The sequence below is a fragment of the Anolis carolinensis genome, chromosome 1 (genome assembly GCF_035594765.1).
Source record: "Anolis carolinensis isolate JA03-04 chromosome 1, rAnoCar3.1.pri, whole genome shotgun sequence".
Lineage (NCBI taxonomy): Eukaryota > Metazoa > Chordata > Lepidosauria > Squamata > Dactyloidae > Anolis > Anolis carolinensis.
In genome coordinates this window covers 83,860,014-83,992,023 of record NC_085841.1, presented here as the reverse complement: position 1 = coordinate 83,992,023, position 132,010 = coordinate 83,860,014, and the positions used below count along the sequence as shown (strand labels likewise).

The following is a 132,010-nucleotide window of genomic DNA, read 5'->3' as shown; positions in this document are numbered from 1 at the left end:
AGGGTACATGGGAGATGCAATCTTGCCCTTTATATCACAGCCAAATATAATAGGTTGGTTTGGGTAATAAAATCAGTGCTTCTTTTCTTCCTTTCTTAAGTTTTGTTTCATGTGATATTTACCTTCACAAATTTTCTCTTTGTGCCATGATAGGAGTTTTAATAGTTCGATCCTCCTTAACTATGGCTCACGCCTTTAATTCCCTGCAGTAATTTGCTTTTGGTCTTACATGTCAAGCCTGGTCACACAACCCCCCACCACATCCATTAGGATTTCTAGAAATTGTTCAATGCCCCTGAGACTTTAAAAAAATAGCCCTGTCCTCTGTGGTCTTTTAGCAGTATCTTTTCTTGCTTGCATGTGTCCAGTACATTGACTTGCTTTAGTGCACCATGTCTTTGTTTACATTATCCAAATGAGAATAACTTATAACTACTACACCTTATATTAAAAGTTGTTGCTCTCACATCCTGCTCATGGACATGCAACTAGCCATTATGAAAAACAGAGTGCTGAACTAGATATCCCTTTGGTCTGATCCAAGAGGGCTATTCTTGTTCCTAATAGTACCTTTTTCCTGCAAGAGATATGTTCATATACTATAATGGCACCAAGTTGTCAGCCAGCACACTCTCCAGCATGACGGCAGTGCCATTTGTTCAGAGACTGGGTCTTCTTTCCAAGGGTCCAATTCTGCATCCCTCCAAGTTTGTTGTAGCAAAAGACATGATGGATAGGCATTTAATGAACCTCCATCTAACCTGTGTGGAATAATCTTCCTGTTAATCTCCAAACTTGTGTCTTATCTGTCTAAGCAGCAGCAGGGCTTAAATCTCTTGTTTACACTTTACTAGCTGCAGATTGTAAATGTTTTATGAGACGCTGAGCTTGCAGCATTATTATTTTATTAGAATGTTGAATATCTTGGGTTCACTGCTGTCTTGCTTATAGATTCTATATGAAAAAAGCTTACTTCACATGAATGACAATTCAGTAACCTGAAAGGTGCACTTGTTGCCCTGATGATTTCATTACCCCTTTTGGCAGGTGTGTTGCTGGTGGTGGGGAGGGGTTACAGGTTTGGAGATATTATTTTCTGATTTGTTGTGACAGTATGACACTTTTGAATTAAGGCTATACTAATTTGCAGAAATTGTATGATCATTCTTTTATAAGTTTCTAAGAAGGTATGTTGTACTGCTAATTGCAGTAACGTGGCTTCTAAAACAGTGTTTCTCAACCTGTGGATCTGCAGATGTTTTGCCCCACAATTCCCAGAAATCCCAGTCAGTTTACCAGCTGTTAGGATTTCTGGGAGGTAAAGGCCAAAACATCTGGGGACCCACAGGTTGAGAACCACTGTTCTAAAGTAATGTTCACCCTGGAATACCTCTTTTCCCCATTTTCTCTGATTTGGAGATAACACAAATACATTTCAATTGACCATTTTGCCTTTCTTAATTTTATGCATACCAAAACACTGGCAAACATATCTGCAACTTTATTCTTACCGTTTTAGTCTCAGAGATTATGATATTTTGAGATTGCAATGCACAGATTCCCAGTGGACAGTATGGCAATCTTCCTCCTCCTCTTTTTCTTCCTACACTTAGCAACTTCCATGAAGAATCTGGTCCAAGAATATGAGGCTATTAAATGCCTATCTCCTCCCTTGTATGTGTGTGTATTTGTCTTCAAGTTGCTTGTTGACCATACCACGAATTTCATATAGTTTTCTTAGGTTACTAGTGATTTTGCCAGTTCCTTCCTCTGAAAAACTGTGTAAAATACAAAATACCTGGCTTTCATTGGTGGTGACCCTGCTTAGCTTCCAAGATAAGAGGAGGATCAGATGCCTTTAGGCAATATTTCCTCCTTTAGGTAATAGCAGTCTTGTGTTGATAGTTTAAGTAACTGAATGCAGAAAAGATCTGATTTGCCAGAGGGAAAACTGGAGAGATCCCCTTGCCTTTTAATGCTTCTCAAGCACCTATGTAAGAAGAAGCATCTGCGGAAACTCCTCTTCTATACAGACCTTAAAGGTATAGGAAATATCTACAGTTTTAAATGTGACCACTCTAGGAAAGATGGGAGGAACTTTAGTAAAGCAGAATAAAGAGACGATCAGATGAAATGGTAAGCATTAGACCATCTAAACCAAAACTTGGAAAAGTGAATCCCTTGAATTCCAAAACTACCACAAGCTTTTCACAATCTCTGTCTAAAACGAGCTATGAGGAACTGTGTGGGAGATTTTTGCTTACAGACCTGTGGGCTACACCCACACTTTCTACTACATGCAGTGTGTCACTGGCTTATCTCCAGCTACTATTTGGACTAAATTTCAAAGATGGAAGTTTTGTGGTGGTGGGGAATTTTTGGTGTAGGAGGGCAAACCACCACTTTTACATGTGGTTTGAGGCATTTGGATAGAAATCACTTAAGGATCACAGTCCACCATAGTAACAAATGTGGCAATTGCTGTAAGGCAGGCTAAGTGCTTTAGCGGGTTAGAAAATTAGGTTTTGGGGACACGTATGGCACCCAGGCTACACCTTTCCTATACATGGTCTAAAATTAAAATAATTTTGTGCACTTACTTTTAAATTAGATAATGTAGCTAGGTAACTAAATAAATAAAAAATATTATTACTTACCTCTCTCCAAGGTACAATGTATAGCTAAATATAGCTAAAACACAAAAAACTATTGAAAATGCATAGATAAAAATGGCATAAACATAATAATAAAACGCAAACCATTACACATAAAAATCAGCCATAGCTATAATTGAGGTATGCATTAGATTGGACTAAAGACGAGGCCAGGAAAGATGGCAGAACAAAGACTGAATAGGAGAGAAAATGTGAAAATATGATGTGACAAGCACACGGACTGGGTCAGTTGTCATCCTGTTTAGGAATAAACAAAAGATTTGGTCCAGAGCCTTCTGAAATGATTGCTCTGTACTATTATCCCAAAACCCTTTCCCATTTATCGGAATTAACAAATGACAGGAATCATAAATGTCATAATTTGACTGTTGGACATGAGCCTTCAATCAGTACCTTACTGTAGCCAGGCAGACTTTGCTTCCTCCCCACACCTTCTTTTTTGATACCCAAACATTTCCATTGCTAAAGCAGTTGCTTTCTGTTGCATGGCTGGTTAACCTCAATGTAAACTAGGTTTTATTGAAGCCCCTTGAGACCAGGGGCTCTTGAGCAATGCAAACAGCATTGAGGGGTGGGCAATAGCATGAATTTCTTGCCCTGGTTTATTCTGTTCTCTTAAGTCCTTCATTCAGTCTTAAGACTATCACTGAAGAACTTGAAAACTTCCACATCTGATGACATATCAATTGGTTCTAAGTAATATTAGTCTACTGAGACTTTCAGATCAGGATTAGAAAAATTAGCATTGCTTCTTCTACCTTGTCCAGTGTTTTTAGTCTGTATAACCTCAGGATATGAAGAGGAAAGGTGAGAGCAACCACGTGTGTATTGGACCTTTGTCCTTGCTGGTTTATTACACCCCCCCCCCCCAAAAAAAACCCAGAGCTAGACAGGTTGAGTGGGTGGAAGGAGTGGTCAGTACTTCACTAAAACATGAGTGTCTCATACTCATGCTGACCATATGAGCATCCTTTTCTGACACCATCGAAGCTGAGCTCAGATGGAACTGCCTATTTCTCTAAGCAGACATGTAATATTGATAAGCGCAGGGAAAGGGTGATGGCACCAGTGTACAGTTTGGACATGGGTTAGCCAAATCTAGCTCAATTTTTCTGTCCAGATGATCCCAAATATTCCAAAATCTATAGCAAACCATGGGCTTTGGGGAGGTTAAGTGGGACTGGGGGAAATATGAGTTTTAAAGGCCATTTTGATGTGTTTATTGTATTTTAATTCTATTTTTACTACTTAATTGTTTTTTATATTTGTGTTGCACTTTTTAAACTTGTCTAGTGTGGAGTGTTAGCTGCCTTGAGTCCCCTTAGAGAGAAAGGCAAGATATAAAAATAACAACAACAATACTGTACCCAAAACAGAGAAAAATCAGTGAAACCAAAAGAGACTTTGGAAGCTATTGTGCATTGTGGGCAGTACTTTCACGGTGAGTCCAGATTTTTGAGCACATGTAGACAAGCCCTTCATGGTGAAGAAAAGATACTTTGCACAGGTGTAATTGTAGCTGTTCATGCTGCAGAGTGTTCTCTGGCTTCTTCATAAATAGACTCAAGTTCTGATTCACTACTGATGAGAAAACGCTCCTTCCCATTCCACCCAAAAGCAAAACATCATTTTTATTCATTTTTATTTTTAAAAGATCATAAAAACTTTACAAAGGTCCACACTTTAAAAATCTACCAAAGCTACAGTGACTAATTATCTCTTATATCCAGGAATGATGTTGTACTGTAGCATCCTCTGGTGCCTAGAAATAATAAAATATAGGCATTCTCTGAGTTACAAACATCTGATTTACAAACTACCCGTGGTTAAGAATGGGGTGAGACATCAAGCAGTGAGGGAAATCTACCTCTAAGGAAGGAAAATTCACTCCTGAAAGCGTTATAATATGGAAAAGGTGTCTCAACTGAAGCTTTCCCACCAATCCTTTTTTCCATGAGATAATTTTTTCAAAATCCAATAATCACAGGGACAGAAAGCAAAGTGACATCTTCTGAACTGGGTGCAGACAGCAAAACAAACCTCACAGGGGTGTTAACCCTTCCCTATGCTATCCAGTAAGAACAAACCTACAGAACCTATCTTTGTTCCTAACTTGGGGACTGCCTGTACACTTCTTGCCAGGTTTAGCTGTCCTACACTGCCCTCTAGTGGTTCCTATCTAATTGAACACCATGTCCTGATTTCTCAATTAATTCATTTACAAACTTCTGTATTTTATGCACAGTTTAAAACCCAATTAACAACTGGTGGGAAAAGGGACAGAACTTTGAAATGTTATTTGATTATACTCCAACTCCTAGAACTCTTCAATTTCCCAAAGGACTCTAGGAGTACTACCCCTCAAAAGTAAATTTACCAAGTTCTGAGAAGCAGTAAACATTGACTTCAAGTCTGTTGAGGTGATGTCATCTGAAAGATCATGTCACAGCCTAAATGGGCCAGGCTATAGTAGTAATCATGCAGGTTTCAGGTCAAAACTAGGATTATCTACATTTATAATGTATTCTTTTAACCTTTCTTTTAATTCACACATATCAAATGCAAGTCCTGTGGGCTGGATCTGATCTGCCACATCATTTTATGTGGCCCGAGAGGCTTTCTATACCAGGGCAACATAGTACATTTATACAGTCTTGCAATAACAATTGGCCCTTTGAAGGCAACCATCAGGGTGGTGTGGCCCTTGGTGAATATGAGCTTGACACCCCTGCTCTAATTCTTTTGTTATATTTAAAAGTCCTTTCATTTGTAATCATCTCGATATACCATTTTATGAACAGAAAATGATGTTTGAACAGGGAAACACTTGGTACAGAGGCAGTCCAATGTAAAACCTTAGCTCCTCCAAATCAAGGAAGGGGTGCAGCTGGCGTATCAGCTGAAGCTAGTAGTAAGCACTCCTGATAGTTGCATCTACCTGGGCTGACATTTGGAGAGACGGATCCAGGAGCACTCCCAAGCTGTGAACAGAGTCTTTTGGGGGAGTGTAACTCCATTCAGAACTGGTTGAGACATCTCCATCCTTAGGTTAAGACATTTAATAGCAAGCACTTCTGTTTTGTCTGGATTTAGTTTCAATTTGTTTTTCCTGACCCAGCCCATTATCTCCTCCAGTCATTCATTCAGAGGAGTGTATGGCAAACAGATGAACAATCAGTTAAGTTCAGCAACTTCAGACGACTAGTTCATAATCACAGAATATAGGCCTTGACTAGGCCTCCATCTACAAAATCTGTAGAAATACCTACGAAATCCAGGTCCACATGAATATACACTATGCATGGCAAAGCTCCTTAAAATGTGGGTTGCAACCTCATTCAGCTCCCCTAACTGAATGTGTGATGAAAAATTGTGTGCTTGCCTCCTAGTGACTGTTTTAGATATTTACATGAACCTGTAAGGCAACAACATGCAGCAAACGTTTTCCCTTTAAATCAAAGAAAAACCAGCCTGTCTTGTTTAGCAAGCCTTCCAAATGCTGATTTTGCTTGATGGCTATCTTTTCCATTACATAAATACTTCCTTTTATATTCCGACTCTAAAAAACTGAATTGTGTCCATAAATCGTACCCAATTGAAATAAAAAACATCAGCCATCTACCATTAAAGGTTCAAGAATTTGTCTGCTACCTGTGTAAGGAGGGAAGGCTTAATTCCACCTATTTGTTTGTTTGCAGGTGGGAGGAGGATATGGATTGCATGTATGTGAACAGACTAAGAAGGAGGTTGATATAATAATAATAATAATAATAATAATAATAATAATCTTTATTTTTATACCCCGCCCCATCTCCCCGGGGCGGGGAGGCTCACATGGGGCCTTGCCCAATACAACAATCAAATATCAATCACAAAGCCATAACACAATTAACCCAATAAAAACATCAACATCAGTAAAAACAATCATTAAAATGAACATGAATCATGCAATATTAAAATCAGGGGACTAAATTCTTAGATCCCGGGCAAAGTGCAGAAAATACCAAAATGGAGAGAGGTAATTTCACAGTTAAAATGGACAATAAAGTGCAGTGTAATAATGGTAAGGCATCAGGGATGGGGCAATTATAGAGTGGGCAGACAGGTCAATCCAACAACAATTAAATGTCAAAGGCCTTTTGAAAGAGCCAGGTTTTTAAGCTCTTCCGGAAGGAGAGGAGGGTAGGGGCCTGCCTGATCTCCCTGGGAAGCGAATTCCAAAGCCGGGTGGCCACGACAGCGAGAGAAGGGCCTCCCCCAACGAGCGAAGAGAACGTGCGGGTTCATAGGAGGAGATGCGGTCTCTAAGGTAGGTGATATGGATCCATTTCAGGCAAATGACCCACGCTGGAAGCAGGGACCTTTTATTTCATTAGTATGCAAATTTGCTTTCATCTTTAATAAGTGGTACAATTATATGTATACCAAAGAACTGATTTAAATTAAAATTCTTTATGATTTATTATCAGTAAATGTTTGTTTTGTTTATTTATTTACATCATTTTTACCCTGCCTTTCTCCCTGGGGGGGACTATAAAATATACCTATTTTATATACCTGGGGTTGTATAAACATTTCTCGGGAAAAAGGGGGTTGTGGAAAAAGTTTTTAAAGCCCTGCTATATGGGATGGTGGCAAAATTTCCTAAGGATGTTAGTTCAAAGGAAACAATGTTAGCACTAAAGATGCATTTTTTATATTCTGGGAATTTTGTGAGAGTCTCTGTTTACAATACACAAGTAGCACAAATGACCCTGTAAGGCACAATACCAAAGTTAAAGGAAAGAAGTAGAGAAGAACAAGAGAGCCTTAGGCATATTCTACAGAAACTTAAAGGACACTCACAGGGCTCAGCAAGCGGACTGATGAAGCTGGCCTTTTCTTCCCACCTGAACTGCCTGACCGACTGCATTGGGGGAAAACCCTCTTTCCTCACCAGAATATTTTGTTAGCTATCTTCAACCTTGTTTCAGGTCATTGTCAGCTAGTGCTTAAGAGCTGGCAGAAAACAGGAACTTCACTGGCCAGTCATGTTGCAGGGAACATACTTCCTTTTTGGGTGGATCTGGCTTTCCCCTGGGGACTTTGGGGTCAGGCCAGGTTTAAGTGTGCCCGGAGGTGCAGTTTTCTCCCTAATAAAATGTAGGCACACACTGAACATACTTACCCTCAATTTGATTCATATGTGAATGAAACCCTTACATCTGGTGTGCTGTTATCACATTTTTCTCACTCTTAGTTTGTAGTTTTTCGGTCATATAGCATAGACTGCTTGTTACAGTGAATATCTCCAAGTGATTCAAATTAAAAGTTACATAAAATATATTATAGATGGGGAATGTGTCCCCAATCCTTAATGCTCAGTATTGACTATTCTAGAAAAGGCTGATAAGAGCTGTAGTCCATGAATAGGTGGAGCCTGGAGAGCCACAAGTTTCCAAAGCTCTGCTATTGACTGATGTAACCCAAACATGGTATTGAGAAACTGTTCCCTGTAATCTGGGGCTGGAAGAATATTGTTTTCACCTTGCTATTTAATATATTTATACATCTTCATAGAGAATATATCTATATAGATTTACATAGACATAGATGTGGGGAGTACCTCCCTGCTTGTTCCATAATATAGCCTTCAGACTTGTCTGAGGTTTCAGATGCTAGGTGGAAATAGAGGTCACAGCTATCACTCAACTAGGACTGCCCAAGATCCCCTTTGATAATGTTTACTTCAAACAATGAAAAGGTCCTTTCCATTGTTATTGAAAAGTCTCCTCTTCACAGGCCCTGCCTGTTTATTGCTTCTGGGGAACTAAAGATAACACTTCTCCTTGTTTCTCAAACAGCCTATAGTTATTTCCCCAAGAGCAGTTCCCGATTCCAAAGGATAATTATATTTTAAATAATGGTAAGCTGGGGAGCTGCTAGTTTATAGCCTTTCCATGCATGTTACTGATATTTGAATATTAATAAAATGTAAATAATAATATCAAATATTAAATAAAGCAAAACCTTATGCTTAGTCAGAAAAGGTCTTTGAATGTGGTCATTCCAAAAAATGTTGGAATCACACAAGGAAAGGACCAGGGCCAACCTACTTTCTCCTTTCATGTCCTACTTGGTTTCAGAACACAGGCTCCTGAGTGCAACCATGATGTGTGCCTAAATCAGTGGTTCTCAACCTGTGGGTCCCCAGGTGTTTTGGCCTACAACACCCAGAAATCGCAGCCAGTTTACCAGCTGTTACGATATCTGGGAGTTGAAGGCCAAAACATCTGGGGACCCACAGGTTGAGAACCATTGTTCTAAATAAAGGTCCAGGTTCAACCCATAGTATCTCTGATTAAAAGGAACTTACAGTGGAAAATTAGAAAGGCATTCTGTATTAGGGTTAAACCATGCACAGTAGTTTGCAGGGAGCCAGGAGCTATAGGATAAGATAGAGATTAGGACAAAAGAGCACATCAAGAAGACAACTAGGCGGCATGGTTGGTGAACAGTGCAGAAACCAAAGATGCAAAAACATACTAGAAGCCAGGAAGATGTTCTTGCTCAAGCAAGGCTGAATGGAAGTAGAATCATAGAATCATAGAATCGTAGAGTTGGAAGAGACCTCACGGGCCATCCAGTCCAACCCCCTGCAAGAAGCAGGAAAATCTCATTCAAAGCACCTCATTCAAAAATATGCCTTTCTGTCAAGAATAAACCAGTGACCAGTCCAACTAAGTAAAGTTGGTCTAGGAACTATTTATGTATTTGTTTGTTTATTTGTTTGTTTGTTTATTTATTATATTTATACCCTGCTGTTCTCACCCCAAAGGAGACTCAGAGCAGCTTACAATTATGGCAAAATCCTGTGTAGCATTACACATATCAATAAACAAATACAACATCTCAAGCAATCAAACAGTTAAAATATATAATACAATAAAACAAATTAAAAGCATAGTGCCTAGTCCTGGTTGTCCTGATCCAAGGGGACAAAGAGATCTTCCATTTCTTTATTGAAATGTTCCTGCTGCTCTAAGAAGTGGTCCTTCTCTTCCTCTATTTGCTTTGACTTAATTTGTGTATTCTGAAATGTCTCTTTTTGCTTGTTAGTCATTTGGATAAACAGTTCAAAATCAGTATTGAGTTTCTTAGATGTCCATTATCTCCTTCTGTGTCTCCTTATGTTTATCTTCTTTTTCCAAAATGTTTTCTTCTGCAACGGAGTCACAATTCCTTATTTCCAATGCAGCTTTCCTGAAATCTCTTCAATGCTTGGTTTTCTTTTTGAATCCTCACTGTGAAATAAAAGAACCAGACACAATATATGGAGAAACAAATGGGCCATTTATTGATCTATTTAGAAAACTGGTAATTGATTATGTAACTAGTTGTAACTAGTTGTGGGGGAGGGGGGAAGCACTGCAACATGGGTAATGGTGTGAGGCCAAGTATCGTTCTCAGACTACCTGCCAAGCCAACCATTGGACGAAACACCTGACCCCAGGGGCTCTCCACATTAATGGTTTGCTATCCCTGCTAATCATTACTGGAAGGGCGACCCTAGGAACCTCCCCCCCCCCCCCCCGAGCCATAAAGCCTCATAGGAGAGAGGCAGATCCCCCAAGGTAAGCCCTGAAGTAGATATTTAGGTGAACCCCCTAAGCCATAGAACCTACAGAGGTAGACCCAAAGTCCCCCTTCACCTCAAAATGAGGGAGTGCCAAGGTGTATGCCAATCCAAGCTCTCTCTCCCCCCCCCCCCCCACTTCTTGCCACAAAAAGGCTCAGGCATCTGCCTAGTGTCTTTTTCCCATCCTAACCACCAATGAAACTTCCAGACCTTCCAGAATATGTCATTCCCTTCCACTGATAGATGCACCTCGTCTGATCTGTAAAGCTCTGGCTTATGGAAAACAACATCTGGATCAGGGAGGTACTGTGCTGCCAAATTTCTCCACATCTTTTTCAGTTGCCTATTTACTTTCTGTCTTGCCCTCTCTATTGCCCTGGGATCTCTATCAACCCTCCAAACCAGACGTGGCAACAGAGCCGACCAGATGATGCAGACCCCTGGCCATCTTTTGTGAATGTAATTGAGATCATACTGAGTGTGCAGGCTCAAAGCTATTCCCTTAAGTAGCCCCAGGTCATTGCCACCCAAATGCAGAATGAGGATAACCGGGGGTGGCCCCCACATTCCTCAAATAGCAGTGGCAGCAGCACATTCCACAGCAGGCCACCTTTTCCCAACCATTCCAATGCGCAGAGCTCAGCCAAGCCCAAATGAGAGTCCACAGGGCTCTGCCATCCTGCCCAGTAAATCATGCTGTGGCCACAGATTGGGACCTTCTGGCGTGATGGACTGGCTCTGCAAACTGATAACAAAGAAGTTAATTATCACCCTCCTTCCTCGGAAATGGCATGATATATCTCTTGAACACCTGTGAACGCCATCTGCCAATTCGCTGTATATCCTGCGACTCCATGCCCATGGCAAAGACGGTAGATACAGCCCCAATTCTAAATGAGTGAGTGCTGAATTTAACCCTCGAAATCCCCAGCATGTTTTCTTCTGCAACTGAGTCATAATACCTTGTTTCCAATGCATCTTTCCTGAAACTTCTTCATGCTTGGTTTTCTTTTTCTAGACTATTATATTGTTCTTTCATCTCTGTCATCTCCTTCTGGACTGCTGACAATGTTGTATTCAGTTCATATTTAACAAACTTCAGCAGCTTGTTCTTGTTCCTGAGATCTGCCTTTGTATCAGTTTGTGAGGCTGTGCACAGTTGTGGTCACAGCTTTCCTAGGTGGTTGTGGTACTACATTTGTAGCTGAATTTGGGACCTTTGGTTTGTGTCTAGGTCTTTTAAAGCTGCCAGAATGGAAGAAAAATGTTTATATTTGAGAAGGTGATGAACAGTCAGTGTAGTTCTGTTACACAACTTTTTCTCCTCTTTGCTTTCTTTGTTAATAATCACCAAGCGATCTTGCAGAGCTCAAGTTTCTGTAGTGTCCGTTGCCTTCCTTCACAAGTACCCTCTCCACAGTGCCTGAAATTTAGTTATTCCATTGTCCAGTGTTGTTTGCGTCATGTCTTTGTTAATTGCACATGTAGATTTATTTTGTAGCTCACCTATCTCCTCACCATTCTCTGGATTTTAATAATTTTTCCACAATACTTTAGATGCTTCCTTATCTGCAGTTTGGCCTGATATCACCGCTGAATATACAAAACAGAAAAAAGTTGCATTAGTGCTAGTTTTAACTGAAGATGAATTCTGTAAACCCTCTGAATTCTAACAGCAGCAAGATGACAATATGCACTAGTTATAAAATTGTGAAGTCTGCAATGTCTCCATTACAAAAATGAAAGGAAAGGAAAGGAAACTAGTATTCGAACCAAGGACAAAGCTTCAGACTGAAAAAACAATTAAAAATAAAGAACTAAGGATACCTCCTGAGAAGCTGTCCTTGCAGTTCAATGACTAACTTACACAAGAGAGTTGTTCATCAATCACAAGCATTCCCCAATATTCTAGAGAGCCATTGCCACTCAGGGTCAAAAGAGGTGGGCAACCTCCAAGGGACTGGAGTTGCATGGATAAACAACATCCACAGCTCAGTAAGGGCCACACCTCCATGGTTCTTGCCAACATTAGATATAAACAGCATCCAGTGAGGTTTCCAGAGCTGCAGTACTCTATGTACACGCGTTGCTGTGGCCCAATCTGGTTCAATGGGAAAGAAAGGATAGAGAATTGTGTTGTTTTCCTGCTGGGAGAGGCCATAGGCCCCTCTCAGAGACTGGCCTCAGTGCCGCCTCCTCCCTATTATTGAAAATCTGGCTATTGGTATTAAAAAAACTCTGAAATCAGGACAGTAAATGAAGAACACTACTCAGAAAACAGAGGAATTCCAGACATGAAACAATCAGGGCCAGCTAACACCTCCCAACAAAGGATTCCCAACTTTATAAAATCGATTTCTCTATAAGCACAGAAAGTATAGCCTTGAGCCTTCTAAAACAGTAGTTTTAGCTCCAAAGAAATTGACTGCAGAAATGTCTTTTTAGCCAGTTAATCCCAAAGGAGCTATTGGAATCCTTTATATCTCTTTTAGAGATGTGTACAGAATTTTTTCCTTCGTTTCCTTCATGCTATCGTTTTGTTTTGACTGTTCGTCTACAAAAAACGAATGATGACATTTTCATTGGAAAGGAGAGGCAAGACAAAAATGAAAGCCACACAGTCATCATGCTTGCTTTCGTTTTCCTTTCATTTCGGCCCTGTAACAATAAGCAAATACTGACAGAGGGCTGCTTTCCCATTACAGCTGATGTGTACCAATGGGTGATAATAATAATATAAATATATATAACGTTAACTACTCTGGGACCCTAAGTTGAGTCTGGGAAAGGAGTGACTCCCCATGACAGCTGATGTGTGCCAATGGATGTTGATAATAATATTATTATTAATAACAGTAGTACTCTGGGAAGACGCAAACGTTTTAAAAGTTGGTGGGCTAAAAGGGGTCAAAATGCCCTCTGTGTATGGTGATTTTCACCCTTCTAGCCCAAAAACCGAGGGCGGGGGGTGACCCTCAGAAGCCCTCCCATTGCTGCCAATGGTATGAAAATTTTCGTGTTTTTCATTAGCAAGATGAAAATTCGTGTCGTATAGGCAGGCCATTTTCGTTAGCGGGAACCAAATACGAAAATGAGATGACACTAATGAAACTACACAAAACGAACATCAATTCCCTACAAAAGTACAACACTAATCTCTTTATGCTGTTAATATACACTGACACGGCTACTTCTTTATACTACTGCATTGCTACTATACAATTGGGAGAGTGATACATGTTGATAATTAAAGTGCTTGACAGTTTTTTAACTGCTGTCAAGTTAACAGGTCAGCAGTAAGTAAATATTCTTAGAAATGCACTTAAATGCAACTTCTTAACTTTTGCTTTCAGTGTCATGTATCTTGGCAACACCGCCTCCTAAAAACATTGCTGCTGAGCATATTTGTTGTTGTGTGCTTTCATTTCCTACTTATGGCTATCTTAAAGTGAATCTATCACAGGGTTTTCTTGGCAATATTTGTTCAACAGATGGTCGTTTTTGCCTTCTTGCAATGCTAAGAGAGTGAGCCTTGCTCATGGTCACCCAGTGGGTTTCTATGGCTGAGCAGGGATTCAAACCCTGGTCTGCAGTGTTCAGATCACTACACCGCACTGGCTTACCGCCTGAAAAAGTCCTCTTTGGACAACAACACTGACTGCACTGATGGGAATGGGGCCCCATCAGGCCAGCTATGAGACAGGATAAAGCACAGATTTTGCATGTCAAAAAAAGACAACAAGTTCTTGTTCTTGTTGTATTTTTACTGTCAGATAAAGCACTTATGGCATGTCCTGCCTCAGGTGCCAAAACAACTCATCTGGCTTTTGACACTATGCACTTTGACTGAAGGTGAGCATTTGCTGTCCTGCCTCAGGCCACCAAATGTCTTTTGCTGAGCAGGTGGTGCCACACCAGGCTAGCAAAAACCTCCATTGTCAACCTACTGCTTTGGTCACATTACTTAAAGTCAATACTTTAAGATGAATTCCTGAAAAGTATCCCTCAGCCTTGGATTTCTTTTCCTCAGATGTTTTCATAGTAAAACCTCTTTGAAGTTTACAGAGTTTTTAAATCTATGAAATGTTCTGTGATACTGTGTTTCTCTCTGCTGCTGCTTTTATACCATATATAAGTGCCATAGGCAGGCAAATTAGCACATGCATCTCAGGTGTAGCTGTGAGAGGAAATGAGAGCATTACCTTCAAATAAAAATTCTGCCACCCCTTCTGAGAATCTCCTTCCATCCACAAATTTCTTGTATTGCAGTTAATTAAAGCTGCAGTTGAACATTTAAAAATTCAGTTTAAGCATCTGAAGAAAAGAGGAAGGAAAAGTGACCATGGAAACACAGCAAATATAAGACCTTCTAGGTGGGAATAAGGTTCAATGTTTCACTTTCATTTTATACATATATATTTATTATTGTTTAAATTTGACATATTCATAAAAACAATGAGAAAAACTATACACATGTAAATATATATGGACCAGTACAATACTACCTAACATTTATACAATAGTTATATTTGACCATGCCCTTTCCTCTTCCTGGTGTGATGACTTTCTACCTTTTGGGTTGGAGACATTCATAAACAGTTCCGTTCTTCCCCCCTCTGCCATTATTTTTCTATTCTTCATTTGGGCCTAATAATTATTACACCATGTAACACTAATTTGTTCCTGGGTTATGAATGTAATTTTCTAATTGGTTGTATCATAAAAACATGGGAAGAGTTTATTAAGCTGCAACAAAGTTTTTGCAGGACATCTTGCACCACATTTTGCTATAGTTTTTTTAGTGACATAGAGTCTCAACCAAGTCAATATAGTTTGTGACTACAAAAACGAAATTTCTGGAATATAACAACTACTTTCAAATTAATCACCACACAATTAAATCAACGGGGCCCCTGGTGGTGGCACAGTGTGTTAAAGCACTGAGCTGCTGAACTTGCAGACCGAAAGGTCCCAGGTTCAAATCCCAGGGCAGAATGAGTGCCTGCTGTTAGCCCCCAGCTCCTGCCAACCTAGCAGTTCGAAAACATGCAAATGTGAGTAGATCAATAGGTACCACTCCGGCGGGAAGGTGACTGCGCTCCATGCAGTCATGCCGACCACATGACCTTGGACAACGCTGGCTCTTCGGCTTAGAAATGGAGATGAGCACCAACCCCCAGAGTCAGTCATGACTGGACTTAACATCAGGGGAAAACCTTTAGCTTTACCTAACACTTTCAAACCAGGAACAGTTTTTTTTTCCAAATTTTGTTAGAGTTATTTAGAAATTTCCTACAATGATTCTAACCAATTAAGTTATGAAGCTGACTATGAAAACCAACCTTTCTTTCTTTCTTTCTTTCTTTCTTTCTTTCTTTCTTTCTTTCTTTCTTTCTTTCTTTCTTTCTTTCTTTCTAATTTAGGAGTGGCTCCCAGTTTTTTGTGGGGTTTTTTGTTCATCATTGCTAATTTGTTCATTTCTGCAATTTTAAAAAGAATGTTTCACTTTCTGCAATGTTAGACATTTGGGGACTGAGGGAAAATTTCATGGGGGAAGAATGCCCTCAACTTGCCCTTGCCTCACAGCTAGCTGGGACTCACTTTCCACCAGGAAATCTATAATAGTCAGGCTTCCAGTTTCTGGTTGCTTAGAAGCTCCTAGGTGCATATAGCAGTAGTGCAGAAGCATCTTTTTTCCATAAGGACACTTTTCCACATGAGCACATCATAAAATGAAGCCAAATGGGCACGTTGATGCCAATAGAGTAGGCAGTCAGGACATCTTCCCACTTTACTCACATGTTCAATGACAAAATAAGGACTTTTGCCTAAAGAAGGTATGTATCCTATTGACGTCTATATGCATATATGTAGGATTATAACCCAAACTATTGCTGTTCCCTATTTCCTTAAATGCTGGGGTTTTCTCAGGATGACCTGTCATATCTGGAACTATATTGATAGTTGAACAGTCAGTTATGCAGTAGTGCAGGAGTTCCCAAACTTTTGCCTTCAAAGTATTGGATTTCAGCTGCAGTTATACCTGGTCATCTGACATGCTGGGGCTTCTGGGAACTGAGGTCCAAACCATCTTGAGGGCCAAAGTTTGAGAACCACTGGTGTGATGGTCAGAGTCAGGCCTGTAGCGAGGGGGGGGGTTAGGGGTTCAACCCCCCCCCCCCGAAATTTTTCAAGTTATAAAAAAAATCTCGTTTACTCATGAATTTTAACTGGTTAACCAAATCCCCATGCTAAGTCTATGAGATGCAAAACATTAAGAGTCCCTCCAGGCACTATCTCAAGCAGATATTGACAGGTTTGTAGCGGGGAGGGGTATGTGCTAGGGGTTCACCCCCCCCCCCCCCGAAATTTTCAAAACCCCTCCCGAATTTTTTTTCTGGCTACGGCCCTGGTCAGAGTGCTGAATGGGGACCTTGGGAGATCAAGGCTCTAGTCCCCACTGAGCCATAAAACTTAATGGGTGATCTTAAGCCTGTCTCTCTCTCTAAGCTTCACCTATATCATATGAACAAGGAGAACCATGCATGCTTCTTTGAATGTGGTTATCATCATTATCAAAGGAGGCCTGGCCAAAGACACTGTGGTGCTTGAGCCAGAAAACCAAAGAACAGCATCTCTACATAGCCAAAACCAAGGCATTTATCACTTAAAGATAGCTGAATGCATTTACAAACTATTTTGCCATAGGAAAAAGGTTCTTTTTAAATCCGAAGGCAATAGGCATACAGGTGGTTATAATTCCAGAGAGAAATTTACTAAGAAGCAGGTGTGATAACAAAAGCATAAGGAAGAATTACAAATCAATTAAGTTCTCCTCAATCTGTTACTAGGAAACCCTGGAACAGCAAAAAGGATGACCCCAGTTTCCACCAGCATGCAGCATCATCTGGATTCAGCCTGCATCAAGGTTCAAAGTTAGGCTGAGATATAAAGATATTTATCTTTATATAAATATCTTCATATCTCTTTATATCTGAACTTGAATGTATACTGTAGTTGTTTTTCTTAATCTGTTTATACTATTATGCTTATATTATTGATGTACTCTGATAGTTGTTTATGTGATTTTAATATGTTGTAAGCTGCTTTGGATCCCGTGGGGGAGAAAAGTGGGATAAAAATTTATTATTATTATTATTATTATTATTATTATTATTATTATTATTATTATTATTATTATTATTACTATTATTATTATTTATCCCTTGCCAAAGCCAAAAGACTACCTGCCATTCAGAACAATGTCCTAATTAATTATACCTGTTTTCCATTAGCCAGCTGGACTAAGGTATCCTCCCTCATTCCAAGGCTCTACCATCCCAATTAGTTCTTAAGAATGAATGTAGGCATAAGATAAAACAACTCTTTCCTTAAAGGAGACTTCATTCCTTTAGGGTTTTGTAGGGGACATACAGAAGGGGCTATGAGTATAGAAAAATGGGATAACTGTGCACACCACCTGGCTTACCTCCTCAAGATAAAAATAGTCTTCTGCAAGTTTCCCCTAAACAGACAAGGCAAAGAAATAATTCAGACATCTAACCTTATGAATACAAATACTGAACAACTCGATGCCCTTTCAGATACTTGACTTTGCCTGTCTACGGGGCAAGAACCTTGACCCTTCCTTGTCACTAAGTGCATTCCAACAAATTGCATGGGGACAGTTTATCACAGCAGCAGCAACATAGTGGGAGATGCACACCTTATGAATGTATGTTGCTGATATGCACCTTGATGCAAACCTATTGACACCTAAAACCTTTCTGACTTCCTCTAGACTGACTAAACCTGATCTTGCACTAAAGATTTTTTTTTTTACTTTCACAAGACCAGTTAAACAAGTTTCAAAACCAATTTGGAATTTCCCAGGTTTAGACATGCCCATTCATCTGGTGCAGTCAAGCAAAAAAAAAAAAAAAACCTAAGTGAATGGAGACAAATTCTGCATTTGATGTGGTGTGGTTTTATGTTGGACTAGGACTTAGCAGGCCAGGTTCAAATCCCTGCTTTGCCACAGAAACCCACTGGGTGACCTTGGGCAATTCACACCCACTCAACCTCAGAGGAAAGCAATGGCAACTCCCCTCTGAACAAATCTTGCAAAGAAAACCCCATGATACACTCACCTTAGTGTTACCATGAGTTGGAAATGACTCAATGGCACACAACAACAAACTCACCTATCAGTTATGAAGTCCTATTTGAAGTATGTAGTATTACTGTTTAATTATTACTCTCTTCATGCAATCAATTCAAGCACACTACACAAAATATGCAAAATGATTTTTTCCCATTTAATATCATGCCCTTGGAGGGAAAATTAAACTGTAGACAGTATATATTCATGTTTAGGGAATAATAATAATAAAATATTCCTGTATAGTCATTAAAGTAATAAATCTAAGCTTTTGTCCCAGAGGCTGCAGTTGTCTGGCAAGTACAGATAAAACCAGATATGCTAGAAATGGTTGGCCAGAACCTACATGACTATTTTTTAGACTGAACATAAATTTATCAGTCAGCTTAAGTTGCCTGACCATTTGATCTGAAAGCAGGCAGCAGGCAGCAACCTGTTATTTTAGTGGATGATGATGATGATGATGATGATGATGATGATGATGATAATCTTTATTTATATCATGTCCCATCTCCCTGAAAGGACTTAGGGCAGCTTACAGCATAAATAAATACAATGAGTTATATATACAAAATAAATAATAAAACAGTATAAAAGGGAAAACAAAATAAAACAAATATTAGATTAAAACATTAGATTAAAACACAGTGGCTCCAATAAGTTGAGGAGATAGGGTGGTATATAAATAAAGTTATTATTATTATTATTATTATTATTATTATTATTAATTTATTTATAAGTTAAATCAAAGCCAAAATATCTGAATCGGCGTATATCCATAGAATACTAAAACAAAGACCTTGTCCACATTAAAAGATATTAACTTAATAATTTTCAAAGGCTTATTTATTCCCCGCTCACTCTACTGCAGTCTCTCTCTTTATCTGCAGAGCTGCACAGAAAGCTGGATTTCCCCAGCCACCTCAGCTAGAAAGTTCCTGAATCCTAAACTGACACAGAACAATTTTCCTGGGGCAGCTATAGAAAAATCAGATTCATACAGCAATCTAAGCTAACTTGCTTTGCCCCCTTCCCTTTTCTTTCCTTCTCCTTTCGCTTGGGTGCTCACAGGAGATACAGGCTGGCTCTGCACAGTAGTATTAATGCAGTTGGGCCCCACTTCAACTGCCATAGTTTAATGCTATGGAATCCTGAGATCTGTAGTTTCGTGAAGCACTGGCACTCTTTGAGAGCAAAAGTTCCATATCTTGCAATACTATAACTCCCAGGATTCCATAGCACTAAGCCCTGGTAGTGAAAGTAGTGCAAACTTCATTAATGCTACAGTGTAGATGCACCCACAGTCTTCTCTTGTGATAAGGGTTCCCTCCACCCCCATCATCTAGGGACATCTTCACACAGTCCTTTCAGGCTGTGCTGTTGCACCGGCAATTGCAGGTGAAAGGGAAAAGGTGTGGGGCTGCTTGTGATGCCCCGCATGTACGTAAGTAAGTAAGAAACTTTATTTTTCTATTCCGCTACCATCTCCCACCTGGGACTCGGGGCAGCTAACACGGGACAAAGGCCTGAAAACAGTAACCAAAGTACAACAAACAATTAAAACATCACAAAGAGTAAAAACACAATAAAATGACATTGTGCAGAACAATACATCAATCCATAAAAGCTCATTTAAAACATAAAATGAGTAACAATATAATAAAATAAGGTGGACCACCAATTTGGTGGAGGGGGATAGCATGGAGGAGCCATTTAGACTAAAGTGCAATAGTATGGTTATAAAGTGCTTCGGGGCAAGAGCACAAAGTGCAAACATATCTTGACCGTTGGGAAGGGGGACAAATGTCCAAATTAATTGTAGGAGAAGAAAACAGTGTGAAGAAAAATGTATTAATTTAAATTTTGATCATGGGGACTAAGTTATTCAAATGCGCAACGAAAAAAGCAAGTTTTTAACTCCTTTTTAAAGGATGCAAGGGTGGGTGCCTGCCTGATCTCACATGGAGGGGAGGGAGAGGGTACTTTGGCACCTTTTCCCTCCATTCATCAGATGGCAGAAAGGGTGGCAATGTGTGGCATTGCACATTGCCCTGCCGCCCTCTCTGCCATCACACTGCAAAAAGGGGAGTTACCCAAACTACACTTTCCTCCCCATAGTGGAGGAGAAGGTGCCTTTTGACGTTTCTCTTCCACTTTGGGAGGAATGTGGGTGAGGCTTACCATGCATCGTGTGATGGCACACAGCAGGCCCCATCCTTGCTGCATTTAAAAGCGGTAAAACAGGGCAAAAATGCCTTGTGTGAAGAGGTCCTAAAAGCACCTCTACACTGAAGAGTTAATGCAGTGTGATCCTACTTTAAGTAGCAGTGATATGGGATCTTGGAATTTGTAGTTTGGTATGGTTCCAGCAATCTTTGGCAGAGATGGCTAAAGACCTTGGAAAAAACTACAACTCCCATGATTCCACACCATTGAACCATGGCATTTAAAGTGAGGTTAAACAGGTCACTGATAAAAATGTTGCAGAGTGTCAGCCCTAGGACAGAGCCTTAAGGCCCTCTACTTGAGATCTCCTTCCAGTGTGAATACTGCCATTGATTATAACTCTTTCAGCACAGTTTTCTAACCAAATATAGGTCAATTTAATGTTCCTGTTCATTCCATACTTTGGTAATTGAAATGGATGTCATTTATCTGAATTTGCTGAATCCAGATAAATAGTTGATGTCTTCCCATCAAATATTAAACTAGTGACTTGAGAATTAATTCATTAATATATATATATGATTACTTTGGTAGGATTTGTCCTAGACAAACCCATGCTGGCTTCTTCCTACTGATCACAGCATTGTCAACAAAATACTTGCTGACAGATTCCTGTATAAACCATTGTAATACTTTTCCTGGTATTGAAATCAGGCTGTACTTTCCTGAATGTTCTGGTTTGTCTTTTTTGAAGAAAGGGACAGTGTTTCCTTGTCGGCAATCCTCTGACATTTCGGTCATTCTCCAAGATTTCTCAAAAACGAGGGCAAGTAATTCTGTGAGTATGTCAGGGCTTGTGTACATTGACTGAAAAAAATCTGTTTGACACTGGATTTTCCCAGTCCACATTGGCCCTGCAGTGTCCCCGTTAATATCGCACATGTCATGGTGAGATTGCTATAAATGGCCATACACCTTCCCTTGGAGACTCATCTTGCTGTGTTTCACATTTCCAATATTTTTGTGCACACAGCTGTGGCTCTTCCACTTTTATTCCCACTATGCATGCAAATATACATAAATAGAGGTGCACCTATACTGATACGGAAATATCTGCACACATACATCTCCTTTTTAACCCCACCCCCCCCCTTAAAAAAAAACTCATGCTGGGAAAAAACTATTTAATGGCAAGAATGATCAACTCCCAACCACCATTAACTCCTTCCCATTCATTCCACAGCAAAGCAGTGCCACCTGGAATAATGACAATATGCCCCCGCCCAATTTTGATTTTTATGTAAAACTGCAGGGTAAAAGACTAGCCTTTCGAACTAGATAGAAACTAAAAGAACTACATAGCAAGACAAAATTCATTGTATGTTCAGATCGCAGTAGCTAGCTATGAAATGAGTATGATATTTTAGTCAGTGTAGCCCTAGGATTCAATTCATCTAACCCTGCAAAATTGAATTTATTTAAGTTAACTAGGGGTGCATCTGAACTGTAGAATTAATGCAGTTTGACACCACTTTAACTGCCATAGCTCAGTTCTTTGGAATCATGTAGTTGTAATCTTATAAGGTCTTTAGTCTTCTCCACCAAAGAGTGCTGATGCTTTGCTAAACTACAAATCCAACGGTTTCACAGCATTGAACCATGGCAGATAAAGTAGTCTCAAACTGCATTAATTCAACACCCTAGATGATTACTGGCTAACTCCTTATTAAACTTGATTTGCAGCTTGGATTTCTTGCCAAGACCTCTGCTAATGCATGGAAGCACACAGTTCTCTTTTTCTGGGGAAAATGAATGAAAATGGTTAGTGAGCAGTTTTTATTTAGCATTTAGCATCCTTCTTGAGCAGCAGTTCCATCGTTTCCTTGGTTATTCTAGTGCTTTGAACACATTGGAAAACCCCATTTGGGTTGCTTCCTGCTTCCCTAACTAATTACAGCTAATTTTAATTTTAGTTTTCCTATTCCTCCAAGCTCAGGCAACACATCTGTATTCTTACCTAGTGATTAATACCCCTTTAGTATGAGCACAAAGAGAAAGAGAGGTTTTGCTATATAAGGTTAGATAACTCTAGTAACATTTGAAAATTGTTTTTTCCCTCTCTTGCTTTTGCTTTTTTTCATGCAAGCAAAAGTAACTAATGTGACGTAGTTGTCAGAGTGTATCACGGGGAGTTGGAAGATCCATGACCAAGCACCCACTGAAACTTACTGAACTAGTTGCTTTTTCAACCCAATTGACAGAGCTGGTGTGAGGATAAAGTGGGGAGCAGGAAAACCATATTTGCTATATTACTTTCATTGAAGGAAAGTGGAATATAAACATAATTGGTGAAGAAAAAATAAACATGCATTTCACTACAATGTGTTGTCGAAGGCTTTCATGGCCGGAATCACAGGGTTGTTGTAATTTTTCCAGGCTGTATGGCCATGTTCCAGAAGCATTTTCTCCTGATGTTTTGCCCACATATGTGGCAGGCATCCTCAGAGGTTGTGAATACTTCATAACCTCTGAGGATGCCTGCAACAGATGTGGGCAAAACATCAGGAGAGAATGCTTCTGAAACATGGTCATACAGCCTGGAAAACTCACAACAACCCCATTTCACTACACATTTATTAGCACACATAGTTTAGTAAGACTGCCAACATGGCAAGTGGATCTAATCCATGAAAATGTATTTTTTACTGGGGAATTGGGAAGACCTCCCAGAACTGTTCAATGAACAATAAAACCCCTTTGGACACTACCAAAACACAGTGATCTAGGAAGAAACCCCATCTCCAGATGCAAGTGGCTAGGACACCATTTACAATGACCATTTAATGAAGTTAAAAGCTAACTTCAAACTGCTGAGGCCAGGCAACAACCCCCCCCCCCCCCCCCAAAAAAAAGTGCATAAAAGAAACCTCTTAATATGCACCAGAGCTCTGTGGATTGCATACCATCAAACTGTTCCTGGGATTTCCTATGTAATTGTCTGCACAGTAAACCCACTTTAACCACCAGCTGCAATAAATCTTGCCAAATTGAAAGGTTGGCAGTCCAAAGCCTAGGTCGGGAGTGAGGGCCCAACCTTCAGCCCAGCTCACTGCCCACCTAGCAGATTGAAAACAGCTGTGAGTAGATAAATAGGTACCACTTAAGCAGAGTGGTATTTTAATGGCACTATAAGGAAATACCAGAAAAATGCTGGCAATCAAAAAAGGAGGGTCTGTCAAAAGGGCTCTTCAACATGGAGGAAGGAGCGATAGCACCCCCTATGGCCAGAATTGAGTACAACCAGGACACCGAAGATGGGAAATGCCTATATACCTCTATTTGTACTGTTGTCTGTTCTGTCGGTGTATAACGGCATTGAATGTTTGCCGTATATGTGTTCTGTGATCTGCCCTGAGTCCCCTTCGGGGTGAGAAGGGCAGAATATAAATACTTCAAATAAATAAATAAATAAATTCAATACCACTTTGAAATCACATTAAATTGTCAGTGGAGATGGGGCCTTAAATGCTACAAATAATAATAGATTAATGAAATGTCATCCTAACACTGAACAAAGGGTAGCTGCCACATTCCAAAGCCAGACTAGATTGGCCACTAAAATCCATTGTTTTTTAATAGGCTGCTGTTTATTAACAATTAACAGTAGATTTAGGAACAGGGTTGATTTTAATTGATAGATCCCGGGGAGCAGAGATAAGCAAACCTTTCCACTTGCTGAGATTCAGATGAAAATGCCTGCTATTATTCCAAACAAAAATTGGACACATGCTCCTATTGCTATGAATTGTTTCAATTAGCACATGGCACCGTAGCATAGTAGTGTCAAGTCTGTTTGGGTTTCCAGTCTTTCTTTCACTACTGTTTGGGCTCGGGCTGTGGCGCAGGCTGGAGAGCAGCTGCAATGAATCACTGTAATGAATCACTCTGACCGGGAGGTCATGAGTTCGAGGCCCGCTCGGAGCCTATGTTTGTCTGTCTTTGTTCTATGTTAAAAGGCATTGAATGTTTGCCTATATGTGTAATGTGATCCGCCCTGAGTCCCCTTCGGGGTGAGAAGGGCGGAATATAAATGCTGTAAATAATAAAATAAATACATAGATTCATGATCCAATATGACAAAGTGAAAAAAACACAGCCAGAAGACTTACTACTGTTAGTCTTCTGAATTATTACCTTTATATTAACTAAACATAAACCTTCAAAGAGTAATTAAATATTAAATTAAATATTTAATATACATAGTCAGTGTGAACTCTGTATTCACAAATTCAATCATCCAGTTTGAAAATATTGCCATTTTATGTAAGGGATGCCATTTTATTATCCCTATCTACAATCCACAGATTTGAGTATCCACATGGGGTGCTGAAATCTAATTTGAGTATTGTATTTAAATATGTAACTAAATAACATTTTAAATCAATATTAATGTTTTTGTTGTTGTAATTTAAACATTGTTACAAAGTAAAGTATGGTGCTAGATGCCTTTTCTTTGAGTCTTGGAACTGAAGGAAAAATAAGGTTAAAATGAAATAGATATTCAGTCCTAAGATATTAAGAGTGTAACCCTATGTATAACTACTGAGACACAGGCATGATTTAGTTTAATGGGGGTTGCTCCCACATATACATAGGGACCATGTTATCAAAAAAACCCAACTCCACCCTGAATAAAAAGAAGACATAGTTCAGTCCCTATGGGAATTGTACTTTCCCAAGGGTGGAAGGCCAAATGAACGGAAACAACCTCCATCCTCACCATATCCCTTGAGCCTTTTAAGACCAGCAGCAACACCAACCCCATCACCATCACCCCCCCCCCCCCACACACACACACACATATACACATACACCTGGTTCACCTGTTCAGCCTGAGCTGGTCTGCAGCAGCGGATCTCCACAGCTTTGCTGGAGAGCGCTTCAAAATTGTTCTCTCTTCCTCTTCCCCCCAGCCAAGCCACAATTCAGGCAGTCACAGTGTATCTAAAACACATTCATTTCCAACCCCCTGCTACAATGTATTTCTCTATATTTATTTTTATTTTTCATTTTTCCATATGCAAAATGCACATGTGCAGAGAGGATAAAATATAAGCAGATAAGGCAAATAACCTTTTCCACCTAATGCTCAGCAATGGTGAGACCCCATCTCTTCACCTCCTCTTCCCTCTATAAGCCTATACCTAGGACACCACATGGATTCTATTTTATATTTTTATATGTTATTATTATTGAACTCTATAAAAAGGAGAAAAATGTACATGAGCCTATGAACTTCAGTAACCTTTCTCGAGCAATTCCAGAAACCCATTCAACGCCCTGTGTGGGAACCAGAGATGGGACATAATCTAGGGAACAAAGGATCCTCCTGGATCTCCGTGAAAGTCTATTTGTCCACTGCCCAGAACTTCCCTCAAGGCGTGCACTGGCTAGGACCCGCCTCCTGACCAATCAGAGGCCTGGTAAATACCGGCCGGCTTCTCGGCACTGGCCAATCAGGGGAAAGGGAGGGAGTTTCAAAACATAGCAATGTTAGTGCATGAGAACTCTTATGTATAAAAATTCCTGCTTATAATTATGCTTTTACATTTGTAGCCTTTGAACGTCTGCTGATGTATGAGTGTTCTGTTTGTGCAAATTGAATAAAGTATCTGTAGTTTGCCTTCAGTTTAGAGAGATTCTTGGTTCCTGATTCCTGGGGTTAGCAAAGCTTGCCAGGCATCCCTCCTTAACCACAGGACCTAGAAAAACTCAAAATTTCTGACATCAACTGTAGCCTCTAAACGTCATTTCCTTGTAAAGTCAATGACTTAATTTTCATAAATGAGAATAGAATTGTTTGGAGCTTCCAAAGTATACAGAAGATTCTCAAGAGGAAATGGTGTAAAGATGGAAAGGATAACACTCCTTCAGATATGCATGTTTACCACTTTTCTAAAGTTCAAGTTATTTCATTCAGAGTAATGCTCACTAAATAGCCCAAGGGCAGAGCTTGCAAAAAATATTTTTTGGATGACAAATCTTGGAATCTTCCAGCCAAAAGGATGTCCTGATGGGGATATTCTGGGAATGCAGCCCAAAATATAACTCTTCCAGACTTTGTCTATACGACATAGTCAAACATCAAAAACAATGGAAGCTTAAATCAAATCATTACTCCCAACTAGATCAGCCTCATTCAATGAACAGAATTTATCAAAGGGTTGATTTATCAAGCATTTACTGATTCTGTGGGTCTGCTATGATTGAAGAACTATATTTAGTCCAGATTTATAGTCTGTTATGTTTATTATATTATATTTATTATAAATTTATAATAGGCAAAGGTGAAAATAAACTAAGAAAGTCAGACTGCAAAAGCGAACAGAAACCTAATCAATAGAAAGTTATTTGGGGGGGGGGGGGCTTAACGTTTTTAAATTTCCTCTTGTTTTAAACACCCTTCTCTCCAATGACGATGTAAAGGAGCAGCTGCCAAATATAGTGTGAAGGATATAAAGACCATTAGTTTTATGCTGCATAAGGAATTCACCCTAATCACTGCAGTGGCAGACCCAATTGCAATAAAATTGTGGAAAAGAGAAAGGTGATGGACTTCAGTAAATTAGAGCCAAAATTCCAGCCAATGTTTTTTATGGACACTTCTGCTGGCTGTCTGCCCTGGTCTGCATGAAGAACTTGGCAATACAATGCGCTCAACGCCAAGGCCCCATCTATACTGCCATATAATATGATTTCATAATGCACTTTGGCTGCATTGAACTGACTTATATGAGGCTATTCTACACTGTCATATAATGCAGTTAAACTGTATTGTGAAACCATATTATATGACAGTGTAGATAGAGCCTGAAACTTATGCCCACTTTAGTGGGTTCTCTCTTGCTGAACTTGCTCCAGGGCTGCAGTGCACAATAAAAAGCAATTGCCAGAAAAATATTGTCAAAGGCTTTCAAAGAACTGATTTAGCAATAGGAAGGACAGAGTCTGTGGGCCATGAAATCTAAATGTCTGAGATTCTTGGGTTTATAGCTTAAAGGGATTCTTGTACCATTGCTAAAAACATTTTCCCCCTGAGAGACATACCTTCATTCTTCATCATCAGGTATATTACACATATACTTTAGCAATAAATACCATCAAGTGATATGAATTTGCTCACTGACCAAGGTTAATCCACCAATATGAGTGGAAACAACAATTCTTTAAAATTATTGAAGTTTTGGCCTTTTTTCACTTCTTGTGCAACTTTACTATACTGTAATTTTCTTTTTAAAAATTTATTTACGTAATGATGTATGTTTTTAATGTATTTTACCTATCTTTTTCACTTTTGTATGGCTTAATTGATTTTAAAATTTCTTATGATAGAATTTTAATTGTTTTTAAATTGCGTGGCAAATGTTTTGGATTTTGAAAGCTGTCTTGGATTTCATTCTGGAAGATGGGTGACATATCAATCACATAAATAAATAACAGTAAGTCATCCTCTGAAAGTCAGCCTCTGCTATTCCAAATATTTATTAGTGTTTTTATCTCAGGTGACTTCATGAAACTCGAAAACCCGGCTTATAGCATTAGTGCGAGGATGTGCCAAGCCTTTGAACAATAACTCAGTGTAATGAGCAGATACAGTATAAGTGCAATTGCTACTGGAATGGCTCCTGAATTATGTTTTTGGATCGCATGGTTTTAATTATTGGTTTTAATGTTTAGATGTTTTTAACTTTTGGGTTTTGATGTATATGTTTTAAGCGTATATCTGTTTTACTTAGGCGATCTCTTGTTGTCCATGTATGATGACCTTCCAAGTGTTGTGTCTTGGGGGTGGATACGTAAGTGACGGTAGAGCCCTATTCTTGACCCACATGTTCTTCCACAGTGAGGACATCGGTTTCCAGGTGGAAGGCAGTCCCGGTAAGGGTTGGCTTGACATGCCTTCCTCTTGGCACTTTTCTCCCTTTTGTCCTCCATTCGTGCCTCTTCAAATTCCACTGCATTGCTGGTCACAGCTGACCTCCAGTTAGAGCGTTCAAGGGCCAGGGCTTCCCAGTTCTCGGTGTCTATGCCAGTTTTTAAGGTTAGCTTTAAGCCCATCTTTAAATCTCTTTTCCTGCCCACCAACATTCCGTTTTCCATTCTTGAGTTGGGAGTATAGGAACTGCTTTGGGAGACGGTAATTGGGGATTCGGATAACCTAGCTAGTCCAGCGGAGTTGATGGCATAGTGTCAGGACCCTGGCGGCTGGGCACCAATAACCATACACAGAGGCCAGTCTCTATCTAATATCTTTATTAAAGAAATATATAAAATCAATAAAAACAAGTGAAGAATATAGTTCAGAAGCAGACCTTTCAAATGAGGTCAAATATAGTCCAAAAATGTATTGTCCAATAAATGATATTAGAGTTCAAAGTTTTAATCCACTTGACCGAAACACACACTTTGCCAAGCAATAGTGTGGGGAAATAACAGAGTCTTAGAGTCCAATGAGGCTTGACAACAAGGCTGGAAATAAACTTGATTCTTTGCTAGATCCGTGACTGGAGACAAGGCAAAACATGAAGCATGAAGCAGAGTCTGTGGTAAAACCGTGAGACAGGGCAAGGCTTGAAGCTTGATCCGGGAAGCAAGGAACTGGGATTACGAAGTCCACACACGATCTCTCTCCTCAAGCTGATCAATTGACTCCGCAAATAATCCCTCACGCCAAACACCTATATTGGGTCTCGTTTTCCCGCCAACAGAACTCTTTCCCAAGAGAACGAGAAGCGAACCCCAACTCTGTCCAGATGCATGACTCCTTAGAATTTCCCAAGGGAAGCAGACCTAATCAGCCATTTGTTTGGCAGCGATTCTCAGACTTCTCCGATTAGCTTCCCTGACTCCCCTGTCTTTAGAATAAAATTCCTTCCTGGGAAACGGAGGGGAGTACTGCCCAAGGGCTGGTTTACTGAATTCTTGAGGGCAAACATCAACATCCTGCAGGTGAAGAGACTCCAGTTCTTGTTGAACCGGCGAAAACCCCATGTTTTCGTCTTCATCTGGCACAATAGTACTAGGAACAGGACTACAAGGCCCATGAGTCATCACACATAGGGACATCGCTTCAATGCTGGTGGTCTTTGCTTCTTCCAGCACGCTGACATTTGTCCACCCATCTTCCCCAAAAAATTGCAGGATTTTTTGGAGGTAACACTGATGGAATCGTTACAGAAGTTGAGTGTGACATCTGTACAGTCCATGTTTCGCAGGCATATACAAGGGTTGGGAGAACAATATCTTTATAAACATTCACCTTGTCTCTTTATGCACCATTGAATTGTTACCTACTTGTAAGCCGCTCTGAGTCCCCTTTGAGGTGAGAAGGATGGGGTATAAATACAATAAATAAATAAATAAATAAATAAATAAATAAATAATATAGCAAATCCTACTTAATTAAAGATGCAATCATGTGGCACTCAGTTTTGATACTGGCCTATTGCCTTCAGTAAAATGTATATCCTACAAGAAAACATGTATAAAATTACATTGCACATCTTGATATTTGTGACTTTCATTTTATAACTGAACATTCTACTCCCAAGAATAACTGGTTGAATATTAAGGCCTGTTTTCTTTCCTTGAATGTTCAAAAGCTCAAGAGTTCTCACACAGTATTGGACAAATGTTGACCTCTCCTTTTAGTGGCAATTCAGTTTTTTGCATATTTGATCCTTCAGACAGTTGTGGATTTCAGTTCCCAGAAGCCCCAGTTAACATGAAAGATTTGCATCTTGCAGTTTGAAATCTCTGGATAACCAATTTTGAGAATTACTGCTACATACCAGGGCAGCAGAATGTCCTCCATATGGGGAAATATGTTCTTATAACATATTACTCATGGAGATTAGCATTAATTGCTCAACAGTATGTGCTAATATTCCAGAGCAAGGCAGACGTGGTTCACCACCACAGTTTCCCAACTCCCTCCTACACAGAGAGCTAGGAAACCAGTCTTGAAGATATTGTATCTAATTCAACATGAAAGATCAGATTACATGGAAGTCTCTTGCATCAATTTATTTTAGCTGAGAATAAATGTTTTGATATAAAAGTGCAGGGAACTGGGTTCCACTGGCTCCCAATTGTTAATCGTTTGTGTCACTGACTTCTACCAAAATTGTGTAGCCCCCAAACATCACAAAGCTTCCAGTGTTGTAACTCCCTGTCAGTGACCTTAAAGTCTCCCTTCCTTTGTATCTTTCTTCCTTTTAGAGTTCTTATTCAGTTTTTGGTCTCTTGCCTCACTAGCGTCTCCCAACCAGATCATTTCATTACTTCCATATTCTGCCAACATAGCTGTTAACCTATAAAATATAAAAACCTATATTCCAACTAATAAAAGCTGTTTATATTGGAATTTCACTCTATCAGTATTCTATCCTCTTGGTCTTCAAAGATTTTTTCTGGTTCCAGGATTTTATTTATATAGAACAATACCCCATTAGTTTTCTTGCAGTTACAAGCCATAAATAGTTGACCTAATTTTCCTTGCTTCAAGAGATATTCATCTTTAGCCAGCAGGTGTGATTCCTGCAAACACACTATATCCAACTTCATTTTGTACAAATAATGATAAACCTTTTTTTCACTTAAACCCATTATTTATCCCATTAACATTAAGAGACATAATTTTTAAACTATGTGACATGCTTTAATTAATTAAACACATTTTTCTTATGACCTGAAAACTTGGTTATTCCAATGTGCCTTTGATTAATCGGTTACCACTGATTTTATCCTTTTACCTCTACCTTAATACCTAGTCTCTGCACTTTATTACTAGCCCCTTTACCAGTGGCCTTGCAATATATTGTACATGCCCTATTATTGCCCTGCCTCCAGCTGTGAACATGCCCATTGCGCTCGGCTATTGGTTATTGGTTGTTGTTGAGTTATGTTTTTATATCTTATATGTTTTATGTGTCAATTCATTGTAATTGAAATGTATTTTATGTTGATATATTTTATTGCTGTATTACTGAGCTTTGTCCCCATGTAAGCCGCCTCCATATTGTTATTATGGAGTTTAACCTGGAGAGTCCGATTCCGATGTCAGTTTTGGTGGGTTACATCATCTTCGTGTTGAAAATGTTGATTAAACATCTATGATGTCAAAATTTGGCCACTTTCACTATGTCAGCTATTGCTGCTATTGCAATGTAAATTAGTTGAAAGGTAGGCAATGACAATGTGAATAAATTTTAAAAATTTGGCTGAGATTGTCCTTGCAGTTCTGGAGGAACTCTGTTTTTCTTCTCATAGACTTAGCATGGAGAATTGGTTAACCAGTTAAAATTCATGAGTAAACCAGTTTTTTAACCTGAAAAATGGGAGGGGGGGGGTTGAACCCGTTACACCCCCACCCCCCCAGCCATGGGCTTGGATCACTGCACCACATAAGTTAAAACACCATGGCATAATCAGGGGTTATTGATAGGCTTTACCATAATAAAACTGGGTTTTACCCATCAATAACAGGGGACAGGTTTATCGTGGGAACTACCAATTGGTTGTGCAAGGTGTCATTCAATAGATGACTGTCTTGTTTCTATGCTGTCAGAGACCTGCTGGCTCATCTCTGTAAAGCAGCAGAGCACACAAACATAGTCCAGGACCAGTCCGAGGTCAACATAGTAATCAATCTTTACTGTAAGGATGAGACAGGAGGGTAAGGCATAAGTCCAATTTTACCTTCTAGTAAAATACCATCTAGATTTGCAGTCTTCTCAGGGTAACTCTAGGCTGTTGTTTGTGATCCATTCCAACAGATGGCAGAACTTCATTCCACGAACTTCAGTTTAAGGGAGTAAAATATTGTTTTATAAAATGTAGTTAAGTATTCAGACTGAAAACAAGCAACATTTTATCTGCAAGTTTTCTTGAGTTAACTAAGATACTCAAAGAATAAAACAATACAATCATTTTAAAGTGGTTACCTGACTTTAAAAAAAATGACAGATGATTACAAAATTCAAAAAATCACCAAAGTGAATCACTTAAATTTTTCCCATGTGTGAAAAGCAGAATACACTTAACCATAATGTGGTGCAAAAACTGCCTGAGTCTATGAATCTAAATTTTGATCTGAACATGAGGGAAATTTAAGAATTTAAACCTAGGGAAGATTTGAAAACTGCAGTGTTATGTAGCTCTCTAAAAATTCTTCTGCTGCTCAATCATAGTCGCTTCTGACTCTTTGTGACCTCATGGACCAGTCCACCCCAGAGCTCCCTATCGGCCGTCGCCGCCCCCAGTTCCTTCAAGGTCAAGCCATGCACTTCAAGGATACCGTCCATCCATCTCGCCCTTGGTCAGCCTCTTTTCCTTTTTCCTTCCATTTCCCCCCAGCATCATGATCTTTTCCAAGCTTTCCTGTCTTCTCATGATGTGGCGAAAATATTTCATATTTACCTCCAGTGTCCACTAGAAATTCTAGTGTTCAAATTACATTTAATTCAAAAGATTCCAGACCTTTCTCCTCCTCCTTTCTCTGTTGCTAATGTTTAGACATGACTGATTAATGCAGGTGAAACAAGACTATTTATGTGCAAGAAGGAACTATGCACAGTCTTGGCAGAGCTGTAGCATTTTAAAAAGTATACAAAACCTGGCAGAGAAAATACAAAAATAGCGTAATCAGGGGTGAAGGGTAAAACAACCTAATGAGAATGGTCAGGGGGTCAGCAGCCATCAAAGCTTAAAACTTGATGGGAATGAAAGGAAGCACCTTTGTTGTATATCCTGCATGGCAGGGGGTTGGACTAGATCAGTGGCTCTCAACCTGTGGGTCCCCAGGTGTTTTGGCATACAACTCCCAGAAATCTCAGCCTGTTTATCAGCTGTTAGGATTTCTGGGAGTTGAAGGCCAAAACATCTGGGAACCCAAAGGTTGAGAACCACTGGACTAGATGGACCTTGTGGTCCCCTCCAACTCTGTTTTTCTATGATCCAGGAAAATACCTCCACAGCGGGTGAAGAAGAACAGTGATATGAAACACTTCAGTTTTTAAAAACATTCTAATACTGTTGTGCTTTCAGCCCACTTTTCTGAATTTTCTGTCCAGTCCTAGAATTATGGACAAACCATGGAAGCAAAATTTAGGATCTCAGATTATGAACTTCTAAATATCCTTTAAAAAGATAAATTGCAGTTTTACGCACTTGCTAGAAAAATACATATGGAAGGTAATGCTACGTTTTTTTTAATTAGGTCATTTCAAAGCATACCTTAACATAGCCCGGTTTTTCTCTACATTGTCACTATTTCCAACCCCAACATGTGCTTTCTTTCTCTCCTTCACACACACAGACACACACAGAGACTTCTTTGCCTCCTGCCACCCCCATGTACATCCCCACTTGCTCTGCCCTCACTCTTTCCAATTCCTTTTGGTATTTCCTCTCTTTCTATGTTATTTTTTTCAACACCCCCACCATTTGCTTGTTCTTCTTCTTTCTCATTGTACACATATCCCTTTAGTACAATGGTTCCCAACCTTTTATTGACCAGGGCCCACTAGACCAGGGCCCACTTTGACTGGGGACCACTTTGACCAGGGACCATTCTCCAACATTAGTACCAAAATCAGTTTTTGGTCAAATTTAGATTCAGTTTGGTTATTTAGGGTGCTGATTCAGAAAACTGCATTGAATAGACCACATGAGCTCTAGTTTCTAATATAGAACATATACCATCCAGTAGTCACCATCTGCTTGCCCACAGAAAACCATATTTAGTAATCTAGAGCTGATGTGGTCTATCCAATGCAATGGTCAGCTCTGCGGAAAGGAGCAAAAATAAAATAAATAAATAAAGAGGAAGGAGATTCACAGACCAGATTTTCATGGTCGCAGCCCACTGCTAGGCTGCAACCCACAGGTTGAGAACCACAGCTTTAGTATACGTGTATCTAGATTCTACATTTCACAGTATAGCACTTTGAAACCATTTTAATTGTCATGGCTCTAACATATGGAATCCTGGAATTTGTAGTTTGCTAGAGATAAGCGTTTTCTGCTAGAGAGCGCTGATTCACTGACCCAAACTTTAAAATACCAAATTGATACCAAATTCTAATTCCTAAGACAAGTATTATTTTGCTTCATTTTCTACAATAGCTACATACAGTCGGCCCTTGCCACCGGCTGCTGTATGTATCTAGGATCCCCCATGGATATCAAACTATGTGAATGCTCAAATCACATTATACTGTATACAATTGTACAATAAAATAATGGCCCTTATGTAATATGGCAAAATCAGGTTTGCTTTTGGGAGCTTTTATATATATATGTTTTCAAACAGTGGATGGTTGTATCTGTGGATATAGATAATGAGACACATTATGGATCATAAGGTGTGTATATGTATGTGTATGTGTGTTTTGGAATAATGAATGACACAAGAGATACCATGGGGAAAGGTTGAGATAGAGGTCCCTTCCACACAGCTGTGTAAAATCCACATTGAACTGGATTATATGGCAGTGTGGACTCAAATAATCCAGTAATAAGCAGATATTGTAGATTATCTGCCTTGATAGTCTGAGTTATATGGCTGTGTGGAAGGGCCCACAGAGGTACATCCATCCATATAGGTTTTAGCAGCTTTCCTCTCTTTATTTATTTATTTATTTTTCAAACTTATATGCTGCCACTCCCCTAGGGCTCGGAGCGGCTTACAAGAACCGGCTAAAATCAACAATTTAAAAAACATCTTTAAAACATCTTTAAAAAACATCTTTAAAAAAACATCCTAAAAGCACCTTTTAAAACATCAACAACAGAACTCAAAAGCCTGTTGAAACAGATGTGTCTTACATGCCCTGCAGAAGGCCGACAAGTCCTGCAAGGCACGAACTTCAGGTGGCAAGGTGTTCCAGAGAGATGGCGCCACTACTGAAAAGGCTCTGCGTCTAGTTGTTGTTAGATGTAAGGTCTTAAAACTGGGAACTTCCAATAGGTCTTGGTCCTCAGAACGAAGGGATCTCTGGGGTTTATAGGGAGTGAGGCGGTCCCTCAGGTACATCGGCCCTAGACCATGTAAGGCCTTGAAGGTAAGCACCATCACTTTGAAAGTGATCCGGTGCTCAATTGGTAACCAGTGCAGCTGCCGTAAGATTGGTGTTATGTGGCATCTCATCAGGACTCCCGCAAGGAGCCGGGCAGCTGCATTTTGCACCAATTTGAGCTTCTGGATCACCGACACAGGAAGGCCAATGTAAAGGGCGTTACAGTAATCCAGTCTCGAGATGACTGTAGCCTGGATCACCGTAGCCAGGTTGTCCCTAGACAGATAGGGGGCTAGCCGTCTAGCCTGCTGAAGATGAAAAAAGGCAGTTTTGGTAACAGCTGAGACCTGGGCCTCCATCGTCAATGAAGGGTCCAAGAGGACTCCCAGACTCTTTACCAGTAAAGACGGGCGTAGCACTTCGCCATCCAGGGTTGGCAACTGGATATCCCCACTGCCCGGTCGGCCCAGCCATAAGATCTCCGTCTTTGCTGGATTCACCCTCAACCTACTGGAACGCAACCATCCAATAATGGCCTTGAGGCACTGATGAAAACTGTCGGGTACAGACTCCGGTCGGCCTTCCATCTTTAACACAAGCTGAGTGTCGTCAGCATATTAATAACACTCGAGCCCGAAATCTCGGACCAGCTGAGCAAGTGGTCGCATATAGATGTTAAACAACAGAGGGGAGAGAATGGCCCCCTGAGGAACCCCGCAATGTAGAGGGGACCTCTCAGAGACCAGGCCTCCCCTCTCCACTCGCTGTCCACGGTTGTGAAGAAAGGAGGCCAGTCAATTTAAAGCTGTCCCCCTAACTCCAGCAACGGCAAGGCGATGGGTCAGAAGATTGTGATCGACTGTGTCAAATGCTGCTGTGAGATCCAATAACACAAGCAGCACCGACCCGCCCTGGTCAAGCTGGCATCGGAGATGATCCGTGATGGAAACCAATACAGTCTCTGTCCCATGCCCCACATGGAAGCCGAACTGGAAAGGATCCAGTCCGGCTGTGTCATCTAGGAACTGCTGCAGCTGCACCGCTACTGCCCTTTCAATCACCTTGCCCAGAAATGAAAGATTCGAAACTGGGCGGTAGCTGGAGGGAACCGAACGATCTAAATCTGGTTTTTTCAGCAGAGGAGAGACCACCGCCTCTTTTAATCCCTTTGGAAAGACTCCTTGCTCAAGGGAGCTGTTTATTATCTTCAGCAGCGGGTCACGTAATCCCTCCAGGCAGGATTTCACCAACCATGAGGGACACGGATCGAGGGAGCAAGTGGTCGGTCTAGCTGCAGCTATGAGCCTATCGAGAGCCTCTGCGTCCAGCAGGATGAACCGGTCGAGGGTGAGCCCAGCGAGTGGCCATGGCGTCCCAAGTTCTCTCACTGTGTCGATTGTGGCAGGGAGGTCCCGGTGTAGTAGCGAGATCTTGTCGGTAAAATAGCTCTGAAAAGCCTCGGCTGAAAGGGCCTGATCATCACTTTTTGGGACGATAGGGACCGTTGTTAAAGATCGAATAATTTTAAACAATTTTGCTGGGTGTGAGCTGGCAGATGCTATCAGAGAGGCGTAATATGCTCGCTTTGCTTCAATGATAGCATGTTCATAGGACTCCATGAAAGCCCTATAGGTTTATCTCGATACTCCATCACAAAGTTCTCACCACACACTCTCTAGCCGTCTCTTTTCTCGCTTCATCGGTCGAAGTTCCTCGGTGAACCAAGGAGACCGGTTTCGGTGGGGTTGGAGAGGGCGTTTAGGGGCGATCTCATCAAGTGCATTGGATAGCCTGGTGTTCCATGAGTCCGCCTGTGCATCGATCAAGTCGGTGACTGGCTCCAGATCTCTCAGAGCGTTCCGGAACCTACTGGGTTCCATATGATTCCTTGGGCGAGCCCAGATCAGCTCGGCGCCCTTTTTGGATGGGAAGGCATGCTCCAACTTGACTCTTAGGGCACAGTGATCCGACCATGGAACCTCTATAGTAGAGACTTGGGTCACTTGAATTCCTGCGCTGAAGATCAGATCTAGTGTGTGTCCCGCCTGATGCGTAAGCCCAGTACTACAAAGCGAGAGTCCTAGTGTCTCCATGGTGGACACTAGGTCTGTAGCCGCTAATGAACAAGAGTCCGCATCAGCGTGGACGTTGAAAACTCCCAAGACAATGAGTCTGGGAAACCTTAGGGACCACTCCGACACCGTCTCAAGCAGCTGGGGTAGGCTGTCTGCTGGTGCACTGGGCGCACGGTACACTAGCAGGAAGGCTATACTCTCAGGAGAATCCCACACCAGACCAACACTTTCGATGCCAGAGATGTTCGGTACAGGAGCTGCCCTAAGAGTGAAGCTTTCTCGGGAGAGCATAGCCACCCCCCCCCCCCCGCTTCCCAGTTCGCATCTGGTTGGTGATTACATAACCTGGAGATGTTATTTCCTGGAGTAGGATCTCGTCCCCCTCTTGGATCCAAGTTTCTGTGATACACACTAGGTCAGCTCCCTGGTCAGTAAGAAAATCCCTGATGGCAGCCGTTTTATTCCTTATGGACCTAGCGTTCACCAACACCAGAGTAGGAGGGGAGGAAACTGGTAGCCTGTCACAGGTGCACTTGGGGATAGGCCGCAGGTCAGAGGGGGCCCGAGTCTCCCGTCAACTCAGCCTCCCTCTAGACTTCGGCCTGAGCCTACTATCATACCTCCCCCTCCCCGAGATCGTAGGAATTCTCATACACAGACCTACTTCTCTTGGGGGTTCTACAGCAAAAGCTAGGTGCCCAGTGTTTGACTGGCCCCCTGAAAAGGGGATGGAGCATGGTCAGTTAATAAGTGGTCATAAGGGGAGCCCTCAGGATGATGAGGAGCAGGTGTAAAGATCAGAACACCTGGCCGGCATTGTGGGTAGGGGGATGGTCCAAGGGACATCAGGTCCAGGGTCCCTTGAGTGTGTTGGGGTGAGTTCTTAACTCCAGCAGACTGGGAGGGCACTCTCTCTTTTACAGTCGCTGCCGAACCAGCATTCTGCAAGGCGCTAGTAGCTCCCTCTGCTAGTAAAATAGTTTGTTCTCCTTTCTCACCAGAAGTCCGGCGTCTATGAAGGCAGCATTTCCGTCTCTGGTTAGGATGGCCTGCATGCCTGCGCCGAGGCTTCTTGGGGTTTGGGGAAGAGGACAGAAGCTCACCGACTGTTTCGCCAAGGTCAGCCGCCAACTTTGGTGCTTGCCTCTTTGATAAGGAGAGGCAGCGACGTCGATGGGGGTTTTCATGGAAGGGGGGCACTGAAGGAGAGACAGACACCCATCCAAGGATCTCTGTCACATCTAATGCCTCCACTTCAGGCAGAGAGCGCCAATCCCTTTCCTGTCCGGTGGTCCCAGGAGCTCCCCATCCAGACCACAGGCATGGGCAGGTTGGCCCAAGATCGAGAGGGCAGAGACCACCAAACAAGCAGCCATGTGGAGCTGACTCCAACATCTCCCTCTTCGGCATCGAGGGTGTACTCTGGCCTGTCTCGGGACTCTCAGATGGCTCTCCATTCACCAGGGAGGCTCCACACAGAGTTGAAGGAGGCTCCTTAGGGTAGTCCCGACTTTGATCCCACAGGTTGGCACAGCCTGTTTCCAGGCTTACCTCAGCTAGGGGAGTAGTTGTTTTGCAGATTGCCATACCACTAGAGGCGTAAGGTTTGTGTGGGGCTTCTATTAAAGCTGTTGTGAAGGTGTTATGAGGGGCAGAACTGATGCTGGAGTTGGATAACACAGCACAATTCCCTGGGATCTCCTAGTCCAGGGTAATTAGATCTGCAGGCTCAGGTTCATGGAGTGATTTAGTACCCCTAGGGTGCTCCTTGGGGTTTTTTCCCAGATGCAGGTCTTGCATCCCATAAGTGTATCCCTTTAAGCTTCCCAAGCTCTGCTGGGTGTGTTTGGCTCTGGAGACTAAGGGGAGAATGCTGTTGTAAAATACTGGACTCGGAGAGAGGCCTTTTGCTGCAAGCTTAGATCTTAGGCGCAGCAGCAGTAAAGGTATGTGGTCCGAGGAGAAGCTTAATATCACCCTTGTATTATGTGTATCAGAGGGGAGCATCTCTACAGAGTGGAGATCAATTTGATTCATTTCTCTATTAAGTAGGTGGTATAGATGTCTTTTGGAGTGATAGGTAGAGTTCTAGGGAGGAAGCCTTCTTCTGTAGCAAAAAACTGTTAAGCAGACCTTCTTAGGAGAAAGCACCAGCTCCACGGAGTTTGCTACCTCATGCAAATGCAGAGTAGGCTCTCTACAGTTGAGTTTTTTCGGGGCTAGATCACAGATGGTCTGTCTCCGTTGTTTTATTTCTGTCTGGGTTGCAATAATGGAGTCGACTTTAAGGTTGATATCTCTGAGTTTGTTGTGTAAGTGCTCAACCATGGTAGCAACCAGTTGGAGCATGTGCAAGTAACTTGTCTCAATCACTTGTTCGGAGGTTTGTATGCCCTTATCTTCCTTGCTTCTGTGGTTGTTGCTATTACTGTTATTCAGAGCCACGTTATTTGCAGCACTTCGCTTATGCTTTTTCAAACTCTCACTACCCCCATTTTCCCCTATTTCTCTATCTGCAAGAACAGAAAAACGGTTTGAACAGAAGTCAGCAATCCTCTTTAGTTTTGTTGTAGGAGCTGAGGGGGAAGCAGTGTTTTCTGCTTCTCTCGGGCATTTTTTTCTCCTCATGTTAACAGCAAAGCTTATCAACTTGCTAATTTATGGCGAGAGGGTATGTTCGGTCAAGGCCGACAGTCAAACTATCCTGTTAGAAAGAAAATAAACAGAGAGGCATCCAAGTCTGCTTAGAGATCCCACTACTGCGGAGCTCCCTTGGACGTGTCTGCTCCCAGATATTGTAGATTATCTGCCTTGATAGTCTGAGTTATATGGCTGTGTGGAAGGGTCCACAGAGGTACATCCATCCATATAGGTTTTAGCAGCTTTCCTCTCTTTAAGCATGCTCACCACATTTTGGGCACAATTATAATCCTCTCCCTTGAAGAGAATTCATCTGTTTATAGCAGAATTCAAAGCTGTACAGCACTAACTGGTTGAATTTTGTATCACTTCATGTTGTTACCTGTGTCATCAGGTTAGAACATATGGCAACCCATTGAATAAAAGACCTTCAAGACCCTTGGTCATCAACACAATCATGATGGTCTGCCTAGAATGGGTGAGAAGCTGACGGCAACTACTGGGGAATTATGGCAGCGGTGTGTGGTTCTTCTTGGAGGAAAGAAGTCAAGGAAAACACCATCCTCTCTAGGGACAGAGTCATCCTAAGGAAACTAGTTGGGAAATGCCCACTTCATATTTCATTTCCACTAAAAAGCAGAGTTTAGAGAAGTCAACCTGGATGTAAGGGGGGGGGGGAGGGAGAGAAGACTAGAATTCCCAGAATCACATCCTCAAACACTTGTCCAGGCTTGCTATGAAATCACTTTGACTACAGTAACTGCTAATTTTGACCAAACCTGTATGTTACGTATGGGCAACTGCAGTTGAGGATGAATTTAGTCTCCCACATTCCTGGCATAACCCAGTTTTCATTTCCCGGTGATTTGTGGAATAATTGTAGCATTGATTACCCTAAACACCCTAGATCCTGTCTGATCTTGGTCAATGAATACCAGCCACCACAGGCTATACAGGCAGTCCCCGAGTACCAAACATTCGACTTACAAACGACTCATAGTTAAGAATGGGAGTGAGACACAGAAATCTATTCCTCAGAAGAGAAATTCACTCCTGAAAGAGTTATCATGGGGAAAAGGTATCTCCATTGAAGCTTTATCTCCAATCCTTGTTTCTACAAGAAGCCAAATTTTTCAAAATCCAATTATCACAGGGACAGACGGTGAGGTGAAATCTTCTGAACAGGGGCACAGACAGTGAAATAACACCACAGGAGCATTAATCCTTCCCTATGTTATCCAAAGCTAAATAATATATATTTTTGACTGGAGTTACACTTAAAAATGTACCTGTTTTGACTTACATACAAATTCAACTTAAGAACAAACCTACAGAATTTATCTTGTTCATAATTTGGGGACTGCCTGTATTTCAGAGGAAAAAATTGGGAAAACAATTTCTGAATATTCGTTGTCTAAGAAAACAATAAAAATAAATAATTCACTTCCACACAGCCATATAATCCAGAATATCAAGGCAGATAATCCACAATATCTGTTATTGTGGATTATCTGAGTCCACACTGCCATATAATCTAGTTCAGTGTGGGTTTTATACAGCATTTGAAACACGGTAGTCAAGCTTCATCTGCTGAAATAATGAAAATGGAACTTTGTATTAGCTAAACATGAAATAGTCCTATAGAAAAGAAAGAAAACTCCTTAAGCAACTCTTTAGGAAAAATCAGATCTATTTGATCTGAAAGTGAAAGTCACATTGCTTCTCTAAGCATTATTCTTTTTAAGCAGGAAAAGCAACATATTTCTCTTGCAGGAGATGACTGACAGAAAGCCAGCTTGGTAGTGTAGCTTAAGCACTGGATTACAACTCTGGAGACAAGAGTTCAATTCCCCCACTCAGGCATGAAAACTCACTGGTTGATCTAAGCAAGTTCTATGCTTTCATCAGCAGGAATCACTGTGATGGGTTCACCTTATGGTCACCATAGGTCATAAATGACTTGAAGGCATGGTATAAATACTCAAGCATCTTCTGATGAGTGCCAATAAAGTTATGAATGGTGGTTCACTTGGATAAAATGTTTCACTCAGCTCCTAACTGATGAGTTGACATCTATGATCAATGTATCCAATACTCACAGGCCAATCCCCTTCATCTCTTTTACTTATTTTTAACCTTGATTTTTGTCACTGCATCAGATTGATTGGTGAAGACCCTTTGTATCTAAGGGCCCTTCCACACAGTCATATAACCCAGAATATCTAGGCAGATAATCCACAATCTCCACTTTGAACTGAATTATCTGAGTCCACACTGCCATCCAATCCAGTTCAATGTGGATTTTATACAGCTGTGTGGAAGGGGCCTAAATTGATAGAGACCTGAGTGGATCAAGCTTTACAGTTGAATAAAGTTTCATGTTACATCCTCACTAAGGCCACTTCCACACAGCTGTATAAAATCCGCATTGAACTGGATTATATGTCAGTATGGACTCGGATAACCCTGTTCAAAGCAGATATTGTGGATTATTTGCCTTGATATTCTGTGTTATGTGGTTGAGTAGAAGGGCCCTAAGAGATGTGTCTTGGGTTACAGCCTTAATTGGTAAATTAATAAACCGTTGCTTTAATTTATCATTAGGATGTAAAGTCTAATCTAATTAATGTATTGTAATAACAAAGAATTTTAAAAGACTATTTCCCCCATTTCTTCAAAAATAGGATGGAAAGAACTTAGGGTTTCTCTCTTTCTCCTTCTCATAAACACAAAAAATGGGATGGAAACCTAACAGATTCCTCTATCCCCAAGGACCACTCCATTATTAGTTTGTTTTTCGTATGTCTGCACACAGAGTCTATGTTTTTGTGCACTGGTGATGGAACTGACATGCCTCCAGTTTAGCCAGAGCCAGTCCAACAATGAGGCGAATTAAGCGGTCGCTTCGGGCACCAAACATACAGGGGCGCAGTCGAGACTGCTTTTTCTGTTGATTTGTTGTAAAACATGATGTTTTGGTGCTTAATTTGTAAAATCATAACCTAATTTGATGTTTAATAGGCTTTTCTTTAATGCCTCCTTATTATCCAACATTTTCGCTTATCCAACGCTTTTATTTTTCAGTTATTGTTTTTTTTTGGGGGGGGGAGGGGGCGGCGCCAAAATTCTGTTCGCCTACACTTGAAAAATACCTAGGGCCAGCTCTGAGTTTAGCCAGCATGGATTGGTTCTCTCTGTATATGCATGGTAGGTAAGCATTATCATTAGTTTCAGTCCTGCCTGCTCTGCCATGTTTCCAGGTCCATAGAAAGTGGAATGTCTCCCCTTTTCTGTCATTTTACAATTTCCTAGGCAGTGTTTACTATATCTTCTCAGATGTTATGCACACAGAACATAATGGCTGAACCACCAGTATGCCAGTTATGTATCTCCACTTTCACATAATCCAAGGATAATGAGAACATTGTATTACTCTGTTAGTTATAGTAATCAGAGGGAATAACTCACCCAATCTTTTAAAAAATTTACTTTGTAAAATATATTTTTTACTGTACATAAAAAGCCAGGGTACATTCAGCCTAAGACAGGAAAACCCACACATACCCCAATCTCTAGATTAAAATATTAGTTCCTCTTTTACATCTCTTCTATCAATATATAGCTGATAGAAGAGATGTAAGAGATGCTTAGAAAAGTATTCTTTGTAAAGAAAATTGGGCTGTGCTGTTATAATAATAATAATAACTTTATTTTTATATCCCGCTCCCATCTCCCCAGAGGGGACTCGGGGCGGCTCACATGGGGAGAAGCCCAGTTTCAACATACAAAAGATGTAAAACAGGTAAAATAGTATAAACATACAAATCAGCATAAAACATCAACATCAAAACATTAGAACATTAGAGTCTGAACATTATATACAAACTGTAAGATAAAATTCAGCAGACTCTACAAGAGGGAATTAAGGATCTCATTACAGAGTTCAATCAATAAGAGTGGAGTGTGATAAAGTGCAGTAGTTGTGGCCACTAATAACTAACCGGAACTATTTATTCGAATGCACATCGAAATAACCATGTTTTAAGGTCCTTTCGAAAGATGGATAGTGAGGGTGCCAGCCTGATCTCCCTGGGGAGGGAATTCCAGAACCAAGGGGCCACCACCGAGAAGGCCCTCTCTCTCGTCCCCACCAACTGTGCCTGAGACGGGGGTGGGAGCAAGAGGAGGGCCTCCCTCCTGTTGTACTGTACTACTTCCCTTCCATTATTCATTTGAGTTAGTTGCTATGTGTTCCTTACTTTTTTACAACAAAATCTGATGTCACACGTGTAACAGCTTCCAAACTCAGAGTATTAATCTCCTCTTTGTGCTTCCTCAGGAATGGGCCAGATATTATCTGATTACAAATTGAACCGAAACAGCAGTTGAGTGATTCCTAAAACATAAAAACATAAAATAGATGCAATGCTGGCATTCTTTTGCAATTTTCCTGATCCTATGTTATTGGTTGCATCTATATCAGCTGAAATTCTCCAGAGCACTCTGTTCCAGACTTGCCCCATATCTGATCTGCTGTTCAGATGGCCAGACAAGCAGTCTAGTACTGGTGCACTGTCCTCCTGGGGCTGCCACTGCTGACTCACCAGCCAAAGATAACTCCCTGGACGAGCCTTGCTAGTGATGTTGCTTCTGATGAGGCCACAGAAGGGCATCCAGCCATAGTGACCACTAGAAGAAATATCACCAGCAAGGCCCTTTTAACATGTGGACACTGGATTGCTCCAGATCCAGTCCAATTCAGCTGTTCACAGATCAAAAACACAGGAGTCACTCTGGAGTTTCCTAGAAGCTCTGGAATAACTTGCTGTTCTTCTTGTGCCGGGTTAATGGCTGGAAGCAGTACTTTTGCTGCAGACCGGCATGTTGGCAGGTTCCAAATGAATTGGTCTTTTTTGGCCCATGTAACCACACCTATGACCATAGCAAATTTTTAAAATGCAGGATTGTGCTGATAACAACCATGCATCAGTTCAAATAGGAATTACAGTAGAGTCTCACTTATCCAAGCTAAACGGGCCGGCAGAAGCTTGGATAAGCGAATATCTTGGATAATAAGGAGGGATTAAGGAAAAGCCTATTAAACATCAAATTAGGTTATGATTTTACAAATTAAACACCAAAACATCATGTTAGACAACAAATTTGACAGAAAAAGTAGTTCAATACGCAATAATGTTATGTTGTAATTACTGTATTTATGAATTTAGCACCAAAATATCATGATATATTGAAAACATTGACTACAAAAATGGCTTGGATAATCCAGAGGCTTGGATAAGCGGGGCTTGGGTTAGTGAGACTACTGTAACAAGTTAAAATCAACTGCTATAAATTAACTTCGATCAGAAAGGGGCAAGTTAATGAAATTTATTTTTAACTTGATTTGTTAAGTTAGAGTTTCAGAATTAAATTAATTCCACAATTAAGTTATTAATTACCGTATATACTCGAAGATAAGCCAACTTTTTCAGTCCTTTGTATGAGCTTATAATCGGGTCAAGGTCAAGGCTGGCAACAGAGCCTGCAGGCTATTGCTTGCAATATGTGATCTATTTCTCTCTTCTCCCTTATCAGTGTGTTTTCTTTTGCAAAGCCGACCTCGCTCTTAATCAAGGGAATGTTTTGAAAAGAGAAAGATGCCCTTGCAAGTCAGGAAGAAGAAAAATATATATTCATTAATCTTATGAAAGCATTTTCCCCTGAAATATTTGTTAAACTCTCCTACAGATATATAGGCATTAACCCCTTTCAAGCTTTTGCAATCTCTATGTACCTTTATATTTGTATCTATCTATATACATTAATTTTATATATGAATTTTCCCTTCATATGTTTGCAGGTCTTTGCAAATCCTTTATACATATAGATCCATGTACCTGTGTTGATACGCAGAAGGAATGTGCAATACTAAAAAAGAAGCTAAACCAGATTTATCAGTCCTATAGAGCAGAAAACTCCTAGAATCTCCCCAAAATGTACTATACAATCAAAAAACAATACAAAGCCATGTTAGTGAGAAACAAGAGGGAGAAAATGAACAGAAGATGGGATGCCCTGGTAGATGCTTCCTTAAACAACAACTCCAAGCAATTCTGGACCCTGGTCACAGGAATGCTGGGAACTGGGAAAACCTCTCCCAAATGCCATATACCAGTTCAGGTGTGGGAAAAGTATTTTACTATACTATATGGGTCAAATGAAGAGATACCCAGAAGGGAGTGGGAAGAAAATCCAGTGATCTCCTTCGGTAGCACAGATGCACCACAATGGTCCCCGGTGACCGGTAGGGAGATTAAAAGTTTGATTTCATCACTGAAAAACGGTAAAGCCCCAGGCCCAGATCAAATAGCCCCCGAACATCTAAAAAACAACATCTCTTGGTGGACAGCCTTTCTGGCCCCCCTCTTCACACACATTAACCGCACAGCCCTAATTCCTGCCCCGTGGTCAAAATCTATTATAATCCCAATTTATAAAAAAGGGGACAAAAACGACCCAGCAAACTACCGTCCCATCAGCCTGCTCTCGGTGGTGGGAAAACTTTATTCTCGCCACTTATATAACAGGCTCCTAGACTGGTTAGACTCCGAAAAAATAATAGGCGAGGAACAGGCAGGCTTTAGAAAAGGGAGGTCTACCATAGACCACTGTATTGTGCTAAACCACCTAGCTGAAAAATACCAAAAATGTCCCTACAAGGGATAATATACTGCTTTCATCGATCTAAAAGCCGCGTTTGACTCTGTCCCAAGAAATTTCCTGTGGCAAAAACTGCAGGAGACCACAATTGACAAAAGATTGCTCTGGCTGATCAAGAGCTTATACTCAGACACTACAACACAAGTAAGATGTGGTGTACAAGGCAACCTCTCAAAACCAATAGCTGTCAACAGGGGGGTGCGCCAGGGCTGTATCCTGGCCCCTATTTTGTTTAATTTATACCTGAATGACTTGGCCGCCCATGTTTCACTACCAAATGGACATCCCCCTAAAATTTCATCCACCAATATACCCCTATTGCTGTATGCAGATGATGCTGCCCTCATATCCTACACCATGGTAGGACTCAAGCGAGTGCTGAGGGCATTCTACGAATATTGTGAGAAAAATCAGCTAAAGATAAACTACAGTAAAACCAAAATCATGATTTTCTCAAAAAAGCGAGCCAGACACAACTGGTATATAGGAGAAAACTTAATACAAGTTTCTTCCTTTAAATACCTGGGGGTGACCTTTCAGGCCTCAGGCTCCTGGGGTTGTCATCAAAAAATGGCAATACAAAATGCTTTATCCAGTAGTAAAGCTATACTATGCTTTTTCTACACAAAAGGTGGTCAATATATCCCCGCTGCAATAAAGGTTTTCCAAGCAAAGGTAACAGCCCAGCTACTTTACGCAATTCCTGTTTGGATCACAGGCTTCTCATCTAAAGCTGAATAAGTTCAATCAGGGTTCCTTAGAAAACTGTTCGCTGTCCCCAATTGTGTTCCATCTGCTGTTTTAAGACTTGAATCAGGAACAGCCTCATTGGAATCAACAGCTTGGAGAAGGGCCCTAGGATATTGGATTGAGAGGATATATAAAGGACCTGAAGCAGGATATATATATTTGATTCAAAAAGACCTCTTCAAATCCCACCAAATCAAAGCATTAAATGAGAAGTTTAGGCAATTGGGGCTTTCAGAGAATATACTGAGGGGTTTTGAGTATAAAAAGACTGTGAAGATCTTAGCAGAGCGAATTAGTGACATAGACAAACAAACCTCAATGACTCAGGCGCGCTCCACATGCTCCCCATTGACTCTAGGCCTAACATTTAATTCTATGGGAGGTGCTAAATATCTAGAAAACTTAAATATACCAAAGTTTCGCCTTGCTTTTAGCTGGGCCAGATTCAATGCACTCAAATCAGCCATACTAGAGGGCAGATACAAAGGCATTAAATACGAACACAGAGCATGCCCTTGCGGGGAGGGAAATGTCGAAACTGTTATACATGTACTTTTTATTTGTACAATTTACAAAGATGATAGATTAAGGTTAATATCACCTCTACTCACTAAATGGCCAGGAAGAACCCTAAATTGGTACCGCAGTTATTTACTGTCTGACTTTGACAAAAGGATAACGGAGCAGGTGGCTAAATTTCTCTTTTCAGCGGCAAAAAGCCGTAAGTGCTTCATGAAAAATCTGTAAGTGTTGAGAGTATAACAAAGAATATCTAGGGGACAGTTTACTAATCTGCAAACAGTTTTTGTTTTAGATTATAAAGTTAGTCAAATAGCCAATAGAGATTGTACATACCTGTTATTAACCATAAGTCAAATGCAATTGTCATAAATTACTCAAATGCTGTATTCCATCTGTACTTGATCTGTACTACATCTGTACTATAACTTGATCCTAGCCAATGGTTTGTTGACCGAAATAAAGGCTACTGACTGACTGACTGACTGATGTACCTGTGTATCTGTAGCCATACATATACATTATTTTTATATATGAATTTACCCTCATATGTTTGCAAGTCTCTGTAAATTCTATATAGATATAATTATCTATATAAAGAGAGATGTCTGGATAGATATGAATATATTCTATCATATCTATTCATTCTATTGGGGCCCGGGCTGTGGCGTAGGCTGGAGAGCAAGCCAGCTGAATCCAGCTGCAATGAATCACTCTGACCAGGAGGTCATGAGTTTGAGGGCCGCTCGGAGCCTATGTTTGTCTTGTCTTTGTTCTATGTTAAAAGGCATTGAATGTTTGCCTATATATGTAATGTGATCCGCCCTGAGTCCCCTTTGGGGTGAGAAGGGCGGAATATAAATGCTGTAAATAAATAAATAAATAAATATTCTTACCTACCTATATGTAGGGCTTGCAAATGTTACAGGGGGGAAATGAACACACAAATATATATAGACATGTCTAGATAGATATGAATATATATATATATATATATATATATATATATATATATATATAGCTTTCAAATACTGTAGGGGGAATACACACACATATACATAGAGAGAGGGGGGGTTTGCAAACGTTTCAGGGGAAAATGCATATGTGAAATTAGTATCTATAATTATAGATTCTATATCTAGCTCTGCATTGTTTATATAAGCATTGAATGTTTGCCTGTTACTATGTTGGAAGCCGGCCTGAGTCTCCATGGGGAGATAGGGTGGGATCCAAATGAAGTTGTTGTTGTTGTTATTATTATTATTATTATTATTATTATTATTATTATTATTATTATTACTATTATTATTATTATTATTAGGATATTATTGATACCATATTGTTTTTGTTGCCCCTACTTTTCCACTTATAGAGCTAATTTATTGCTTTTCTTTAAAATACGGTAAATATTCAAAAACATTTAACCTACTGATGCCTGGATTAATGAAATGTTATTGGTATCTATTTTTATTTTGAAATGTACCCATAGCTGCTGCATGTCCCACTCTCAGCTTATACTCGACTCAATACGTTAGCCCAGTTTTTTGTGGTAAAAATAGGTGCCTCAGCTTATATTCGGGTTGGCTTATACTCGAGTATATACGGTAAGTCATTTACTAATTTAATAAGAAGCAGTGCTAAAGACCTAACACATGTCAGGTTGTTCATCTTCTTTGCCCAAAACCTAGGTGATTTTTTCCAGAACTACATGTTTTACCTTTTGGTAGAATTTTAGTCTGGGAATTGCAATGTTTTTGTTTAATTATCTAACACACTGATTTTAATTCATGATTACAGTCTGATAGTTACGTTAGTTTCAAGGTTAAAAGATTTTGAACCAATAGGTAGTAAGACCAACCAGCAAGAGGGCGGTCTTCTTTGCATCTTGGGTAATGCATTGGACTCTGTATAAGAGTGCTTCATCTCTCCTTGGAAACTGGATTTTGAAAAGAAATTTTATACTTGGGTATTTTGCTTCAATTTGTGTCAGAATCAGTGAGCTTTAAAAAATCAGAAATAAAGAAATATGGTTATAATGCAAGGATACAGGGAAATCAAGAAAAGAGGCTTGATAGTATGGGTAAAAAATAGGGGTTTCAAGAATTCATGCAGCTGTTTCCTAAACTTAAAACAGGAACAAGTTCAGGAAGGGAGATTAAAATAATGGGTGGTATTTTTTATCTTGGTTCTGATAAATCTTTTAACACAGGCATGTAATATGAACTTAAATATCAATTAAATATCAATTTAATAGTAACATATTTTTCTCTGTTGATGTAAAAACGGTTGAATTGGAATGTTAGTTTATTAGCAATCAACTAAAGACAGTTCTGACCTAGACATCCTCCTTATATCCACATTGTAATCCTTCAATGCATTGATTTCTGAAACCGAATGAAGCCACTAAATTACCCTGTTTCAATATCCCTCTCATTGTTTTTGTGCAATTCAAATCTAAATACTTTCTAATACATTTGAGGGCCATGCGACATTGATGCAGGTGTCCCATGTTATTTTCTTCAAAAACCCAGCCTTTTCCCATTAAGATTAAGACCCATAGTACTGGAAAAGAGTTGTTTTTAATCTCCTTCCCATGAAATTGGCATCGAGGGAAAGAAGGGAAATCTGTTGCACCAGAGCCGCATCTACACAGCTGCTTTGAATTGGAATATATGGCAGTGTGGACTCAAATAACCCATTTCAAAGCAGATATTGTGGGATATTCTGTCTTGATATTCTGGGTTTTATGGTTGTGTGGAAGGGCCCAAGTGCAATGAGTGTGAGTTTTCCTGTATGCTCCTACTAGCCAGTTAGCAAGGCTATGCAACAGAAAGTTAGATAGTCTTAGAAATCTCAATTTGATTTTCGTAATTTAGGTATTTACTACTGTTCTTTAGCAGAAAAAAATCTGCCAAATAGCTGTATGTGTGGGGTTTTTTTAACAAGTATTCTTTGTAATTACAAAAATAAAATGTCTAAAGACCATACTCTTAATTACATTTGGAAATACTTAAAATAACTCTTAAAGCCACCAGATCAAACCAAGGTTAACAGAATAATGGCTGATCCATGGCAACTCAATGGCTGAACTGAGGCTCAAACCAAAATGTTTCCAGCATACACTCCTAAATAATGTAATAACACCAGTTTAGATCAGATTTGCAAAGTGTTAACAATTCTGAAGTTTACGTGGACCCATTCAGCTCATGTACAGAGCATAGTACTTTCCATAGTACTTTTCCATAGTACTTTTGGTTCAAATCCCTGCTGAACAGCCTGGCCTATAATAGAGATGCAAGTACTCTACCTCTGGTAGGACCCCACCTGCTACATTCACATCTTTCTAAGTGAGGATTATTCTATTCAGAGAGGAAGTCTGCCGTTAACCCAAGGGGTTTTCCTCTGAAGCATGCTTCTGCATATTTTCTGTCCTTGAGTGCCGCGATTTTCTTCAGAATGCTATAAGAACCTCATGCCATTGAAAACCACAGGAAATCATTGGGTGAATAAAAATTCCAAGCCACATCCTGCACCGGGGCTTAGGTGCTGTGTTAGGTGTTAAGTTAAACCCAGCCTGCTTAGTATATAGAAGCTGAAGGGCATTCCAAAGGGTATGTCAAAAGGTGCAACCTGTTACACATAAGTAGGTGTTGAATAGGGGAGAGCATCACTTCCAGTGCAAGCATAGAAGAGCTATAAAGCAAAGCAACAAAGGCCTGGATTTTTTTCAGGCAGTTTTATCAGATAAAAGGAATCATAAAGCTACCAATGGTTGTTAGGTATGATGGCTGTATCTGGACTCTTGTATCAGATGCAATATTTCTCTGAATACCAGTCACTGCCATACATGAGTAGGAAGATGGTAGTTTCCTACTACTACAAAGGTAGTAGGAAAAGAAGGCCACATTAAAGATAGATGACTTCGATAAAAAGAAGGCATGGCCCTGAATTTGCAAGACCTGCATAGGGCTATAGAATGCTAGAGATCATGATGAACTCTCATTTGTTGACATAAGTTAACTCTAGAGCTAGCATGGTATAGTAGTTTGAGTATTGGACTACAACTTTGGAGATTCAGGAATCTATTTCCCCACTCAGCCATGGAAAATCACTGGGTGACCTGGGATGAGTCACATACTCTCAGCCCCTTAGATTCTCCTTAAGTTTGAAAGACTTGAAGGAACACAACAAAATGATAATCCAAAACCGCTTTGATGGAAAACAAAATTCAACATGTATGTTCTTACATGACTATATATTCCACCATGACAAAGTTCTACCTCTTCTTAGACAGTTGTTGATATTCGTTCCAAAGTAATTCCAGCTGAGTTTCAGGAGTGAAATTGTGTTGTGATTGTCCTCATGGAGGATCTGCTGTGGCTGATAGAGAAGAGGCCTAAAACTGTATTGATCCTCTTGCATGTTCTGGACACTTTTAATATAATTGACCATGGTAACCTTCCAGTTTGCCTTGTGTGGACATGGTTAGTGGCATGTTGCTAAAATTCTCTCTGAAAAGAAAAATAACCAGTTTTTGCTAATATGGTGCTCATGATTTCATCTTTTTTTCTCTGCTCTTTTCAAGATCTACATGAAACATGTTGGCAAAAAAATCAGGAAGTTTGGATTGGAACATGATTAATAAAGTACACTCAGCAATATTTCTTATCTCCACTGGCTAATTTTGGGGGAAGAAATAGAAACTGAACAGTTGGAAGGAGTTTTGATAAAGGAGAGTGTGTTGAACCCAGTGAAAACAATCAGAACTTCTGCCAATTTTAGTAATTTTCGCTGCTTTGAGTCTCTTTTAAAAGAGAAAAAACAGGATGATAATGATGATGATGATGTGATGATGATTGAAAATGTGTCACCTTTTTATGAGTTTATCAGATAAAGTAGGCAAATCACACAGCAGGCTAACAGTAGGATCACATAGAGTTGTCCTCTTCTGTTGTTTTGGGTGGAGACCCTTGGGAAGCATTTCTTTTACAAAAGGAAATAATCAATGGATTATTTCTGCTTATAAAAGAAACATTTTCCAGGTTGTTTCCTACTAGGAGAGCAGCAGGAGAAAAGCAATGTCATATGATAAATTCCAAAGGATGCCAGCATGGTCCCAGCATTACCTTCCAAAAATGTTCAGGTAGTATTGGCACCTGGAAGCTGACAACCTTACTCTGATTTTGCCTCCATTGATCATGTACTCGTTACATCCTATTGAAATAATTAAGGCTCTTTTTAGACATTGTAGAAACTTCAGTTTATTTGCAATGCAACTATAATGCTAGAATGATAGTAGAATGAGCAGAATATTATATCAATCCTATGTAAATGATTAGAATTAATTTCTTACTTCATTTTAACATTATATTCTGTTCAGGAACCACTTGTACCCAAAGGTTTCAGGTGGCAGGTACAAGGGGCAGAGCCTTTCCTGTGGAAGATCTGAAAGCTCTTCTCTTCCTGTTTCGTATTAGGCAGGTTTTGAAAATGTTTTTGTTCTAGAAAACGTTTTAGGGCTGATGGTTGTATATTTATGCTGAATTTTGGAAACTGCTGGGTGTTTTATAATTTAGATATGTATTTTTAAATTGTTGTGTCATTATATATACTGATTTGTGGATCATTTATTTATTAAGATACTGAACTAAATTGATTAAAATAAACACATTCTTAACTTAGTGAAATTCTAGGTTCAAGTACACAAGGCCATTCTTTACGAAAATTTAAAAGCACATATAATCTTTACAAAGTTGACATTTTTCTATCTCAGCTTCAAATTTCAAAAACAAGGAAATTCTGACAGCTTAGCTTTTGGGAATCCAAGTCATCCAATGTCACATATCAGGAAAAATGAAATGGTTCCTCCCTTCAATGTAAGGGATATTGTTCTGATTCTAAAACGAGAAACTCACTGATTCATTCTTCAGAATCATATCATAAAACATTTAGTGATTATCGGAAAGATTGGTTCTCAGGGAGTTGTGTAAGAAAGACCGAATGCCCCTGGATTTTCTAATCTTGTGACACGATTACAAAGATTGCCAGTTTACAGTGTTAGGTGTGTGTATGTGTGTTCTTTTCCTTTCTCAAATGCACTCTTCTGTTTTATTCACTCTGTACTTTCCAGCTTTGTCATGGCTGCACACTTCCTGTTAGACATTCAGTCAGCTGAGGCTGTCGAATTGACTGGCTCTACTGAAGTAGACTCTCCGCGGGATTTTTTTCACATCCTCTAATAAAAATAAAAGGCCAGTGGCTGTCTGCCAGAACTTTTCTTGGGGGAGGGCTTTGATTTTCCCTTCCTTCCTGCCTTGCCCATTCATAAATTTTCCTGAAAATACTTCAGCAAAAAGCTGAAATACAATTCCCTGTAATAAGAACAAAATGCAAAGTGCTTGGACACATTTCAAGAATACCAAGAACTCTGAGTACAAACCACTTTAATGAATCAATGTTTTGCCTTGTTGCAGTCATTATTTTTCTAGAAAACTAGTCCCTGTCAAGTGTATGTTGTATTATTCAAGTTGTCTGTCAAAGGTGGTTTTGCCAGTTTATTCTGAAATATACCCTATAGACATGGCATATATTGGCTGTCTCTCATCCAGAGCTGACACTGCTTAGCTTCCAAGATCCATTGGGATCTGATTCCTTTAAGACAGGGGTCTTCAAACTTTTTAAACAGAGGGTCAGTTCAAGGTCACTCAGATGGTCGGGTGGTGGATTATAATTTGAAAAAACATGGACAAATCCCTATGCACTTTGCACATAACTTATTCGTAGTGCAAAAAACATGAAATAACAATATATTTAAAATGAAGAACAATCTTAAGCGACATAAACTTACCAGTATTTCAGTGGGAAGTGTTGGCCTGCTTTTGGCTGATAAGATATTCAAGTCAATTAGCATTGTGGTGTTGTGTGCCTTTAAGTTGTTTCAGAGTTAGGGTGACCCTCTGTCTAAGGTTTAGGATGGGGGATGGATAAATGACCTTGGAGGGCCACATCCGGCCCATGGAGCTTAATTTGGGGACCCCTGCTTTAGAGCACTTTGGATCGTTTTCCTTGCCATGTAATAGAGGGTGAAAAATGGAGGCTAACACACACTTTTCTTTAGCCCACATTATATTCTCTGTGCACTTGCTTTCCCCCCTGAATTTGTAATGGAAATGCCTAAACATACTAACCCTTAATCTTTTGGCTGAGAGTTTTCACAAGGTTTTGTATTGAGGTTAGAAGCTATGGTGATAACCCACACTCCCATTTGAAAATACTTGTTTTAAAAGTGTTTTAGTAACTTTAGCACACTTTTTCTTAAATTGCTCGTCACTTAAAAACTGTGTTTATTCACGCATCTTCACTGCTAAAGGACACCATTACAAACTAGCTCAGGAGTGCGATATTGTACCCACCTACGTGAGAGAATTAATCCTATTGAATTTGGTCAGTGTTGAATTCAGTGACTAGGCAAGCTCAGGATTGTGGTTTAAAGCAGCTTTCTTTGTTCTCATGGTGTATCTCCTTTCCATGGCTGGTTGGAGCATTTGACCAACTCTAAAGGCCAGGGGCCAAGTTCATGCTTAGCCATGGAAGCTCATTGGGCGACCTAGGGCTACTCACACACTTTCAGCCCCACAAAATACTGTGACAGAGCCACCATAAACCCAAACCAATTTGAAGCTACATAACAATAACAAGCAGTGGGTTGCCTCAGGGTTCTATCCTTGACACTATGAGTCCATTTTAGCAGTCATGGTCCCATCCTACGGAAACCCGCTCTTTGTTCTTTTCAAATGAATTGAAAGACAAAGAGCTCTAGTGCTGTACCCAAATTCATAATTCCATAGGATTCAGCCACTAAGATTAATGTGTAATCAAGCACTACAGCTGTGTTGTGTGGAAAGGAAATTGCTTAATGCAATGCTATACTAGCAATCAAATGAATACTGAGAGTGCTTGTGTAATTTTTCACTGAGAACCAAAACCCACCCACAAAGAGTCAAGGCACCTTTATTCAGAAAGACTTAGTCAACCATAACCCCCTTTTGCTCACCTGGCATTTGTATTGCTTTCGTCTGCCAAGGCCATGGATTTTATTTTGCAGTGGTGGTGAAATGGCATCGGGTGATACTGGTTGCCACCTTCCCATGGTCATCATGCTACATTCACAGACTTAGCTTGTACAGTGAGTCTGGGTGTTTCTGTGGCACCATCCTCTTGGTTCCCATTGCTGGAAAAAGGCAACACAACTATGCAATACCAGCAGCTGTGTAAAATGTACATCACCATTAAAGTAAGTTTTCACTATCACGTGTCATGGACTAGTGGCAAGTGTGTGCTAATGTCCTGTGTCCCATTTTATGTGACTTAAGGTACAGTAGAGTCTCACTTATCCAAGCTTCGCTTATCCAAGCTTCTGGATTATCCAAGCCATTTTTGTAGTCAATGTTTTCAATATATCGTGATATTTTGGTGCTAAATTTGTAAATACAGTAATTACAACATAACATTATTGCGTATTGAACTACTTTTTCTGTCAAATTTGTTGTATAACATGTGTTTTTCTGCTTAATTTGTAAAATCATAACCTAATTTGATGTTTAATAGGCTTTTCCTTAATCCCTCCTTATTATCCAAGATATTCGCTTATCCAAGTTTCTGCCAGCCCGTTTAGCTTGGATAAGTGAGACTCTACTGTAATAGCATTATTGCCATACAGGTGCTTGGAATTTTTGCCATTGTCTGCTTCCAGATAAAAGTCTTCGGTAATTTACTTTACAATGGATCATCTTCTTTGACAAAGTTATCTTTTGTGGGGGGAGGGAAGCTCCAGCCGTGTCTGCCCACGTGTAATCCCATCCAGCACAAGTTGGATCCCTATTCCGTGGTTTACCTTCCGACTGACCAGGAGTACCTCTATCTTTTCTGGATTAAGTTTCAATTTGTTTGCCCTCATCCAGTCCATTACTGATGACAGGTACTGGTTTAGGGTCAGGACAGAAATTATGATTTTCCAATAATTTCATGTCAGTGACACACAATTTAGATATGCATCATTTTGTGATACAGTCATTCAGTTTGACTAGCAAACCAAAGGTTAAACTAACCCCTTATAACAGATACGGACACATACATAAACTGTAATAGCAAAATGTATGGTAACAAAACATCTCTCATGAAAACCTTTCACTTACATTTTAAATTTATATTATTGGCATGATAATGACATACATTTCCAGTATTTTTGTCATTTCTTGTTAACTTCATGAGACACAGCTATACACTGCAGCCAATAACATTAACCTGTCGCTATACAGTTTGGATAGTTGTCTTGCAATTATAAGATGGAGGAAGGGAAAAACCCACTTTGAATGCCTTGTCCAGTGGATGCTGCACTCAGTACTGCAGCCAAAGAAGTGGGGATGGTACAGAGGTGGTCCAACGGTGAGGCGAATTAAGCCGTCGCCTGTGGCGCACACCAACAGGGGCGCACTTGAGGTGCCCCTGTGTAAGCATAGTGCTGCTGCGGTGGCGCCGTTGCCTGCCACCATTGCCCATGCTTTTTTTCTGCCTCAGAAGCCCTGTGCATGCGCACAGGAGTCCCATCGCCCAAAACGGCCGATGGGACTCCTATGTGCATGCGCAGGGATTCGATTGCTCGCACAGCCCATAAGGCACGCCAGCCACCCATCCGTGCGAGCGATCGAAGCGCGGACGGGTGGCTGGGGAGGCGGACCTTGGCATCGTGGGCCTGGCCACAGAGCCGGCCGCAAACATAGGTGACGGGGCTGGCAGTGCCACGGCGGAAAGAGGCCTGGGCGTGGGCATGGTTTGTGGGGTGGAATTGCGGCAGGAGGCCTGGGAGTTGGGGGCAGGCATGAGGACTACGGCAGGCGACCAAGCAGCAAGCAGCTGCTCCTCGCCGCCGTGGCCTCACCCGCCACCACCTCCACTGCCTCCGCTGCTGCCTCCGCCTCCTCCTCCACTGAAATTTGTAGGAAGGAAGGCAAGTGGGGGTTTTTTATTTGTGTAAATGTTGCATTTTTTTAGAGCTATTGGTTTTGAGGGTGTGCAAAAATGGGGGGGGGGACAAAAATTCTGTTTGCCTCCTCTTCAAAATCATCTATGGACAGCTCTGGGTTGGTATCCATGAAAGCCCATGAGAAAATAAAAAATAATTAGTTTTAAAGATGCTGCCACATTTCCCCTTTTCTATTTTTTCCTCCTTTCTGGATATTTACAGGATATCTATTTATTGTAGAGAGAGAGAAGGAGAGAGGCTTACAGACCTGCTTTCTTCCAATTGAAAATATCAAGACGATGTACAATCAATTGCAGCATAGAAACAGATTAATGAATGATTATTCCTTAAAACAATTAAAATGACAAGAACCAAAGTGTGTGGTAAATACAGGAAGGAGAGGAACTGCCAAAATGATTCCTGATTTAGTAGCAGGTGAGACTTTCTAGGGTGGGTATTCCATAATTGGCATGGCACTGTTGAGAAAGACCTTTTCTTTGTTGTTCAGTGGTCTTCTTCTGATAAAGAAGATGCCAGGAGGAGGCTAGGTTTTTCACCTAAAGACAATCAGAATTCAACCAGCAACAGTTCCAAGTCCCACCACTTGTAGGCTCCCAAAGGTAGGGAAAACAAATCCTCGTTGTTATCCACACAGGAATTCCTCTGTCTGTACCAATCTGCTCCTTTGAGAGATATCATACAATAGAAATAAAGTGGTTCCCAACCAACAGAGTTGCCTCAGGGCCCTTCCAGACAGGCCCCAAACAACAACTCTGGTAAAAGAGAATTAATTGAGGATAAAGTAGAAAAGGGCGAGATGGATGGATGGTATCCTTGAAGTGACTGGCTCGACCTTGAAGGAACTGGGGACGGTGACGGCCGACAGGGAGCTCTGGCGTGGACTGGTCCATGAGGTCACGAAGAGTCGAAAACGACTGAACGACTGAGACGACGACGAAAGTAGACAAACCTTGATTTGTCCCAAATTGATTAGATACCCCATTAGACCAGGGCCAGTGGGGATTGACTCTCAAAGGTCAGTCCCCACAGCCCTCAAAATTTCCCAGGTTCCATGAGCCTGGAGAACTGAGAGAGCTCCCACCCCCTTCCCCAGCCCCCACTCTAAAAAGCCCTTAAACGAAGTAAAAACTTACTGGGCTGCCATGACACTCCTCTGGCAGGTCTCCTGGCGCATAGAAATGGCATAAGGAAAAAAGGAAAAGTATGGTCTATAGTATACTTTAAAGTAAGTTATAGTTCTATTTTTCTTCAAGTGATATATTCACATATATTATGACTGTAATATCAGTTTATATATTCCAACTGTACAGATAAGTATATATTTCAATGTCCAATTTTAACAAATGTAATCTTGATAATGTTCTCAAGGTTTGTAATACTCTTCTTCAAAATCGATCATTTAAAGTAAATCAAAGTTCCATGTCAATAGTAACTCATTCAAAGTAAATCAAAGTTCCATGTCAATAGCAGCAAAGTTCCATGTCAATAGCAACGACTGGTCTCCCGGGTATGCATCCAGTTTCGGTGACCTTCTTCAGGTAGACCTTCTTCAGATAATCCTGGAGTTCCCTCTGTTTGCTTTATGTAGTATATCTTGCTGCTCTGCTGTCTTATTACTTCTCATAGAAATAAATAGAAAAGAACTATATAATGCTCTATTTGTAAATTGAGCATTATATATATATACTTTTCCTTTTTTCCTTTTGCTGTATTAATAGACATCTGTGCATATAGCACAGAAATGGCATGCCAGGAGGCTGGGGGGGGGGGGGAGCAAGGAGGCAAATTGCTCCTTCCCCCCACTTCCTGGCATGTCATTTCTACGCACCAGGAGGTCTGCTGAAGGAGTGTCATGGCAGCCAAGAGGTTTTTACTTCTTTTAAGGGATTTGAGGGGGGGGGGTGGCCCCATGCCATCCCGAAAGTTACCGGGATGGCATGGGGACACCCAACTGAGAAAACCTTTGGGGGGGGGGGGCGGGTGTGTGTTTTCTCCATATCTGGAAGCGCCCTCAGCTTACAGGGATGGAATGTTCCCCAATTCCACATAAAATCGGTCAACAAATATGGAAAACAAAACAACAAACTGTAATAGTTTGGCACTTTAATGAGAAGCACTGCCTCACTAGAAAGGACAATAAAGCTTAGTAAGGTAGATGGCAGTAGGAAAAGGGAAGACCAAAATACAAATAGACAAATCAAGGAAGCTACGGCCCTGAGTCTGCAGGACATAAGCAGGGCTGTAGCTGATAAGGTGACGTGAAAGTCTCTTATGCACAGCGACTCCATTAACAACAATAAAGGGAAGGGCACACTCCATGTTGTCATCAGCAGGAACCACCAAGGACTACACGAAGTAGTGAGACAAGGAAACCAGACATGGAATTTACCCCTGGGTCTTTGGAAGCTTCTGAGGTTTCTAAAAATAAAAATAATAAATCTCCTGCCCTGGGGTAAAATGTCACAGTTAGAGCCAAAAAAAAAAAAAAAGGGCACTGGAACAGAAGGAGCCTCATCTGGAATTTCCCCACAAAACTCCAATCAGTTGGGACAAATCCTGAGGAATGAAACCATTTTGTCACAAGTGGTTTATAAAATAGCAAGTCGAGGTGAGACCTGTTGGTCCTCATTGGCTCGATGTTTGAAGTTAAGGGAAAGTTCATAGTCAAACCCAGACACACCACATTTCTCCCACATCAACAGTCAGCCCACATAACAGTTGTCTAGTTATTTTTAAAGTCCTTCTGTGACCACATATGATTTCCAGCCCACTCAAAATCTTCTTAGTGTTTAACCAAGGGGGAAAACCAATACCAATCACCATATTCCTCTCCAAGAGTCTCTAGTGTGTTTCCCCACTTCATCTCTCTCACATTTGATTTCTAGTACTCCCCCTCTTCTAATGTGACCAAAATATCTTGGGAGGAGGGGAAATTCCATCCTGTCTGATGACACATCCTGGTGCTTTGCGCTGTGATATGAATTCACCTTTCTCATAAAGAAGATGATAGGTAGATCTGAAATACATTATGATGAACTAATTACTTAAACTCTAGAGAAAGAGAAAGAGAGAGAGAATGCACAATCTTGTATAAAAGGCATGTATATGGAAATGAGCCAAGATTTTGTTACAATACCCAAAAAGTAAGTGTCCCAAAATGTGTCATAAATGTTTCTAATCTTCTAATGTACATAAATTCTTCTAAACAAGCCAGAACTTGACAATGCAATTAAGAAATATTTAAATGTTTGTTTGACATTTAATACATCTTTTATAAAGCTATATTTTTAAAAGAAAAAAAGCAATTTTTACATTATTGCTGAAAATAAATGCAAAGTTAAATATAGTCAGCCCTCCACATTAACTGGAGTTAGGGGCCCAGGACCCCCATGAAAATGAAAAAAATGTTATTATTTTGTCAGCTTCCCAGGGAAACTGATGATAGAGTCATGCTGAAGGAACTGCAAATCACTGGTGAGATTTTTCTCTCAGGTTAAAAAAATAGTTTTCCTGAATCAGTTGACTGTAGAGTTGCACTAAGGGATCTAGAGATTCCTAGAGAGAATATTTTATTCAGATCTGTGAATAATCAAAGCAACAAAAGTCAGAAGTCACAAAAGTGGAGAACCAACTGTATTTCAATCAGTTTCAACATGAAAGTTAATGATTTTGTTGAAATGAATGGCTCACAAAAGCAAATTTTGGTGGTATAGGTAAAGATAAAGGTTTTCCCCTGACATTAAGTCTAGTCGTGTTCAACTTGGGGGATGGTGCTCAACTCCATTTCTAAGCCAAAGAGCCAGCATTGTCCGTAGACACCTCCAAGGTCATATGGTCGGCATGACTGCATAAAGCACCGTTACCTTCCTGCCGAAATAGTACCTATTGATCTACTCACATTTGCATGCTTTTGAACTCCTAAGTTGGCAGAAGCTGGGGATAACAGCAGGAGCTCACCCTGCTCCCCGTAAAAAGTAAAAGATATTTCTCATATATGCTTTGATGAACTTCAGACCATTTCATTAGATACAGAGATCTTTTCACCGGTTACAGTTAAGCATGAATCATATGTAAACCTACCTGAGAACACCCCTATTAAACTCATTTTGAAACAAATATTAATACAATAAAGCTGTATAGTGTATCATTTAGCTCCTCCCTCTCCCTCTCCCTCTCCCTTTCTCTCTCTCTCTCTCTCTCTCTCTCTTGAGTGTGTGTGTGTGTGCAGATGCAAATAACTTGGGAAGATACTTCGCTAATCCTTAGTCTCAAAATGTGATGGGTCATAAAAAGAAATAGCACCTTCTTGTCATAGACTCTCAAGAATTATATGGAGATTTTCTGCCTCCATAAAATATAGCTCTTTCATTTTCATTCTGATTCACAATTTGCATCAGTTCAACATGGCTCTAGTGCAGCTCTGAATATGCAGAAATTCCATTTTGCAATGGCGTAGAGGCTGGAAGTAAGGGGGACTTACAAGACCTCAAAATCTCTCTGTATTCCATGTAGATTTATCTGCCCAATGAAGAAATCTCTTCCAATCTCTGACTAGTTAAAAATACATTCATATACAGAGCTCAGAAAAATTACTTCTATGCAAGAAGGCTCATACCAGTGCAACTGAGAAAAATTGTTAATTTTTGTTTGATGCTTGATACTACTATTATAAAGTTGTCTTTCATTTGTAAAAGAAAAGAACATGATCTTTAAATTGTGTTTTGAAGTATCTCTCACAGAATTAAGGTCGATGCAGGCTGGAAGGCTCTGGGAACTGTGGTCTACCCTGCAAAGTAATGTTTCCAAACAGTAGTGGTTAGAGGATGAGGTCATTGCTAAAACTATTGTTAAATCCCAGCCTTCCATATCTATATGGTGGAGTATGGTAGAGTCTCCAGACGTTGTCCCATTCAGTACCCCTCCCCCATTTCTAAACACTTGTAATACAGAAATTTAATGATATATAACAGAGCCCATCACACAATGGAGGGGGACTTCCTTTGTCCATCATGCCTCATTTAAAAAGTGTCTAGAAAAGTGGAGGGGGAGACAGGCAGAGATCGTCTTCTGAACCCAGGAATTGTATGAAACTGGAGAAAGCGAGAGGAAACATGTGAGATAGGATCTGTCAATTTTGCCCATGTTGAATTGCTTCAGTAAGGGGCATTCCTATGGGCGATCTCCTATCAAGCATTGATATTTATCTCCTAAAATCTTGCTTCATGAGCCTGGCATGGTAATTTTTAAATTAATTTAATCATTAGAAATAACATTTCAAAATATCACCACGTTGTTTTTCCTGTCATTTCTCCTTCATAGTAATCTTGGCTTTCGAAATTGTACTACGGCTAGCTTTTTAACTTTTGTTTTGGACTTCTGTGATGGAGAGGAATGAAATTGGGAGGAAGGAGAGGAGCACAGAGAGGTGAGAGATGCAGATTAATGTCTCCTGTCTCCTCAGAAGTAGCAAGATTGGAAGGGAAAGTCTGCTGAATTGGTGTTTATCTTCTCAGAACAGTGCCTCAGCTCCTGTGATAAATCTGAAAATGGATGTTTTCAGGGGGAATGGCAAGAAAGAACAAGGTGTAATGGGATCTGAGGCATGATACAACTTGCTTTCTAATGAGACATACTATGACGTGGATTGACATTCTCTTTCTCTGGAGTTTGTGAGCACAGTCTGGATTTGTTGGAGGTACTTTGGTTCTGTGTTCCTGAATGGCAAGAGGTTGGACTAGGTGGCCTTTGTGGACTTTTTCAACTATGTGATTCTATGATTCTATGGAATGTACTGTGGAACATGTGCTCCAATTAAAACTATAGGTGGAGATTCACTTGATGGAATGCCACTCCCCCCTCCCCAATCATCTTATTATAGTGGCATGTTAGAGAAAAAGGACTGGTGGTTAGGGAGGTGTCTGATGGTGCATGAAGTCTGTGTGAAATCCAGCTGCATTCTGATCTAGCTCTACTTTACAGATTACTAGGGGCTTCATCATACTGTTGCCCCATCTGTTTTATTCTGTTTTGCTGGCAAAACCCATACACCTTCCCTCCTTCCCCCATCACATGGGGCCATTGGGGAAGGTACATTGGCACCCTGCCCCTGCCCCCATCAGAAAGAAGAAAGGGTAACAATGAGATGTGGAAAGGCCAGAAAACTGTGGGTAACTCCATTGGAGATACCCAAAAGACAATTTTTTACTGTGGTACCACTTCACCCACAAGATGGGGCAGGGCCTTGGCCTGCGTCATCTGATGGGATCCATCAAGAACTGTCATAAAGAGTAGGCCCAGCATGGTAGGGGCTAAACAAAACCTAGTACGATGAGGTCTTGGGTTGCTATCTGACGTTTAGGAAAGCTGTGCTTCCTTCCTGTGAAGACCCCCAAAATATAGAACATAACAATCATAAAAAGAGAAAAATCAATTGCTATGTGCTGGGGATCTTGTGCTGAGCAGGGTGTTGGACCTGATCGCCTACAAGACCCCTTTCAACTCTATAATTCTATAGGTTTTTTTTGGAAAAATGTGTTCATAAAGGGTTTTTCCACTTCCTTCCTCTGAAGCTGCAGGAGGTAATGGCTGAATGGGGTTCAAACTCTGGTCTTCAGGGTCCAGTCCAACACTCAAACCACTAGACCACATTGGTTCTACAATTAGAATGTTCAGGTGTATTTAAAGATTTCAGCATATTCTAGTGTAGTTATGGGTTTCCACACATGTATGGATTTCTGTGGAAATGGAAATCATTATTTCCTTAGGCATTCAGTTTGGTCTTTATAGTTCTCAAGAAACCTCAAGATGTGTTCTAGAGGGAAAATGGTTAGAAATATTAATATTGTATTCAGCAAACAGAGTAACAGATGACTCAGTCTGGATTACACAATCAGTGACACCAGTGAAACTCACCCCATCCTGAAGCCCAGGAATGAATGGGTTCAAAATTCTTTTTAACTTAGTAAGAAAAGGAAACTAGAACCAAAGCCCTGGATGTGACAGGCATTGAATCATGCTTTTAAAGATTTACTAAAGATAAAGACCTGCCAATTTGGGAAATATAGATTGATTCAAACCTGGGTAGGGCTGTTTGTTGGATTAGTCTTCTCATCAATCCTAAGTAGTATAGTGCTAATAATTATTAACAATTATGGAAGTATCAAGTCCAACATTTTAAATTTAGATATACTTTTAAATAGATTTTAAAATTAACTTATATTGGTTTTGTAGTCTATTATATATGCATTTTTCTTTGAACTGTTCCGATATTATATTACATGTCTCTACTGCAAACAAATGAGCTGCGATGGTGCAGTGGGTTAAACCCTTTGTGCTGGCTGAAGTGCTGACCTGAAGGCTGCCAGTTCGAATTCATGAGATGGGGTGAGCTCCCATCTGTCAGCTCTAGCTTGCGTGATATGAGAGTAGCCTCCCACCTAACACATCCGGGTGTCTCCTGGGGAACGTCTCTGTAGATGGCCAATTCTCTCACCAGAAGCAACTTGCAGTATGTTCTCAAGTTGCTTCTGACACGATAAAAAACTACAAACAAATACTATATATACAGTTGGCCCTATATATCCACTGATTCTACATCAATGGATTCAACCAACCACAGCTCAGAAATATTCCAAGAACCACAGGCAGATTTTGGGATTGTGTTTATATAACAGAGGTCTTTTGTGCTCTGTAACAAATAGGGAATTTTCTCCATGACTTACAAAAGTTAAAAAATATAGCTAAAACGCACATCATATGAAGACTAAAAGTATAGTTAAATTGTAAATAAGAGTTTTAAAGTTTAAAATATTATCATTAAAATCTTCACCACTTCTGAAACGATAGCATGGAAATTGTCAGTTTGGGAAGTATATTCCAAAAACTGAGAGTGACCACCTTGAAGGGCCCTCTCCCATCCTCCCAGCAGATGTACCTGTGAGACTGGTAGGACCAACCCCCCACCAAATGAAGTAAAAAATTTTGGCTAGGATATGTGTACCTTTTCTATCAATGAGGGAAATTATCTAGGGGTGAGGATGGAAATTATCTAGGGGCAGGGCCGGCCGGAGATAAATTTATATGTAAAGCGAGGGGGGAAATTGCGCCCCCCCCCCACCGGCGCCGCGGGAGGCGTGGCCATGTGCCGCGGGAGGCACATGGCCACGCCTACCGCGGCGCCGGCGGGCCCCGCCTCCTGCTCCCTGGCCCCGCCTCTCACGTAGCGTGGGAGGCGGGGTCACGGCGAGCAGCGCGGGAGGCGGGGCCAGGGCTGGCCCCGCCTCCCGCGCAGCTCACCCCGACCCTGCCTCTCACCCAGCGTGAGAGGCGGGGCCGGGGCGCACAGGCCGGGAGGCAGGGCTCCGCCCAGACGGGGCCTTGCCTCCCGCCCCGCGCGGCCTGGGCTTTTCCAGGCAGGCCGACTGCACTGGAGGTCCCTGCAGGCCGCGATCGCGGCCTGCAGGGACCTTCGGTGCAGTCTGCCCGCCTGGAAAAGGCCAGACGGGCAAGGCTGAGCTGCGCGGGAGGCGGGGCCAACCCTGGCCCCGCCTCCCACGCAGCTCACCCCGACCCCGCCTCTCACACAACGTGAGAGGCGGGGCCAGGGCGCACAGGCCGGCCATCCAGGGCCATCCCAGCCGGCCATGAGCTCGCTCGTCACCGAACAGGCCTTCCTGTTCGCCGGCGAGTGAGCTCATGGTCCCCGCTGGGAGGGGGGAAGCCTGACGGCGCCCCCCGGGCCCTGCGCCCGAGGCGGCCGCTGACGCGGCCGCCTAGTAACAACCGGCCCTGTCTAGGGGTGAGCACGAAAAAATCCTAGAAAATAGTTCCTTCCCCTGTAGATCTCCTACTGTAGATTACAGCCTTCCACTCTACATTTTGTGAAAGGAGAAAAGTGCAGGAAGATTCTACACACTAGCAAGTAATGTGGGTTTTGCCCTTGCACCCACAATTCCATGAACACTTATTTGGGAGTAAGCTTTTCTGTTCTTGGAAATGCCATTTTAGATTTTAGTAGAAAGCAGAGCACTTGTCTCGGCCATATTTAAATGCTTGCTCTTGAATTTGTCCAAGCTTTTAGAAAAGCAGTGGAGCCATGAAGTTTCCAGTATTCTATTTGTGACCAATGTGTTCATGCATGTGGTGGCTTCTGAGTGCCAGGAGCTCCTGGGTGAAATGGATTATCTAGTTCCTTCTGAATCTGGTTTCCATCCTTGTTGTGGATGGAAACTGCTTTATTGCCTTAGTGGTTGGGAGGAAAATAGGGAGTATATCCATATTGGCTCTACTGGATCTCTCAAGAGCTTATATCATCCATGATATCTTTCTGGTTTGGCTCTCTGAGATAAGACTTGCACACATGACTAATGCCATATGTGTATGCCCTTTCCTTCAGTTCTAAGGAAATACATATGCCAGTTCTGAGTTCTTATGCATGAGAGTTACATCACAAAATATTATGTAATGATCATGAGTGGAGTTTCCATCATGTGGACCAGATAATAGTTCCGTCTGCATCAATTACATTCATACGTTATCTTGATAGATGCAGTCAACTCATGTGATTTGCACTACACTCAAAGTTCAATAGTCATCTGGTCTTGAAGGAGAGATTTCAGAGGGCAGCCCTGAGTGATCTTTCTTCGGTGCCATGGCTGTCAGCCCACATGCATGAAACTGCTGGAGGAGAGGATTCCAAGCTTGGGAAGCCGTTTAGTTATAAAAGGGTAGAATAAATTGTTACTCAATCCAAACAAAAAGAGAACAACTAGTGCTTAGCCAAAGGACAGATTGGGGGTAGGGATTCAGCCTGAACAGGGTGAGGTTACACTTCTCCTAAACACATAGGTTCATAGCATTGGGCCGACATCTGATCAAGGCGGCCCAATATTTTGGCAGTGGCTAGGAATGAATTTGCACAGTCAATACTAGTGTGTTAATTGTGCCCATTCTAAGAAATGTCTGATAATGCCTCAGATGTTGGTGGGCAGGAAAAGAGATTTAAAGATGGGCTCAAAGCCAACCTTAAAAACTGTGGCATAGACACTGAGAACTGGGAAGCCCTGGCCCTTGAGTGCTCTAATTGGAGGTCAGCTGTAACCAGCAGTGCTTGCGGAGTTCGAAGAGGCACGAACGGAGGTCTTAAGGGAGAAACGTGCCAAGAGGAAGGAGCGTCAAGCTAACCCCGACCGGGACCGCCTTCCACCTGGAAACCGATGTCATCACTGCGGAAGAATATGCAGGTCAAGAATAGGTCTCTTCAGCCACCTAAAAACCCACCCCCAAGGCACCAAGGATGGAAGACAATCGTCCTCGAGCTATGAGGGATCGCCTAAGTAAGTAAGTAAGTAATGCCTCAGAAAGAAATACTTTAGTTTATCCTATCTGTATTATTGTAACATCCAATCTACCAACAGTTGTTTAGAAACTTGAGTGAGTCCAAAATGTTGCAGCCAAACTGTCAACTGAGGCTATTAATATATTACATTAAAGTACCTTGTTCAGAAGTTTTTCTAGTTTTTGTCCAGGCTGGACCAGGCACAATCCCATTCAATTCAAAATTCCTTACATAATTGGGGTCCCCGGCTCTGAAGCACTATATTTCCAGATACAATATTACTTGGGTTTTAAGATCTTCAGATGTGGCACTTCCCTTTGTACCACTCACCCATTCCTACTAGCATGTTTGATGAAAAAGGGAGAGAAGGCCAGTCTCAAGTACTGGAACTCCCTTCCTAAGGAGGCTAAGGCTCTTTGTACACTGCCATATAATCCAGATTATCAAAGTAGATAACCCACATTATCTGCTTTGAACTAGATTATATGAATCTACACTGCCATATAATCCAGTTCAAAGCAAATAATCTGGATTTTATTTGGCTGTGTGTACCTTTTGTGCTGTTTTTCCATCATAAATTAAAGGTTGTTCCATTTACACAGGCTTTTATCCTTTGACTGCTTATTTTTGTGCCTTTCACAGGAGACTACAATACAATCAGCCTTCCACATTTGTGATGTTAAATTTTGCAGATTTAGTCATTCCTGGGTTTGTTTAATGCAGGGGTCCCCAAACTATGGCCTGTGGGCCACATGCAGCCCATCGGAGCCATTTATCCACCCCCAGCGTGCACATTTCTCTCCTCCCTCACCCCGCACACACCTTTCCCGCTGCCACCACCAAGGAAGGCAGCGGAAAAGGTTCGTACCGGGTGAGGGAAGAGAGAAAGGTGCACGCCTTTTCCTCGCCCTGCAAGCACCTTTTCCGCCGCCGCCGCCAAGGAAGGTGCGCATGAGGTGAGGAAAAAACCTGCACCTTTCCTCCCTTGCCCTGTGGGCAGCTTTCCCACTGCTGCCGCCAAGAAAGGCAGCGGGAAAGGCCTGTGCCGGGTGAGGGAGGAGAGAAAGGCGCAGGCCTTTTCCTTGCCCTGCATGCACCTTTCCTGCCACTGCTGCTGAGGAGACAAGCAGGGAGACAAGGCAAAACAAGCAGGGAGTCCGCATGTGCCTCTTTCCCTCCTCAGTCATTCCAATGTGAATGACTGAAAGAATATTCTGCAGCCCTGTTGAGGATTCATTTTTCTTGAAGGCTAGCAATCTCTTCCAGCCATGATTATTACAGTATTGTTGTTGTTGTTGTTGTTGTTGTTGTTGTTGTTGTTGTTGTTGTTGTTATTGTTTGTCAGGGGTGCTTTATGTTTTGGTGCACAAAGGCAGAAGGGAGGTTGGACTAAATGGCCGAAGGAGTCTCTTCCAACCACGTTTATTATGGTATTATTATTATTATTATTGACACAACGACGTTGTATGACACAGCAAACAAGATAGATATGCTGGGTTTCATTTCACAAAATCACAAGTCGAACACTTCCCAAGTGTCTAGGACTGTGTGATGTATTTTCGGATGATGCGTGCAGATCCCAGCAGGGTGGCTTTTTGCAGTTGGCAGATCGTGATTTTGTCAATGTCTATTGTTTCCAAATGCCGGCTGAGATCTTTCGGCACGGCACCCAGTGTGCCCATCACCACCGTGACCACCTGCACTGGTTTCTGCCAGAGTCTTTGCAGTTCAATCTTGAGGTCCTGATAGCGGCTGAGTTTTTCCTGTTGTTTTTCGTCAATGCGACTGTCACCTGGGATGGCAACATCAATGATCCAAACCTTGTTCTTTTCCACAACTGTGATGTCTGGTGTATTGTGTTCCAGAACTTTGTCAGTCTGGATACGGAAGTCCCACAGTATCTTTGCGTGCTCATTTTCCAATACTTTTGCAGGTTTGTGATCCCACCAGTTCTTTGCTGCTGGCAGGTGGTACTTGAGGCATAAGTTCCAATGAATCATTTGGGCCACATAGTTGTGCCTCTGTTTGTAGTCTGTCTGTGCAATTTTCTTACAGCAGCTGAGGATATGATCAATGGTTTCATCTGTTTCCTTGCACAGTCTGCATTTTGGGTCATCAGCTGATTTTTCAATCTTGGCCTTAATTGCATTTGTCCTGATGGCTTGCTCCTGGGCTGCAAGGATCAGGCCTTCTGTCTCCTTCTTCAGGGTCCCGTTTGTGAGCCAGAGCCAGGTCTTCTCCTTATCAGCTTTTCCTTCAATTTTGTCAAGGAACTTTCCATGCAATGTTTTGTTGTGCCAGTTGTCAGCTCTAGTTTGTAGTGTGGTTTTCTTGTACTGGTTTTTTGTCTGCTGTGCTTTGAGGAGTTTCTGATTTTTGACTTCAATCAAAGCAGGTTCTTCACTTTGCTTTACATATTCTGCCAGGGCATGTTCTTCTTTGACTGCTTGTTTTACTTGTAGGAGTCCTCTGCCCCCTGATCTTCTAGGCAGATATAGCCGGTCAACATCACTGCGAGGGTGCAGTGAATGATGAATGGTCATGAGTTTTCTTGTTTTTCTGTCCAAATTGTTCAGTTCCATCTGTGTCCAGTTTATGATGCCAGCAGTATATCTTATGACAGGTATGGCCCAGGTGTTTATGGCCTTGATGGTGTTGCCTCCATTGAGCTTGCTTTTGAGAATTTTTCTGACCCTTTGTGTGTATTCTTTGCTGACCACAGTTTTCACATGTTCATGCTTGATGTTGTCCAGCTGTAATATGCCCAGATATTTATAGGCCTCTGGCTGGTGACACTTTATTGTTTGGCCATTGGGCATATTTATGCCCTCACTTTCAATGATTTTTCCCTTCTTCAATGCCACTGTCGAACATTTGTCCAAACCATTATTATTATTATTATTATTATATGATACAGCAAACAAGATTGAAATGCTGGATTTCGCATCACAAAATCACAAGTCGAACACTTCTCAAGTGTTTAGGACTGTGTGATGTATTTTCGGATGATGAGCGCAGATCCCAGTAGGGTGGCCTTTTGCAGTTGACAGATCGTAATTTTGTCAATGTCTATTGTTTCCAAATGCTGGCTGAGATCTTTTGGCATGGCCCAGTGTGCCCATCACCACCAGGACCACCTGCACTAGTTTCTGCCAGAGTCTTTGAAGTTCAGTCTTGAGGTCCTGATAGTGGCTGAGTTATTATTATTATTATTATTATTATTATTATTATTATTATTATTATTATTAGATGACTATCTGTCAGGGGTGCTTTGATTATGGTATGGTACACAAAAACAGAAGGGGGTTGGAGTAGATGGCCCAAGGGGTCTCTTCCAACCCTCTTTATTATTTTGATGATGATGATGATGATGATGATGATTATTATTAACATTGAGGCTGTATTTGTTCCCTTTTTGTTTTGTTTTTTACTTCAAAATAAGATATGTGTAGTGTGCATAGGAATTTGTTCATAGTTTGTTTGTTTTTTAAACAAACTATAATCCGACTCTCCAATGGTCTGAGGGACTGTGAACTGGCCCCCTGTTTAAAAAGTTTGGGGACCCCTGGTTTAATGTATTGCTTCTAGGAATCTCTAGTTCCTTGAAGGCAATTATATAGTCAACAACTCCCCCCCAAAAAACCCCAGTATTTTCATGAATAATCACAAAACAAACAATATTACTACCCAAAAAAAGAAATGCCCAAGGGGATATTTGTTGGCAGAGTTCAATTAGAATTGGTGTGGATTCTGTCTCTGTAGATAGGTCCAACAGTATGCCATATGTTCCTAGTTTTTTTTATTTCTACCAAGCACTTGATTCTGTAGATTCTGCAGATATGGGGGTCACACTGTACATCCATTCTTCACTGATTTCAAAGGGACATGCTACAAGCAAGACCTTCCAGTGTACAACAATATTTTCTCAGGGCACTGAAGAAATAATTTTCAAGATGATCAAATTTTCTCATGAACCCCCACCAAAAAGTGTACTTTTGTGCAATTACAATTTGCACAAGAACATTTCAAGCACATTTGGAAAGGTTTCCTCCCTTTCCAGACACTAAATGTTCAGCTGCAACTTCCTTTTAGAGAAACACTTAGGCACCTTTACTCAAGGTTTACATTTCTCTTCACAGATAGTGTAGTGTGTGAATGTGTGTGCATCTTTAATAACTAAAGGTAAAGCTTATGCATTCTATTTATCTACTGATATAGCTTGTTGTTACATGCCTTCACATAAACTCTAATTTAACCCTATCTTAGGGTTTCCCTTTAGAGGGGTTTGTCATTGCCTTCCTCTAAGGCTGAGAGTATGTGACTTGCACAAGGTTACCAGGTATGTATCTGTGGCTGAACAGGGATTCAGATCTTGGTTTCCAGAGTCTTGGCTGAACACTGAAACCAACACCACTCATATATTATGTGTCTAGTCTATAAATATTTCCTTAGGGGGACAGATCACTAGGCAAATAATCAAAAATGATACATCTTCTCTGCTATGCACACATACAACAAGGGTTGAAATCATCTCACAAGCTTGTGTAGTACCCTGATTTCTTTTTAACTACAGCAGAATGCTTGTAGAGAGGCTGGGTTCTTTGGTGAAGAGCTTAGTGAATGCACTCGGTCAGAATAATAGCTTCCAGGATTTTCCAAGTAACATGGATACTGGGCTGCGAATGGCTGAGTGCAACATGATTCAAAACATTTTATTTTCCTTTTGTTAGCCAAGGCAATCACATTTCATCTTCAGAGCATCTATTGAGGAAGGCTGTCATCCATCCTACTGTTGAAATCCTTATCTGGTTCAAAAGAATGAAAGGATGGGAGAAAGGAGAGAGAGTGTTCATGTGCATTTGCACAGATAAACTGACCTATGTGACAAAGTTCATGTGGACTGCAAGATGGGGTCTGGCAGCTGATGATATAACAAACACCACCTGACCCGCAAACAAGCTGACAAGCTGAGAAAAATATCTGGAGGAAAAGATTTGTCATGCTCTTGTAATTCTTGAATCTCAAGAAAGAGGCAAGAGAGGTGAAGATGTTGCTTAATTTGAACTATACTTACTGGAATGAACCAAAATGTCTTTTGGTAAAAGCAAATACTCTTCGGTTCATGGTATTGCCATAGGCACAAGGATAATACCACAATGTGGCAACATCTTCATGGCTCTCTTCCTCATCCCACATGTGCTCAGCTCCTTTTCTACTAGCCGCTAAGGCAAACAAACTATTTTTATTCTCTGATGGGTTTTCATGCCATCCTATACATTTGGGATAACATTGGCTTTGACTGGCCACCTACCTCCATGCCCCTATCTATTGTCAAGATTCAAATGACAGATTGTTGTACTAGTCGACCCTTTCAGGAGTCACAGAACCAAATGAGGAGGCAAAATAACTGTTTAAAGTCTTTATAATCACATTTTATCTCATTTTATATTGTGGACTCTATATGTATTGTTTCACATGCCTAAAGATCCATGTATATTTCCATTTTATGAGTATTTATACACATTGGTAACAGGATTAGGAGATAGGAAACTTCAAATGTGATTTGAGATAACAACTTCCCACAGCAATTTCAACATAAAACAGGAAGTGGGGAAAGCACTAGATCTTTCTAGAACAGTGGTTCTCAACCTGTGGGTCCCCAGGTGTTTTTGCCTACGACTCCCAGAAATCCCAGCCAGTTTACCAGCTGTTAGGATTTCTGGGAATTGAAGGCCAAAGCATCTGGGGACCCACAGTTCGAGAACCACTGTTCTAAAAGAACCAGCTGCCATGTGGTTGAAATGACAATAGCTCTTTTTACACCACAATGGCTGTACTGGCTACTCCATTTGGGTTATTGCAGGAGTCAGGTGCATTGATTCTGTGTTGGGTTGGAAATATCTACTTTCAAAAATCACATTGGAGTTATCAGTTCAGTCATCCAGTTGTGTTCTTAATTCTTCTCGTTCCACTGGACAGTTCTCTCTGACAGATGATATAGGTTGAGTTTCCTAACCCAGGGTGGTTGTGTTTTGAATTTTGAATTTCTTGGGATTTTGGAATGTCTATATAGGCAGTCCCCGAGTTACAAACATCTGATATATAAAGGACTCATAGTTAATAACAGGGGTGAGACAACAGGAAGTGAGAGAAGTCTACCCCTCTGAAGGGAAATTTACTCCTGAAAGTTATAATGGGGAAAAGGCATCTCCGCTGAAGCTTTATCACCAAGCCTTGTTTCAACAACAAGCCAATGTTTGTCAAAATCCAGTTATCACAGCACAGACAGCAAAACAAACACCAGAGGGGTGTTAATCCCCTATGCTACCCAAAGCTAAAAGATATATAATTTGACTGGAGTTACACTTTTAAAATGTACCTGTTCTGACTTACATACAAATTTAACTTAAGAACAAACCTATAGAATCTACCTTGTTCGTAACTTGGGGACTGCTTGTATTTGCATATATGTACATAATGATAAATCTGATAGATGGGACCCAAGTCTAAACACAAAATTCATTTACCGGCAAATTTTATGGAGCCTGAAGGTAATTCTATATACAATATTTTTAATGATTTGGGTCATAAAATAAAGCATATATGAACTGAACCATCAGAAAGCAAAGGTGTCACTTGTTTCCTTAACTTGTATATATAAGTTCATCATCAAAGCACCAGATCCAAAGTTCAGTAATACTAAAAAGAGGAAGGGAAAGGGAATGGAAAAAGGAATGTGGCACCACCTTTTTTTAGCAAATCATGAGAGCATTATCATGTAAGATAGTCTGCACGTGATAAAACGAAACTGCAATGACAACAAAGGAGGCTGATATAATATAAAATGCCAGTCATCTGTTTGGTAGTAAAGTTCAATTCCTGTTTCTCAAATAGGAAACATAAGGGTTACACAAAAAGTGATCATAGGGTATCACATTAAAGCCTAAACTGAAGTTAGATAACTGAAGTTAGAGAAATAAGCGATTAATTTCTAGATTATTTAGGTATATATTAGAGTACAACATAGAAGGTAATCAAATAAAACAATAACGATCTTGTAGGCCAAAGATTTTGGGGAAAATATTGAGTTAGATAATTAGGAATATTTATAGGAAGGAGGATTCAAATTTTCAATAGTAGGATCTATTAGAGAAAACATGTACAAAATGTTTTATAGAAGTTATGTAACACCTGAGATAATAGCTAAAATAGACAAATCCCACTAGGGGAATTGTTGGAGATGTAAAGTACAGAAAAGTACTATTTTCATGCCTGGTGGACCTGTAAGTTGGTACAAACATTTTGGAAAAAAGTGATTAAACAAACAAATAACAGGATCACTAAAAAGGCTAGGAAAAATCCAGAGATGTTCCTCTTAGGGCTGTTTGGTGAAAAATCCATAAAGATGATGTAGAAATCTATCAATACAGTTTTGTTGTAGTGAGAATAATAATAGCAAAATCTTGGAAAGGAAGAAAAGAGTTATTGCTAAAGGGGAGAGAAACGTTATTAGACTATATCCAGATGGCCAAGCTATTCAATGGAATATGGGGAGGAATCAATGAAGATTTCGTTAAGAAATGGCGGCTTACATTTGGATACCTAGAAAAGAAGACAAAAATAGATTTCAAAGTGTTGGGAAATCATCCTGGACTACTCAAGTCCAAATGTAGTTAGATAGATGATAGAGTTAGATTGAGGGAATCCTTTCCCTGTTTTCCAAAGCATGCCTAGACAGGCTTTACTGTGTTTCACTCTATCCTGTTTACGTCACATCCCTTACTTTGAAGTTGGTAGAAATGTGAATCTTTAGGGACACTAACTTCCAATTGGTCAGAGTGTCTTTTATGGCCCCAATAAACTGGACCATGCGGTTGGAACCATTTTTTGGTTCTCTCTTCTCCCTTTGTTCTTCAAGCTAACAAGCAGCATCCTGCCATCTCTCCTGGCAAGATGTAACTATGTAGATGTTTGTTATTTTTCCTTTCTTATTTTTCCTTAGAATCCAGTCTATAGTAATCTAGACAGCTCCCAAGGCTTTCTATCTACAATGGAGTTCTTTTTACCTGAATAAATACTTTTTGAACTTTTATTGAGACTCTGCAGTCCATTGCAATCCTATAAAGGCTTCTCTTGCTCACCCAGTGTAAGTAACTGTTGCATTTGAAAGCTTTGCTTTTGCTACTCTGCTGATTTTGGTGGAATCTCCCCCAGAGAGGGTTAAATTGAGTCTAACCGCTCAGAGATTACCACAACACAAAGTTGTCACAAGGGAAATGTATTAATGTAAGATAAGAGTAGATTTTTTTGAGATATTAGTTTCACACTGGGTGGTGCGGAAGTCATGGGTGGGAGAGGAGGGGGGATTCGGGGGAATAGCATACCTGTATTATGTGTATTCTATTAACTTTAGGTGTCTTTCTTTCTCATATTCTGTATACCACTAATTCATTTAATAAAAACTTTTAACCAAAGATAACATGGGTGTAAATGGCTTGAAACTGAAACAGATAAATATTGCTTACCTGACTGACCACTTTAAAATAGTCTGTACAGCTGCACCAGGATTCTGATTCCATTGACTCCAGCAGTAATCATCATCATCATCATCTTTATTTATATCCCGCCACCATTTCCCCAAAGGGACTCAGGGCAGCTGTCAGGACCCAGGCTGCGGAGCACCAATAACCATGCGCAGAGACCAGAATCTATCTAATATCTTTATTAAGGAAATATATAAAGTCAATAAAAACAAGTGAAGAATATAGTTTCAGGAAAGGTCAAATATAGTCCAGGAAAACAATGTCCAATATGCGATATAGAGTCCAAAGTTATAATCCAATAACCGAAACACACACTTTGCCAAGCAAAGTGTGGGGAGATGACAAGGTCTTTTAGTCCATGGAGGCTTGACAACAAGGCTGGAAAACAACTAGATTCTTGGCTAGACAAGACTTGAAACGAGGCAACAAGGAACAAGAACAAGGTCCGTGGCAAGGTCCGTGAAACAAGGCGGCTTGAAACTTGGTCCGGGAACAAGGAACTGGGATTACGAAGTCCACACACGATCTCACTCCTCAAGCTGACGAGTTGACTCCGCAAGGTTTCCTTCGCGGGAAAACGCCTAAATAGGGTCTCGTTTTCCCGCCAGAAGAACATTTTCCCTGGAGAACTAGAAGTGAAACTCATCTCTGTCCAGATGCATGACTCCTTAGAATTTCCCAAGGGAAGCAGACTTAATCAGCTAATTGTTTGGCTGCGATTCTGGCGCTTCGGCGATTCGCCTCCCTAGCGCCTCTATCTTTATTATAATTGTCCTTACGAGAAAACGGGGGAGAATTCTGCCCAAGGCTTGTTTGGCTAACTTCTTGAGGGCAAACATCCTGCAGGTGCTGGGGCTCCGTTTCTGGCTGAAACGGTGTAAATCCCATGTTTTCCTCTTCGTCTGCCACAATAGCACTAGGAACGGGACTACAAGGCCCATGAGACATCACAGCAGCTTACAAGGCACTTCAGGGTGCAACATGTAACATAAAATGGTACATGAGTATAAAACAATATCATATAAAATTATAACAACAACCACTATCAATGACAACAACCACTATTACAGATGGGAAACACATATTCTGGACTATGTGTGGCACCCCAAGCTTGTGCCTCTGTGGTTGCAAAATGTGCTCCACCTAATTCAGTTGCAAATGGCAAACCAGAGAAAGCCATGAAAGTATTAGGAAGAAGCTTGTAAATTTCAAAAATTAAAAAAAGTATTTTATGCTTTTTAAAATGGTTCCAGTCATCCCCCTAGTTTGCCACCAGAACCCAGTATCACAATTTGCAAGGGAAGCAGCCAACAATGTGGTGGATCACACGGCCTCCCTGACTCACATCACTTCTAGACTCTGCTCCAGAAAGGCCTGCTGGAAAATCTTGGTTGGTTTCAGGGACATCATTCAAAAGGTATAAGCAATGTGTTGTTGTGTACCTTCACATCATTTCTGAATGATGGTCATTCTAAGATGAACCTATCACAGAGTTTTCTAGATCTGAGAGTGTGACTCACCCAAGGTCACTCTGTGAGTTTCCATGGCCAACTGGGGATTTGGAAGCTAGTTACTATAGTGGTAATTCAGTGCTCAAAGCACTATGCCACACTACAAACTCTCAAACTGGATGTGTGGGAGACAAAGGATTAGCACTGTATTGATTATACAAAAGGAGCAGAACTTTCTGTGGAAACCGAGGCAAAAGAGGCATTGATATCGAACTAGATTTCGATTAAGGATTTCCTTTTAAGGGGAAATCCTTGCTCCTTTCTTGCCCCGCAGGTCAGAAGATCCTGGCAAGGGGGGGGGGAGCCGCTATAAATCAAGGTTTAGCCAGAAAATCTTACCGTCCAGACGAGAAGAAAGAAGACAGAGTTGTTTTATTCAGTTTCAGCTGAAAAGGATGACATCTGCAATCGTTCGTCAAGAAGTCATAACATACATTTACAGATCAACAACTTTTATAACAAAAAATGGGAGGCGCGGATTGAATTTCGCTCTACTCCTTTCCCCGCCTTCCTATGTGCTGATTGGTCCTTAAGATGGCGGCGGGAACCCTCGTCCAACCAGGGGGCTCCCTATGCCTCGATGTCCCCCACCAATCAGGGATGAGGAGGCGGGCTTATCTAGGAACAATGGACTTGCCGGGGATTAACAAGGGATTATTTATTGATTGATTTATTGAGTAAATGCCAGAAGGGGTTTCTAGACTGCTTCTTGGGGTGTAAATATACATATTTGTCTGGCAGATTTTGCCAGACCCTGATGAGTCAGATGGGCTGTATTTGTTGTTGAAATGTGTCCTGTCCATGTTGACAGCCGAGGTGATCGTGCCTTGATTGTCCCTGTTGTTAAGTGGTCCAGGAACCGGACGGCTGATTTCCCAAACGATGGCCCTGCTCCGATGTCTTAATGGGAAAAAAACCCTAATCTATTATCCATGCAAGGGGAATCTGACAGTTTCCTGGTGTGAGGAATTATCTCCCTCTGGGGTGTGTTGCAACTTGCCCACTTAATTCCTAGGTCAGGTTTCAGTCATTCTTTAATATAAGACATTTTTCACAGGGATAAAGAAAAGGAACATGTAGGATATACAAATCACACATAGGAACAATATATTCCCTTCGTTTCCCAAGCCTTTTATGGTGTGGAATTCATAAAATAAAATAAAAGTCCACAGGAGTCGAATCTGTGGCTATCTGGGTGAAGCAACCCCACCGGATCAAAAGGTCAGAGGGAGGGGGCACTCCAGGGATGGGGGCAGTTCATGGATGGGGGCAGGGGCTCTGGGTGGCCCCCGCATGCAGTCCGAACTTCAGCAAGCCTGCCCTTGCAGAGAAAATCGCGCCGTAATGCAAGGGAACTCCGTTTTGACATTTTTTGACAGATTGACAATCAGCTGATCCGATTCCAAAAACCTTATCAATTTGTGTGCGGGTGGTCTCCTTTTGACGGTGAGGCATTTTTAGAAAAGAATATGAAAGATGAACATGCTAGGATTCAAAACAAAGGAGATATGGCCAGAAATAGAAGCTGGGGGTAGCCTGTTGTTCCGTGACTCGCCCAGCAAGGGGAGGAAAGGGAGGGAGGGCAGAGCCGCGAGAGGGAATTCATGCTCTCATGCAATACGGGATACAAAGTAGCTCTTATTTGAGAAGGTTACAAAGTCCAGAAAGGCACAGAGAGGAAGCAAAAGATACATTTTTGAACGGTTGCTGGGACATGTTTGCACAGTCGAATTGGTCTCAGTGTGACTCTTCCTGATCTGCGGAACTCATCGCTGCAGGTCAGATTAGACTAAATGCAGATGGTCGCCCGGGTCCGACCACAGCATTTTCCTCTTAAGAAAAAGAGGTAAGAAGAGCACAACAATAGATTATTCTGAGATCTTTTAGTTCGTTTTTCTGACAAAAATAATATACAAAAATTTAGAATGTGATGAAAATCACAACAATGACAGCATCAATATCTTCTAGTAAAATATCTTAACACATAGACAAACAAATGCCAGTTCAATGGAAAGATCTTTGCCTTATCAGTGGACGAGGACAGAGAGGGTGCCCTCCTTGTGGAAGGGAGCAGCCACCAAGAAGCCTCCCTCCTGTGTCCTCACCAAAGGTATCTGTGAAATATTGGACTGAAATCCCTTGTAGGCTCATATAGGGAGATATGGGTTTCCAGAGATCTTCTCTCACTGGGTATAAGCTGTACATTTTCCCATAGCACCACAAAACCCTTATTTCTTATTAAATTATAAATGTCTAGCAGTGAACACAATGATAAAATCTAGTTATTTCACACTGACATCACTGAAGACTAGTGACTTTCAACTGAGAAGCAGAGGATATTTCCTACTAGTTTCTGACCTGCAGCTTTGTTTTCAATAGAGACTGATTTGCTTCACTCCACAAGAACAGTGATAACATACATCACGCTGAAAAGTGAGCAGGCAAATATGTCACTAACCCTGAAATAGTACTCTGTGACTGGATGTGGAGAAGAGACAGCTTCTGCATTTGCCGCATGATGTGGTTTGTGTTTCTGTTACGTTGTCCTCTTTTTGATGTTGTGTAGCTATTTTAGATCAGGTGGCTGTCTGAACAGACTTAATTCATTCCAAGTCTTCTATTGTAGTCTAGGAGATAAGTTCTATTATCTTGGATACATTACAGAAAACTGACAATACACTAAAGTGGATTTTGCCTAAAATTTGGATAACAATATATAGCAATCTATCACTTTGGTTTGCTGAATCTGCCCTGCAGAAGTTTATTTTGAGGGAGGCCTATATGAGTTCCTTATTAATGAAAATGGAAAATAATGAAGCTTTTTTTAAAAGCAAAGTATTCTTTATGTAAATTTAAAGTGCTGTTTTAATTGGTCTGCAGGTATTTTAAATATTTTGGCTGCTATTTTGTTATGCTTCTCTGCTGATTTTTTTTTCTTCTTCTTCTTCTTCTTTTTTTTTTTTGTAAATTGGATGGATGTTGTTATTCTGTTGTAAGCTGCCCAGAATTCCCAGGAGACAAGACAGAGTAGACATAGCCAATAAATTGACAAATCAATACATTCCTGACTATGATTTCTAAAATGTTTTGCATCCTATTAAATAGTTATAGCACTTTTAGGAATACCTGACAAGTTGGACCTAATGCAGTTCTGTAGTTGAACCTTACACTAGATATAGATTGGATAATGAGCAGAAAATAGAAACTGAAAATGTGGGCATGTTTATTAGTCAGTGCCTTTCTGATATAAAATAGTATTTATGTCTTTGTTATGTCATGTTGTCAGCACATTTTTGGCCAGAATATAACCAGTTCTATGATCCATAGAGTGAAGTGAAGGTTAAAGTGCTTGTTCCTTTCTAAATACAGGCTTCGTTAGCATGCATTTTATAAGCACTTAAAAGCAATGTGACCTTTACTGGGATGAAATTAATTAATTAATTAATTGTGGTACTGTTCCATTATCCAGGTGGGGGCCACTAGGGGGTGCTAGAGAGATAGAAGATAGTTCCTTCTGCTTTCCCCCCATGGAATGAGGTTGGAGGCCACTAGGGGGCGCTAGAGGCAGAAGGGTAGTCCAATTTATGGGTGGAGTGGGTTGAAGAAGTTAAACTACTTATTCTTGTTTTCCTATTATTCCACCCACCCATGTCCCTGTTATGGAAAAAAACAATTGTGTGTGACATGGGAAGGGGGAATAATAATAATAATAATTTTATTTTTGTACCCCGCCACTATCTCCCCAGAGGGACTCGAGGCGGCTTACAGATATAAAAGGGGAAGGGGAATAATCAGCAAAAACAGGGAAAATTGTTTTCTTCCCTCAACTCTCTCTCCATAAAATGAACTATCTGCCTCTAGCGCCCTCTAGTGACCTCCGCCCAAATAATGGAACAGTACCTTAGATGTTGTGGACTTCTGAGGAAAAGGTAGAACAGGAGGCTGAAGAGGTAGCACTTGGGGGTTTGGGGCCGTTGAGAAAGGAGGAGGTGAGGAAGACATACTACAAGTTCTTACAAAAGAAGAAAGGAGAAGTTCAGCTAAATTCACAGCAAAAATGCCGAACAATCAGACTTCACCTTAGGAACATTTGTGCTGGGGGCTCAGGGCTATAAATTAGCAGCAAACCAGTAGTCAGTGCTGGCAGCAACTGACCTACTTGGTTTGTTTGTGTTCCAGTCTCCATGCTACAGCTCTAGCTTTGCAAAAGACTTCTTGCCACAGACTCTTCTTCCTGTATATTGTAAACCTTTTTTTTTTGCCAAAGACTCTTGCTCCTGTCTGCTGTGAAGACTTGTGCCAAAGAGTTTTGTTTCACATCTGCTGTAAGACCTTGCATTGCTTTTGAACTTTACCTTCTGTTTCCTTTACTGCTGTTTACATTATTATTATTATTATTATTATTATTATTATTATTATTATTGTTACTACTACTATTATTTTGCTGAAGTAAAGCTTTTTTGGTTACCTTTGCTGATGTTGTAAGGCTTTTTCTTGAGCAAAACAGGACATTAATTGTCAATTGATTTGCTACCTATCTAATTTATATCCCAAGGACATGACTGAGGTGTTCCTATAACCTTGTCCAGATACTCATGGGCATCTGGCCAAAAATGTGCTGACAGTAGGAATAATACTGTTAATAAGAATTAGTAGCTTAGTTCCCCCCAACACACACACACACACAAAAACACACACTTTTCTTTTCATCCATATCAATAGTTACCCCTGAGTGTTAGGTCTGAAAGCATCTCTACTCAAAGTCACCTAAATGGCAGCAAAACATTTTAATTGCTTTCTTTGATTCCACTGAGTATTCCAGTTTCATACTAAAGACCTCATCCTATGGTGGGGGGGGGGGGGGGGAGCGGAGGGAACTATCTTTTATTGTTGCATTTTATGTTTTTTAGTGTCCTCAGAATTGCTGTCTCTCCATTATGTACCATTTCAAAAGCAATCATTGCTGCATTTGCTGTCATAAAGCAATACAACAGAGACATCCAGCAGGACAAGGTGGGTACACATTAAAGTGTCCGCCTTTTCCCGCTTCCAAGTGAATTGAGAGGTCTGGAGTTGGATAGCGCCTGACTCCAAAAATGCCGATTTCCAGACATTTTAAAACAGGAGCCCCTATGGGCAACCCCTGGAAGTAGTCTTGCATTGTTTGATGACATCCTTCTTTTTTTAAAGTGCCTAGCAAAGGGGAGAAGCCTGCATGTGATGAGGTCCTAAGACCCTATCTACATTTCCATGTAATGCAGATTGAACTGGGTTATATGGTCAGTGTAGACTTACATGCAGGCAGTCCCCAAGTAACTAACAAAATAGGTCCTGTAGGTTAGTTCTTAAGTTTAATTGTTTGTAAATCAGAACAGGCACCTTGTTTTTAATGAAACTCCATACACACACACACACACACACACACACACACATATGCATATATGCATATACATATACACATACACACATACTGTATTGTAGCTTTGGATAGCATAGGGAAGGGCTAACACCCCTGTGGAATTTGTTTTGCTATTTATGCTTCTGTTCAAAAGATTTCACCACTTTCTGTCCTTGTAATAACTGGATTTTTAAAAATGTGTTGTGTTGTGAAGACAAGGATTGATGATAAAGCTTCAGCGGAGACACCTTTTTTCCATGATAATTCTTTCAGGAGTGAAGTTCCCTTCCAAGGGGTAGATTTTTCTCACTTCCTGTTGTCTCACCCCCATTCTTAACTATGAGTTATTTGTAAGTTGGATGTTTGTAACTTGGGGATTGCCTGTAATGCAGTTAGAACTGGATTATATGAGTCTACACTGCCATACAATTCAGATCAATCTGCATTATAATGGCAGTGTAGATGGGGCCGTAGTCAGACTTTGCCTCTCAAAGTAATATGGTCAGGAAGCGAGAGGCAGTGTGGTGTAGTTTGAGCTATGACTCTAGAGTCCAGGGTTTCATTCCTCACTTGGCCATGGAAACTTTCTGGGTAACAATGGGTGAGTAAACCAGACACTCTCAGTCCCAGAAAACATCATGATAGGGTTGCCTTAGAGTTCTCGTAAGTCAGAAACCTGAAGGCAGAAAACATGAATTACCAAATAGGTGGCTGCTGGCAGACATGAGGTATTCATGAAGATATAGAATCAGAGCTAATGGGAATGGCCCATACAGTTGAGCCCCCATATATTTCAGACATGAGAAGGGCTTATGAGTTTCTGTGGGAATGGCATGAAAGGAATAATTTTTCTCTGCCCTTCTGTGACCACATTCTTAAACATATTTCCCTAGGAAGAAGTCCCAGTGAGCTGTTGTTATTGTTTACCATCTAGTTGAATGAATTATGATAAGCTTATGAATGAAATATCCAAGAGCCTTAGTGATCAGCCCTCCTGCTTATGTCTAGCGTACTCGGGGATGTGGCTTCCTTGATTGAATCAATCCACCTGTAATGTGATCTTCCTCTTTTCCTGCTGCTTTCCACTTTTCCAACCTTTACCATATTTTCCTGTCACACTGCTTTATGATATCATTAAAGTATGATAAACCCAGTTTAGTAATCTTGTTTTCCGGGGAAAATTCAATCCTGATTTCCTCTAGGCTCCATTTACTTCTCTTTTTTAGCACCATGAGTTGATTTTTTTGCCTGTCAGATTTCTTCAAATAGAAATTGGAAATACTTTGACAGAAATACCCATCTGTAATTGAGTCTATCCACCTTTTCATGATGCCTTCTACCTTGACAATAAGTGTTGTCTTTTCAAGTGAGTAATATCTTCTGATGATATGTCCAATGTATGATAATCTCAGTTTAGTCATCTTGAGTTCTAGGTAGAGTTCAGGCTTGACTTGCTCTTGGATCAATTTATTTCTCTTTTGGGAAGTCCAGGATATCTCTCCCCCAGCACCACATCTCAAATTAGTTGATTATCTTCTTATCAAATTTCGTAATTGATCAACTTTCACAACCATATATAGAAACTAGAAATACAACAGTGCATATAATCCTGGCTTTGGCATTCAGAAATGTATCTGTGTGTGTATTTGAGGATCTATATCTAGTTCCATCATAGTTGCTCTTCCAAATCTGAGTCTTCTTCTGATTTATGGCTGAACCAAGGCAAAGGAAACGATTTTAGTGCTTCATTGCCCAATTTAAAATTACTCAAATCATCTGAGGTCATTATTTTTTGTTTAAATAGTTTGTTTTATCTTTCTCTGTTTAACATAGGTGCTTTACTTTAGAGGGGATAGTTATCTGAAAGCATCCTTTATCAAAGAGCAAGTTGTTCAGATTCAGTTCGAAAACAAAGTACTTCAAGAAGAGAGACATGTGATGCAGCAGTAACTGACTGATATTTAGCACTTTGGCAGCAGTTTTTCACTAAATTGTTGCACTGTTTTATGTATTAGCTACTTGCATTTCTTCTTTGGTAAAGATTTAAACACTATCATTGTATCTTATGTGCTCTTTAGAATCTAATTCAGTTGAACTATAATTTAATATTAACTCTGCTTTCCCAAGATTGGAACCAGGAACCATTACATAACCCCAGACCATAAATTAATCTAAACAAAAGGTCTTATAGATACAGGTATGTAGATCATAGATCATCGTATTTGTTAATTGATTAATAATCAGGTATACATGCAAATATAACTTACTATTAAACCCATTCAGAAAGCATCTTTAGAAGTCCTTTTGAAATATAAAGTTTAAATGAAAACATTTAATTTAAAAAATATTAGTAGAAATACCACATTTAATATTTCCTTTTTAATTACCAGACAAATGCACAAGACTATTACAAGTCCTCAAGTAAAGATGTACCTCCTTTGCTAATACTGTAGTCCTTCTAATTACATGCTAATTTCCCTATACACAGGTTCAGCAACCACATATTTTGTGACTGAAATGGAAACTTGTCGCCCTGACTGTAAGTAGTTAGTTAGCCATCAGTCAAACAACTCTGGAACTCTAGTGGGAAGACGAAAAATATTACTCATTTCTGAGGAAAGATGAAAAGCAAATGAGGAAATTTGTTTTGAGAGCCATACATCTATTCAATTACATAACTTAATTTGATTCCCTTGTGTTCCAGGTATTCATTAGCAATGCTACTGCTTTTACTGTCCAGGGTATTTCAAGGTGATGATGAACCCAATTTCAAAACAACATGATGGCAACATATTACAATTACACTGAAAGTTACAAAGTCCTTATAACGAGTTATCTAGTTGCCAAGCTTTACTAAACATTTTGAGCCAGAAACAAATCTAAAAAATAACCTTGCAAATGGAGAATACCTCATTAGGCCTTATGTTGCAGGGCCATCATATTCCGAACAACTGAGGCTAGGGGCTGTCTGTGTGCTGGGAGAAGCATCTTGTGGGAAGCATTTAAAATTCTATGCGCCATTCTTTCAAGGGAGAAGAGTTTCATTCATTGGTAGTTTGTGATTGCACAGATATAGCCCCATCTACACTACCATATAAAATCATATAATGCAGACTGAATGCATTGAATTGGGTTATATGAGTATACCGTGCCAAATAATCCAGTTCAATCTGCATTATAATGGCAGTGTAGATGGGGCCATAAACTCCATCCACACTGTCCAGATTATCTGTTTTGATCTGGATTATATAGCAGTGCCAACCAAGCATTAATTTAATGGAATATCCTTTAAAAAGTTAATACAGTCCATAATATCCAAGAGCAATATCTTCTTGGATGCAATATCCTTGTTCCACTATAACATAATTACTTATTTCCTCTCTTAACTTGACCCTTCATTTTTATTTCTATGTTAACATATTACCTATATAATTAAATAAATAACTGTACAATTGTGAGGGGGACACCATGTGAATAGGTAAAGGTAAAGGTTTTTCCTGACATTGAGTCTAGTCATGTCCAACTCTGGGGGTTGGTGCTCATCTCCATTTCTAAGCCGAAGAGCTGGCATTGTCCGTAGACACCTCCAAGGTCATGTGCACGGCACGACTGCTGAGAGTGTTGTTACCTTCCTGCTGGAGCGGTACCTATTAATCTACTCACATTTGCATGTTTTTGAACTGCTAGGGTGGCAGAAGCTGGGGCTAACAGGGGGAGCTCACACCCGCTCCCCAGATTCAAACTGCCGACTTTTCAATCGGCAAGTTCAGCAGCCCAGTGGTTTAATCCACTGTGCCACCGGGGGCTTCATGTGAATGCTCCTAGATATTATAGACATTCAATAGAATGCTGCTATGTGTACAGGGAAACTTTTAACAGTGCTATTTAAGAGCTAAGTTCTGTAATACAAATCTGACATTTTAAAAAATCACATTATTCTCCTTAAAACAAATAAAGGAAAAATTATTTGGTTGTATACGTATGCTCAGTTTACATTTTTCTTCTTCTGGTTAGTCACAGGAATAGTTCAGAAATAATTATATTTTAGTAGTATTGGTGTTTTAATCTTTGTTCTTTTTTATATATATATATATATATATATATATATATATATATATATATATATATATATATGCATTGTATAGTCCTTTGTTTTATCTGTGTATTTTAACTATGTTGTACAGCACCCCATCATGATAATCTGTACCAGATAACATTGGTTGTTGCCAAATAAATTCCCATTGCAATTCAGGATTCCTTTCCCACTTAACCCCAATGAAGAGGGGGAAAATCTGACAATGCTGCTTCTTGCATCACAGCTCTCTGATCATTTCCCATCTGATGTTTACGTAAATTTGGAAGTAGTATTTTGTTGTCCTTTTGGGACCATGGCATTCTTGAGAAATAATGAATACGCCACTTCCCCCTGAGTTCTTTTTGGATCACATACAGTAGATCACTATGATGCATTTACACCAGGCATGGGCACCCCTCCAGGTGTTTTGGACTTCAACTCAAACAATTCCTAAGCTTACCAGCTATTAGGAATTGTGGGAGTTGAAGTCCAAAACACCTGGAGGGCTGAAGTTTTCCCCTGCCTGATTTACACACTAGAATGAATGCAGCTTGACACCACTTTAACTGCCCTGGCTTACAAGAAGCACTGCTTGACTATCAAGCAAAAGTAGGCACTAGAAATAACATTGTACGAAAGCTGACTGGCACAATCTGGAGATCACAACCAGACACAGTGAAGCCCTTGCACTTCGTTACTTTGCTGCTGAATACACATGCCCAGTGTGGAATACATCTCACCACGTTAAAACATGGCTCTTAATGAGACATGCCACATTATCACAGATGTCTACGCCCCACAACACTGGAGAAATTATACTGTTTAGCCAGCATTGCACCACCTGACATCCACTGGGAAGTAACAGCCAACAATGAAAGGACCAAAGCAGTAACATCTCCAGCCCATCCCCTGTTGCAGTGGTTCTCAACCTGGCTGTGGCCCAGCAATGGACCGTGAGAACGAAAATCTGGTCCGCGAATCTCCTTCCTCTTTAACCAAACTGAATTTAAAGTTGACCAAAAACTGATTCATAACTCTTTTGGTGCTAATGTTGGAGAGTGGTCCCTGGTCAAGTGGTCCCTGGTCAAAAAAAGGTTGGGAGCCACTGCCCTATTTGGTTATCAGTCAGCACACCAACACCTTCAATCAAGAAATAGTTTTCTATTTATTTATTTACTTATTATGTATTTACCATATTTATATCCTGCCTTTCCCTACCCCAAGGGGGACTCAAGGCGGCATTCAGACTGCACTTGCATAGTGCCTTGGACATAAAAACAAACTTGAAGTAAAATTAAATTGAAATTAAATACATACAGTAGAGTCTCACTTATCCAAGCCTCGCTTATCCAAGCTTCTGGATAATCCAAGCTATTTTTGTAGTCAATGTTTTCAATATATCGTGATATTTTGGTGCTAAATTTGTAAATACAGTAATTACAACATAACATTACTGCATATTGAACTACTTTTTATGTCAAATTTGTTGTATAACATGATGTTTTGGTGCTTAATTTGTAAAATCGTAACCTAATTTGATGTTTAAGAGGCTTTTCCTTAATCTTTCCTTATTATCCAAGATATTCGCTTATCCAAGCTTCTACCGGCCCGTTTAGTTTGGGTAAGTGAGACTCTACTGTACCTAAAAACATAATTAAAATACATTCCAAAATTTAGACACGTTCTTCTTAACATTTTTCTAAGATCTACAGAGACACTTGCAGGAACACCGCAGCAAGCAAGAGTCCAAAACTGGCAGGCTAAAACCTGGAACCTCAATCAGTGGCTGATGCCAGATGAGAGACTCCCTCCTGGGCACACAGAAGACTGGGTGACTTGGAAGGGGCTGAACAGACTGTGCTCTGGCACCATGAGATGCAGAGCCAACCTTAAGAAATGGGGCCACAAAGTGGACTCCACAACATGTGAGTGTGGAGAAGAGCAAACCACAGACCACCTATTACAATGCAGTTTGAGCCATGCCACATGCAAAATGGAGGACCTTCTTGTAGCAACATCAGAGGCACTCTGGTCAGAGGATATTTAGTTTAATGCTACGTTTTTTAAAACGTTGTGTTTTCAAATACTTTACAGCTTGTACCCTCGGTTCGCTTCTGACACGATAAATAAAAAACCTGCCCTGGCTCAATGCTATGTAATGATGGGAAGTGTACTTTTATATGACCTTCAGCCTTCTCTGCCAAAGAGTGGTGAATGCCTCACTACACTCCCTGGATCCCATCGTATTGAGCCTGCCAAGGGCACTTCAAGCGGTGTCAAGCTGCATTCCTTACACCAGCATTTCCCAGCCTGGGGGTCGGGAGCCCGGGGAGGGGTGTGTGTTGCGAGGGGGTGTCAGAAGGGTCGCCAAAGACCATCAGAAAACACATATTTCTGATTATCTTTGGCAGAGAAGGCTGAATATCTGCCTGTCCTCTTCCTTTTTGGAAACAGAGAGCAAATCCTCCCACCAAAAGCCCAATTTGCCCAATTCTATCGTTGGTGGGGTTCAAGGGGCTTTTTGATTGTAAGTGAACTATAAATCTTAGCAACTACAACTCCTAAATGTCAAGGTCTACTTTCCCCAAACTCCACCAGTGTTCACATTTGGATATACAGTAGAGTCTCACTTATCCAAGCTAAACGGGCCGGCAGAAGCTTGGATAATAAGGCGGGATTAAGGAAAAGCCTATTAAACATCAAATTAGGTTATGATTTTACAAATTAAGCAGAAAAACACCACGTGATACAACAAATTTGACAGAAAAAGTAGTTCAATACGCAGTAATGTTATGTTGAAATTACTGTATTTACAAATTTAGCACCAAAATATCATGATATATTGAAAAGATTGACTACAAAAATGGCTTGGATAATCCAGAAGCTTGGATAAGCGAAGTTTGGATAAGTGAAACTCTACTGTATTGAGTATTTGTGCCAAGTTTGGTCCAGATCCATCATGGCTTGAGTCCACAGTGCTCTCTGGAAGTAGGTGAACTACAACTCCCAATCTCAAGGTCAGTGGCCACCAAACCCTTCTGTTGGTCATGGGAGTTCTGTGTGCCAAGTTTGGTTCAATTCCATCGTTGGTGGAGTTCAGAATGCTCTTTGATTATAGGTGAACTATAAATCCCAAATGACAAAATCATCCCCCTCCAACCCTGCCGGTATTCAAATTTGGGGGTATCGGGTATTTGTTTCAAATTTGGTCCAGTGAATGAAAATACATCCCGCATATCAGATATTTACATGGCGATTCATAACAGTAGCAAAATTACAGTTCTGAAGTAGCAACAAAAATAATATTATGGCTATGGGTCACCACAAAAGGAGATACTGCATGGGCAAACATGGGCCCTCCAGGTGTTTTGGACTTCAACTCCCACCATTCCTAACAGCCTACCGGCTGTTAGGAATGGTGGGAGTTGAAGTCCAAAACACCTGGAGGGCCGGAGTTTGCCCATCCATGCCTGCTGTAGATGCAACTGAAAAAATCTGGCTGGAGCAGGGAATGCTAACAGTGGGGATACCCCAGGTGATTCACGGGGGAGAAACCCAGGCTGGGAAGCCAAGGAGGAGGGCTGATGACGTCGGTGTTGTGAAGCAGGATGATACGAGGCTAGGAGAGTCACGTGCTCCCGGCGGCTTCCGCGGGCCTGGCTTCTCGCACAGCGCCACCTAGAGGCCGGCTACAGCAGCAGCAGCAGCAGCGCCGGCGGAGGCCACCGCGAATGTCACATGCCTCCCGCCGGAAAGTCCCTCGCTCGCCTCTCTGCGGCTCTGGAAATCCCCAGCCCTTTTTCCCCCTTGCATTGGGGTGAAGGGAAGGGGCCCGCCTGCCTGACAGTCCGGCTTCTAGAGAGGCAGGAGAGGAGCCAGGGCAGCCACACGGGAGCCTTCCCACCCGAGAAAGCGGATTAATCCATGGCAGCCTAGCGCCGGAGAAGCTTTTCATGGGATTTAGGAGAAAGAGGAGGATTTCCCCAGCCCTCTCCAAGCAGACAGCGAGTAAGTGCTTCGCCTAGCTCTTGTTCTCTTTCTTTCTTTGTTCATTATTTTATTATGCTTTGTTGTTGTATGGTTTTAAGTTGTATGGTTTTTTGTTATGTTGGAAACCGCCCTGAGTCCCTTGAGGAGATAGGGCGGTATATAAATAAAGTTTCGTCCTCTTCTTCTTCTTCTTACAGTAGAGTCTCACTTATCCAAGCCTCGCTTATCCAAGTTTCTGGATTATCCAAGCCATTTTTGTAGTCAATGTTTTCAATATATCGTGATATTTTGGTGCTAAATATCCAAGATATTTGCTTATTAAAGCTTCTGCTGACCCGTTTAGCTTGGATAAGTGAGACTCTACTGTATTATTATTATTACAGTAGAGCCTCACTTATCCAACATAAACGGGCCAGCAGAACGTTGGATAAGCGAATATGTTGGATATTAAGGAGAGATTAAGAAAAAGCCTATTAAACATCAAAATAGGTTATAATTTTACAAATTACGCACCAAAACATCATGTTTTACAACAAATTGGACAGAAAAAGTAGTTCAATACGCAGTAATGTTATGTTGTAATTACTGTACTTACGAATTTAGCACCAAAATGTCACGATGCATTGAAAACATTGACTACAAAAATGCGTTGGATAATCCAGAATGTTGGCTAAGTGAGACTCTACTGTATTATTATTATTTGAAACACAACAAGATGAGTCCACAGCAGATACTCTGCTGGCTGTTGCATTGGATCACACGTCGGACACTTTCCAAGTGTCTAGGACTGTGTGATGTATCTGCGAATAATGAGTGCAGATCTCAGTAAGATTATTTTTATTATTATTATTATTATGCTACTATTTGGACTTCGGGATTGTTTGGGGGTTCGCTTCGGGATGGCTGTTGGGAAGCAAGAAAAGTATACATCTATACCAGGCATGGATATGTGGAGCCCCCAGTGGAGCTCTGACCGAAAGGTCGGCAGTTCGAATCTGGGGAGCGGAGCGAGCTCCCACTGTTAGCCCCAGCTTCTGTCAACCTAGCAGTTCAAAAACATACAAATGTCAGTAGATCAATAGCGGGAAGGTAACAGCGCTCCATGCAGTCATGCCGGCCACATGACCTAGGAGGCATCTATGGGCAACGCTGGCTCTTCGGCTTAGAAATAGAGATGAGCACCAACCCCCAGAGTCAGACACAACTAGACTTAATGTCAGGGGAAAACCTTTACTTTTACCCTACACCAGGCATGGGCAAATTTCGGCCCTCCTGGTGTTTTGCACTTCAACTCCCACAATTCCTAACAGCCGGTAGGTTGTTAGGAATTGTGGGAGTTGAAGTCCAAAACACCCGGAGAGCCAAAGTTTGCCCATACCTGACCATACTGTAAAAATGCAGTTTGATACCGCTTTAACATCCCAGACTCAATGCTATGGAATCCTGGGAGTTGTCGTTTGGTGAGGCATCAGCCCTCTTTGGCAGAGATCCTGTAAAACTACCAATTCCGTAGCACTGAGCCATGACAGTTAAAATAGTGTCAAACTGCCTTATTTCTACAGTGTAGAAGATGCACTCAGAGGAAAAACAGAAATGCACCCGTTAGCCCTCTCTGGTGTGTTTCTGCTAGCCGCAGGGAAGTTAAAATAAAGGCTGCTTGAGTCCCCCTTCTTCAAAATACTACTCCAAAACCTGAAATAGTCCACTTGAGTGCTTGAGAGGGGAACATCTCAGTTTTCTGTTGGTTCGCTTTACTAAACTTTTGTTTCATGTATCATATTTTTAAATAATTTTGTGTATCAGATTATATTGTGTACATGAAACACATGAAACTTAAGACATGGTTCTTTCAGCACGCTTTCGACTAGGTAGGACACTACAGACCACTTGACAACCATGCTGCTGTTTTGTATTTTATCTCTGATCCCACCTCATCCTACCCCTATGTCATTTCAGGAAACCTTGGATCCCCCGGCCAGGCACTTTAGGAGATAACCTTGTTATTATGCACTCTACTCTGCCCCCCCCCCCCCTTACTCTCCTGACCTTTGGTGGTTGAAGCTGATATTGTTTTATCTTTGTGTTTTATACTGCTGTTACTTGTTTTTATTGTCTTGTTTTATATTTTATCTTGTTTACATTATGTCTTTTGAGCTTGGCCCCGTGTTAGCCGCCCTGAGTCCCTTTGGGGAGATGGTGGTGGGATACAAAAATAAAGTATTATTATTATTATTATTATTATTATTATTATTATTATTATTATTATTCTGATTTCCTGTATACTCAGAGGCTTTCATGGCAAGTCGCTTCTAGTGTGAAAGAATTGACTGTCTGCCCAGGGGATGCTCGGACGTTTTGATGTTTTTACCATCCTTGTGGGAGGCTTCTCTCATGTCTCCACATGGATCTGAAACTGATAGAGGGAGCTCAGGTTGGATTCAAACCGGCAAACTTCAGGTCAGAAAACCAACCTTCAAGTCAGCAGTCCTGCTGGCACAAGGGTTTAACCCACTGCATCACCAGGACTTGCAGTTTCTCAGGTCACTCCTGACACACACAAAAAATGGCCGTGATGGGCTGTATGTCCGTGTTCCAAAAGTATTCTCTCCTGACGTTTCACCCACATCTATGGCAGGCATCCTCAGGGGTTGTGAGGTCTGTTGGAAACTAGGCAAGGGAGATTTATATATCTGGGGCCAACAAATGCATACATAGGGACCACCAAACACAGCATTGCCCAAACACAAATCAAGGAACATGAAAGGCACTGCAGATTAACTCAGCCAGAGGTCAGCCATAGCAGAGCACTTGATGAACCAGCCTGGACACAGCATATGATATGAAAACACAGAGATACTGGACCACTCTAACAACCACCATGTCAGACTACACAGAGAAGCCATTGAAATCCTTAAGCATGTGGACAATTTCAACAGAAAGGAGAAAACCATGAAAATGATCAAAATCTGGCTACCAGTATTTAAAGAAAAACTTTAAAAATAAGGACAGTAAATAAAGAACAACATTCAGAAAAAAGAGAATTCCAGATGAGAAACAATCAGGGCCAGCTAACACCTCCCAACAAAAGATTCCCTCAGGCAAGAAGCAGCCAGGCTTTGAATCTGCAAGACCATTAAATGCTAATCAAGCTGGCCATTTGCAACATTCACACTTGCCTCATGTAGACAAGAGTTCTTTCTTGGACGTTATTACCCAGATATATAAACCCCACTTGCTTAGTTTCCAACAGACTTCACAATCTCTACGGATGCCTGCCATAGATGTGGGCGAAACATCAGGAGAAAATATTTCTGGAACATGACCACATAACCTGGAAACTCATAGCAACCCATATGATTTCCTGTTTCTACTTAGATGCCAGCTCCAAGGCTGCCTATGTATGTGGAAATACAGGGATTCCAAAATGTGAAAACAAGCATTTCCTCTTCTTTATTTGTACCAATCCATGCAAGTTTTCTAATCACACAGAGGCCCTAATCAGGCATAAAGGAGAGGTGGCTGATTCCCCCCCCCCCCCCCCCACTAAGATTTAGCTATGTCTATTATTATGGCTTCACAAGCTGTAAAAGAAGTAGATGGTGACAGGAGAGAAGAAGTGAAAGGGAAGAGACTGGTTGTCTTTGCTTCCCCGTGGAATAATTATCATGTGCTGAGAAACATTTATTACCTTAAGAGTTTGGTACAAGATAGAAAATAAATTCTGGGAACAACTAAAACCTTGTAACAAGCAGGTAATACTTGTTTGTAGTACTGAGTTACATAACTAAATGACATCTCATACATAATTATTCATGAGATACATGGATGTTGTGCTGTGTCATACATGATACATTTTAAAGATCCAACAGTTCTTTTAATTTTAATAAGTATTCACTTTGCCATATTTTTATAATAATCAGTATTGTGTTAACATGAACAAGTGATCTTAAGCACATTTTCAAGGCATTGAATTCAGCGTGACTTGAGTAAACAGGCATGAAATTGTATTGCCAGGTCTTAGGTTGCTTAAAGCAGTAGCCAAATTCTCAAACTCCAGTTGATTATTCTTTAACGTTCAAGGTTTATTTTAATGATGATTGTTCCAGCTTTTTTAAAGAGATGTCACATTGTAATCCATGTTATATGCCAGAATCTCCAGTGATTTTGGTAGTAGGGCTAGTACTACACTAGAGTTTTCCTAATCAAGCAGCAGCCCCTCCTCCTTAGGATAGGGAACCTATTATCCAAAACCAGTCTTGTAGTTTTGGCACCTGGAGCAAAACAAATCCTACAAGTATTTAGTTCTCTCTTGCTGTGAAAAATGAAGTACTGTTCATCCTGTACGTTGCATAACTATTTTGAAACAATTTCATGATATCCAGTAGCTGCTGTCCAGTTAGGTCTCCCTTGGGAGGGGGATCCAAAGTGTGGAAGCAGCCACTGAGAAGGCCAAAGAGAAGGCCTTCTCAAGACAATCTTAGGCTGGATGTACACTGCCATATAATACAGTTCAAAGCACATAATCTGGATTTTATATGGCAGTATAGAAAGGGGCCTTAGAGCGGTAATGAGCTCATAAAGATAGATACAGTCCTTCAAATAACTTCAACTCAGGCAGTATATATTATTACACCTTTACAGCAAGGGTTGGAAATGGGGGCTATTATATGGCTCATAGGAAAATGGCTTGAATAACAATCGGAAGACATCAGAGAACCATGAGCTGAGTCCATGTAGGTCAGTATTGGACACACCAGTCTTCCTCCCCTTGCTGCTCTGGAGATTTTATAGATGGCTACATATACCATTTGTGACCTGCTTCCCATGCTCTTAGTCTGACTGAGGTCCAAAGAATTGTGGAGAACACCCCTTTGGGGAAGGCACACCTGCTCTGACCCAAAGTCTGGAGTCTTTCTTAGCCCTGCTTGGAGGAAGCTCTGCATCTGAACTTGGAACCTTCTTCATGCAAAATTCATGGCTTAGCACTTCTCAGGGGTTTGGCAAGCTAGGTGCCTAGTAATCACTTTGTAGCATTTTCAACATTGCAGAAATAGGCATGTGGTCATTTGCAGGTTACTTTCCTCCAGTTGTTTTTCGCAGCTTGAGAAGGGAAATGACACACCAGAAGGAATACTGACAATAGCTCACACATAAAGAAGCTAAGCTGCAACAGGAGCTCTTCATTTAAAAAAATAGTGCTGCTTTGCTATACCTCACACATTTAACTAAGCCCCTTCTGCATTGCACCATTATAGCACTTTGGTTTATCTGGCATGGCAACATCCTGTGAATTCTGGAGCTTGTAGTTTGAAGAGCCACTATAACTTCATCTTGCCCAGTGCATGGTGACACATTTGGGGAAGTAATTCCCGAACAGTGAAGTCAAGATCTTGCAGGTGTTAGTATAATATTTCAGCCATATGCATTTGGGGTAATTCTGTTCAACGAATTATAGTGCTGTTTTTGAAGGGAGCAGATGAAGATAGAATCTGCTAGTGCAGTGGTTCTCAACCTGTGGGTCCCCAGATGTTTTGGCCTTTAGCTCCCAGAAATCCTAACAGCTGGTAAACTGGCTGGGATTTCTCGGAGTTGTAGGCCAAAACACCTGAGGACCCATAGGTTGAGAACCACTGTTCTAGTGTGATGAGGTCCGAAGGGTCTTGATGATTTTGGGACCCGGGTAAGCTCATATAGAGAGATATGGTCTAACTGGCTGGACCATATAGGACCTTATAGGTGATAACTATCATTTTGAATTGAGTTCAGGAACAAACTAGTAGCTTGTGGGAAACAATGTGGTCCTAGTTAAAGCATTAGAATCACTAATTGAGAAACTGAAAACTAGCCTATACTATCCCTGTACTTTCTGAATATGAGTGGAAGAAAGTTTGAAAAAAGGAAATATTTTATATTTTCATATTCCTCTCAAAGAATGGTTGGGTAAGTGAAATAATAAAGGTGGCCATTTTTAGAGTATTCCTAATGGTGAGATTTAAGCAGAGTGTAAAATGATAAAATTCACTGACTGAAAATTGAAGCACTCTCTTCTCAAATTAGTGGAGTGTACCATTGAGTAAGCATGGGTTAAGTTGTTTGATCTCTGTGCATATATGTGCCTTCAAGTCACCTGTCAATTTATGACATAAATTTCATAGGTTTTTCTTAGGCAACGAAGATTCCAGTGTATTGTCAGTTCCTTCCTCTGAAATATAGCCTAGTGCAGGGCTTCTTTAACATTTTCCACCGCAATCCCTTTGCAGCTGAGAAATTTTTACATGATTCTGGCTATATAGGTATATAAAAAAGCTATACAATCAAACATTTACTAATTGTAAATCAGCATTTGCAAGACTCACTAAAGAGGCTGATTTTCCATTTTATGATGTGCAGCGGAAGTAATTTGGCTGGAGTCCACTGCTTATTGTTGCTTACATATTTGTGTAAATGTCTAGGTGGCAGTCTTAAGAAGCAGTGGCCTAGAGCACCTGATATTATTTGGTAGTCTCCAACCCAAGTAACCAGAACAGGCCTGTTTAGTGTCTAAGCTTAGATTGAATATGTTGCCTTCAGAGTATTTAGGCCCTGTATTTTGTTTGATGAGGCCAGATTGCTATAGCAGTTTAAGCATTGGACTAGGACTCTGGAGACCAGGGTTTGGACCCCCACCCAGCCATTGAAACCCACAGGGGAACTTGGGGACATCATACCTTTTCAGCCTCAAGAGGAAAGCAGTGTCAACCCACTCTGACTAGATCTTGCCAAGAAAACCCTGTGATAGGTTTGCCTTAGGGTTGTAATAAGTGGGAAACTATTCAAAAACTTACAACAGTTTGATATTTTCTGTCTTAGCAGTCTGTTCCCATACATGGAACAAATTACAGTAAGAAGGGGAAGAGGTGCTTTTTGGCAAAATCGGAATGTTAATTAGCTTTCTAATTGAATTTAACAAATTGGATAGTCTGTTATTACTTAATACTGGAAACAACCAGTTGTAGGCCTAAGCATACATCTATTGATGTCATCATTTCTTATTCACACAGACTTTCCCATTGACTCAAAATTATCTTTTTGTACTATATACTTGTACAGCCTAAATACCCCAAAGCAGTGTTTCTCAAACTGTGCTCCTCCAGATGTTTAGGACATCAGCTCCTAGAAATTCCAGCCGGTTTACCAGCTGTTAGGAATTGTAGGAGCTGACGTCTAAAACATCTGGAGGAGCCCAGTTTCAGAAACTCTGACCTAAAGACACCATATCCCCTCTGATCTTGGAAGCCAAATAGGGTCAGCCCTGGTTAGTATTTGGATGGGAGGCTGCCAACAAATACCAGGTGCTGTTAATATATTTCAGAGGAAGGTTCAAAACAACCACAGAGTATTTCTTGTTGAAGAATTTTATGAGGTCACCATAGGTCAACAGGAAGCTTGAAGAGATATACAGGAACAGCCCCCTAATTTTTAAAATTCCCTCACTATTAATAGTAGATGTAATAAAAAATAACTATTTCTGAAAACTACAGAGGGCACAAAGAAATCAGTGATAAGCATTTGTACCCTGGTGATCACATGCTTTACTATGAATTCTTTGGGTTTAAGTTAATAGTTTTTGGATGTACTGTGCACATTCCATATAAAAATTCTTGTTGCAATCAGTGATCGTTGATGATATAAATCTCTCTCTTTCATTCAACCTATAATTGCTTAGTTTTTCGTTTCTGGAGATAAAATTTACTGATATGTTTAGAACTAAGTTGTAAATATATTATTGGGAAGCAATTTTTGTTTGTTTTATCATAGTTATTTTGTCTGGTTTAGTCCTTTGATATTTTTAGATTTTTAAGACAAACTGTCCCATTTTCACCTGTCTTCTATTTCTTTATCCTTTACTTCCTCTTTAACATGTGATTTTTTTAAAGTCATTGTGTCATATGTTACTCAGAGTAGACAAAAATTCTGGAAATACTTCTTTTGTTGCATACAATGTTACATCTTTTAATCTCTACACCTAAAGGGAAAGCTCAGTTCAAATGTATAGAGGCAAGCATAGGAAAATGGAGGAGGAAAGGGGAAAGAGAAGGTAGAAAAGCATCTTGTCCCACCAGGGATGTAGAATGTGTGGACTTCTAGATATTGTTGGAATGCAACCCCCATCACCCCTCACTATTGACTAGGCTTCCATGGGAACATGGGAGTTGCAGTCCAAAAACATCTGAAGAACTACATATTCTTCATTCCTGTTTTAAGTGTATTCATTGTTTTGCCTTGAATACTGCATGGAGCAAACATAAGGTTTTAATCCTCTCGCTCTGCTTTATTGTTTGCTGATAAACAAGACATCCACTTTACAAGAGTGAAGAACTAAAATCCTATGAAAGGTTGTTTGATTCACCTCAGCTTCTTCAGACATTAATGCCGTATATTAGCCATGTTATCCAAACCTTGCTTTGTGGGGTCTTTAGCAGCCTGTTTTAATTAAACACAGTTCTAGAAACCAAACTATGCCATGTGCCATTTGTAAAGACTAAGAGAAAAATCCCCAGGGTGGCTAGTCAGTCTGATCATAAGTGAATTATGGATTGGAAAAAATGCATGGGGGATTCTAAGATAAGAGGAAATTATTTGCAATCCGAACAGACTGACAGTTGAGCACACTCCCAACTGCTACCTCTTGAACTGACAAAATCTGAAGGACATTTCTTGGGTGCAAAATTCTTCTTCCAATAGCAGGCACCTGTTTGTTTCCTATTTATGACATATGCCATCAATAACACTATGTAATACAATTTGAAAAATTTTCTGTTCCTGATTTGAAAGTGTTATTTCCTGTTTAATTGAGCGGTACTTACTTTGAAAGTAGTTATACTCCAGAAACTTTGTTTTTATAACTGAAGGTAGTACTATTATTTCATTCAATGTAGGCACTTTGTAATTTTCCTCAATGAAAATATGCCATTTTAACCTTTGTGCATACCCCAAAACGTTTTTCAGTTTAATAAACTTTTTCCATATGTTTATGATAGAACCAATTAGGCAATGACATTTATAACCCAGGAACAAACATTATATTACATAGTGTAATGTAACTGGTCATTGATAAGCTATGAATACCCCAAATGTTGTTGAAAGTTTGGTTTACTTCTTTTGGAAAGCACTCTTAGTAACAATGACTTTCTGTAAAGTAACCATGAAGAATATCTTTTGTGCTTTGTGCCATATTTGAAGAGGGGTGTTTCTCACGTTATTTTATTGGTATGGCTTCTTAGGTTCTTCGAACAGAATGGCTAGTCCACAAATTATTCCTCAAGCTCTATACTTGAGCAACATGCTGAAGGCTGTGAAGATAAGAGAGAGAATGCCTGAAGACCTCGTCAAGTGTACCAATGGGATCATCCATCATTTTAAGACTATGCACAGATACACCATTGAGATGTTCAGAATGTGTCAGTTTTGTCCGCAGTTCCAGGAGCTTCTTCAAAAAGCCCTTTTTGATCAAGCAACCCAGACCTCACTGGAACACCAACGAAAGCTGAATTGGTGTCGAGAAGTTAAAAAACTCATGTCATTGAAGACAAATGGTGAGTCAACCTTCTTTTACCATTTCTTCTGTATGATTTACTTTATGTGTGAAACTAAATTCATCATATTTAATTATCAGCAATAGTATGCTTTTCTTTAAAAAAAAAACGTAACAATGAAACGTCTTCCTAATGGCAGAAATCTGTTACATTTAACATATCTGTATACCAGAAACCTGGTGTTTAAAAACCTGCTTGTTTAACACTCATGTTGCATCTTATATGTGCGGACACTCCTGTATACGGTGATAATCAAACCAGTATTGCAAAGTATATGCAAAAGTCTTCACTAATTCTTATTTGGCTGCATATATTATAATGTTCAAGGGGGATTAATAGCAAGAAGCGTTTTTAGGGTCTGACTTATGTACTTCCAGACTATTTTAATGTCTATCCTGGCAAAACTATATTTCCTCCATGATTTTCTTATGATTCCACCTTGTCCTATCCAAAGTTGTCTTGACTTAATGAGGAGCTTGATAATTGGCTCTTAATGTTTCCTTTGTATTTAACTAGTTAATTATTGATTAGACACATATATATCCCACACTGCTTCAATTTTTCTCAGGACATTATTCAAGTGAATATCAGGAGCTCACATGTTCAGTGGTATTTCAATCATAACACCAAAATTATATGTATGTATGTATGTATGTATAAAGATAATATACATTGATAATACAGCCTCATTTGGGTGTTTGCTTGATGCCTGTAACCATCTACAGATACATGTTCCTTTGCTTGTGTTGTGTGTAATTGATGTGAACTAGATTTTTGCCTCAGTAAAACAAAACTTAAGTGAACATGCATGGTGGAAGAAGAGGAAGAAAAAGAACATGTGTGCATACACATATATCATTGCATCCCAAACAGAGTGCCAGGACCTCTCATGAAGGGAAGGGTCAATTCTTGTGAACAGCAGGTGATGAGGTTAGAGTACAAAGTGCTGGTTATCACCTATAAAGCCCTAAACAGTTCGGGCCCAGACTATTTGAAAAACCGCATCTCTATATACAAACCACTGCAAGCCCTGCTCTCGGTCCCACTCTCATCCCAAGCACAGCTGGTGGGAATGAGAAAGGGGGACCTTCTCCATGATACCCTTTGCCTTTGGAACTCCCTTCCTAAAGAACTAAAATGGCCCCTTCTCTCTTCTCCTTTAAAAAAAACTCCTAAAAACCTATTTATGTACTTTTAGCGTATGGAAAGGAAGAGGATTAGTACACTTTAATCATATACTCTCATTTAGCTGGAAATCTACCTCAGCCTTGTTGGTCCCAGTACACCACCCCATATTTTTAATGCATTTTAGCAGCTCAGTTCTTTATTATGTTGGTAAATGTGTGTAATGTGACATATTATGTTTAAGTTCTTACTTTTGGTTATTATTGGTTAGTTATTATAGGTTTATATTGTTCTTATTTTATTTATTGTGTTGATTGATTTGTTGTTTGTTTTATGACATTGAATGTTTGCCACTTTTGATGGAAACTGCCCTGAGACTCCTCAGGGTGTTAGGGTGGGTTATAAATAAAGTATTCTTCTTATTATTATCATCATAATCATCATCATTATTATTATTAAGAAAATATTGCTTCCAATTCAAAGGTTTAACTGACAAATTCCACGGGGCCAATGTACTATATTTTGCTGTTTTCTTGGGCCTCCTTGATCTAACTTTCAAAAGTTGCTGCTATATATGTACTGTGTATCCTTCTACTTCACTGGATCCACTGATCCCTAATGCAGTGAAGTAGCGCCCATCTATCCATGTGTTTGCAGAATCTTCCTGGGATGCATGATTCTTAGTCCTAGCTTTTCAGAACTTGTACTTCACTTGAGAGTGTTTTTAAAAGCATGGGAAATTAACAAAATAAACTAGACAAACCATCTTTTTTCTCCACTTCTGTGCATTCATCTTGGTGAACTTGGAAAGGATTTCCAAGAAGCCAGCCTTTCCAGTCAGCACCCTCCAGATGGACCAGACTGCAATTCCCAATATCCTCAGTTCTTGTCCAACCCATCTGGATGCAAGTTCTTGATCAACCCATCTAGAAGTACCCCATTGGGAGGGAACATAAAAACTGCAGTAGTGGAAATCAGGGTGATCCACACACTGTACATAAGTCTGAGAACATTACGAAGGAATGTAGTTATAGGGTTTTAAAACAGAAATGTTGCAAGGAAGCGATCATTTAGAAAGATTCCAGCCTCTCCTGACTAGTAATTTCACTTGTCTAATGAGTAGGCAATCCAGTTTACTCTAACCACACCCACTTGGAAAGTCCAGTATGTACTTCACAGTTCAAATGTCTGTAGTTCAGAACAAGAAGTACAATAGCTGTTACTCAATTGCTAGTCAAATAGCTTTGTACTGGGGATTTCCAAGTGTTGCTTAGGGAATTTTGGACTGGTGGTTCTCAATAAAGAACTGAAAGCAAGCACACACAGGAGGAAAAAAAAAACCCTCCTTATCTTTGCAGAGGGAAAATTTGTACAGGATGTAATTATTGTCCTAGTTGTATGTCATATATGTGCCTTTTGCTAAGCCTGAGGACTGTAAATCTGTCCTTTGGTGATTGACGTTGAGATTTTTCTTGTTTCTTTTTTAGACTTGCATTTTATTTTGTGTGTGATAAGATTACATCAGGGAAAACCCAGTGTAAATGCGGCTGTATTTAAAAGAAACGAACATAGTATGAATGCCTCTCATTATAGAAAACATTTGGATTTTGACTTTTGTGGAGTTATACCTTGCCTGAAACGATGAAGGGTCCTGGGAAGAGTTGCAATTGAGGGCTGGGTCAAAACAGGCTGGAGGAAGGATATTTGTGAAGGATATTGGCAAATCTTGTCTTTCTTGAGAAAGGGAATTGACCTGCCGTCATAAATATTATCTTTTGCCACATTATCTTTTCCACATCTCAGAATTTTTAATGAAAAATATTGTTTTTGCAAGAATAATGGGGTGAAGGGTATCATAATGAACAATGGTTTTGTATAGAAAATAAGATGCCAAGATTCTTAGTGTTGGTCTGTTTTTTTATGAATTTTTCATCAAAAACTCCTGAAAAATTCACAAAAACTTGGATCATCTCAGCCAGTGCAGGAAAGATGCTTGAGATTCCTCCTTGCTGAATTGTTGTTGTATGCCTTCAAGTAAGTCTTATTTATTGTGGCCCTAAGGTGTTATTGACAATGATTTTTTTTGGGGGGGGGGGAGGGGAGGGGAGAGATTCAGGTTGCTCTTTTCTTCCTGTGAGACTGAAAGTGCTACTTGCCCAGGGTCATCCATCAGGTTTCCATTGCTGAACAGGGATTTGAACGCTATTCTCCCATCACTTTAGTCCAATATTCAAACCACAACTAGATCATTCTTTGTGGAGTACAAAAATGTAATAAGGGAAAATTCTTACCTCTACATGGCAATACCCTTTTCCATAGGAATTTTTCAATGAGAAAACCCCAACCCAACCCATGAAAAGAAACCTTTCCTACATTGACCTTTGGAAGGTATTAAATTAAACAGGATGAAATTATTCTACTCAGCACATTTGCCTCATTGTATATACAGTCAGCCGTCTGTATCCACAAATTCTACATCCACAGATTCCACTTTCTATAACTTGAGAATATTTCCTGTCCCCCAAAAATCCAAAAAGCAAACCTTATTTTGCTGTAACACTGTTTTCCCACACCATTGTATATAATGGGAATGGAGCATCCACAGATTTTGGTATCCACAGGGGGTCCTGGGACTAAGGGCCCCCTGTATTCCCACAAAAGTCTTTTTTTAACAATATGCAACAGTCAGTTCTTTCCCTTTTAACTGAGACAAAGAGGAGCAGTAGGTGAAGTCTATCCCTTCACTGCAATGTATTTGCTGGGAAAAGAAAAGAGGGTGCTAATTTCTTATAAACAAGGTTCTGTCTGTTGTAAGAAATTTGTATCTTCTCATCTTTCCTGAAAATAGAAAAGTGCAAAGTTTTAAGTAAGATTCATGTCTCACTGCAGTAGTTCTTCCCATTTCTATTCCCTTCAAGTAATCCTAGGCAATCTGTTCCCGAATTCTGTTTCAATAATATCCTCCACAACAAGGACCATATTAGGAAGTATTTAGCGTTAACAGCATTTTCTCCCAAGAGGGGAAAAGCAGTGATGTTTTGCAAACCCTGTTCTAGTCTCTTCATTATAATGTCATTGTGAGCATGTTTCACAAGGTCTAGAAACGTTCGTGTGCTATATAGGAATGGCAAAACTGAAATGGTTTTCAACAAATTACTAATCAAGGCCAACCTTTTCTTTTGATGGCAATACTCCTGATACATAGTTAATGTTTGACATTTATAGATTTGTGTTTATTTCTTGTTTTCTTTCCCTATTAATATCCATTCACTTGTGAGTTAAGATTGTCTGTCTATCTGCACTATAATCACCAATTTGTCTGCATTTTTAAATACAAGTTGAGCATGTCTTATATACAGAATTAAAAACAACTCAAAAATTGTTCTCATGGATCAATGAGAGGTTTTTTTTTATCGTGTCAGAAGCGAACATACTGCAAGGCTTCTCTCATGTCCCTACTTGGGAAGCTAGAGCTGACAGATGGGAGCTTACTCCATCTAGCGGATTCGAACCGCCAACCTGAGATAGTGAAACATTTACATTCTGATGTATGGAAATTTTGTTTTGTACACAAAATTATTAAAAATACTGCATAAAATTGTTTTCATGTTATGTATATGAAACATAATTGAATTTTGTTTTTAAGTTTGGTCCCATTTCCAAGATATATCCTTATGGACGTTTATTCAAATGCAGGAATTCCAAAATCCCCCCGTCCAAAGTCTGAAATCCAAAATATTCCTGGTCCTAAGCATTTCAGATAAGGAATATTCAATCTATAAATAAAATCTTTTTACCATTTATTATGGTACTCCTCTATTCCCAATAGGATTCCTGGACTAAAGAATATTGAATTTTTAAAAATCTAATGTTGTTTCTGTACTGCACTTGAAAATGCTAGGCTTCTTTTTTGTGGATTTGATTATTCATACATTTGATTAATATGTTATCTCTAGAAATCTCTAGATCCTTCAGTACGACTCTGTGGTTAACTTCTGATGATGGCTAACATAAACATTGTGCTAGGCCTAGAGCAGTGGTTCTCAACCTGTGGGTCCCCAGGTGTTTTGGCCTTCAACTCCCAGAAATCTTAACAGCTGGTAAACTGGCCGGGATTTCAGAGAGTTGTAGGCCAAAACATCTGGGGACCCACAGATTGAGAATCAGTAGCCAAGAGATTCCTAGAAAGGTTTCCTCTTGGGTAAAATAATTCGTATTTTTTTATTCATGGTTTTTCAGATCACAGGGTCCTGTGCACCTAATCCCAGTGAATGTTGGGGGGTGATTGTATTTCATTTGTCACTTATTCAGGAATGTCATTTTTCCCTCTAGGAATTCCCAGTACATTGCTACTTGCTAGCACCTATGGTGCTAGATGCTTAATTTCAAAGAATCTTGAGTCAAAGATATACCTGATTCATGCTGGATAAACTGTTCTTAAATTACGAACCCTTTCCGTTCCTCCACAGGTGATGGGAATTGCCTCATGCATGCTACATCCCAATACATGTGGGGTGTCCAAGATGTTGACCTGGTCCTGAGAAAAGCACTGTTTCGTGCCCTCAAGGAAGTTGATACACGCAACTTTAAACTGCGTTGGCAACGGGAGACTCTGAAATCACAGGAATTTGTGGCAACAGGTCTCTGTTATGATACCAGGGTAAGAAGGGGAGGTCTATGTAACTTTTTATGAACTTAATATACTTGGAGGGTTAATCATGACTTTCCATATATCATTTACACAAATAAAGGAAGGGGATTATGGGAGTAAACATAACAAAGGTAAAATCGCAGGGTTGTTAAGTCCTTAAACATTTTAGTCCTTTAACTTGACTGGGTTGGCCGATTTCTTAACGTAGAGTTTCACTACTGTGGAGTTTCCAAATTAAGTAACCTGCTCTGAGATAGGTTATTTCCATGGACCACCCACATCTCCAGAACATTGGCATGCCTCTCCCTATTATGAAGAGGCTCCCTTGGGAAAGCTGCTACCACACAAGAACAACAGACAGTTGGCTGTTCTGTTTCTCAGATAGGTGTAAACTTTCCCATTCAAGAATCCCCACCAAGTAAAGAGTCCTTCCTGTTTTCAACTTTCTTATGCAAGCACATTTTCTTTAGAAAGAGAAATCTTCTTGCTAACCACCTTCCTACAATGGATTTACAGAAGTAAGGCTAGTAGTCCAGGCAGCAGGGTGGCTTTGTACTTTTGAAATTGTAAGAATGGAAGTGGCCACTGGTGAGGAACAAAAGCAACGTCTTGAAGTCCTAGTAAGCAAGAAAAAATTATAAATTGATAATTAATTCTCATTCCTGCTTCCTCAGTTTTGATGCTACAGGTATGCATCAGATGACTAATAGATAGTCCTAAATATCCCTAGGGAGATTGTGTTGAGTAGTGAACAGGTAGGAGGGAGCAAAGGTATCTTCCACTGGTGGAGAGGACCTCTCTGGGCATGTCCACATCAGAGGCCATGGAAAGTTTCACAGATAAACGAAGGTCAGCAGTGCTTTATCTGCTAAGAGCAGGCCCCAAAACAGGGCATGCTGAGAGGGATTAATCTGAGACTGTTGTCTTCCAGAGTTTCTTTATTCTCCTTAAACAAGCCCATGAACTGGTTCACCTCATATTTCCTTTTCATTGAATGTATTTTTGGACAGTAGGACAAGAACAGTTAAACACACTAGTGGGGGGCGGGGAGTACCACTCAACTTGTGAACTAATTGTTGTGAGATGGCAGAGCTTTTGAGTGAAGCGGTGATCCTGCTGTGGGTATTACCATCATATGTGTCACAATTCAGTGGTTTGCCCTTCATAAATGTAAAGAAAGTGGGGCCTATAGGCCATCTGCTACCCCAAGGACATTTCTGTGCCCCCTAGAAATTTTACATAGTCTATCAGGATAAAAAACATCAGCTAAACATATTAGGAGTTCTGAGTAATTATCCATCTTGTTCTTGGGTGCCTTCAAGTCATTTCTAACTTACAGCGAACCTAAGTAGTTTCTCCCATAGTGTTATTCATAGAATCATAGAGTTGAAAGAGAAAGCATGGACCATCTAGTCCAGTGGTTCCCAACCTGTGGGCCTCGAAGTGTTTTGGACTTCAACCCCCAGAAATCCCAGCCAGCTTACCAGCAGTTAGGAAGTGTGGGAGCTGAAGTCCAAAACACCTGGAGGCCCAAAGGTTGGGAACCACTGATCTAGTCCAACCTTTTGCTATGCAGGAAAAAGCACATTCAAAGTACCCCCGACAAATGGCCATCCAGCCTCTGTTTGAAAGCCTCCAAAGAAAGAGCCTCAATTTCATAGAAGGCTTGTCATTGCCATTCTCTGAGAGAGTGATTTGAGAGGGGATTTAAACTATAGTCTCTCAAAGTATCAAACCACTACACCATGATGGGATATGTTCATATGAAAGTATAATAGAAATCAATTGGCAGACTAACTACATTAAAGTGAGCTATTTGGGAACTTATTTGCAACAGGCCAGTAGTGAGGTTGGGTTGAAAGTCCATGTAATTACCTCTGATCTGCTTACTGAGTTGTAGCATAAAAAGAAAGAAAAACACTTGTAAAAGAAATTTTTGGCATGCAAAGGCATCAACCTAACAGGATAATAACTAATGCTATTTACATGTATCTTCTTGTTTTGTTGTTTTCCATTAGAACTGGGAGGATGAATGGGAGAATCTCATCAAGATGTCATCTGCAGAAACATCGGTTGCCCAACACGGGCTTCAGTATAATTCCTTGGAAGAAATCCACATATTTGTTCTTGTTAACATCTTAAGGCGGCCAATCATAGTTGTGGCAGGTTCGTAATTTATTAATATAATGAATAACGCTTTATATCTTAATCTAATAATTTGAGGGGGGAGTCTTGGTTTCCTAAACTTCTTTTTCATTCATTTGATACAGATAAGATGCTTCGAAGCCTGCAGTCAGGTTCAAGCTTTTCTCCTCTGAATGTTGGTGGGATTTACTTGCCTCTCCATTGGCCAACAGAAGAGTGTTACCGGTATCCCATTGTTCTGGCTTATGACAGCATGCACTTCACACCACTGATTGTTCTGAAGGACAGTGGCCCAGGTCAGTCTCCAGACCTTACCCCATATTTTTCCCAGTTCAGGACTCAACATGGCTTACAACAGATTTGTTTTAAAAACCCACATAATTAAAAATTCACAAAATACAAAAGTTAAAAACAAGTTAAACAATCAATACATGCAATTACGCACACATGAGCACAACAAATAGAAATATCCAGCGTGTTGTCTTTCCTTGTCAGTCTTAAATTCTTTGGTAAGGAGCTTCATAGTCTGAAGGCCCTCACTTGTGTTCACACCAAGTATAATTGTGAGGAGGGCGGTGAATGTAGGTAAGGAAATCTAAAAGCAAGGGGCAGGTTCATAAGAGAAAATACAGTCCTTCCAATAACCTGGCCCCAAGCCATGTAGGACTTCTTAGGTATTTCCTTGGAAAGAGTTGTCCATCTCATTTTGTCCCATTGCCCTTCACTACTTGATCAGTCCAGTTTAATCTCATTATCAGTTCTTTAGATTTAGTAATTTATGAGGACGGTAAGATTCAAATACTTAAGTGCTACCTGTGGTGTTGTGTCCCTGTCTGCCCTGTTTGATTCATAGTAAAAATATTTTTCATCCGTCTTTTTCCCATAGAGATCCGGGCAGTTCCATTAGTCACTTGTGAAAGGGGCAGATTTGAAGACTTGAAAGTACACTTTCTGACAGACTCTGAAGAAAGGGAGAAGGAGAAGCTGCTAAGAGACTACCTGATGGTGATAGAAATTCCTGTGCAAGGCTGGGACCCTGGAACAACAAATATTATTAATGCAGCAATGTGAGTCTGAGTCTTGTTCCTATCCAGCATTGTAATTGGTGGTAAATCATGCAATCAGCCTCTCATTTCCAAGAGCCCTTTCCAAAGAGAGCATAGACTTTGAAATTGTTATTTTTGGCACAGTGACCAGGCTAGTTGGGAGAACTGTAGTCCGGGCAGTGTATTCTCTGTTTTCAGTGCAACATTTGTTCCCATAGAACAAAAAGATATGCAATACCATAGAAGTATAAAAACCTCAACAACATCCATAAGAAGCTCAAGAAAAAGGGTCTTCAACTATTTAAACAGAGGGCCGGGTCACGATCTCTCAGACTGTTTGGGGGTGGGGGGGGGGGCAGACTATAGTTTGAAGAAAACATGAATGAATTTATATGCACACTGCACCTATCTTTTTTGTAGTGCAAACAAGCATGAAAGAACTATACAAAATTTAAAATGAAGAACAATTTAAACCAATTTACTAGTATTGTGGGCTTGCTTTTGACTGATGAGATAGTCAAGTTAATTAGGATTTTTGTTGTTGTTGTTGTTGTTGTTGTTGTTGTTGTTGTGTCTTCCATTCCTTATAGACTTAGGGCAAGCCTAAATCTAAAGTTTAGGACAAGGGGTAGGTAAATGACCCTGGAGGGCTGCATCCAGCCCACGGGCCTTAGTTTGGGAACCTGTGCTCTAGAAGAACCAGATCTAGCAAATCTCCTTCAATGACTCAATCGAAAACTAGTTAAATTCATTTTCAGGAACTGCACTAAAGTTGGCCCACCACATGTATGGGTTTAACTTTTGTTGATTTGATTACTTCCAGATTCTGTATTACTGTTGTTGTTGTTGCTATTGTTGTGTGCCTTCAAGATGTTTCTGATTTATTATGACTATAAGGTGAACCTATAGTGAGGTTTTCTGGGGCTGGGTTTATGTGACCTCCCCAAGGTCATTCAGCAGGTTTCTAGGGGTGATCAAAGAACTGAACCCTGATTTCAAAAATTGTAGTCCAACGCTCCAGCTACTACATCACACAGTATCTATATAAAAATGTAATGTTCGTTTTACTATGGAGTAAACAACAAAACTACTGAACCAAATCACACCAAATTTGGCCACAAAAAACATAGTCATCCAAAATACATCTTTCAATTTTAAAAAAACCCTAGAAAAATAGTCCAAATTTCAGAGGATGAGGAAGAGTCTCCCCCTAACAGCCAGTTAGAAAGGTAGGTTCTGCTGCCTTTAGCCGCCCCCCCCCCCCAGCTGCCTTTAGGCCCCGCCCCCTTCATATCCTAGCAACTCCCTCAGCCAAAATGGCATCCAGGGCACATGCAGAGTGCACTTAGGCCTGATCCACACTACCTATAAAATACTGGTTATCTGATTTGAACTGGATTATATGGCAGTGTAGATTCAAGGTCCTTCCACACAGCTATATTACCCATTTATAATCTTATATTATCTGCTTTGAACTGGATTATCTTGAGTCCACACTGCCTTATAATCCACTTAAGTGTGGATTGTATACAGCTGTGTAGAGGGGGCCTCATATAATCCACTTCTAAGCAGATAATATAAGATTATAAATATAATATGAAATAATTACTGTGATATAATAATACAGAACGATATAATCTCTAAAACCAGGACAGTAAATAAAGAGCAACACTCTGAAAGCAGGGAAATTGGGAATTCCAGAAAGGAAACAATCAGGGCCAGCTAATACTTCCCAACAAAGGATTTCCCCAGGGAGGAAGCAGCCAGACTTTGAAGCTGCAAGGCCATTAAATGCTAATCAAGGTGCCTAATTGCAGCACTCATACCTGCCACATCGAGACTATTAATTGCTATTCTAACTGTCCAACCAAGGATTACACAGGGTAGAAAGCGGCCAGGCTTGCAAGCAGCAAGGCTATTCAGTGCTTTTCAACCTGGCCAACCAAGATTTCCCCTAAGTGAAAAATCCCCAGGCTTTGAAGCCACGAGGCTACTCCGTCCCATTCAACCTGGCCTAGCAAAGATGCCCTATGTAGAAAGCAGCCAGGCTTTTAAGTTGCAGGACTATTCAGTGCAATTCAATCTGACCAAACAAGGATTCCCCTATAAAGGAAGCAGCCAGGCTTCCTCTTTGATTGAGGATGCTACTCCAGCTACTCCAGAAAATGGCCAGGCTTTGAGGCTGCAAGGCTATTCACTGCTATTCCACCTGGTCAACAAATGATTCCCATAAGCCACAGCAATGTGTGGCCGGGCACAGCTAGTTACTTTATAAATAAAAATCACAGACACTTTTTTACATGAGAGAATGCTTTAGGCATCTCTGGGTCCTCAGGTGTTTGTGATTTTTATTTATATTCACATTTTTCAACTTTCACAGAGATCGTATTCTTCTAACCCTCATGAAATTGGACGGCAGGCTGTATTTGTCATTTTGATGTGTGTTCCTTTCCTCCATGGAGATTGAGCTAGGATGGCATTACCACAATGAGTCATTCCCATTCAGGTGAATGGAGAAATGTTCAGTTTGCTTGCATAAGAGAGAAGGGGAAGCTCCCTCATTACAAAAGCCGAGAAATGTTCCCTACTGTCAGGATCTCTGTCAGCAGGACAGTTTAAAAATACAGGAAATTTATGATAACATTTGGAAGAAAAGCCTTCAAGTATTCATTAATTCTAATGAGCGAATGAATGCATTCTGTTACTCTTCCCAAATCCTTTGTGCATTCAGCTGATGTCTTTCCCACAAGAATGGAGGTAGTGCTTGGCTTCCACAAACCCCACCCTTTTATCTTCTGTATCCATAGATCATGTCGCCAACGTGTTACTTTCAAATATAGATTGTGTTGTTTTTTATGATGTATTCTTAATGGTTGTAAGATTTCAGCCATTCCTACTTTTCTGTTGCCTCTCAAATGCTATAGGTTTGCCAGTCTTTTAATGCCAGTTTGTTGTTTTGCTTTGCTTCACAGGTTGGATGAAGGCAACTTGCCTAAAGAGGTTAACCTAGTGGAAGATTACTTTCAACTAGTACAGCATGAGTACAAGAGGTGGCAAGAGAACACAGAAACTGCTGGAAGAGAAGCGGGGACAAGGGACCGCCTGGAATTGCACCTATCCCAGCTGTCCCTTGTGGAAGCAAAATGTGAAACTCCCAATTGCCCTTTCTACATGTCTGTCAGGACTCAGCCTTACTGCCATGAGTGTTTTGAGCGGAAGCAACAGAGGAGTAAGGCAAAGGGACAGAACCTGAGGATAGCGGGTGAGAAACCCCAGGTGACTAGATCTGGCTCACCCAAGAGTGAATGTCGTGAGATTGCTGCACAAACTCCTGAAAGCCCAGGGACAGGCCCTCGCTCTGCGCCCCCCACAGCCCCAAGTCTTTTTCTGTTCAGCGAAACCACTGCTATGAAGTGCAGGACTCCAGGCTGTCCTTTCACCCTGAATGTTCAATACAGTGGACTCTGCGAGCGCTGCTACAACTCCAGAGAGCTCAGCCCTTGCCACAGCCCAGGTGACATGGGGCATTTGGACTGTGTGACCTGTACTTTCTGCCTCAAGGACACCGATAGGACCTTCAATGGGATGTGCAGCACTTGTTTCAAAAGGACTACAGACCGCTTGTCCAACACCAGCCCGAGTGCCACACTAATGGGCCATCAAAGATCCGCGTCTGATCCCAGCCATCTCTCACAGAGCTTTTTGCCAAATTCCTGCCATGTTGTACCCAGTAGCAGTGCAGTGGAGCCTCTGCCACATGCTCAGCCTCACAGATCAGAAGAGAGGAGAGGGAGCAGTAAATGCAGGAAGCCTGGCTGCAGCTTTTTTGGGACACGTCAGAATGAAGGCTTTTGCACACTCTGTTATTTTGAGTATCAGGAAAATAAAGGTGAGTAAAGGCTCTCTTAGTCTTGCTCACTTTTGCCAAAGAACTTGTTAGCTAAGGCACCGGGGGTGGAAGTTAAGGCCGAAGGTGGCTCTGCTGACTCTGAAATTGCAGGAGAAAGGGCAGATCCAAATAGAGCAAAGCAGTACAATTTGAAGCATTGGTGTATCACATGATTACATGAAAAGCCACCACAGAAACACTTTAGCCTGCATTACTCATCTACTGTCATGTCAAAAATTCTGGACCTTTTTCAGATTTTGCTGCGGTGTGCAAAAGACTACCAAATAGCCCCATGTTTTTGTATTATTCAGCATTCATTTTGTTACCAAAGCACACAAATTTTTCATATAGCGTTCTGAAATCATGCTACACCAAAAGAGGCCATTTTAAATACACAGGCTGAGTCCCCATGCTATGAATTCAATTGGATTGTAGGCAGTTCTATATGGAAAAAATAGGACATGAGTACTTAGTTCCCATCATGAACATCAGCTCTGTTTGAGCTATCGGGGAAATTCCCTGATTTGGGTTTAGATTAATCTAAGTCAGTGGTTCTCAACCTGTGGGTCCCCAGATATTTTGGTCTACAACTCCCAGAAATCTCAGCCAGTTTACTAGCTGTTAGGATTTCTGGGAGTTGAAGGGCAAAACATCTGGGGACCCACAGGTTGAGAACCACTGATCTAAGTGGTTTGGGGTAGGTAGAGAATGAGCAGAAAGTTCTAGTTTTTTAAATTATTATTATTTATTTATTTGTGACATTTAGAAGCCACCCTTCTCACCCCGAAGGGGACTCAGAGTGGCTTACAAGTTATATGTACATACAATAGATTATTAGCATTGTGCAATATAAGCATTATATATTACTATAGTGTATTTTACCACTATATTGCAATATTATTAGTAATATTACATGTAATAGCTATATATATATAAAAGAGTGATGGCATCAGGGCAGTGGACAAAACAACAAAACTACAGGCCCCCCAACCTCGAAATTTGACAACACAACCCATCATTCATGGCTCTAGGTTGATACAACAAAAAGAAAAGAAAAAATAAAGTCCTAATTACAGGGAAAGGAATAATAGGTTTTATCCAATTGCTGCCAGTTTGAAGGCTAAGCTCCGCCAACTTGGTCTCCTAGCAACCTACTCAGCCCAGGGGACAGGCACAGTTAGGCCTCACTTAGGCTTCTTCCACAGATTATCAGATTTTAACTGGATTATATGGCAGTGTAGACTCAAGGCCCTTCCACACAGCTATATAACCCATTTATAATCTTATATTGTCTGCTTTGAACTGGATTATCTTGACTCCACACTGCCATATAATCCACTTCAGTGTGCGTACTAAACATAAAGACAACCATACAACAGACATTCAATACCACCACTACCTCAACAATTTCTCACCAACACCACCAGACAATGCCACAGCAACGCGTGGCCAGGCACAGCTAGTATAATATATAATTCTAATAATGTATTATTATATTGTATTATATTATAATATTACCAATATTATATGTATATACAATATATTATGTAATTAGTATAGTATAATATTAGTATTATATATTATTGTTATATTGACACAGGAGACATGGCAGAATGGTCAGAGACAGGGAGTTTTTAATCCCAGGAAAGCAAATGTTTATTTATTTGGTGATAGAAAGCTGCCATACGTCAAATCACTGGCATATAGCTCAGTTTATCTAGATTGGCAGACCATAGATGTCCTGGGTTTTGAGTGATCTTTCACCGTTTTATGGGAGATACCCAAACATTTGCCTGCTTAGCATAGTCATTGTATTACTGAGCCCTTCCGTTGCTTTGAAAATGACTTGATAGGTGTTGTCTCCCATTTTGTGAATTTGCCTTGCACCATGCCTGATAAAAGAACAAGAACATTTAAGGCAGTGGTCCCCAATCTCTGATCCTCCCTTTCTTTTGGGCTTCAGCTCCCAGAATTCCTGTGTGCTGATCAATCTAGTAGGACTTCTTTGAGTTGAATTATAAAACACCTGGAGGACCAAAGTTTGAGAACCACTGCTTTGAGCAATTCTTTAAAATCATCCAACTACTTCCTCCCCTAGCACCATAACTGATGTACATCTCTGGCTGGGATTCCCAGTGTCGCATTCAGTGAGGCTTGACAGATGGAAGAGTTGGAACAAAGACAACTTGGTTGTTTTCCCATTGTGTCTCCAACATTTGAAGGGTTGGTAAAGGGTTAATGTGACCATTCCTTTCCATTCTGTTTTAGATGCTTCGCTGCTCCATCACAGAAGGCGTCAGCGAAGTTCTCCGGTCTTCGGGAGCTCTGGAACCACTGCTGCCCTGTACCAGAACACTATTTCCTGCCTTGGTCGAGAGTGTGGCACTATAGGAAGCACAATGCTTGGGGGATACTGCCAGAAATGTTTTATTGAAGCACAAAGTAAGCGGCTGCGGGAAGCCAGGAGGACAGATGATCAACTAGTGAGACAGTCAGAGGTCAGTAAACATATGGAACTTATTATTCCCAATTTAACATGGTTCCTAGAAATTCCATCATGCATCCATTAAAAGTATAGTACTTACCATCCTTTGTATTCTGTAAACTGATGGAATACAATGGACAATCACTGTTCATTAAAGACAGAAAAAAACTCAAAGCCGAATTAATGTCATATCTAAATCATTTTGAAAATATCAAGGGGTAATTTCTGGAATGGCTAGTTTTGATTATTTTATATCCAACTGGTCAGTGGTGGATGACCTGCCATAATACAGGACTTAGATACAACTTTATGCAGCTTTTTTACCGTGTCAAAAGCGAATTGAGAACATACTGCAAGTCGCTTCTGGTGTGAGAGAATTGGCTGTCTACAGAGATGTTGCCAAGGGAGTGCCTGGATGTGTTACCATCCTGTGGGAGGCTTCTCCCATATCCCCGCATGGAAACTAGTTGGAGTTGAAAATGTGAGAATTAATCAATATTACAAGGCCATTATTTATTCATTCTCCATTTTCAGCCATTTGAATGATAAAGAAAACACAGCAACAATACCACTACTTCTTCTTTCATCTCCTCTTTCTACTCTAATTCCATTTATATCCTATCTTCAAATTGGCATACATCGCTATTTTCCTCCCCACTTCATCCTCACAGCATTCCTGTAAAGTAGATCAGGCTGATTGTGAGTAACCTGGTGATTCTTCACAGCTCATTGGGGACTTCAATTGTTTGGTGTTACTAAACATATTTATATATTTACAAATAGCCCAATTATTTTAAAAAAAAACACTGTTTGTAACATGACGCATTATCCCATGATATCCCAATTGCTTCCTAGATTCTTGAATAGAATACAAATCCTGATGATCCACAATTCCCTTCAGTAACACCACAGTAGTAAACTGTGAATTAAGAGCAACACTCTTAAAGTCGGATTCCCAATTCCTGTCTGACAGCTTAGCCACTAAACCACGCTGGCTATTGTAAGCTTATTTGTGCATGCATTTTCTTTTATCATGTCATAGAAATAGCCTATGAGTTCAATGAAAGGGCTGTAAAAGCTTCTGTCCTATCCAACATAGCTGTTTGCATAGTCTAGCCCAGGGCTTCTTAAACTTTTTCCAGTTATGACTCCTTTCCACCCGAGAAACTTCTACACAACCCTGGGTCTGTAGGTATATAAAATGGGTATAAACATTAAATGTTTGTTGATAATAAATCAGCATTTGCAAGGCTTGCTACACAGACTGATCTTCCTTTCTATGAAGTATAGCTGAAGCATTTTCTACAGTACATTGTAAACCCTGCATTTTGTTGCTAAATCTCTTGGTGGCATTCAGAAACTTTTTACTGTGGCCAAATTTTTCACAGCCCCAACACTGAACTAAGGGGACATCATTTGGGACCAGGACCCACAGTTCAAGAAGAAGCATTTCATTAAGGTCTAGTTCTTAAATGAAAGAAAATTAGGAATCAGCCATTACAGTTAATGTTCACACCTTTAGTTTCCCTCCACTCAGTAATACGACATGAATAAAAATAATAAAAGCCCAGACAGAGCCAAATACATGTCTGATCATGCAGCTGTGATAACAATGTTCTTTTACTGTTTCCAGCGAACAGGACAACACAGAGAATCACACCAATCAGGCTCAAGCTCCCAGAAGCGTAGATGTGCCACAGCATCTTGTCGGAACCACTTGGCTTCTAGGAGTGGGGAACTGTGCCAGGTCTGCCTGCAAGCCAGCCAGCGGGCCCAGTCTGGGGCATCCCGGAGAGATCCTTCCTCAGAGGAGCTCCCTAAGCAGCGCTGCCGAGCTCCCGCCTGCGATCACTATGGCAACACAAAATGCCATGGCTACTGCAATGAGTGCTATCAGTTCAAACAGATCTACGGATAGCAAGAAGGACTACGCACATGGCTCTTGCCTTTTGAAAGACAAAAAGAAAGAAGAGGAGGAGGAAGAAGAGGAGGAAATGGTGCTACATCCTGAACCTCAATTGTTCTGCTGTGACCTGGTCTTTTTCACTGCGTGTGAAATGGATGAGTTATTTGGCAGGAAAACAATAAGCTGAATTGTATGCAGATATAAACACACACATATGAATTATGTGTATATAAGTGCCAACAGTGGCACAGAGGGACAGTGCAGTCTGAGTTTGCATCTATAAGAACAGAAAAGCGGTTTGGTTTCAGTAGAGATGACTATGGCAGGATCTTTATGTGGAGTACTTGACAACAGACATTTTTTGCCAGAATTTTTTAGATACTTTTCTGTGCTGAATATAGTGTCACAGAATATTTGTAGAGCCAGGGCCATTTTTGCCAATACCTCATGCACCCTGCCAAAGTGCAAGGAAACGTGACTAAAGCTTTGAGATGAAGAACTGTTGTGTGACAGCCGTCACATGATCTGGGGCTGGTTAACCTCTGAAAACACTGATCTCTGGATGAGAAGAAATTTAGTGGAGTCCAAAGATGGAACAAGATGATTAGCAAGTTGTGGGTTTTAATTTGGTTTGCTTTGTTCCCCCTCCCCACTTTTTATTTTGTCTTTACCTTTTCCCAAATCAGAACTTTAGGTGTGTGCAAGAGCTATGAATCAGCCACATCTTGGCCCTCCAGTGCTGGCACATTTTTGCCCAATTAATCTGTTGGTTGTGTCTGAGGCTAAGGACCTCATCACGCTTACCTTAAGGGACAGTCTATCAACAGATAGGCATGCTGTCCATCACAGAGTGTTGGAAGCATTGTAGGACACTTCCCTCCGAACACGGGAAGGCTTCAGCATTGCTTTGGTGCCACTTCCCAGCAGCGTGCACGGCATGGAGGGGGGCAGGTTGTCCGTGTGATTAGGTCATAAAGCTCAAAGACCAATAATTTAGAAATGTGAAAGGAATTGGGTACATCTCAATTACTTTCAAAGTGTCTGAAGGTGGAGAAGCAATCAGAGAAGGGAGAAATGTTTCTCTAACTATAGAGGCTGGTTTTAATTGCTTTTCTGTCTTTAGTTATTTATGTCATTGGTATCATATAAATACTGATAGATCATAATCAATACAGAAAGGAGGCTAACACTGATTAGGCGTATGCTGTAATCAGATGGCGCCTTTTATACAGCCACTGTAAACAAGCTGTATTTTGTATGCTGTGACTTGACAAAGCACATACCAGGAGTCATCCAATCTGCTTTCCCCACTTATCTAGGAATACAGCGGAGCTGCCTTGCTCTTTGTGGAATATAGATTGTAAATTTCAACACTTGCTGTTAATGCACACTCAACTTACGAGATTCAGAAGGCAGGCAGGAGAAGGCAAAGTGGAGAAGCCTCCCCCCCCCCCCCAACACACACACACTTTGCAGCTCTCCATATTTTAATTGTGTTCAAGTGAATCCAATCTGGGGGGGGGGGAGTGTTTTATTGAGTCTGGGACCTGCTTCCAATTGAGGTTGAACCCTGCCCCATTATTTCTCATTATTATTTGCCTGATGCTATTAGTGAGGTATCAAACTAAATACTGGAATGGTACTGGGGGTCTAAATCTGCAGTTTAAATCTACATTTCCTTCACTGCCTGCTGATGAATCTCTTCTGCTTTGCATGTGATTTGTGGAAAAGGATAGGCATGCTTGTTCCACTTTGTGTTTGTATGTACCATCTGGAAAATATTTTTCATTATTCCTCTCTTCTCTTTAGTCTGAAACACTTTCAGGGTCTGCCCTCTCTGATTTTGAATTTGCTGTGTATTATTTGTGAACTAATGTGAAGATTTGTTAAAATATTTATATTGTTTCAAAAGTGTAATATTAACTTTGTTAATATGATAATTTACACCTTATTTCATTGCTTCCTCTGCCACAAAACCAACTCTGAGTAAATGTACTTGTGTAACTGGAGATGGCAGTGGGAGAAAATAAATTATTTGAAGATTTATTTTATCTTACCTTTTTGTTTTATTTAATTTTATCTAATAGTTAAGGTACTTCAGGCCCTGTCCTGCAAGTGATAAAGGGTTATGGGTATCAATGGCAGATTATGGGTATCAGGCCACCCACCATAACTATGCAATCAAAGGGAGTATCCAAAAGTTCACCTGTATCATCCGTCGTGTGAGGGGGAAGTGAGTAAAGGACTCATTAAATCTGAGTAGTTTAATTTATTATTATGACCCATCAGAGCTGTCTATGCTGACATTCAGAGTACTGTTAGATGGCACAGAAGTCTTCATAGCCCTACATTTTGATCAAACAGTGGCCAACTAGTTGCTACTGGGAATCCCACAGCATTTTTTCTTTAATGAATTTGTGGGTTTCTTTATAGTAATGCATGGGGGGGGGGGGGGAGGGAGAGAGAGAGGGGGAGAAATTATGATGTTCTCAGTAAAGTGGCACATGCCAAATGTCATCCAAGCTGCTTTTCCCATTAATGTAGGACTATAACTAAACTACCCTAGTCATTTCAGCATAAAATGGCCCAGAATGGCCCTCAGAACCTGGTAGAAATGTTCCACAGAATCATCTGGAGGCTATTCTTTTACCTCTGAGGACCACAAAACCCCCTTGGATGCCACATGAGCTCCATACTTAGCTCACCCCATGTATAGAACCAGAGGGTTGTCTCACATAGTAGGGAGTACTGGTTACACTTTATAGATTTCATTATTATCTGCTAAAATATTTGTATTTATACATACACAATAGCTTAAAATCTCAGGCTGTCATACACAAAAAATATTTCTATCAATTCAGACATTTCTTTTTAAATTAAATGGTTGTCATCTGGTATCTTGAACCAGACTCCAGTTTATGGCCAGTGAATTTCCATGCTTGATCTGGGATTCAAATTGATTTCCTGGATTCACACTCATACCAATATACTGTGCTGGCCTTCAGTTTAAATGAACTAATAAGATATTAAACAATTTCAATAAAGATCATTTGAAACCTGTTATCTAAGCAAGGTTAAAAAGTATATTTTGTAGCTATAAAAGGTGGGTAAACTTTTATCTTACTAACCTTCACTTTGAAACTGAATCTCCCTGCAAGGTGGGTGATTTTGAGGCTTCAAACCAAAGAACGAGCACAACTGTGTGGGTGGCTGATTTGGCATTCCTTGTCATACCAAGCACATAGAGAAGTTTCTCAAAGAGCCATTTTGCGCTAGATAAAAAACATGAAGTCCCTGTGCCTCTTGCCCTTAAAAGAAGATGCTGCTTCTTTTAACTGGTGGTGTTGCCACATCTCAATGGAAGCTGGGACTTTCAGTAACAGTATAAGAAAAGAGTGGCAGTTTTTACTCAGACTGTTGACACCAATTTATGGCAACCCTATTGTAGGGTTTTCTAAGCAATTAAGGCTGAAAAACTGAATTGTACGTCTTCACGCAGTCAGTTTTCTTCGCTGACTGTAGTTCCCAGTTGAGGACTGGGAATTAACAGCATATTAAGATGTTATATGTAGCTTATGGACTGTATTTGCCCTCCTTAGTTTCCCCTTATTTATTTGTTTATTTAAAAAATTTATACCCTGCCTTTCCCCACTTAAGGGCCCAAAGCAGCTTTCAGCAGATAAAAACATGCATAATAACAGTTTAAAATGTGTTGTCGAAGGCTTTCATGGCCGGGATCACAGGGTTGTTGTGTGTTTTCCGGGCTGTATGGCCATGTTCCAGAAGTTCCTGATGTTTTGCCCACATCTATGGCAGGCATCCTCAGAGGTTGTGAGGTATATATGCCTGCCATAGATGTGGGTGAAACGTCAGGAGACTTCTAGAACATGACCATACAGCCCGCAAAACACACAACAACCCCAGCAGTTAAACATTTTAAAACCAAATATTAGTTGCTGTCATCCTAAAACATACAGTAAAGCATAATAAAACATTCAAACTTTAAAACCATACCTAAATACATCATACAGTCCAGGTTCTTCCTCAACTTTGTACGTCTTGAGTTCAGATAAAGATAGGCTCCTCCTAGACTCCAACAGAGAGGGCACTGTTCTAATGACCCCTGGGAAGGCATTATTTTACTTGTTGTTGTTATTTATCTTATTTCTACCCTGCCTATCTCTACCCCGAAGGGGACTCAAGGCGGCTTACATATGGCAATCATTAGATGCCTTAAAATACATAGATACAGAGACTTAAAATCAATAAGATTAAGGGATTGTTTTTTCAACGTAGGTCACACCACAGCTTATTTTAGTGCAATGGGGCCCTTGCCTTGGTGGAGCAACGTGTTGATAATCTCCCTTCTTATCCAAGGCATACACCCCCTTGCCTGTTTAATAAGCCAGGAGGGACATGGGTCAAAGATACAGGTAGTGACTCTGACCTTTCCAAGGATCTTGCATAGACCCTTTCAAGAGGAAGCTACCTTTACTTTTAAGTCTATATGTGTCCTGTATCAAAAAGTGGAAGGCATGACTGATTTCCTGGCAGGCAGCTGAATGTGGCTATCTACTGTGCTATGTAAGGAGTATAGGCCACTGAATTGTAAAAGGCTTCGGTGCTGGACTGATAACATATACCATGGCTCTGTAGCTTATAGATAGGAGTGAACAAAGTGGGACGTGCAGTAGATCAGCCCTAGCCAGCATAGGTAATGGTGAAGAGTGCTGGGAGTTCCAGTCCAACATTTGGAGGGCTGCACTCCAAATTACTATACTGGGCATTTTTGGTTAAAGAGAATGGAAATTGCAACACTGATTTTACTGGTTTGTCAGCTCTGACGCTCACCTACAAATGATGTTAGTGCTTCAAAACAGTTCTTTAAATTGATCCAGTGTTATTCTTACCTGCAGAGACTTGCAAAGCTATTACCCATATCTCCCAGTCACAAGAGGTGTCCCTTCTCATACTGAAGTCCCCCCATGCAAATGACAGCTCCTTCAAGTGAACCGCAAATCAAGACTTTTATATATGCTGGTATTTCCCTGACCTTTTGAAGGAACGGTTCAGGCTGCATGTTGGATTACTGGTATAAGAGATTATGAGGTTTCGCAGGACTGGTTCAGTTCTCTAGGCCAATAGTCCTATCTATCTTCAATGGGCTCTTGGTATCCATTCAGGTTTGATTCCAGGACCTCCAGTGGATACCAATAGCAGGGAGCTCCATACAAATACAGTCCCAAATACTTAATTCCCTCTCATGGATGGGAAGAAATAGATGTGTTAAAAAAGAAAAACATACTTTAATATAAAATGGGTATTTTTTTTCAATATAATAAGGATATTAAAAATTTCTTTCCTTTTTTTCTTTAACCATTTCCCTTTTCTTTTGCAACATATTTAATATTTGTCACCATTTAATCTAACAATAACTCCACCTCCCCTCTTTTTTTCTTTTTTTTAACTCTTTGGTGTTTTTCCCTTTTATTCTTTTTTGTTGTATAAATTGAAAATCTCTGATTTAAAAAGTTTTGCAATATCAATGCTGCTGGAGGCTCTGGAAGGACCCAGAAGCAACTGTACCCCAAAGCTAAACCCTGTAATAAATGTATACAATAACTTGTATTGTTTGTGTACTATATCTATTTCTAAATGTCTAAACTTGTATCAAATATATCCTGAAGGCAGCTGCATTCCCAGTGCCCCCTGTTTGCGTAAGCTCCTGAGATCGCTATACAATTAAAGAAAAGTCCCTCTAGCAACCTCCCAAGCTAGATAAGACCAGATCCTTTTGTGTGTGTATGTGAGACAGATGATCCTTTTGTCACCAAGATGAGCTTAATATGTTTATCTATTTGGCTTGTCATTCTAACGGAAGAGAAGACTAAATAAATACGAATACATTCATCTTCTGAATAGGCAGCCAAGCCCCTGTTTTTTTTTAGGATTGTCACCTCTTGCTTTTTGAGTCTTGCACCTTTGTCTCCATGGAACTGGAGGAATCAATAAAGGAATCATCTGCATACCCACATCATCACCTCCTTCTGTTTAGCACCCTCCATGTGGGTGTCTCTCCAATGACTGGATCTTTAAGCTGACCAATGACCGGCTGTTTCTCCTCCTCCTGTCAGTGACATCAGGGAAACGTCCAGCCAATCCATGCATGGATCCTAGCCAGCCTGGTTTCTAGGCCAATCAGGAGGAGATGCGGTAAGTTTGAATGGATGTCAGAACTGCATAAAATGTCTTGTATTTTTCTATAGAGTTATGCTTGTATATTTTGAGTGTCAGCTAGTATTACATCCCTTTTGGCCAAACATTTGTAAACCTCTGCAGTTTGCCTTCAACCCAGAGTGCTTGTTCTCTGTCCTGGCTGATCCAGTTTAGCAGAAGCTCACCAGGCTCAGACCTCTTTATCCACAGTCCTAGCTGAAATCTTATCAGAATCAAAACCTAAAGGAGCTGCGTGAAGATCACTTCAGTTTAAGTGAACGTTCCTTTCCCACTTTTATTTTGCTGTAAGAAAGAAGGAAAATAATCACATGTCAGTGTACTAGATCATCGTTTTTTCCAGCCACATGATTTCTAGTCACTCTGCCTTAATGGCTTTTAACTACACAGTGAAGTTGGGTTGTTGGATCAATGCAGAAAATGTAGTTGGGTTTTTTTTTTATTTCACTCAGTAGCTCATAAATTTGCAAAAGCATGCAAATTAAAATTAAGTCTTTTTGTCAGTAATATGCTGCCAATGTTACATATTGAGGGACAGTACCAATGCAAGTATTGGGTTGAATGTGCCAGATTGTATATGCCATATATATAGGTTGGAGGAGATTACATGTGACCATTCAGATGCTGTTAGACTATAATTCCACTCATTCCTTGTTACTATTGCTTATTGTAAGATGATGATGGAACATCTAGTCAGACAATTATTTGGAAGATCTCAAAATCTTTTATACAGAGGCTGTATGGTTATCTGTCCAGGGTGCTTTGATTGTGTATTCCTGCATGGCATGGGGTTGGATTGAATGGCCCTTGGGGTCACTTCCAACCCTATGATTTTTTGTTCTAGATTGTTTTAGGTAAACTACAGTTTCTACACCTCAGCCCCTTTGTTTCCAATATGGAGATAATACCGATCTGTTTTACAGAATTGATACAAGGATGACTGGATAACTTTGAAGACTATCTGAAGTGCTATATTAATATTACCTCAAACCCCGTCCCATGGGGGGGGGGATGTCCACCACCCAGCCTCCGCCCTGTTAATCCCTATGCAACATGGGAAGCTTCCTGTCTTGCAAAACACAGCACAGATCCTTCCAACCGTTTCCTGCCCTACAAAACAGAGCTCAGTTCAAAATAGTAAATTACTTTGTTTTTAAATATCATCTGATCACTTGCTTGGAGAGCGCAACTGAAGAAACTTGCAAGCCAGATAGGGAAACCACATGGGCCTCATCTAGCTTCTGGGCTGGAAATTCCCCATCCTGTTTCAGATGTGCACTTTGGTGGAGAATGCAGAACTCCACAGGTCTGGCACTGCACTCCCCAGCCCCAGGCAAGTACGATAGCATCATCTCTGGAAGCATCAAGGTGACTGGTAAAATTTCTGCGGTCCTGCAAGTGGATAAAATGGTAACAGGTTCAAGTTTTACCACTCTTTCTAATTGCACAGAAGAAAGAGAGTGGGGAAAATAATTGAGAAGAGGCAGCAAACTTTATTTTATAGCTTCATAGATTTTTATTTCTTATTTTTTGCATTTTTAAAAATTTTACTAGTAGCATTTTATCTGGCTGAAGATCTGTTACATTTCCATGCATGTCACAAAATGAATCTATGTAGCCAGAAATAAGCACCAAAAATAAGCATCCAAGGAAGTAAACTTAAGGTGACTCTTCACTCTTGGATGAATGCAGTTTGACATCGCTTTAGCTGCAATTGCTCAATGCTATGAAATGATAGGATTTATGGTTTGGTGAGGCAATAGTACTCTTTGACAGAGAAGGCTAACAGACTGTGTAAAACCATAATTCCAATGATTCTATAGCATTGAGCCATGGCAGTTAAAGTGGTATCAAACTGCATTAATTCTACAGTGTAGACACATGCTTGGTCTATGAAGGTTTATGCTATCAACTTCTTTTTCTCATTTAGGCCCCTTCTACACTGCCATATAATGTGGATTATTGAAGCAGATAATCCACATTATCTACTTTGAACTGAATTATCTGAGTCTAAGGAACCCCCGATGGCGCAGTGGGTTAAAGCCTTGTGTCTTGAAGGTTGGGTGGCTGACCTGAAGGCTGCCAGGTTCAAATCCAACCTGGGGACAGTGTGGATGAGCTCCCTCTATCAGCTCCAGCTCCATACGGGGACATGAGAGAAGCCTCCCACAAGGATGGTAAAAACATCAAAACATTCGTGCATCCCCTGGGCAACATCCTTGTAAACAGCCAATTCTTTCATATCAGAAGCAACTTGCAGTTTCTCAAGTCACTCCTGACATGAAAAAAAAAATCTGAGTCTACATTGCCATAAAATCCAGATCAAGGCAGATAACTGGAATTTTATATGGAAGTGTAGAAGGGGCCTTAGTCTCCAAGGCCCCACGAGATCCCTTTTCCTTTCATAGCTAGAGTGAAAGGAAAAAGAAAATATAAAGAACTGAATAACATTCTGTTCATGATTGATCAATTAAAATAACATTTGAATCAAGGAAGCAACTGTTCCCATAGGGTGAGGTGCGAAGGGGGGAAGGAGGAAAGAAAAATGGTTGGACACAAGTGCGAGATTAAGAGCGGAATTGCTAAAGTTAAGAAAATAGGACATATCAAATTGAGAGTAATTGTAAGTGGAATATCATTGTTTGTTTGTTCTATTTAACTTTACAGAATTGTTATTGAGATTTGTATCATTCTACTTGTTTTTACAATAATAACAAAAATGGTTTTAAAAGATCCCTTTTCTTACTCACATTTCAGACCAACATGGCAATGTTTTGAATTCAAGCATGAAAAATAATAGTAAAGCTTACCTTCAGTTAACTAGACCTTGGCTTCCAGAGAAAATTGTCTTTTTGGCAGACCAGGATATCTGCATTGCTGTCCTCTTACCTATATTTCAAATGAAATTATTCTCTTATCAGATTTTTTATTGCCCAGTTTTAAGAACTATATATTGCAATCAGGATTACAATGGTATGGATAATCCTAATCTAGGTAGTCATTCTCCTTTAGTATTCCTGGAAATTCCTGTGGTATTAACAATCTATTTCCCATTTTCCTGGGAAAGCACTGAGGTTTAGAATACAAGGATTAAAGAAGCCTTAATTAATTAAAATGATTTAGAATGTTTCACTTTAAGGTATTACTCTCCAGAGATCCACATTGTGTTTTGGTTTAGGCTTGGAATGAGAGTTGCTGCGTTTGTTGTCTCCAGGACTCCATAAGTTCCAAGTATCCCCAAAACGGTCTCTTTGGGATTTGGAGGGGATTTCCACCATATTTGGAGCCCCTTTGGGTAAACACATGGGGTTGAAATAAAATTTGCAAACATTTTTTTTTTTGCCTCAAATGCCTTCTAGGGTCCCTGAAAAGTATGCCAAATATTCCCTAGAGGGCAATTGCACAGAGGGTGAAGCACTCCTAAGCTCTCTTGGAGGGTTAATGTGGCCCCTGGCCTTACACTATATCCCACTCTGTTTCAGACACAATGCCATATCAAACATAGGTTCCACCATCCTGATGACATCTAAGCAGTCATGTAGCCAAATTTGGAATGGAAGCCCAAATTGCAGCCTGGAACTGAAGATGTTTTTATCCCTCCTCCTGAGTAATTTAACATGAAGCTGTTTCCATAGAGACTTTCACTCTGGAACAGTAAATATGATCAACATACACACTCGCACCCTTTTCAGAAAAAAGACAATGAGATGTTGCATTTTTGCTGATACCTATCAATAGGTCTAGCTCATGAACTATGTGGAAGTGTGCAGTATGAGCATGAGATATAAGTGTGTGTGAGAGTGAGTGAAAGTATGCATATCTATTTGTCTGTCCATTTGCCTATCTGTTGTTAGACAAAGTGGCCCTTTGATGTCACTAGTGACATGTGTATGAGAGGAAGAGAGAAAGAAAGAGAGGGAGGGCGGGGTCATGTTGTCATGAAGACATTATGAGGTAGGCCCTTGCAGAGCTGAAGAAGGAAGAAATGAAAGAAAGAAATAGAAAGAAGGGAAAGAAAGGGAAGGAGCGAAAGAGAAGGAAGAAAAAGGAGGGAGGGAAGGGAAGAGATGGGAAAGGAAGGGGAAGGGGTATGGTGGAGAGAAAGAAAGAAATGATGAATGCACAGGGCAGTGGCCCCTCCGATATCTGGGCAATGTTGAATATATACACTAGTACATTACCATAGGAGTATAAAATATAACTGTCTGATACCTTTCTACAAAATATATTACAGTCAGCCTTCCAGATTTGCAGGTTCAATTTTTGTGGATTTGATTATTTGAGGATTTGATCATCATGCTAGAGGATCTAGAGATTCTAGAGGAAGTTGACCATAGTGTTGCACTGGAGCAGTGGTTTCCAACCTGTGGTCCACAAGAACTAAAAGATGGTCTGCGGCCTCACCGTTACTACTACGGATGATAATACAGCCCAACCAAAAAAAATTCTTGCCATCTTTGTTTTTACGCATGTTCCTGTGGTTATTCGGGGTGCTATTTGGGGTGCTGATTCAGAAAATTGCATTGGATAGACCACATCAGCTCTAGATTATTAAATATGGTTTTCTCTGGGCAAGCAGATAGCGACTATTAGATGGCATATGTTCTGTATCAGAAATTAGAGCTGATGTGGTCTATCCAATGCAATTTTCTAAATCAGCACCCCAAATAACCAAACCAAATCTAAAGTTGACCAAAAATTGATTCGTAATCTTTTTGGTACTAATGTTGGAGAGTAGTCCCTGGTCAAAGTGGTCCCTGGTCCCAGGTCAAAAATAGGTTGGGAACCACTGCACTGGAGGAACCACAGATTTTTAGATAGAACACTTCTCTAAGCATTTGCAAACCCTCCCACTGAGATCCTATGCCCAGTTTCCAAAGGACATTCACCACAGAGTCACGCTGAAGGACCTAGAGATTGTTCTGTGTTTTGTCGGGTTAAAACATTTTATTTGCAATTTTTCCACTTTATCAAGGCTTGTAAATACCAACCTCTGTAAATGTGGAAGTCTTATCCTATTCATTTATTGCAACATTGCTTGCACATTTCCTTACATACAGGTACAGTAGAGTCTCACTTATCCAACATAAATGGACCGGCAGAACGTTGGATAAGTGAATATGTTGGATAATAAAGAGGGATTAAGCAAAAGCCTATTAAACATCAAATTAGGTTATGTTTTTACAAATTAAGCACTCAAACATCATGTTATACAACAAATTTGACAGAAAAAGTAGTTCAATACACAGTAATGCTACGTAGTAATTACTGTATTTATGAATTTAGCACCAAAATGTCATGATAAATTGAAAACGTTGACTACAAAAATGCGTTGGATAATCCAGAACGTTGGATAAGTGAGACTCTACATTACTCCCAACTATGCTGATTTCCTCCTTGCCCATGATAAACTCTACCGTACCTCAAATTGCTGGAATAGCACTTCAGTCAGCCCCTAAATTTGGTAACATTGCATCGTTTGGGTTAAATACATTAGCACAGATAAGCACATCAGAAGTTCCTACCCACCTTTGCATACACTATTTCTGGTGGTAAGACACATCCAGAAGGCCCCTGGTGATTTCCACCCTTGTATAGATCATGTGCAGATTGCTTCATTTAGGGTTTACTTCCTGGTCTGGCCACAGATTAACTAGGTCAATGTCTATCATGTTTCAGGCCTGGTTGTTGGATAGGAACAACTTTGGTCATCTTAGAGGATGACCTATGATGGCCCTATTGGTTCTGCTGAACTTCTTGATAGCTTTCAATGCCACCAGACATGGTATCTCTCTAGGTTATCTTGCTGGGTTGGAACTTGGGGGCATTGTAGATTAATTCATTCCTGGAGGGGTGAACACTAGGCTTGTGGGATTCCACAGGGCTCTGTTTTGACTTCCATACTGTTTAACATGTACAAAAAACTGCTGGAAAATTGTTGTGGAATTTGGGGGGTTGGGTGTGATCAGCATGCAAATTACATCCAGCTCTATCACTCTTTTCCACCTCAAACCAAGAAAGCTCTTTCGGTCATAAACTGATGCCTATCATCAGTAATGAACTGGATGAGGGTGAACAAATTGAAACTTTACCATGGCAACCATGGCTGTCAGAACATTATGTAAAAATATATCACAAGATCAGTCTTTACATAGAATTACATAAGTATTAGAAAGGAAAAATGACAGCATCCACTTACACCATTTTAAGTACATTAGCAGAACTGGTTTTTATTATTTTAAAAAAACTAGAATTGATAATAACTTTTACCATTTCTTTTAACAATGTTTGAAGGTCATAAAATATTCCCAGGCTGAAACATGCTGGGCTATTTGAAAGAATAAAATCTCTTTTTTCAACATCTATTGTTTGTTAAAAGCAATTATTTGCTTTTTTAAAAAGTTGTCACCTTATAAAACTGCATTCTCTAACATGGCACCTGATTAGTGAAATTACTGCTCCCAGCATTGTCACCCATTGTGGGCAGAGGTCTTGAGGGCTGTTGCAATCCCAGGTGACAGCAGGATTGAAGAGAAACAACTAGAAAAGCTGGCAAGATATGAGGATTTAAAGATCGAATTGCAAAGACTGTGGCACAAGTCAGTCAAGGTGGTCCCAGTGGTGATCGGCACACTTGGTGCAGTGCCTAAAGACC

At 40.5% G+C, this 132,010-nt stretch overlaps 1 protein-coding gene across 2 annotated transcripts; it reads left to right on the top strand.

The window, feature by feature from the left end:
• The first annotated feature begins 39,616 nt into the window (after positions 1–39,616).
• tnfaip3 (TNF alpha induced protein 3) lies at positions 39,617–121,167 on the top strand. Of its 2 annotated transcripts, none has more exons than XM_062978273.1 (9): positions 39,617–39,721; positions 101,563–101,874; positions 107,469–107,659; positions 109,669–109,816; positions 109,921–110,091; positions 110,682–110,862; positions 113,814–114,730; positions 116,999–117,228; positions 118,849–121,167. In XM_062978273.1, exons 2-9 carry the CDS (start codon positions 101,577–101,579, stop codon positions 119,131–119,133), a joined length of 2,421 nt encoding a protein of 806 aa, XP_062834343.1. In that variant the 5' UTR covers positions 39,617–39,721; positions 101,563–101,576; the 3' UTR covers positions 119,134–121,167. The 2 variants fall into 2 exon arrangements, with proteins under 2 accessions (XP_062834343.1, XP_008112720.2); XM_008114513.3 differs by lacking the exon at positions 39,617–39,721 and adding an exon at positions 91,997–92,317.
• Positions 121,168–132,010: the final 10,843 nt, after the last annotated feature.

Bases quoted from the DNA above. Each gene is read 5' to 3' on its own strand.
- tnfaip3 (XM_008114513.3), top strand. From the start codon at position 92,263: ATGGGATTTAGGAGAAAGAGGAGGATTTCCCCAGCCCTCTCCAAGCAG. The intron at 101,875-107,468 runs GTGAGTCAACCT...GTTCCTCCACAG, and splicing joins CATGTCATTGAAGACAAATG to GTGATGGGAATTGCCTCATG. The intron at 110,092-110,681 runs GTCAGTCTCCAG...TTTTTCCCATAG, and splicing joins TCTGAAGGACAGTGGCCCAG to AGATCCGGGCAGTTCCATTA.